At 44.9% G+C, this 141,152-nt stretch overlaps 7 protein-coding genes and 4 long non-coding RNA genes across 27 annotated transcripts in view; 4 read left to right on the top strand and 7 right to left on the bottom strand.

Annotated features, from left to right (window-relative positions):
* zc3h11a (zinc finger CCCH-type containing 11A) overlaps positions 1-12,186 on the bottom strand; it is a 16,098-nt gene extending 3,912 nt beyond the window's left edge. The window contains 20 exon segments of the mRNA XM_030360641.1: positions 1-23; positions 123-226; positions 359-631; positions 728-852; positions 952-1,049; positions 1,162-1,264; positions 1,354-1,423; positions 1,529-1,636; positions 1,639-1,708; positions 2,248-2,252; positions 2,423-2,470; positions 2,473-2,514; positions 2,614-2,724; positions 2,727-2,789; positions 9,788-9,878; positions 9,880-9,912; positions 10,111-10,146; positions 10,148-10,231; positions 10,351-10,471; positions 10,609-12,186. The exon segment at positions 1-23 is cut by the window's left edge and continues 218 nt beyond it. Coding sequence (XP_030216501.1) covers positions 1-23; positions 123-226; positions 359-631; positions 728-852; positions 952-1,049; positions 1,162-1,264; positions 1,354-1,423; positions 1,529-1,636; positions 1,639-1,708; positions 2,248-2,252; positions 2,423-2,470; positions 2,473-2,514; positions 2,614-2,724; positions 2,727-2,789; positions 9,788-9,878; positions 9,880-9,912; positions 10,111-10,146; positions 10,148-10,231; positions 10,351-10,404 — 1,541 coding nt within the window. The 5' untranslated portion in view covers positions 10,405-10,471; positions 10,609-12,186.
* Positions 12,187-26,124: 13,938 nt separating this feature from the next.
* Positions 26,125-27,372, bottom strand: LOC115539740 (uncharacterized). Its single transcript, XR_003976008.1, has 3 exons — positions 27,167-27,372; positions 26,486-26,523; positions 26,125-26,292 (listed from the first exon to the last, which is right to left on the bottom strand). It is a non-coding gene; the product is annotated as an uncharacterized LOC115539740 (long non-coding RNA).
* Positions 27,373-39,643: 12,271 nt separating this feature from the next.
* On the top strand, positions 39,644-53,246 carry sypl2a (synaptophysin-like 2a). The gene is made up of 6 exons (XM_030350438.1): positions 39,644-39,859; positions 40,076-40,150; positions 45,315-45,430; positions 46,251-46,449; positions 47,164-47,337; positions 51,391-53,246. The coding sequence occupies exons 1-6, from the start codon at positions 39,845-39,847 to the stop codon at positions 51,514-51,516; spliced, it is 705 nt and encodes a 234-aa protein (XP_030206298.1). The 5' UTR covers positions 39,644-39,844; the 3' UTR covers positions 51,517-53,246.
* A 1,316-nt stretch (positions 53,247-54,562) lies between these two features.
* On the top strand, positions 54,563-67,490 carry atxn7l2a (ataxin 7-like 2a). Of its 3 annotated transcripts, none has more exons than XM_030349854.1 (11): positions 54,563-54,751; positions 55,776-55,844; positions 56,496-56,862; positions 57,252-57,541; positions 57,832-57,858; positions 58,056-58,138; positions 60,507-60,718; positions 61,989-62,169; positions 64,027-64,148; positions 65,688-66,639; positions 67,128-67,490. In XM_030349854.1, the coding sequence occupies exons 1-11, from the start codon at positions 54,622-54,624 to the stop codon at positions 67,143-67,145; spliced, it is 2,451 nt and encodes an 816-aa protein (XP_030205714.1). In that variant the 5' UTR covers positions 54,563-54,621; the 3' UTR covers positions 67,146-67,490. The 3 variants fall into 3 exon arrangements, with proteins under 3 accessions (XP_030205714.1, XP_030205721.1, XP_030205739.1); XM_030349879.1 differs by having other exon boundaries at positions 54,636-54,751; positions 55,709-55,844; XM_030349861.1 differs by lacking the exon at positions 57,832-57,858 and having other exon boundaries at positions 54,565-54,751.
* A 218-nt stretch (positions 67,491-67,708) lies between these two features.
* On the top strand, positions 67,709-71,060 carry cyb561d1 (cytochrome b561 family, member D1). 2 transcript variants are annotated; one of them, XM_030350437.1, is made up of 4 exons: positions 67,709-68,044; positions 68,213-68,497; positions 68,626-68,663; positions 69,718-71,060. In XM_030350437.1, the coding sequence occupies exons 2-4, from the start codon at positions 68,332-68,334 to the stop codon at positions 70,222-70,224; spliced, it is 711 nt and encodes a 236-aa protein (XP_030206297.1). In that variant the 5' UTR covers positions 67,709-68,044; positions 68,213-68,331; the 3' UTR covers positions 70,225-71,060. The 2 variants fall into 2 exon arrangements, with proteins under 2 accessions (XP_030206297.1, XP_030206296.1); XM_030350436.1 differs by having other exon boundaries at positions 67,709-68,497.
* A 3,161-nt stretch (positions 71,061-74,221) lies between these two features.
* Positions 74,222-88,484, bottom strand: zbtb40 (zinc finger and BTB domain containing 40). Of its 3 annotated transcripts, none has more exons than XM_030349714.1 (12): positions 88,371-88,484; positions 87,551-87,701; positions 86,322-87,295; positions 85,782-85,975; positions 84,844-85,030; positions 82,937-83,344; positions 82,011-82,217; positions 81,540-81,704; positions 80,881-81,095; positions 80,017-80,176; positions 76,125-76,417; positions 74,222-75,376 (listed from the first exon to the last, which is right to left on the bottom strand). In XM_030349714.1, the coding sequence occupies exons 2-12, from the start codon at positions 87,697-87,699 to the stop codon at positions 75,176-75,178; spliced, it is 3,153 nt and encodes a 1,050-aa protein (XP_030205574.1). In that variant the 5' UTR covers positions 87,700-87,701; positions 88,371-88,484; the 3' UTR covers positions 74,222-75,175. The 3 variants fall into 3 exon arrangements, with proteins under 3 accessions (XP_030205574.1, XP_030205665.1, XP_030205625.1); XM_030349805.1 differs by having other exon boundaries at positions 74,222-75,373; XM_030349765.1 differs by having other exon boundaries at positions 76,125-76,414.
* A 354-nt stretch (positions 88,485-88,838) lies between these two features.
* On the bottom strand, positions 88,839-111,798 carry usp48 (ubiquitin specific peptidase 48). 7 transcript variants are annotated; one of them, XM_030349208.1, is made up of 28 exons: positions 111,645-111,798; positions 111,100-111,236; positions 110,764-110,884; positions 110,520-110,661; positions 109,859-109,986; positions 109,067-109,191; positions 107,381-107,489; positions 100,832-100,965; positions 100,075-100,160; positions 98,869-99,048; positions 98,178-98,315; positions 97,669-97,818; positions 96,529-96,729; positions 95,836-95,947; positions 95,465-95,613; positions 94,697-94,771; positions 94,463-94,587; positions 94,056-94,178; positions 93,503-93,564; positions 92,976-93,086; positions 92,591-92,721; positions 92,244-92,350; positions 91,580-91,693; positions 91,294-91,473; positions 90,936-91,061; positions 90,282-90,330; positions 90,160-90,186; positions 88,839-89,674 (listed from the first exon to the last, which is right to left on the bottom strand). In XM_030349208.1, exons 2-28 carry the CDS (start codon positions 111,231-111,233, stop codon positions 89,652-89,654), a joined length of 3,162 nt encoding a protein of 1,053 aa, XP_030205068.1. In that variant the 5' UTR covers positions 111,234-111,236; positions 111,645-111,798; the 3' UTR covers positions 88,839-89,651. The 7 variants fall into 7 exon arrangements, 5 of the variants coding, with proteins under 5 accessions (XP_030205068.1, XP_030205391.1, XP_030205238.1 ...); XM_030349531.1 differs by having other exon boundaries at positions 92,262-92,350; XM_030349378.1 differs by having other exon boundaries at positions 110,764-110,881; positions 111,645-111,791.
* Positions 111,799-115,657: 3,859 nt separating this feature from the next.
* LOC115539770 (uncharacterized) lies at positions 115,658-117,581 on the bottom strand. Its single transcript, XR_003976036.1, has 2 exons — positions 117,164-117,581; positions 115,658-117,062 (listed from the first exon to the last, which is right to left on the bottom strand). It is a non-coding gene; the product is annotated as an uncharacterized LOC115539770 (long non-coding RNA).
* A 2,163-nt stretch (positions 117,582-119,744) lies between these two features.
* Positions 119,745-125,692, bottom strand: LOC115539731 (uncharacterized). 2 transcript variants are annotated; one of them, XR_003975999.1, is made up of 3 exons: positions 125,608-125,692; positions 123,954-124,079; positions 119,745-121,691 (listed from the first exon to the last, which is right to left on the bottom strand). It is a non-coding gene; the product is annotated as an uncharacterized LOC115539731 (long non-coding RNA). The 2 variants fall into 2 exon arrangements; XR_003976000.1 differs by having other exon boundaries at positions 123,995-124,079.
* On the top strand, positions 121,688-133,134 carry LOC115539618 (uncharacterized). 5 transcript variants are annotated; one of them, XR_003975987.1, is made up of 13 exons: positions 121,688-122,829; positions 126,187-126,212; positions 126,862-127,072; positions 127,155-127,254; positions 127,995-128,071; positions 128,203-128,274; positions 128,426-128,470; positions 128,872-128,913; positions 129,083-129,113; positions 129,250-129,485; positions 130,122-130,281; positions 131,460-131,636; positions 132,896-133,134. XR_003975987.1 is itself a non-coding variant. In XM_030350439.1 (9 exons), coding segments are annotated over exons 1-9 (669 nt in total). In that variant the 5' UTR covers positions 124,079-126,122; the 3' UTR covers positions 129,251-129,485. The 5 variants fall into 5 exon arrangements, 1 of the variants encoding a protein (XP_030206299.1); XR_003975989.1 differs by lacking the exon at positions 132,896-133,134 and adding an exon at positions 132,751-132,782; XR_003975988.1 differs by lacking the exon at positions 121,688-122,829 and adding an exon at positions 124,079-124,346.
* Positions 126,835-128,259, bottom strand: LOC115539745 (uncharacterized). The gene is made up of 3 exons (XR_003976010.1): positions 128,192-128,259; positions 127,181-128,092; positions 126,835-127,067 (listed from the first exon to the last, which is right to left on the bottom strand). It is a non-coding gene; the product is annotated as an uncharacterized LOC115539745 (long non-coding RNA).
* Positions 133,135-141,152: the final 8,018 nt, after the last annotated feature.

The following is a 141,152-nucleotide window of genomic DNA, read 5'->3' as shown; positions in this document are numbered from 1 at the left end:
CCGTTTCGTGAAGCTGTGTTGACCTACAAAACAAATCCCCACAGTGAATATTTGATCAAAGCCTGTTCTAGAAGTGTGTTAATTCCCTTTTTGTCCGGTCGATGTCATCGGCGAGGTCATACCTCAGCGCTGGAGGTGGTAGATGCAACCGGCTTTTCTTTGGCCTCAGGGTTTTTCTTAGTCTGTGTGCCGCCTGATGGTGTTGAGGACTCCACTGCACTGGGTACTGTAAACGGGAACGCAAACGGCCGGTCAAATGCCAGGGAATAGGATTGCAACCTCCGTACCTAATAATAATATTACTATACTATAATAACAGCACGTCATTGGAATGGGACGAAGAGACGGCCGTATTTACCCTGAGCCTTATTGAGGCACGGCAGCCCGGGCTTCTTAGTGGGATCTTCTCCGGCGTCTGCAATGGGGCTCTTGGTGTCTTCAGCTCCCCTGGCCTGCTGAGCCTGGAGGCGCGCAGCCCTTTCCTGCCGGATCTCCTCCAGCGTCTTCACCCTCAGGTCGGCCCCAGGAGGAGACGGTGGGCCCCTGGCCTTGGCGGAGGGTCTCTGGGAGGCCGGGCTCGCCCTGCCAGGACTGGGAGCGCGGTCTGGCTCCAGCTGCTCTCCTTTGGCTTCTTATTGGGTGGACGGAAGAGAAGGTCTTGGTCTGAACGGGGGAGCCGTCTTTGACCGTGACAGACCTCCGGGCTACCCTGGGGGACTTGGTAGACGTGGTTTCTGGCGGCGTTGGAGCCCAGAGCCGAAGCAGGAAGACGCTCTCTTGTTCTGAGCTTTGGACGCCTTCTCCTGCCGGATCTCCTCCAGGGTTTTAATGCGGATCTGCTGGGTGGCTTCACTTGGAACCAGTACACTTTCGAGTTCTTTGACTACGACGGGAAGAAATGGAACGTCAGCTTTTATGCCAGATTTGATATGTAGTCTAAATGTAAATAACCTTAACAGGTGCATAATGTACACAATAAACATTACCTGGCCACACCGGAGCTTCTGCGTCGGCTTGAAAACCAAGCCGTTCTCTGATGGGCTTGAGGCCTACCGGAAAAAAATAAACAGGATGAACAAAAAAAAGCAGTGGCCAGACTAGAGAACGCAGCTCGACACCCAGGTGACCGGATGAGGTCTCTGGATGACGCTTCCAACTGACCGTTTCTAGGGTGCTGCCCAGTTTGCTCCTCGTCCCCGACCACCCTCCCCAGGCGGTCAGCCAGGCTACGTTTCCTTGGTGGCTGCTCCAGAACAAGCCGTCTACAGACAAAAACCAAAACAGTTAAAGAACGACCAAATCTCATTGCTTAAAACAATCCTTCGTCTGCAACAGGACCCAACGAGATTCACCTTGTTTAGCATTGTCTTTCCAAGCCGATCACTAATGTCGTTTCTTTCGGTTTCTCCACAGTAAACTGGGTCTGTGAGAAAGACGTCCCCAATCATGGTTAGATTAAGTTTATTCACACGGCTGGCTACGTGCATCTTTACCTACTACATTGTTATGTCCTTGAAAAGCCACCTACCCTCTCTGGCTTGGAAGCCGACTGGGTGATCGTGGAAGCGATGGTTCTCTCTGTTGGCCCGGTGGCTCTTCAGCTGGGCCCCGTCGGGGCCCTGGACAGGATAACCAGCCTCTTCATGCTAGCCTTCAGGGCCTTCCTCAGCCGGATCTCCTCCAGGGTGCTCACACCAAAGTTCAGAAACTATGCAGACAATGACATAACATTAGGACAATCAAAAGTCTCTTCATAACCCAAAGGTCCTCGGCTGTTGCAGCTCTACAAATGTTAAAACCCTTTAAAAACCCACAATTAATCTAAAACCAATAGACGACTAATAGTTCAGCAATTTAAAAAATCTGCAATTTGCAGGATCTTTTTCCTGGTGGCCCTCACTCTATTCTGTTATAACCAGAAGAAAATAAGTAGTAAACAATGGTTTAACCGTATTTAACTGCTATTCAGATGTTAAACGGCCAAAGATTAAACATAAACATTAAAAGAACAGTAAACATGTTTGGAACTTTCTGACCGTCCGTCGTCCAGAATAAACCTGTGTGTTTTAGGATGGGCCATCTATTCTAGTTTCATGTTGTCCAGTCGTGCTCATTCTAGATCCCCAATATACAATCAAATTGAACGGGGAAGAATGAACATTTGATTTAGAATATTTTCACATCAATTAATACTGAAATAGCAATGTTACATCTATAAAAGAACGGCTCTCTTGGACTTTATAACACTGGCACTGTGGCAGGTGTCAAAGTGCTACAGAAGAATTAGGTTGGTGTTTGAATCTCAATCGAACATTATTCTAACTAACAAATATCTGAATATAAGGGGTCTGCCGTACTACTTACTGATAGCTTTCCAAATAATGACAATCGCATTGAATGAGTATATGTCCACTTGTCTTACTTTGATTGGAGGCTCCAGACAGTTTCCTGGGCGAGGTCAGCCTGTTTCATCTGGGCAGTACTTGCCATCCTCTCCCTCTTCTGAGAACTGGTCTGGAACCACACACATCGATGTTCAGGATTAGAACATTGTCATTTAAATCTTAACGGGACCCATGAAGACCTCTGCCGGAGGTCCATCAATGAACGCACCGTCCTCGTCCTCGTCGTCGTCCGCCGGGTTGATGACCACCGGGGGGTGGGTGGGGCTGGGGACCGTCTCCTGAGCCTCCGCCTTCAGCACCCCTCTGAGCTGGGGGTTGGAGGCGCGGGGAGAGGTGTGGGCGGAGGAGCTGGTTCTTCATGCTGTGGTTCCTCCGCCTTGGGACCTGAGAGAGGAAACCCGTTCTACGTTATTTTCGGACGCACCCATAAAAGGAAGCAAATAAAACCACCGTAATACATTTAACGACAAATCCATTTCTACCACATAAATGTATCTTGAGTTCTTAATCGTGCCCTTATTCTCATCAGTGGAATTCTATATATATATATATATATATATATATATATATATCGCAATGAAAAGCTCCCGTAAGGGCTGAGATTGCCGAGGACAGCTGATTGGAAACGGAACAGCTGTTCGCTTTCACAGGGAAAAACTAAGGAACTTCAAACCTACTTAGGCCTACTAATTAACGTTCAAAAGCTATTAAATCTTCAACAAAATATGCAGATACTGTCAAAATCGGTTCCAGGGAGTATATAGGGATTATTAATGTTGTTATTGATGGTGTTTTTTTCTGGAACGAGTATTCAAATATTAGCTCGGAAAAACCAACGAGTATTCGAAGCCTGAAAAATGGTATTCGGGTCCGCCCTAATGGTAATTAAACATTAAAACACCTGCGTCTTAGAGTCCAGTGCGGCTTATATATGTGCACATCATTCAATTTAGCTGCTTCGGCTTATACTCCGGTGGGCCTTATAGTGCAGAAAATACGGTGTGTATATATATATAGATATAATATATATAATATTCTGCATGAAACCAGAGGCTTAAGTAGTTCAAGACCCACATTATGAACCCAATAGTCAAAGCAGCAAATGCAGATTATGGTAATGCATAAAAATTATTATAGGCATGGGCTCTTTATGGTCCAACTGTAGGGATGGAACGGTTTATGAAAACACTCCGAACCGTTCGGTTCGACTGTCTCGGTTCAATTCGCGTGTGTTCCGTTCGGTTCATGCACTGCTTTTTCTCATAGGCGAAGCGTGTACACTCCAGAGCAGAAGGTGGCGGTACTGCGCCTAAAGTCAACCGCCAGTAGTAAACAAGAAGAAGTAGCAAAGCAACCTAGGCGGCAGCAGATGAAAATTAGTTGTGGAGAGTTGTGTGGGGATGGCGAGTCGGAAAGGACAGGAGCTGGAAGACGTGCCAGCAGCACATTATAGGTCTGCTGTATGGGAGCATTTGCTTTCAGAGTGACTACGATGACGGCGGCAAGAAAATTGTCGACAAAAGTGCCACAGTTTGCAAACATTGTGCAACGCGTGTTGTGTATGTTAATAGCAACACAAGCAACATGTCGGCTCACCTGCAGAGACATCATCCCAGTGAGAAAATTGGCAGTGCAAGGGGGAAAGGGGCAGAGGCGAAAGGACAACTTCTACTCCCCGCAGCTTTTAAACAGGCATACGGTGACGAGTCAGACAGGGCGAAATGCATAACTAAACGAGTGGCATATTTCATCGCCAAAGATATGCAGCCTTATTCCGTGGTGGAGGGTGCGGGATTCCGTCACATGATTAAAGCACTGGAGCCACGATATAAAATCCCCTCCCGCAAACACTTCAGCAACACGGTAATACCCGCACTTATGAAGAGACCCGACAAGAAATTGTTAAAGAGTGTCTGACACAGCATCAGTAGCGCTAACTAGTGATGGATGGACCTCCAGGGCTACTGAAAGTTTCCTGACTGTGACTGTCCATTACATTACCTCAGAATGGGAGATGAAAAGCTCAGTTTTACAGACGCGCCCCCTTTATGAGAGCCATACTAGCGAGCATCTCTCTGAAGCACTGACAGAAGCAGTGACAGAATGGAAGTTGCAGAGGGGCAGCAGCACTATCCCCGTTACCACAGACAATGCAAAAAAATATGGTGAATGCAGTCAATGCAACAGCTGGATGGGGCCACAAATTGGCTGCTTTGCACATACTGTTAATCTTGCAGCCAAGAATGCAGTCTCAATAAATCAGGTATCCGGCTCCTGGGGAAGATGAGGAAAGTGGTGGCATTTTTCCATCGGAGCACAACAGCCACCCACGCCTTAAAAACTAAACAGGAGATGCTGCAATTGCCAGTTCACAAACTAATTCATGATGTCCCAACTCGTTGGAACACAACATATGACATGCTGGAGCAGGGATGGGCAACTGGCGGCCCGCGGGTCGAATTTGTGCGGCCCGCGAGTTCATTTGTATATATTATTGGTTTTTCAGTCGTCATTTGAACCAAACTGTAATTAATTATGTCAGCCGCTAGATGGCGCCCCCCAAAAAATGTAAAGGTATGTAGCCAAGTGGATGGTCTTGGAATTACCACGTCGACCTCACCTCCTTTTAGAGGGATTTACAAAAAAAAAGAATTTTACAAACATGAGCGCTCAAAAAAGAAAACTAGAAGCAGAAAATCGCGTTTTCCAGCCAAGATGGGAAACAGATTATCTTTTTACAGATTGCAAAGGAAAACCCATGTGTTTAGTGTGCTTGGAAACAAAATCGGCAATGAAGGATTTTAACTTGAGCCGCCACTACAACGCCACTCACAAAGAAAAGTATGACAAGTACACCGGAGCTGCCAGAGCCGCTATCGTTGCTGATCTCAAGCGAAAAATACACCGTCAGCAAAGCTTTTTTACCAAAGCCACGACCACACAGGAATCGTCACTGAAAGCATCTTATGTTGTTTCCCTTGAGCTTGCTAAAGCAAAGAAGCCCCTGTCAGATGGTGAAATGGTGAAGCGATGTGCAGTTGAGATGGCGAAAGCTTTTGGAGACGACAACATGGCTAAGAACTTTGAAACGGTCTCTCTGTCCCGACGCACAGTGACCAGAAGAATTTTTGATATTCAAAATCATGTCGAGGGAAAGCTCAGGGAAATCATGAACGACTGCAAGTACTTTTCCTTAGCGCTAGATGAGAGTACAGATGTGATGGATGTAAGCCAGCTCCTCATCTACACACGAGCAGTAAACAGTTCATTTGAAGTGCATGAGGAGTTATTGAAACTGGTGTCTTTGCATGACACTACCAAAGGACAGGACATTTTCAACGCTGTTGAAAGTGTTGTGAGTGAGCACGGAGGCTTTGACAAGCTATCAGCTGTTGTTGCTGACGGTGCGCCATCAATGCAAGGAAGACGCACTGGATTCGCCAGGCTTGAGTGGCGTTGACTGTCCAATACTGCACTGCATCATACATCAGGTTGGTAATGTTATTTTCAGCTATTGTTATCGGTGATAAATAGGGCTGCCCCCAACTAAAAACTTTCCTAGTCGTTGCCACTTTATTCCGGTTATCGACGAATGGTTCGCGGTGCTGTCAGAGATCGGCGGCGGAGGCAGGCACGGAGCGGCCGGGCAAACGCTTTTACTAATGATCCGTTATTTTTTGACTGAACAGCCTCCTGGAAATTATATTTTATCATTCATAAAATTATAAACTAACGAAACTCGTTAAAGCAAGTCATTTGGTGCTTTAAAAGTCACGATTTTAATCTGAGACAGATTCCACTTCTCTTCCCGTCCTTTCTGGTCGACTAACGTTTTTTTCGCCTGTGAGGCAGCCCTAATTATCAATGTGTTTGTCTTAGTGAGATTTAAAAATAAATAATGACTACAATGTTGGTGAATCCAATTTATTTTATATTGCAGGAGGCCCTCTGTGCCAAGTCTATGAACTTCAGCCATGTCATGGATTTAGTAACGAAAGTTACCAATCTCATTCGAGGAGGAAACAGGTCTCTTAATCATCGGAAGTTTGTAGCCTTTTTGGATGAAGTGTGCGCGGCGTACGGGGATTTACAGATGCATACGGAGATAAGGTGGATGAGCCGCGGGAAATGCTTGGAGAGGTTTTTTGCGCTGCGCTCTGAAATCCCTGTATTTCTCGAGGAGAGCATACAATGTGACACCAGTGCGTACTGCAGTCAACTCAGGGACACTGATTTTCTCTGTGACATGGCCTTCCTTGCAGACATCACATCTCATCTCAATCGCCTGAATTTGCAGTTGCAGGGAAGAGGCCAAACTGTGTCGGATCTGTATGCACACATGAACGCGTTTAATGCTAAACTAGCCCTGTTTAAAGAAGGCTTCCAATCCGACCGTCCGAATTTGGCACACTTCCCCTCATGTGAAGAGATGCGCAAAGATGCTCCCGAATGCGAGGAAACCATGCAAATCAAGTACAAAGCAGAAATCGAAAAACTGCAGCAGCAGTTTAAGAGCCGCTTCCAAGACTTCTACGCCATGCAGCCACGCATCGCGTTGTTCACTGACCCGCTCTCTGCTGCTGTCAGCGAGCAGCCCCCTGAGCTGCAGCTTGAACTGTGCGAACTACAGGCAGACCCGTTTTTCCAAGCAAACCGCAACGAGAGGGGAATCTCCTTTTGGAGACTGCTACCAGAGTCCCGATTTCCAATCCTCAGGGATTTTGCACTTTCGATGGCCAGTATGTTTGGGAGCACTTACATCTGCGAGAGCAACTTCTCAATGATGAAGCACATCAAGTCCAAAGAACGAAACCGACTGACCGATGAGACACTCTTCCAGCTCATGCAGATTGGATGCACCAATATTGAGATTGACATTCAGTCTATTGTGCGCCAGCAGGAGAGGCCACAAGTGTCTCATTAAGACAGGATTTTACAGAGGTAACAATTTTAGAAATATCATTTGAAAAAAAAAGAATTGCACTATTAGAGATAGATATGTTTTGGTTTTTGTAGCAATATTAGATAATTGTTTGAGACCCCATTGCACTGAAATAATATATGACTCAAAGAATGTGGATTTTTTCTTTATGTGAAATGTTGATTTTTCTTATGAAAATATAAATGTTATTGTTGGAATATGGATTGTTCTTAAAAAATAAATATGTAAATTGAAATGTTCGAAATGTTGGCCCACTAGTGAGCCTTGTTTGGGTCATGTGTTCCTGACTGAAAGAGCCAAATTGTCTGTAATGTTTGAAAATTGGTATAATAAACTTTGATTGCCAGTATATTTGTTCTATTTATTAAATTAGTTAGCTATAGTAGGCCAATTAAGTGACAAGGTTATAATGGTGAAAGTGCATGTTGATATACGTGGCCCTCTGGTAGTGAGGTGAAAATTTGTGTGGCCCTCTGGTAGTGAGGTGAAAATTTGTGTGGCCCTCCCTTTTATCAAAGCTGCCCATCCCTGTGCTGGAGCGTTATTTGGAGCAGCAAGCTTCCATCTATTCTGCTCTGATGGACAAAGATGTTAGGAAAAGTGTCAAAGATATTGCTGTTTTGACTGACAGTGAGGTAAAACTGGCAGAGGACCTAACCAAGATTCTCAAACCTCTGAAGAATGTAACAACACTCATGAGCACAGAAACATCCCCTTCAGTGTCCATGATCATCCCTCTGCAGAAGATGATACTGAAATCCATGACACCCAGTGAAGAGGACAGCGCCACCATCAAAGATGCTAAGGCAGCCATCACTAAAAACCTGAAAGACAGATACGGGGACCCTGATCTTCAGGACTATCTGCACAGAAGCACAGCCCTGGATCCAAGATTTAAGTCCCTGCCCTACTTGGAAGAAGACTCTATTCAGAAAATTGACAGTGTTCTCACCAGAGAGATCATGGAAATTGAAGAGCAGGTATTGTTTTTTATTCTGTAATTAGTACTAAATTTTATGTGTTTTTATCATAATTACAATTTCTCTCTTTTTTTAAAAACTAAACAGAATACTTGAGCCTTTGCATTTATTGTATTTTCTCAGTGTACAGTAGAGCATATAGTTTTAGTGTCTTTACTGCTATGAGAGTTTGTTTTTATCAATATTTTTAAAACTACCATACTATTTGTCATTTTATCATGCAGGTTCAACCCAGAGAAGCCCAGGTGGCCAGTTCATCCTCAGCTGGAGAGCCAGAGGCATCAAAAGAATCTCCTCCTCAGAAAAAATCTGTCATGGCAGAGCTTTTTGGAGAGCTCTTTACATCAGAGAAGGGAACCACCAAGACTTTGTCCCAGATCACTGAGGAGGAGGTCATGGCATACAGGCTCACAGGATGCATTCCTGTGGATGAAAATCCACTTGCATGGTGGAGAAGCAACGAGCACAAGTACCCTCATATTGCTAAATTGGCTCGACGTTACCTTGCAGTCCCAGGTACATCTGTACCAAGTGAGAGAGTTTCTCTACAGCAGGAGACATTGTCACTGCAAGTAGATCTCGTCTTTTGGCAGAGAATGTGGACAAACTGATCTTCTTGCAGAAGAACATGAGAATACAATGAGTAGAGCCTTGTTGTTTAAGCAGTGCAGTATGTGTTAGTTTGGTTTATGCTATATTTTATATTGATGATTATTTACTGGATTATTTATTTTGTTATTTGAGATAACACAGTGGCACTTTAAGTTTGTAAGAAATACAGCCTTATTTTCTTTGATTGTTTTTCAAACACTGCACTTTCAGTTCAAGAGAAAGTTTTGAGTTTTGAGTTCTGTTTACCAAATAAATGAAGTACATGTTGGAACTAGCAATGTCTCCTCTTGCAGTGCCAGAATCTCAACCTAAGACTGTCACAATGATGTATCAAATGTCAGACTGCTTCATTCTTTCAGTTTTAACTTGACTATACAAGACATAATAGATTTTCCTAATAATCAACATATACCGAACCGAACCGAAAACCGTGACCACGAAACCGTGAACCGAACCGAACCGTGGATTTTGTGAACCGTTCCACCCCTATCCAACTGCAACCTTTAGTTTTGAAAATATATCTCAACTTATTTTTAAGGAATTTCTTTTTAGTAAAGATGTGAATATATTTTTGTAAATGTAAATAATGTTTGAAAGATTATACTTGCTATTCGTTCAATCTCTCCATATTTCCCCTGCTCATTACTGTGCACAAATGTACTGTATGTACTTAGGCCTCAAGAGCCCTTCTGGTGCCGGCAGTCACATAGAAACCTCCCGGCAGGGTGCGCTTTGCGAGCACACAAAAAGACTTACAAGCCGAAATTTATAACATTTCACCTCCAGTGCTGAAACTCCATCCTAGGGGAAACACTGCATAATGATTAGAAAAACAAAATAAATCGTACCTCTACTTGGTGGGACTACGACGCCGTCAATGAGCCGCTGTTTTTCATGGTAGAAGACGCAGTGTGTCTTTTGGCAGCCGGCGGGCTGGTTTTTCCCAATAACATGCAATCTCTTTCCGGTTTTTCTGTTTAGGATGGAAAAAAGAATACGCACGTTTATACCATTTGGTAAAGGGTGTAACAATGTCAATGTGGCACGTTTAAATTACTAACAGTTGGTATACCCACATGGATCAGTAGCTTGCGCCTACCTTGATCACAATGGACGTCAAGTTGTGTGGCTTAAGCTGCTATACCCACACATATCAATAGCTTGAGCCTACCTGGATCTCCATGTGACGGAACTTGCAGACCATGCGGGAAGCAGCGGCCCTCCTGCCACAGGTTGCATACGGTCTCGTTCCCCATGGCAGCCTCACAATGTCTGAACGGGCAGCTGTCTCCCTGACCAACATCAGAACATTTCAATATTAGGAGGCGTGAATTGCTTGGTTTTCTATAGACCTTATTATGCATGTATTTTATAATTAAGAAACTACTGCTCAAATGCCCTGATCCCATACTTTGGTGCAGGTCGAGTAATAGTAGAAGTAGCAGTCATCTCCGTGATTGGTCATGTTCGGGCTGGTGGACTTCTTCGCAGGCGGATGGAATTCTTTCCCTGTTCAGCGGTAGGGTCCGTATCTTCAGAAACAGCAAAGGCAAAGATTTCTCATTTCTGGATAGAAGTTCAGAGTCGCTCTTCAGAACAGGCCCTTTACAATACTTTTGTCAATTAAAAGTGAGGATGTTCCAGGCTTTGGACGGTCAGCCACATTTACCTGAAGGGCTGGTCTCCCTTCTGGGTGAACTTCATACAGGAGTCTCCTTGATCAAACGATGTCCTGAAGGAACACTTGATCCATGAGATAAGAGGGAGAGAGAGTAGGTGGCTAGAGAGACTTGTCGTCCTACGACACCCTTCTGAGGACCATCCGAGACACCTTTATCTCCAGCGGACCTGCTAAACATTACCGATGGGGTTGTGCAATGTCCTTGTGTGTGTTGGTTTTTTTTTTTGCTTTTTTTGTAATGGAGGGAACTAAATGAATAAATTGGTGAGGGGGCCAGAAAGTGCCAGAATCTTTTAAAAAGAAAAAATTTCTGGATGGGATCCAAGAATATGGAAACGGGAGTGGCAAAAAAAATATTGGGGAAAACTCAAAGCAGAGAAAAAAATCCTTCAGCCTCCTCTTAGGCTAGGGAATGGCAGGGGTAGAGTAGGTAAACACTTGGTTGCATTGGGTGAGATCAGAATATATCCCTAAATTGGGTTGAATCGGCCTTTGGTGATGGTTTTGAGGACTACAAAAATTTGAAACAAAAATCTTCAGGGAAGCTACTTTCACAGGGGAACTGTATCCAGATCCAGAGATCCCATCAAAGGGAGATGAAGCAGGTTTAAAAAACCTACGAATAAGACAAACCCCTCGCCAGGAACTGAAAAGGGTGGTTATGAGGACACACAATTTGCACATTTTCAACATTGGTAACTTTCAACATTAGGTACACCACAACAGTAGAAACATTTCAAGTTGTAACCCATCCCTAGAATGCGAAAGCCTGATTTATTTATGTTGAACACATAAACGTTTTTTTTAACTTTTTACTTTCAGAAAAGTGGTCTTTATATTTACCCATCATATTTGAAAGACCTACAGCAAATACATTCTTAACATTAAAAAAGTCCCTAAAAGTAGTGACTTCCATTTGAACAGATTTTGTATTCAATGTTAGAGAAAACTGTGGTGGTTCCCCACAACTGATCACGTAACTTACTGAACAAGACCAAGAAATACTGGCAGAGATCCTGGACTAAAAAAACTCAGTTCTCGTCAACAATCAGAACCTTATTCGTATAAAACATTTTTCTGATAAACATTAACGAGCGTAATGTTGTCATCAGACTTGGTAGACCCGTCAGTGAAGAGACCGAATATATAGAAAACAACGCGTTTGTGTCGGTGAATGACCCACTATGCCCCTGATCTCCACAGTACAGCAGGATGGAGAGACAATATTATAAATGATATAACCGATCTCCAACAGGCTGGCCGTTTTAAAGGACATAGGCGACGTTTAAAACAGCATAAGAGATGTTTAAAAACAGGCTAGCTCATGCTAAAGACGCGCAGAGGCCTAACCGTCCACCCCTCACGCGAGTACGTATAAGCTACAACTCGGATGCTGATTTTTGTAACACAGAAACGTGAGAAACAAGCAAACAACATGTGTTTTATAGTTAATTACCAGTTATCAGATTAAAATAGAAACCATATATTCTAATGAAGAAAATAGACTGTCCACGACTCCGTGTCCGCACTGGAACGTAACAAAATGGCGACGTGAAACCCGAGCGACAATGAGCGAAAACCCTCCCACTCTGAGATCATCAGGCCGTCACCCTATGGGCGCCATCGCCCCGCCTCGCCACCAGTGTTGCGTGATCGGGACAGATTTCCCACCCAATCTGGCCAAATCTATGCAAGTATTGTAGCAACAGTCTCTAGCACCTGTAACTGCATATTTTAAATGCGTACACTAAAGTCACAAATGTGTAACAGTAAATTTGAAGTCGTAAATATATTTTTTCGACCATTGTAAACACAAAATACGGTATACGAGTTCACAAGTCACAAGACATTGTGCACACATCCTATCCTGTGCATCACAACTTTAAAGAGTCACGCAATTTACAATTTTTCTACATTCAAGTCGCACATCTGTGAAAAATTTCCTCACAAATAAAATGATATAGTACGCTATGTGATCAGCATTTTAATGAGCGAGCACAAGTCCATCGTTACAACTGCTCGAATCTGCTCCTGCAAGTCTCAGCTTTGGGGTTTTTGCAGGTAGTTTTACAACACGTCCTAGGTGGTACATGTGTAGCAAAAGTAAGAAAGTGTTGAAAAAGGTTCTCTACCTCCTCATTGACCCAAGGCTTAATTACGCTAATCCCCAAACCAAAAAGGATCCGCTGTTTATTGATAATTGGCGACCTATTTCATTACTATACACTGACTACAAAATGTTTGCCTCAATAATTGCAAAACGATTAAAAAATGATTTAGACCCTATTATTGATGAAGTCCAATCAGGATTCATGAAAAGAAAGACATATCTCAACCAATAATCGGCTATATATTTGATATATAGCCGATATATATATATATATTTGATTATTCATTTTTATGTCCTGATGATAGCTTTATCTTTTTCTTGGACTTCTATAAAGCTTTTGACACAGTAGAACATAACTTTATATTTCAAACTATTGAGAAATTTGGTTTTGGTGATTTGTTCTGTAAAGCTGTTAGAACAATGTACTCCAAAGTCAATTAGATCTATCAGATAAAAATAATGGGACTTCGCCGAGATTTGAGCTGCCAAGAGGCATCCGGCAGGGCTGCTCTGCCTCTCCCTACCTATTCATTTTATGTACACAACTTCTTTCCACCCATATTAAAAATAGTGCTTTAAAAGGAATTTAAATTGCAGAAAGAGAAGTGATCCTCACCCAACTAGCAGTTGATACTACATTATTTTTTAAAAAAAATGCCAACCAAGTGCCAATTGCTATCGAAACAAGTGTGAACTTTTATCGCTAAAAGAAAGCGACCCCTCCCAGGTTTGTAACATACCAATCAAAGATAAGATTAGGCCTACTTATCGAGGGATTAATATGAAAAATGAGGAGGAGAGAGCTGATGCTCTGTAAACTTTAATTTGATTAGTGGCAAAGACAAAGACAAAGAAAAAGCTTAATCAATGGCTGCAGAGAGATTTGTCCTCGAAAGGACGAGTATTGTTGACAAAGGCAGAATGTTTATCTCGTCTTGCATATGCAGCTAACCCCTTGTTTGTCAACAAAAAACTCGATAAATTGATAAATTACTTTTCAATTTTATTTGGAAAAACAAGACGCATCCGGTAGCGCCCATGGGACCTATGAGATCGAAAAATATTAATGGGTTTCAGTGGAGAGAAAGTAATTATTTTTATATGCCCCGGGTTACACATATGTTGTTTGTGGATTTAAATGATAATTTTTCAAGCAAAGAAAACTAAACATTTCGTGAAGAAGTTTGATAATGTTAGGTTTTTTCCAAGGGGAGGATCACAGCATCGAAAGAGGTGAAAACCATTATTAGTCGGGGCATGTGGAGAGTTTCAGTTATACCGATTAGGAGATTGTTGGTCTTGTCCACGCCAGTCGCAGGGAGCGTGACGGCACATACGAGACATGTAGTCTTTCTCATTGTGTTTTATCTACAGCCTTTAATAATGGATTTTTCTAGCTTTTATAGACACTCAAAGACGCTTTTACAGGGAAGGGGGAACCTCACTAACCACCACCAGTGTGTAGCACCCACTTGGGTGATGCACGGCAGCCAATCTGCGCAAGAACGCTCACCACACACCAGCTTGAGGTGGAGAGTGAGGGAATTATTGAGTCAGCCAATTATACAGGAGGATGATTAGGGGGCCAGATTGAATGAGCCTGGTTGGGCCAGGACACCGGGGAAACCCCTACTCTTTGCGATAAGTGCCCTGGGATCTTTTATGACCTCAGTGAGTCAGGACCTCGGTTTTACGTCTCCTCCGAAGGGTTAGGTTTAGGGTTAGAAAAAAAGAGATCAGACTGTCCTAATGATCTCTCTCACTATCTTTTCCTTCTCTCTGATTTCGCCTCCACTGTGTCAACAGCCAAATTCAATTCCTCCGCCTCAAACCCCAGGAAACTATTTTCCTTGTTCTCTTCCCTCCTCAACCCTCCCTCCCCTCCACCTCCTTCCTTCCTTGCTGCTGATGACTTCGTTACCTACTTTACCCAGTAGGTAAAGGACATTAGCTCCTCTTTTATCCCTGCCTCCATCCCCCCTCCTCCCATTCCCACCTATGTCTTTACCCAATATATCCCTCTCACATCCGACGAGGTCAACAGAATAATAACATCTAACCATGCCACCACCTGCCCCCTTGACACTATCCCTTCCTCTCTCCTCCAGGCTGCCTCAAGCGACATCCTGCCATTTCTCACCGCACTTTTCAACTCCTCCCTCACTTCAGGCATTGTTCCAGCATCTTTCAAGACTGCCTCTCCTCAAAAAACCGACCCTTGATACCACCGACATCCAGAACTACAGACCGGTATCTCTTCTTTCATTCCTCTCTAAAACACTTGAACGTGCCATCGCTAACCAACTGTCCTCCTATATCTCATCTAACAACCTCCTTGACCCTCACCAGACAGGCTTCAAGAAGGCACACTCCACTGAGATGGCTCTCCTCGCTGTGACTGAGTCCCTCCATGCTGCCAGAGCCTCGTCCCTCTCATCGGTCCTCATTCTCTTCGACCTGTCCGTAGATTTTGACACGGTGTACCACCAGATCCTCCTTGCCACTCTCGCTGAACTTGGCATTGCTGAATCTGCCCTTTCCTGGTTCACATCCTACCTGACGAATCGCACTTATCAGGTAACATGGAATGGCTCCTTGTCCAAACCTTTCATGCTTGAAACTGGTGTCCCTCAAGGCTCGGTACTGGGGCCTCTTTTGTTCTCCCTCTATACCAGATACCTGGGCTCTGTAATTACATCACACAGCTTTTCCTATCACTGCTATGCTGGCGACGCTATTTCTCTCTTTCTCCTCATCTGACCAAGCCCTGATAGCAACACATATAACTGAATGTCTGGCAGACGTCAGCACTTGGACAACTGCCCACCACCTGAGGCTTAACCTCAACAAGACTGAGCTCCTCCTATTGCCAGGGAAAGATTGCCCACACATGGACTTACTGGTCACTGTTGAGAGATCACTGTATCTCCTTCTCCAACTGCCAGAGACCTCGGTGTGGTACTGGACAATCAGTTATGCTGCACCGCAAACATCACTCCGGTGGCCCGATCCTGCAGATTTGCACTTTACAACATCCACAGGATCCGGCCTTTCCTCACAAGGGAAGCAGCTCAGCTTCTAGTCCAATCACTGGTCATCTCCTGCCTCGACTACTGCAACTCGCTCCTGGCTGGACTACCTGCCTCTGCGATTAAACCTTTGCAGCGCATCCAGAATGCGGCAGCGCGCCTCGTGTACAACCTACCGAAGTTCTCCCATGTGACCCCTCTTCCGGGACCTCCACTGGCTCCCTGTAGTAGCTCGCATCAGATTCAAGATGACGGTACTGGCATACAAGGCAGTCGATGGAACTGCCCCTGCCTTCCTCCAAGCATTGGTAAAGTCACACACCCCAGTTCGATCCCTCCGCTCAACTACCTCAGCTGGACGTCTGGTACCGCCATCGCTAAGAGCAAGCAAAGGTCGATCAACATAGTCACAACTTTTCTCTGTTTTGGGATCTCAGTGGTGGAACGAGCTCCCTGCGGATGTCAGGATCGCAGAGTCGCTCACCAGCCTCCGCAAAAGACTCAAAACTCACCTGTTCAGAGTTCACCTCGACTCTGCATAGCTACCCAGCCCCTTCCGGCCACCATTGTATGTTGTACGTCCTGGCACTTAATATACGCACTTATTCTACACACTAAATCTACATAGCACTTATTCATAGTACTTAATTGTGTAACATCTGCAGTAGCTGCTAGCATTGCTGTACACGGGCAATGGGTTAGCCTAGCGATTGTTAGTACTTGCACTTGGCTCTATGAACATCTTTACTGTACTGACAGCGATATATAGTTTCACTTCTTATGACAAATGTACTTATTGTAAGTCGCTTTGTATAAAAGCGTCAGCTAAATGCCCTAGATGTAAATGTCAATGGCATAAAGGCTGGGACGAATTTCAAATTACAAATATGTACACTTTATGTGGAAAGTATAGACCGTTGCGATTCCCATTGAAACGAATGGCGCGGTGACTAGTCTTCACAGTGAGAGCTCAGATCAGACAACGCGGTTATATGCTATATACCCTAGAGCAGGCATCTCCAAACGGCGGACCGCGGTCCGGGTCCGGACCAAGTGGCGTTCCTATCCGGACCCATGACCAATTTATTTATTTTTTCTTATGATTTCACTATACAAAGTATGATTATGTTAGTAAAATCAATTCTCACTGAAATACAAATTGAAAGGCAGAATAGTCTGCAGCATAAAAACAGCAAAAGCAATGATCTTCACAGAGCGAAGATCATGCACTCACCAAACTCCCCCCCCCTCCCTCCGTCTGTCACGGCATGTGCGTAATAGCGTCACTCAAATAATAGCCAATCAATTTTTTTGTTTACCGGAAGAGCGATTTGGAATGTGAAAATGGCTTGCTCAAAAATAAGGAAATGAATGCTCACTTAAGATTGCATGGATTTTGGGGCAAAATAAAAAAACTTTCAGTGACACGACTGTTGTGAAGGAGTGCTTGAACGCCGCTGCCGAGACGTTACTTGAAGGTAAACAAAGGGATGAATTGTGTGAAAAAATAAAGCAAATCCCAATGTGAGTTGCATCGACAACCAGAAAATCCGAAATGTTATCAGATGACGCACCGTCACAGCTTCATGCAGATGTTCAGAGTGCCCCATCCTTAGCCATTGATGAGTCTTCAGATGTAACGGATAATGCCCAGCTTTTGGTTGTGCGATTGTTTTATCAAGACAAGAAAGAGATCTGTGAGGACCTGTTGGGTCTAACACCACTTGAGACACTGTTTTGCTTACTTGAAATGAAGGCCTAATGCTCTTTTTTTGTGTTTATTTGAAATGAAGGCCTGGTGTACCTGTTTTGCTTACTTGAAATGTAGGCCTAATGCACTTTGTGTTTATTTGAAGTGTAGGCCTATTGTTCCTGTTCTGCCTGCTTCACATGTAGGCCTTATGCACTTTTTATGTTTACTTGAATTGCAGGCCTAATGTACCCGTTTTGTTTACTTGAAATGTTAATATGCGTTACTTTGTCTTACTAGTTTTTCATGGTTAAAAGTAAGCTATTTGGAAATTGAAAATAAATACACCTGAAATGATAAGGTAATATGCCGTGTTGATTGTATTTGACAAAAGAAGGCTATTATGACGTGGTAGGTTCGGACCTTTCTTGGAAGGAATTTTTAGAAACTGGACCTTGTTAAATTTTAATTGAAGACCCCTGCCCTAGAGTATCTGTTGTCATGGTCTGTCTGTTTCCTTGCCTTGTTTTGGTGTGTTTCCCTGTGTTTCCTGTTTTACTTTGGTATCTCTGTCTTGTTTCTCCCCGTGTCCTGTCAAGTTTCCCTCCTGTGTGATTACTGCTCCCTCCCCTAATGTGTTTCAGCTGTTCCTCGTTGCGTGCCCTGTGTTCGGTATTTAAGCCCTTTCCTTTGTTCCCCGTCGGATCATTGTGGTTTGTGGTGAGTTGTGTCCTGCGTGTTCCCGGTGTTACAAGTAACACCGGGAACACAAGTGTTCCCGTTGTTCTCTATGTTACCTGTGTTACCTGCGTCACCTGTGTTCTCGGTGTTCCTTGCCTTTCTGCGTTAATAAATTACCCTTTACCTGAACTGTCTGCTATTGGGTCCTACCTGCCTGCCTGCCACCCACTAACCGTGACAGAATGATCCGACCATTGGACCCAGTGGACGCTCTTCCTGCTCTGAGGATGCTGTGTTGGGGCGTACGTGCAGCGCTGTCGCTTCAAGGACCGGGCCCCAGCTACCAGCCTCCTCCTGCCTTACAGACTATCAGAGTTAGAGTGATGAGTTTGGAGTGCCATCCGGTTCCGCATTTCTCTCCAGCCCCTGAGCTGACTCCGGTCCCCGAGCCCTGTCCGGTTCCTGAACCCTACTCCTTCCCGAGGGTGCCCCTCTTCCAGACCTTCCAGAAGGGGCCCGCCCTCTACCTTGCCTTCCAGAGGGGTCCCGCCTTCTAAACCTTCCAGAAGGGGCCCGCCCTCTACCTTGCCTTCCAGATGGGTCCCGCCGTCCAAACCTTCCAGAAGGAGCCCGCCCTCTACCTTGACTTCCAGAGGGGTCCCGCCTTCCAGAAGGGGCCCGTCCTCTACCTTGCCTTCCAGAGGGGTCCCGCCTTCCAGACCTTCCAGAAGGAGCCCGCCCTCTACCTTGGCTTCCAGAGGGGTCCCGCCTTCCAGAAGGGGCCCGTCCTCTACCTTGCCTTCCAGAGGGGTCCCGCCTTCCAGACCTTCCAGAAGGGGTCCGCCCTCTACCTCGTCTTCGTGTTCGCCGCTCCAGGCCTCTGCTTTCCCCCCAGGCCGTCCGCCTGACACTCCCTGTCATGCCCTGGTGCATTTTTCTGGCCGCCCGCCTGACACCCCTCCGTTCTGCCCCAGTCCATTTTCTCCACCCACCCTATTTGGGTTTGACTTTCTTTTTTTGCATGTCGTGGGTCGCCTGGTAGTCGACCCTTAAGGAGGGGGTGCTGGAACACCTACATTCCTCTGCTGAGATGAATCAAGTATATCTTATCTTATGTTATCTTCACCACTCACACAGTGAGTGACGCCTTGTTCACACTACATGCGTCCGTCAACGGATGACCAAGGGCGTGTCTGACGTATAGGGGACTAGTCTTTGTAGACGCATACTGCAGCCAATTAAATCGCTTCCCGCTACAATGGTGATGTGTGAATATAAATACAAAAGATGACACAAACAACAGGTGACTAGAAACAATCCTATCATTCCAGATTTCTTGCAAAGTGGATCCAGGAAACGCGTGGAGTGTATTTGCATATCCGTGATCTGATTGGTCCCAGTCTTTATATGCCCTGGATTACGCATATGTTGTTTGTGGATTTAAATGATAATTTTTCATGTCAAGAGTTTGACCGTTTATTGTGCATTTGTTCAGTTAAAGGTTGTAGAGAAAACACGATGAGAAAGACTACAAGTCTCGTTGGTGCCGTCACGCTCCCTGCGACTGGCGTGGACAAGACCGACAATCTCCCCAGCGGCATAACTGAAATTCTCCACATGCCCCAACTTATAATGGTTTTCACCTCTTTTGATGCTTTTATCCTCCCTTTTAAAACATTATCAAACAACGTATGTGTAATCGGGGGCATATAAAGACTGGGACCCGAAAATAATTACTTTCTCTCCATTGAAACCCATTCATATTTTTCAAACTCATAGGTCCCATGGGCTCTACCGGAAGGGGCGTAACTTCGCCACTCCTACAGTTGGTCCTACAGTTGAAGCCGTCTGCCCATTCTGACCCTTAAATTGCTTAAGACATCGTAACTCGGTCAAATTGCAACCGTTTACCATCGTTCAAACCATTTAACAATTCTACACACTTGTATCTTCAATAATATCCAAACGAAATTACGATATAATTTACTTTTTTATTTTTTATTCAGAATCACAGTTTTAGTTTCATACCGGCTTCCTTTTCAGTTGCTCTCATTGATTAAAGGTTGGGTATGGAATTCGCTTTTTTGGCCATTTTTGCAAAATTACTTGAAATCCTTATCATAACCCGCTTACAGCCACTGAGTTAGAAGTACTGACATGAAAATTAAACAAGTCAATCATCTGTGGAACGGGCAGGGCTCGAAAAACTCCAGCCAATCATTTCCATTGCCACCGAGTTGCATTGGACAGTAAGTACGTCAATCAAACGGTCGTACTGCACTCCCCCTCCCCCGCGCCCCGCGCGCGACCCCTTCGTGCAGTACTCGTGACCCAGAGCTCGTGACCCAGAGCAAGCTCCTGTTTGTTGTTATCCTGCGGTAGCTACTGGAACTAGTTAATCCACATTTGGACCTAGCAGTAGAAGACAATTTCAATGGCAGACAAGACGCCACCATCCCCACCACCACCACCACCACCACCAGCAAAGAGAATGAAAACTCTTTTTCAGAGAGTAATTGATATTAAAAACGCTGAAAGAGAAAAACTGAAATCAAGAATAATCCTAGGAGCTGCTTTCGAACGTTGGCGGCAACTGAAGGACGAGAAGGGTCTAAAAACCGATGCTTGTGTGGCGGTTGACCTAGTTTCAAAGTTTATACCGTTTATACTCGGTAATACCGGTGTTGAGACGAGTGTATTACTCGGTGTGAAAATGTCCACACCGCGGCAACCCTAGTGAAAACCAGGACTTCCAATACAATTATATGAAACAAACATACATTTTCTAAAAATAGTAATGATTTATGTGACCGTTTAATGTTTATAACATCTGGTGCAACCATAGCCGCGAGAACGTATTCTCAGCAGGGGGTGCTGGAAAAAAAAAAACCGGCCTGCACTAGACTCGCAACTCGTCACATTGATAAAAAAGATATATAGCAGCGCAGCTCAATTACACCAGTGCATGCGCGCACAGTTGAAAATCGATCGTTGTGTTCACTTCCTTCACACCATGGTTCACATCCAGCTGCTCACAGAACAAGTTTAGCGCACCACCGCTACCCTCACACTTTTTCATATAACCTTTTTTCAGCACTAGGTCATATGAGCATTAAATAAATGCTGCGTCTCAACATGCCTTGGACAGCAGCGAGGAATGCCGCTTTTCCACTGCATGGTACCAGCTCGACACGACTCGACTCAGCTCGCATTTTTTGCGTTTTCACCGCGAAAACATGGTATCTGGTACCTGAAGTGGCTGCTTTTTCTAGTACCGCCTCGCTCTAGGTTCCAAGCGGCTGAGCCGATGCTAAAAGGTGACGTCGGCAGACGGCCGGCCACTGATTGGCCAGAGAGTGTGACGAAGTCACGAGAGCGACACGGCAACCATGCTGGTAACAGCCATAGCAGCGCCGCAGCCAACATATTCCACTTCTTCAACATGCCAGCTAATAATATGAACACGAATACCATCGCATCGATGTTCTCCATTGTTGTTATGTGGGTTCTGTCCATGTGTGGGTTACGTAGGTGTTGTTTGCGTCGCGTACAAAAATACGTCACAGCCCTTTCACGCAGCCGACCCCGCCCACGTCCCGGAGGTACTATTTGCGGTGGAAAAGGACCCGCGCTGCTACCGTGTCGAGTCGTGTCGAGTCGAGCTACATGTGCGGTGGAAAAGCGGCAGAAGACTCGCTTTGCCACGGGCCGAAACAGTTCGGAGCGACCACAGCCAGAGCGAACACAGCGGGGCAGAGGAGTGTCAGGAAGTCTTTGGTGTACACATCAGTACGGCCTATTTGCACTACTGTTAGTGGCAATGCAGTGTTTTATTCTATGCCTTTTTATTTTCGTATATTATTTCAATTAATACAATTTATTTATTCATGAAATCAAGATCTGGTCTTCAAATCTTTTTTCCAAATATAGGTCGTCTAAAGGTGCGGCCACACCAGACGCGTATCTCGCGTAATTTTTACGCGAGATACGCGCGTAAAATGTTGCTTGACCATTTTGTGTAAAAAATGGTCGTATACGCGCCATACGTCACTCGCCTAGATGAGTCCATGTCCATGCAAGTGAACGGAGCGTTCCCTCTTCGTCATATAACTATCAAACCAAACATCCTTCACATTCACCGAGCGAACATTACGAAAGTAAAATGCACATTTCTCGCTAAAAATGTTTCCATAAACGCATTTAATGGCGTAACTATGTTACTATTTCCACCCAGAATAAAGAAAGTTGTCGGCCGTGGCTGCGCTGGAGTCCGAGGTAGGAAACCCAAACGCCGCCGTGTTTGGGTGATAGAGTTAAGATCGGGTTAGATTAAATAATCTCGGATATAAATAACAATAATCGGGTTAAATAACTTCACATGGTGTGTCTGGTGTGTTTCCAGCATTCGTAGTGTTGATCAGCAGATATATAGTCCGCCAAGACGCTGAGGTTGCTTAACCAGAGACTCTGTCCATGCAAGTGAACGGAGCGTTCCCTCTTCGTCATAACTATCAAACCAAACATCCTTCACATTCACCGAGCGAACATTATGAAAGTAAAATGCACATTTCTCGCTAAAAATGTTTCCATAAAAGCATTTAATGGCTTAGCTATGTTACTATTTCCACCCAGAATAAAGAAAGTTGGCGGCTGTGGCTGCGCTGGAGTCCGAGGTAGGAAACCCAAACGCCGCCGTGTTTGGGTGATAGAGTTTAGATCGGGTTAGATTAAATAATCTCGGATATAAATAACAATAATCGGGTTAAATAACTTCACATGGTGTGTCTGGTGTGTTTCCAGCATTCGTAGTGTTGATCAGCAGATATACAGTATAGTCCGCCAAGACGTTGAGGTTGCTTAGTAACCAGAGACTCTGTCCATGCAAGTGAACGGAGAAGCCCCTGACTGCAGCCCGCAGACGGAGCCCACATGGAGGGGGCGGGCACTCAGTCCACATGGAGGGGGCGGGAACTACGCCCACATGGAGGGGGCGGGAACTTAGTCCACATGGAGGGGGCGGCCACTCAGTCCACATCGAGACGATTGAGCATATTTCCGCTGCTCTTGTTAATGCAAGAGTAAACGGTAATACTATGTTAAGGTAGCGGGAGCCCATGCTGTTAATTAAATTATACAAACAGATGGTAATAATAATAATTAATAATAATAATTAATTGAATTTATTTAGCGCTTTTCTAGACACTCAAAGACGCCTACAGTGAAGGGGGGGGGAGGGGGGACCTCACTAACCACCACCAGTATGTAGCACCCATTTGGGTGATGCACGGCAGCCAATCGGCGCCAGAACGCTCACCACACACCAGCTTGAGGTGGAGAGTGAGGGATGAGGTGGAGAGAGAGGGAAAAGAACATTTAACACTACTATGGACCACATGTAAACCCTATCGACCACATTTAAACCCTATCGACCACATTTAAACACTATCGACCATATTCAAACACTATCGACCACATTTAAACACTATCGACCACATTCAAACACTATCGACCACATTTAAACACTATCGGCCATAATTAAACACTATCGACCACATTCAAACACTATCGACCACATTTAAACACTATCGACCACATTTAAACACTATCGACCACATTCAAACACTATCGACCACATTCAAACACTATCGACCACATTTAAACACTATCGACCACATTCAAACACTATCGACCACATTTAAACATGTAAACCATATCGACCACATTTAAGCATGTAAACCCTATCGACCACATGTGGTACGGGAGATGTGACTGGGTATCTTTCTTGCTGCGTACCATGGAACTATTATAAAGTTAAGCATAGCCTAAACGACTTGCAAATACATTTTCTCTTGTTTATTTATTTTTTGCTGAGATGTTCCACTGGACCTATATAGGTTCCACTTAAGAGTTCACGTTACAACCGTTCGCCGTTGCTCCATGTTTAAATCACAGTGCCTTGTTCGTGACCAGTCTCAAATTCACTAACTGAAATAGTGCCCCCTAGTGATCTTTTTTTTTTTTCTCAGTATTAATACTATTGCTGTTTTCGCTTGAATTTTTGTATTTCTCTGATTGCTTCGACAATGCAACATTAAATGTTACTAAGAGCGACTTCACACAAAGCTCTGGCTTAGGGCCCGCCACCGCCCTTGGGCCCCTGGGCATGTGCCCGGTGTGCCCGTGCGATAATCCACCCTTGCCTGTAAACAATGCAACGTGTGCGAATTCCTGTACCCGTCTGTCTGTGAGAGTTACAGGCCCAGTAAGAGCCAAAATAAGATTTGGGGAACTATGAAGACTGGGACCCAAAGGTATGACCTTAACAGATGTAATGTGAGGAATAACGAAGTGACCACATCTAAGGGCAAAAAATGTACCTCAATAGACATAATGAAAAGCTACATGTGTGAAGCACATTAAGTTACACCAATCACAGGAGCACTAACAACTGTCTTTTTATTCAACAAAACAATTAAAAAATAACAACTACAAAAAATAGATTGTAAACTATTAACATAAAAGATAAATCAATAAAGAGTAGAACAAACAAAGTCTCAACGGGGGGGGGGAACACACTGACGCCTTCCTCAGTGAGGTGGGCGCCACTCTCGCTTCACTCTCTGTCGCCCGACATCGCCGTCACCGCCGCCATAGCTATGGAGGTAGATTTGTGTCTTTATTATGCAATCAAAAATAATAGGTTTGAGAGCAAAACTTTCCACACTGCAATCAAAAAATAGGTTTGAGAGCAAAACTTTCCACACTGCAATCAAAAAATAGATTTGAGAGCAAAACTATCGACACTGCAATCAAAAAATGTTTTATTGCAAGATAAATTAATGTGATAAAAAAAATATTAATGGGAATCCAAAAGTTTTTTTTTTGCAAATCCAAAAGTTTTGTTTGCGAATCCAAAAGTTTTGTTTGCGAATCAAAAAGCTTTGCTAGCGAATCCTAAAGTTTTGCTTGCGAATCCAAAAGCTTTGCTGGCTGTTGAGCTGAATCTCGTGGGCGGGACCTACGCCGAAAGATGTAAGACACGTCTCTATTGGCCAGTCTCGATCGGAGTGACAGCTTGGCAACATCCACAGTTAGTAACGAGAGAGGGAGTTCTATTTCATGTAGGCTACGCCGTCTAGGCTTCGCCTTATGGGCTTGTCCCGTGCGCGCGCTTGCGCGCCCTGAAAATCCCGTAGGCCTCCCTGTCAGCCGACAAGGAGACCATGGCAGAGGAGAGCAGGGCGATGTTGTTGACCGCCGCCGCGGATTGAGAGGCACAAACGAACACCCTGTCCGTCAGGCCGACAATCTGCTTCTGGAGGCGGTCGGGGGGCAGCGGCTTTTCGGATGTTGCCAAGCTGTCACTCCGATCGAGACTGGCCAATAGAGACGTGTCTTAGCCTACATCTTTCGGCGTAGGTCCCGCCCACGAGATTCAGCTCAACAGCAAGCAAAGCTTTTGGATTCGCAAGCAAAACTTTAGGATTCGCAAACAAAGCTTTTTGATTCGCAAACAAAACTTTTGGATTCGCAAACAAAACTTTTGGATTTGCAAACAAAACTTTTGGGTTTGCAAACAAAACTTTTGGATTCCCATTAATATTTTTTTTATCACATTCATTTATCTTGCAATAAAACATTTTTTGATTGCAGTGTCGATAGTTTTGCCCTCAAATCTATTTTTTGATTGCAGTGTGGAAAGTTTTGCTCTCAAACCTATTTTTTGATTGCAGTGTGGAAAGTTTTGCTCTCAAACCTATTATTTTTGATTGCATAATAAAGACACAAATCTACCTCCATACATAGCTGCCAAGCGCCGCCATTATGCTGCATCATCAGACTACATTGGAGTTGTGTGGCTCAGGCGTCACGGGGAGGGGGAGAGGTGTTTGACTCAAAAGAGGCAAACACCTTCAGGTTTCTCCTGTCCATCATCTCCACACAGAACAGTTCATATCAGTATGTAATCTGAATGAGAATTGGAATGGTTTCCACGTTTCTTCCTCATCCCCGCCGTCATGGGATTTGCGCTGTGTTGATGCTGCCATCTGCTCCCAACCTTCCATCCCAATGACCTCTGGGAGAGAAACGCTGTCCTTGAAGGACTGTAACTGGCACCATGCTGCTGCCTGAATTGTGTCTTTCAGGACAACATCATCTTTCTTGAAGAAGAAGGAAAAATAATTTGTGTCTGTACTTGACACCCTACTCTCCCAAAACCACAAAATGGTATGCAAACAAAGGCTACTACTAGGCCTATGAGTTTTCAGTGATAAAAAACACTATTCAACTAGTCATCAGACTATTTTATCTGGCTATACATACAACCTCCAGCATTACACACATATTACATACCAGGTTCCCAGGTTCCAGTTCCTGGTCTTCAGTTTTGTCTGGAAATAAAACAGATTCAATCTGTTTTACAACAATCAGACAACAATCATTGTTGTCTGTAATGTTGAGGCTAATAGGCTAATACAATGGAATAGTAAAAGTAGGCCCTAGTAGTGCAATAGATCAGCCATGGAGTAGGCTATAACTTGTATATTGATGGTGTCTCTAAAAGTCAAAGAAAATCAGTATAAACATAAAAGCAGTTTTCTACAAAAAAACATTGCAGCTTTTCGGTTTTCTATTTTTCGGCTGCTTTGTATAAGATGGCTTGTGCATATACACAATGTAATTAGACTAATATAATATTGATATTCGATTTCTGTAGACTCTTATGAACATTTCAAGACCCAACATGAAGTATCAACTCATTGCTAAGGATATCCACAACGACGATAAAGTAAGGATGCACCAAGGGTGGGGGAGGGTGAGGGGGGCTATTTTGACCTAAGACACTAGGATATATTTGATCTATATTCACTAAACATATTTATTCCACCGAATGGTTGACATTGGTTGACAATCCTGAGATTCTAAGCTTTCAAACTTTCTCGCCGGCGGGATTTGACGATTAAGTAACAAGACATAATACACAATTGCATGAATATTACTAAATATATTAAGCATTTTGACATTCTTACTTACTTGCATGTTTTAGGCATCACTCGCTCGGGCGGGCACACTCTAATTTCAGGTAATTTCAGGTACATTTCAGCTAATTTCAGGTCAGAAACGGGATCAGAAATGCTGTTTGACCAGTCCTCAATGTGAACTGAGTGGCCGCCCCCTCCATGTGGACTAAGTTCCCGCCCCCTCCATGTGGGCGTAGTTCCCGCCCCCTCCATGTGGACTGAGTGCCCGCCCCCTCCATGTGGGCTCCGTCTGCGGGCTGCAGTCAGGGGTACTTGAGTGAACGGAGCGTTCCCTCTTCGTCATAACCAGGCACGACGCTGAAGTTGGCTTCCGATTCGCAGCATCCGATTCGGCTTGAAAACCACTTAGAATCTTCAAATCGGTCCTGATTGAAAACCACTACACCTAGACTCTTCAAATCTGGACTACATTATCACAGTGAGGCTATACATTATGTAAAACATAGTTTCAGATTTGTGAAACCTTTACCCTATTTGTGAAAATGCAATACAGGCTTATTTGAATGCTTTTTAGGGGTCCAGACCACATTGCATTTTCACTGTGATAATTGAGTCCAGATTTGAAGAGTCTAGGTGTAGTGGTTTTTAATCAGGATCAGTTCTAATGCGGTCTGGACCCCTAAAAAGCATTAAAATGTGCCTTTATTGCATTTTCACAAATAGGGTAAAGGTTTCACAAATCTGAAACTATGTTTTACATAATGTATAGCCTCACTGTGTTAATTTAGTCTAGATTTGAAGAGTCTAGGTGTAGCGGTTTTCAATCAGGACCCGTTCTAATGCAGTCTGGACCCCTAAAAAGCATTAAAATGAGCCTGTATTGCATTTTCACAAATAGAAAAAAGGTTTCACAAATCTGTAACTATGTTTATTATAATGTATAGCGTCACTGTGATAATTTAGTCCAGATTTGAAGAGTCTAGGTGTAGTGGTTTTCAATCAGGACCGATTTAAAGTGGACCAGCTGCTGAATCGGATGCTGCGAATCGGATGCCAACTTCAGCGTCGTTAAGTTAACTATCAAACCAAACATCCTTCACATTCACCGAGTGAACATTATGAAAGTAAAATGCACATTTCTCGCTAGAAATTTTTCCATAAAAGCATTTAATGGCGTAACTAATATGTTACTATTTCCACACAGAATAAAGAAAGATGTCGGCCGTATGCTTCTGTCCAAGCTCACTACTCTCTGCCAGTGACGTCGGGTCAAGCTCAACGCTGATTGGGCAACGCGGCCAATCGTCATGCGTATGAGCGTAAAGGTACGGCCACACCAACCGCGTTACTCGCGTTAGGGGCGTTGAAAATCGGCATTTTTGCATAGGGAACCATTGGTCTAGGCGCGTTACACGCGTTGAAGCGTTGAAGCGTTGCGTTGGGGGCGTTAAGGCCGATTTATGCTCAGGTACGTAAGCGTAAGCGCAAGCGCAAGAGGCCCTTGCGCGCCCTTGCGCACCCCTTGCGCGACTTCTCACGTCTTGCGTGCGTCGGGCGATTTTTCTAGACTTGCGTCATTTTTTACGTAAGCTTTTACGCGAGCCGCGCAGCCTGCAAGGCTGTGATTGGTCTGCTGGTCTGGTTACTACTTCCTGTCTGGAGTATCACATTTCCTGTTTTCATGCCGCCATTTTTAAAAGCCAGAAGGCAAGGACGACCCGGCAGGCTCATATACAAAAGCATTAACGTGAAGTGAAGTTAACTTTGCTGCCAACACATTATGTCGTTTTAAAATGTAGAGAGATATGCACATTTATACAACCCCAATGATCAACAACTTCATCACCCCTGTTCCTCTGTCTGTTGCCATCATTCACTGTGTATGGGGAGAACACGATCTGGCACATAAACAAACCAACGACTCCCACAGACAAAGACGTCATTCTCGAGGTCGTCTTCAACGAAAAACTTTACTCCACATATTACTCCACCTACTGTTCTGGCGGTAAATTGCTTGGCAACACGCGCAACACGCGCACCCTAAAACGGAGCATGAATTGCTTTGAGTAAATTTTGCGCAACAACGTAACACCAACGCTGAAGCATGCAGCCGCCTTTAGGCGCGGCAGTTGCACGTAATTACGCACGTAAACGCAGTAACGCGCCCAACGCACCAACGCCCGGAGTTCAGAAAATTGAACTTTCAACGCTCCAACGCGTGACGCTTAGCCGCGGTGGCCAATCAGCGTGGAGCTTGACCCGACGTCACTGGCAGAGAGTAGTGAGCTTGCACAGAAGCATGATACAGCCGACATCTTTCTTTATTCTGGGTGGAAATAGTAATGTAGTTACGCCATTAAATGCGTTTATGGAAACATTTCTAGCGAGAAATGTGCATTTTACTTTCATAATGTTCGCTCGGTGAATGTGAAGGATGTTTGGTTTGATAGTTATGACGAAGAGGGAACGCTCCGTTCACTTGCATGGACAGAGTCTCTGGTTGCTAAGCAACCTCAACGTCTTGGCGGACTATATATCTGCTGATCAACACTACGAATGCTGGAAACACACCAGACACACCATGTGAAGTTATTTAACCCGATTATTGTTATTATATCCGAGATTATTTAATCTAACCCGATCTAAACTCTATCATGCACCCAAACACGGCGGCGTTTAGGTTTCCTACCTCGGACTCCAGCGCAGCCACGGCCGACATCTTTCTTTATTCTGGGTGGAAATAGTTACATAGTTACGCCATTAAATGCGTTTATGGAAACATTTTTAGCGAGAAATGTGCATTTTACTTTCATAATGTTCGCTCAGTGAATGTGAAGGATGTTTGGTTTGATAGTTATGACGAAGAGGGAACGCTCCATTCACTTGCATGGACATGGACTCATCTAGCTGCGTTGGCGCGTTGGAAGCGTTGAACCACCACACACTGGTCAAGCGTCAGGTTAGGCGCGTTACTCGCGTTATCCAACGCGAGTAACGCGGTTGGTGTGGCCGCACCATAAAAAGTTCCATTTTTTGAACTCTTGAAATGTACGCGATATACGCGCGTATTCATACGCGCGTAAAATGTTGCTTTTACGCGTGTAACGTGTGTACGCGTCTCATACGCGCGTAAACCAATGGTTCCCTATGGAAAAAATGGCGATTTTATACGCGAGGTACGCGAGGTACGCGTCTGGTGTGGCCGCACCTTTACAATGGGGTTTGTGTTTATATTCGGACCAATACGGTACAGCGGGCGCTCACATGACGTTAAGCATTTCCTGGTGCATAATGTGACGCTTCAGAACCTAAAATCCCGTTTCTCCCCGTTGACACGACAACACATAACCGGCGTTTTCAGAAATCTCCACTTTGGCCGGAGTTTTTAGAAATGATCGTTTTCTGTGATAAGACAGGGCCTCGGACAGGGGGTGTTGCAGCACCCCCAGCACCCCTACTTCCCGCGGTACTGGGTGCAACTTACAGCTGAATGTAGTGCCATGTTGTTAAACGAAAACCTACGCTAGCCTGGCTCGCTCTCGCGCATCTCTGTTCGCGCTCGTGCATGATTGCGCGTCCAGGTACTTGGAATGGGTGGAGTCAGAGTCAGCGTTGAAGGAGAGGGGGTAGGACCATTTGAGTTGTGTATTTTCAAAATCTGCTGGCGTTTCGCAAATCACGTACCCAACCTTTAACGTTGACGCTGGAGCGTGAGGACGTTCAGCAGTGTTGCCAGATTGTTCGTATTACCCGCTGGATTGGGCTTCTTTTGGAGGACGTTCAGGTAGTGTTGCCAGATTGGGCTGTTTTTCCCACTCTATTGGACTACTTTTAATCGCACACCGGCTCGCTATTCTCTTAAAGACACACACACACGCACGCACGCACGCACACACACCATCAGTGCAGGGCAATACATTTGACCTTTTACATTTCTGCATTTTTAGCAATGCTTTGCGCTTTTCATTCAGCTTTCACTTTACTTGTTTAGGCCTACATGTTTACATTGTTTACTCCATTTAGACTTTAACTTTTGTTCAAATCCCGTCACTTGATTTAAGCCATTTAACGTTTCTTTATGGCTTAATCTATGTGGCTTTTCTAAAAAATATTTTCAACCCCACTCAACACATTTTCTGCAGGAAATGCATTTTCTAGTATGCCATCGAGTAACTTCTGAGGTAAGCTGATTAAATTGCTGCCTCTTTTGAATTCTCAACTGTCTTTATTTTATAAGAGGCCCATTCTGATTCATAACCTGAAATGTATTTGTGTGTGCACAGCGTAATTATGTATATATTTTTAGATTGGTAGACGACCGGTTGCCTGCTAGTTTGTTAGCTCGACGTTGCAAGCTGTGAAGGTATCTCCAGGGATAAATTAAATAAATAGCTACCTCCTTTGAATTGTCAACTCTCTATATATTATATCAGAGGGTCTTAATGATGCATATACTGATCTTAATTTGTGTGACTGTGCACAGCGTAATTATATATAATTTTATCTTCGTAGAATACCGTTTTTCAGTCATTGCCTGCTATTAGTCTTCTCGATTTCGCCAGCTGTGAATGTATCACTGCACCAGAAGTTAATTAGTGAATCTCTGACAACTTTTATTTAGTTAGTCATTGATGTAGGATTACTAGGATTATTAAGGTTGATTAATGACCGTTTTATTCAGGTTTAATCTGCTGAACCTGACGGTGTCAGCTGAGTACTGTGTGTCTGATGCTATAGCTAGTAGAAATAAGGTTGCTTTTGTTTAATTATACCCTTGAAAAGGCTGTATGAATGCAAATTATTCCACACAAACAATACAAGCCATAATGAGCTTTAAAATGATATTACACAGATTAGTGTTTTTTTTTCATAATGTAAGCTTCTGTCCACGTGTGACATACATTCAAACATTCATACTAACAGGCCACTTATGTCCTTGGTGACTAGAGAGGCTTCCTTCTCATGTGAGGAGCCTAGGGAGGCGTCCGGCTAATACAAGGAGCCATTCATTCTCGTATCAATTCTAGAGATACAAGTGGTGACACATCACTGGTTTCTGAGAAAATCAGATGCTCAAGGCCAGAAAAACCAGTGTAATGCCCGCACATAGCCACAAGAGGTTAGCACCAAGCCATAAACCAAGTTCCAATGTCCACGCATAACCACAAGGGACCAGCACATACGGGTACCCAGGAGGCGGGGGCTCAGCACCATGCTTAGCCAATCAGAGCACATTACGGAGGCAACGCCAGCCCAATATTAAAGTCACAACAGATAGAACAGCGGGGAAGAGCGCTCCAGGCAGGGCATCCACGGATGCCCAGCTAAGCTTGCCTCCACGCGTGCCTAGACAATTCCTCTCCTTTTGCTTCATTGATATCATAGCGAACCTTTACCAAATAAAGGAGTTACAAGCGATCCTGACTCTGCAACCTTTTTCCAAAAGAACGTGGCACACCCCTTCCCCAACTTGGCAGCAATTTGGCCATGTGTGGGGAAACTCATTGACCTCATCGCTATTCAAGGTCTTGTCCGATTATTTTCCCTCTGCTGCAGGTGGCTGCGGCGGCGGCTGGTAGGGGCTGTGGCGGCAGCTGCTGCTGATGGTGGATGCTGTTGGCTGTGGCTGCTGCTGGCGGCTGCTGTTCTTGGTGGCTTGAGCTGGCTGGTGCTGGCAAACACTCCTGCTGCTAGAGGTAATGGCTGCTTGAGCTGGCTGGTGGTGGCGAAGGATGGTAGTGTCGACTTCTGCTGCTAGTGGTGGCGGCTTGTGCTGGCGACGGCTGTTGGTGGTGGCGACTGTTGTCCTTCCTTTCAACCTGAAGCACTTTGCTATCCTTAACCTCTGCCTGATGAAGCCTGAAGTATTTTGTTTGTTTTTGAAAAACGTATTGTATTCCCACCTGTTCCTTCACTTTGTTCTTGTTTTTCAAGTTCGATATACACGCACACCTGTTCACACATTTGTTGTTCTTGTTCCAGAAATGAATAACTTTGTTTTATTAATTGATACCCCCTGGCTCTACTTTGCTGTTCTTGTTCACTTACTGTAGGTTTGCTTTGTTGTTCTTATTCATACTTGTTCCCACTTTTTGGTTCCACAAACCTCAGCCTGATATATGTGGAGAGGATTTTTTTCTAAACACTCCAGCTTTACATGCTGCATCCTCCTTTGCAGCGTGCAGATGTTAGGCAGTGGAATCTGCATCTGCTGGAGGATTTTATAACCAGTGGTCAATTTAATTTTTTCTCACCGTATTCCTCTCTTTTTAACACTTGTTCCTTCACTGGTTCTTGTTTTTCCAGTTGGATACACACACATTCTTGTTGTGCTACTCATTTAGTCTTAAAAGTCTTAAAAGTATCATGGTTGTGCAGTCAGTTCCTGCCTCATCCAAGTAGTTGGCTGGACGCTAAATGCTAAATGGACTGTTGCTAATCTGCTTTCTCAAATCGCTCTTTCACCATGGGTAAATGAATCGGAATTAGAAGCAAAATCAATGAAATCCAATAGTCCAGTTGCGCAAAAAATAACATCCTGAATCGTCTTTGATTTCATAACAGATGTAGTAAGGTAAAAGTTAAGGTTAAGCCGCTAAAGCCAGTAGCCTATTGCTACCCATGCTAACACGAACGTGAAGCTTTCCCTCAAACTTAAAATCGTATCTATGTAGCTCTCAGATGTCACCCTACCACTCCAAATGTAAAACACATTAACAAATATGCAATAATGCATTACAGTCAACAAAAGAACTTGGGTAGGCCTATGTGTTTTTTTATTTATATTTATCATTCAATATTACAATCGCTGCTGTCAGTCCCATAGAAGAAAATGGCAGCGCGGCGTGTTTGGAACTATATAGGCTTACATGAACCACGTGACCACCCCAAGGGCGAGACAGAGTGTCGCAACTCTTCTCACGCTTCGGCTTTGGTGTAACCCATTCAGACTTTAGACTACTCCAGGGCTTCTCTTTCCTGATTGGTTCAGGGAAGCAATCCTGCCTGTTAAACACAGCAGCATGGAACACCTGACTTCTCAATGGCACCCTCTTGATGGATGGAGCATAAAAGGAGGGGACTCACTGTTGTTGTTTGGTTAGTTGCAAAATCTGGCTCTCATCACATATTTTCTGCTCTCTCTCTCTCTCTCTCTCTCTCTCTCTCTCTCTCTCTCTCTCTCTCTCTCTCTCTCTCTCTCTCTCTCTCTCTCTCTCTCTCTCTCTCTCTCTCTCTCTCTCTCTCTCTCTCTCTCTCTCTCTCTCTACCTAGAAAGGGGAACCTTCACGCTCGCTTTACAAGGATTTGCGTTCTCCATCTCAAATTTGGAAAAATTACATTAAAGGCCAAATCTAGTTCATGTTGCAGACCCATGTATTTAAACAATAAGAATACTCTCCTAGTAAAAATATCCTCTTTTTGCATCAAATATATAATATATCAGAATCATCTTTGGATGGTCTTTAGAACGCAAGTCTTGGTCTTACAAGATGTCAGTATAAATTGAGTGAACCAAGGAGACCCAAGTAGTGATCACTACTTGGATGATCACTACTTGGTAGTGATCACTACTAGTGATCACTCGTAGTGATCACTACTTGGGTGATCACTACTTGGGTCTTGGCTTTTCAGTTGTAACGAAATTAACCTCCCTGACTTGAGGCCAGCATGAAGCTCATATAACTTCATGCATCTAAGTGGACACTTCCGCGAGTAAAACACAGGAAAAGGCAGATTTAAAATTTTCTTGTAATGGCTAGCCACACTGATATATGGTGGCATGATATCATCCCTTTAAAGGATTCACAAACAGTCCAAAATATGGATTCAGTAGACATGGAAGGCCCAAAGACGTACAGCACCCCAGAACGAGCCTCATCTTTGACACTCTCCGGTGTGGTTGCAGATCTCCATCGTCTGGATGAGGATTCTTTTTTAAGATAGATGGCCATATTAATCTACGATTTTAAAAATGATGCATTAGTATGCAAGGACAAATTAGTGTGGACAAAATAATCAAATAAATGCACAGAAATTGTGTATGTTTAGGCGTCCATCCTCGTACGTAAGTTAAAGGTAGGAATGTCTATCAAATGCATGAACCTTTTTCCAGAGCTGGTTCTCTTTTAATATAGTTAGAAACCCTGTTGCTAGGATACTTCGTTTGTGGTTTATGTTTGGGCCTCGCGAAGTGAGATACGTTAGTCAGTTTTAGTGATGGATTTAATGATTGATTCAGTTTGCGTCGGTCCGTTCGCCATGAAGAGACGTTCAGAATCGTTTGTTCGTTCGTTGAGTCGAGTTTCCGGTAGCGGTGGATCTAATCATGCAATGCACGGTTCTCAGCTGATGGTGCGTTCCTCAATCCTCGGACGCCAGACTTCCGATTCGAAGGTCGAAGATCTCCCAGATTTCTTGCAGCATTTCTTGGAGGCACGCCCCCTTTTTGTCTTCATCTTTCGGAATTCTGAGAGTAGACCGAGAGCAGTGATGACGCTCTCTAGGGATTTCCCGATCCGATATTTGGATCGGATCGGCCGCCGATATTAGCAACAAAATGCATATCAATATCGGATCTGCCTGCACGGGAAAATCCCGATCCGGACTCCCGATCCAGTTTGTTTTCAAAACTCCGGTCCGTGTTTTCGAGCGCACCAATGTAGGTAATCGATTCCAGTTTTTTTTCATCTTTTCCCCCCAAATCCGGTCCGCGTTGTTCAGCACACCTAGCGCACACTGTGTGTGTGGTAATTTGACTATTTTCTACTCAGGTTTTGTGTGTGTTGCTTTTATATATAATGTTATATTGTTTACAATATTGCTTACACTCTTGTTGTTCAAAAACAGAGCACTGATGCCAATTCAGTGTGTGTGTGGTAATTTGACTATTTATTATTTTGTCTATTTTGTGTTTATTTAACCCTGAATAAACCGGTCAGCTTCTCATTACCAACTATTGTGGATTATTCACACTAACCTAATTAAGTTGGCTAGTTGTTCTTAAGAGTAAAACCCTTTTCAACATGAGTAGTACAACAAAATAAGTAAATATCTTTAATCTTTAATACATGCTTGGATCGGCCGGTATCGGTATCGGCCGATGCTAAAAGCTACAATATCGGTATCGGATCGGAAGTGCAAAAAGCTAGATCGGGACATCCCTCTCATCCAAATGCTTGCGCCCGTGAAGAGATTTGTTTTCTTTGTATTTGTACCACGTTTGTCATTTTAATGTCGATTTGAAATGCTCTGACACACTTGATTACATTGCTAGGCTGGCGTCCAAGGATTCAGGATCACACCATGAGTCAGTCAGGCTCAGCTCCTCCCTCGTTCTCATTCTCAAACGATCGTGGAAGTCGGCCATCAATCAACACAACATTACAACTTTAACCAAACGCAGCAGGATGGGGGGCTGTAGTGGATTATTTGATATTTAACATATCAGCAAGATAATTAATTTAGCAATGATGGTGGGGGTCCCGGATGGAGAACAAACCATGAAAGAACGAGACAGATTGACGAGAAATTCAAATATTTGATTAATCTGGCATGACACAGAAAATAGAAAGATAGCATGCATTTACCATTTTACTGATATTGAATCGTATTATCGTACGCTCGCTCACTAAGCCTCTTCAGTCTTCACCACTCACAGTCAGTGAATGATCAGCGAGTCAGCGACTGATGTAAAAAAAAAAAATGCTTTGTGGTATGGTCTTCTCGTGCTAGGTATGACTCAGAGAGTGGTAAATGTTCAACACGTGGTTTATTCTAACAGAGACACAAGGTTAACAGGCTTGCGTTCTAAATATTTTGGGAGTGGGCGGAATGGTAAATAAGCCACGCCTACATGTTCTAGTTTAACCAGGTAAACCTTTGGTCTGTCTTGGCTTAAACGGAAATGGCAAAGTGGCCATGTTTGTAGTCTTTAACTTATCTGCAAAATCATTAAAACCTTATATAGTGTGATTGGAATGTCATTTTTTACTTTGTTCCCACACTGTGTCCCACAATGTACATTACGTTTAACCAGGGGTGGACTGGGAGAAAAATTCAGCCCTGGCATTTTCTCTCCAGACCAGCCCACTACATTATTAGCACTAGGGGTGGGAGGAGACGAACGGGAAGAACCTATATCCAAATAATAGTACAGTTTTTTGTTTTTCAAGTTTGTGTTTCTTGTGCTGCTGACAAGAAAGGTGTGAAACCCGAACAGGAAGTTAACAGACAACCTGTGGTTGCTGCATCTCCACCCGCCATATCTACTACAAAACCCTTGTTAAATATCACACATGATCCAACGCTAAATCCTCTCTTGCAGTTATTAGTCTGTGACTGTGAAAATCGTTTGGTGTAAGCCCAGCATTAGTTAAAACCAGACTCGGACAATAATAACAAAATCTCCTGACAAATAATCTAAATAGAAACATATTACAGACAGTAACATCATTAGAGCTGAAACCAATTTGTTTTAACGGTGACTCAGTCATTATGAAACCATAAATAGAGAATTGAATTTTTTTTCTCATATACTTCTCATACACGTGTATGTGCACATGTATGTATACATGTGCACATACATGTATATGAGAATGCATATCTATTCAGACCTGTAATTCGGCCTACCTGCATAACTGTTAATTTAACTTAAAAGATATGCAAATGTTTGAAATTAAAATCTATGTGAAAATCTTCAACCAGGAAATAATCATAATCAAACCTTTTGTTTCAATCTGAGGCAAAACAAGTTGCATAATAAACTCACAAAGTCAAGAGAAGCTCTCTCTCTCTCTCTCTCTCTCTCTCTCTCTCTCTCTCTCTCTCTCTCTCTCTCTCTCTCATAGAATAACTTCTAGCAGGTGAGGAAAACCTGTTTGACAGGAGATGATGGTAGCAGAGAATATAAAGAGACATTTATGAATAACCAATTGTCATTTTATCACACATATAGTATGTTTCGTCACATAAACCTTTAAACATACACATATTGCATTCCTCTCGAAATAGTCATCACCTCAGTAAACAATAAATGAATTGAAAGATTACAATAAATTCAATGGCAAATATTGCAAATTAAACTAATTATTTCCAATAGGTTTACTTGTATTTTGTGCTAAAATTCAAAGTGTCACATCTGTATTTACAATACAGCTTGATTCTGCATCTCTATTTACAGCTCATTATTAGTCCATGTCAATGTTTACTGTTGCTATGGCAACAAGGGACTGCTGACGTTAGCAGCTGTTAGCTAGCTTAGCCAAATCATCTGAACAATAATAAGCAATAATATCACAATTCGGCCTATTTAAACAAAATCAACCACAACTACCAACCAACAGTCACAGCCCTTCAACTCTGGGCTAATATGTTGTCACAAGTATGCAATTAATTAGGTCACATCACATTCAATGTAAAAACGTTTTCTACTTGGTTTTGGACATGTCTCAAAATGTAGCCTAGGCTAACGTTACTTAGCATATATGCCTCCACTCGCTCGTCTCCTGGAGCAGCAGCACCTGCTGGGGTGTGGACCCTGGCACCAAATAGGTCTGTCAATTTTGAACATTTAACTTCCATCTCCAGAGGCTTAAGTCGCCGTTTTTCAGCACCACCCGGGCGTTTTCAGCTCCGTACCGGCTCCCGGCTCCGGACCATGCCATGAGGTCCCGCCAACCCTGGTTTGTGTTGTGATTGACAGCACTGTCAGGGCTCTCTGAGCCAGTCAGCCCATGATTGATTGACAATGACAAACATAGACCAATAATATGCGTCGATGCTGGCAAACCACTGCTAGCTCTCTATAGCCCATTGGCCGGCCCAATTGGAGGGAATTTAGAGAGAGAGGAACATAGCGGACCGGACCGGCCCACATTGGGTCAACGGCCCACCGGGACGATGCCCGGTATGCCAGATGGCCAGTCCACCCCTGCGTTTAACACACACATTACACCTATCAACATGCTGACAAAGGGACCATAATGGAAATAAGGCCATGGGCTTTTTTGTGTCCTCCTTTTGAAATGATGTACATTTTGTACACTTACCTTTGTACATGTGTGTCAATAAAGAACAATCAATCATATGGTGTTGTCCATTATGTGGTGAAGAAACCATTCATAACTGTGGTTAGCTTGAAACATGTCATCAGAAATAGCATAGACTAAAATAATGTACATCACGACTAATGAGGAGTCGAGTCTGAGAACGAACGAGACGAAAGAAGAATCAGTTCGGTTCGTTGTTGTTAAAGATTCGTCGGTCGAGAATGACCCATCACTAGTCAGTTTCTGTGGAGTTACCAACTTACTATAGGCCTACCTACCGTTCTGAATTGATGAAAGTGAGTTGGTTGAATTAACCGTGGCTTATACACTGACTCCGCCTCTAATCTATAGATAATATAGATTATATTATAATCGTTTTATTCTACCTTCTACAACGTAGGTTTCACCCCACTCTGTCCGTAGGCGGAATCAAACGTTTAGCTCCGCCCACATTTAGCCTAACCCCGATCTGCGTGCTGCAGTCAGGTGCAATTGGCCGGCGGCGCGCGGAGAAGTTTGACAGCGCGGAGCTCGCGCATCGTCGCCACCAAGAGCTGAACACGTGACCATCCCCGCCTGAAGCCCGCGGAACAACCCGTCGTTAACCACAGTTACAGGACGATACCGTCAGGTTTTGGATATTACTTTAAACAAGAACAGCATTGTAGTTGGACCGAGTCTCCATGGAGATCGTTCAGGTGGGTCTTTGGGCTTAACGTTGACTTGTTTTTGACAGAACCTGTTAGCATTTCGTTAGCATTTCGTTAGCGAGATAAGGGCTAACAAGGGCAGGGCCACTCCAAACAAGGTGAACGACAGGTAGCTTGGTGTACCGGATATGTGCTATACATATGTTGCTCTCCTTAATTGATTCAACAATGTTTCCACTTTATCCCCCTCCTCGTCCTGTGTAGAGAGCTGTGTCGGGCTTCGCACTTGACCTGGGACCCATCAAGGAGCCCCTGGGGTTCATCCGTGTCCTGGAATGGGTAAGAACATCAACACGTCACTCGTCTGGTTAACCTCTTTATCCTGATGGGTCTCCACCACGTTAACGTGGTAATGTGATGCACTTCGATCAAGGCCAGCACCAGGGCTATCGTCTTCATATTGTGCATGCGTGTTTAAAGTGAGGTGCAGCAGGCCTGCATAGTACTCCCAAGAGTAAGTAAGTATGTAGATACTTTATCCAGTAGCAATAGACAGTACAGTCGACAAACAACAAAATGGACAAAGAGTAAAAGTCAATAGAAAGTCAGCAATATTGCACATAATTAAAAAATCCATTCCCGAAAATAGCCAGAGGTAGATATAAAAATAGATAAATAAAATGCAATTGCACATTGTCTGGTAGGTTGGGGAGAAGAGAGAGAGAGAGAGAGAGACGTATCTACGGTTCAATGTGTAAGAAGAAGGCGTACTTTAACGCCACTTTATCTGGTCAAGGGGACAGAAAGGTGCCTGTGTCATTTTCTGTTAAATTGCATTGAATACACATGTTCAACATACAGTAAGTGCATCTTAAAATCTAAGGTTAGTAAGATGTTTCTTATTACGTAGCTATACTTCGGAATAACCTTGCATAGACTTTGCAGGAAATAAAGACATTTTTCGAGGACCAAATACCAACTCAAAACGTAGTACATGCAGCAGATGGCTTTATGGCTGTAGTAACGTGAAGTGAGGTCTGTGAGGTTTACTTGGCTGCTGTGCAGACTAGGGCCACATGCCAAAACATAAATAGCATGGAACTGTGAATACTCTGGCACAATTAACATCAACACATTCTTGGTATTGCTACTGCATGAACCGAGTGTTATTCATCTTTGAAAGTACGTTCGCTAGTTCATTGAATGGTGTCAACCTTCAGTCCCCTTCACTGATCTAGAGCTCTATCAACTTTTATGCCGAGCTGTATGGGGAAGTCAGCAGTATACTGTGTGTGTCTAAGGCGTATTCAGTTGGAGTGAACTGAAGGACCTGATCTACTTAGTAAATGATAAAGTGCAGTGTACATGGTCTAGTCTTTTCCTTAGTTTATTATAGACCTAGTGCCCCTCCCCGCTAGGGCTGCTCGATTATGGAGAAAATCATAATCCCGATTATTTTGGTCAATATTGAATTCACGATTTTTTTTAGTTTGAAAACATGATGTATTTATGTCTCTCCCAATAACACTTACGGTAGTAACTGAGAACTTTGAAATTTCGCCTTAAAAAAGTGTACAAAATGGTCAAAATGAAAATGTTCAAATCGAAAAGAATGTACAAATATGTATCCAACTGTTCTGCACTTTCTATAAAACATAAAAAAATTAATAATTGAACTCGATTATAGTAGTTTTGTTATTGTTTGACGCTAAAATCGAATTCGAGTTCGAAATTCGATTAATCGGCCAGCCCTACTCACCGCTTTAACAGCAGAGGTAGTCCTTGGCTCGACGATGGTCACTTTCTATAGCCATAAAGTGTGGCTGGCAGCGGTGTCATGGAGCTGAATGGGGGGGGATGGGAGAGGCCCGACGTTCCTGGGTAAACAATGTAGGTGGTCCTTCTGACTCTTATTTACCTAAGGTGTGAAGCGATCAGTTAAGAGGCGTCATTTTTTTTAAATGTAAATTTGGGTTGAAACCTAAATGAACACGCATAATCAATATCATTACAATAACATATGGTTATCTAGCAGATACTTTTATTCAAAACGACTTTCAGATGAGGCTGAGATCAATCAAAGCATACAAAAACTATTGATTATTCAGATCCAAAGGAGGGCAGCTCTAGTAATAAAACGCCTAGTGTTATCCAAATGTAACCTGAGATTAGCATTTAAGAAGAGTTTGTGTGTTTTTAAATGTTAATTAGATGTTAAATGTTAATTCTGTTATCAACTTCATCGTATTTGACCACACCCACCAGTTGGTTTTCTTCATTGTTTTACTGAATAAAACCTAACGGCTGAATGTCGTGGGCACGATGAGAGACCTCATAACATTTTGAAACAATAGGTAAAATCAAAATCACTTTAGGAACCTGACCAACAACAACTACAAAGGACTGTTGCCATGCTCGGTAGTCATGAACAATTATCCTCAGACTGGGCTTTCTCCTAATCTTCCAGGTGAAATGTGATGGAATCTCTGTGATCTTCCTGCGGTTTCTTATCTCTCATGCCCTTCTTTGATTACACACAGTGGAAAATATCTTGATCATTCAGTGAGAGTCTGGGTGTGATAAATATCGGCCAGAACAAGGGTTGGCTAGGAGAAGATTAGGCATGCTTAATTTTTAGGCAAGGAGACGTTAGGCCAGGGGAAGGAAAGGCCATAAGAAGGGCAGGGTAGGAGAAGAAATAGCTAGGAGAAGGGGTAGCTAGGGAAAGACCTGAGGAAGGCAGGCTAGGAAGAAGGCAGGCTAGGAAGAAGGCAGGCTAGGAAGAAGGCAGGCTAGGAAGAAGGCAGGCTAGGAAGAAGGCAGGCTAGGAGGAAGGCAGGCTAGGAGGAAGGCAGGCTAGGAGGAAGGCAGGCTAGGAGGAAGGCAGGCTAGGAGGAAGGCAGGCTAGGAAGAAGGCAGGCTAGAAGGAAGGCAGGCTAGAAGGAAGGCAGGCTAGGAAGAAGGGTAGGCTAGGAGAAGGGAATTCCCAACTGCTGGCCCCGTTTGTTAGCTAACTGCTCCTTATGACCTGCAGAACGTGCTTGGGCAGATGTTGGTGTGGGATGTGAACAATGGGTATGATTCTGCATAGGAAGTTGGGAAGCAGCAGAAATCACATGACTCTATTTAACGCTGCTTGCTAAGGCAAAGACCTTTTTAGGGAAAGTGTAGTCCTTTGTCTGAATGAATCCTGTTTCAAACTCAGAAGTCTCCATTACTTATTCAATTATTACCCCTGTGTGTGCGCGCACGCACGCACGCGCGCGCACACACGTATATGTATATCAGTGGCGGCTGGTGGTTTTTAAAGTGAGGGAGGAAGGACTGCGCGCTTGGTTGCCATTGGCCTGCTTGCACTGTTGGTGTATGGTGGCATAAGAATGTGAGACTCAAGTTGTTTCAGGGTGTTTTGGTGAACTACAAAATAGCAGGGAGGGAGTTATGTGAACAAAATGTATACAAAGCCACCAGTGGCATCACTGTAATTTGAGAAGGAAAGGATGCAAAGCATATTAGTCAAATCAGGCCTACTATTGATTTGTAAAAGTAAATAAAAGAATCTGGGCCTATTATTGGGCCTATTTTTACCCTCACTGACTGAAGTTATTTAGCTATGTTTATTTTCAGTTACAATTGCTTGTAATGCTACCAGTAAGTCATGCGTACCTAGCAAACCATGTAGCACTCACAACACTGACGTTGCCATTACTTCTGATGACCTTGATTTTGGGAAGTGGTCTACCTCTTTCTGAATGAATGGAATGGTTTTTGTAATAAGACGTTAACAATGTCCTCCGTTTCCAATGCAGACCGGGTTTGTTATCGACAGCGTTGCCAGATTGGGCAGATTTCCCGCCCAATGATAATTTTTCCAGCCTAACATGGTTAAAAGTAGCCCAATTGGGTGGTAAATCTGACCAATCTGGCAACACTGCTCAACATCCAGGGATCCTGCTTATTGGCTCATAGCGCAGACGGATAGATTTTTGCGCGAATCAGACCCCTTAAGGTCCCACCCACTCAGAGGAGGATTTTCCTCCTCTCTCCCATTGAAACCCATGTTATCCACCGGCCGCCAGTACTTTCGGGAAAATGAATGGGAGTGGACGGCGGCGGAGGGAGGACGTTCCTCCCTGAAGTAATTGTCAATAGGCGATAGGGGGTGCTAATGTCCCTTTACCCAGGGAAACGAACATTATATATTCAAAGGCAATAAAGTAGTCATATTTAAGGGCATTAATTCATTACAATAGTCGGGGCAATCTAAATCTTTTATTCTCAACAATGTTAGGGAGGATCTTCCTCCCTCTCCTCAATGGAGAAGCCTCCACTGATGTGTATATATATATATTCTTTAGCATCCTTTGTCACACTAATCCAAAAGTCGGATAACAATAGCTTTTTTGAAGATGGAAGATGGAAGCCACATCTTTTTTGTCCTACATTCATGGGATAATTTTCATAAATCAGCCCATGTCTTGAGCCCCTGCTACGACCCCCTGCACTCAGCTGAAACCGTTCACGTGGTGGGCGTGGGTGGGGTGGGCACGGCAGATGGTTGAGAGAATCTTCACCCACCATCCAGCTGGCCCGGCAGCCTCGACAGAGGAGCTCTAGTTGAAATCCTGCATTGCCAAAGAGCAGATACTCATACCAATGCCTTTCTGTTTCCTGCCTTTCAAAAATAGGAAGGGGAATCAACTGATACCCCATCTGAATAACCTCGACCCACCCCACGATTAATCAAAACTCATGTGTAACCAAGTGCTATAAAAAGTCTGCCTGGACTCACCCCAACATGAAACCCAATCTATGCCAAGGCCATTTCATAGTGGGCCTGGATGTGTCTAACCCTGGTGCTCACTGGTGCCACACGGAGCCAATGACAAACGGAACATGCTTCACCAGAAAATGGTGCTTCCTGCAGTTGGATTTGAGTCCAACACTAATTGAAACGATTGAATATCCTTCTCAAAGTGGCTTTCAGTGTCTGATCTTATTAAAGACTAGAACTGACTGAAGATCACTATAAGTTGGTTTGTTTTTTTTCCAGAATATGTCTGCATGCTTGTGTATTTTGAAGCCCATAGTTTAGCTTGAGCAAGATGTTCTTCTGTTTGTTAGCCCGTATCTGGTCAGCCCAGCCTTGTTTGCTCTCTCAGCAGTCCTGAGGGAGGGCATTTCCTCTCGGGAAACAGGAAGTTGAAGAAGGCATTCACAGCGCAGGGAGACCTGGTTATATTTCAGAGTGGGGGGGGGTTAAACAACAGGGCATTGATGCTGTCTCAGATTTTGTGTGTAACTTGCTTTAAACAAAAAACCAGAGCAGTCTATTTGCATTGTATTGGAATACTCAGTCACTCAATCTACATCTTTTATACACAGATTTAATCAGTTAACATAATTGTAATGTAATTAATCTTCACTGATCTTTTGTTGTTAGAATATTGTCTAAGCTTTGCCTTGATTCTAATGTTCTTCTGTCATGTTTTTATGTGTACAGGTGTTCACCATATTTGCGTTCGCCACGGCAGGGGGCTATTCGGGGAGCACCCACTTTACGGTCAAATGCCACGAAAAGCCAATGGAAGTCAAGCCCGAGTTCTGGTACCCTTTCAGGTAGATTAATGGTTAACGCCTCATGTGTTTTTTTTTTTGTATGGTCTCTGTTATAGGGAGCTCATCGATCACCAGCAATTTCTCCACTTTCTAGTTTCCCAAGGAAACAATGCAGGTTCATGGTGATCGGTTCAATTTAGTGTGTGTCTAGATGCTAACCTAGACACAGATGTTTAGTAGTTACAATGGCTTCAGTATACCATGGAGGACTTGACAATCGTGTAATATGCAAAGAGCATTTCACCGTGGATTGAAAAGGGTACTACTCGGCTGGCCAATAAATATACGACGGATTGTTCTTCATGACGCATGTATTTAAACCATAATCTGCCGTCCTCTATACGACCCAATGACATGCTTTTCACTTTGTTCTTTTGCATCCATTGGAAACAAAAGTAAGTAAATCCTGGTGAGTGTGGCACTCCCACTGTCTCCTGTCGCTCATCATTGTGAGGGAGTCTGAGTGCGACATGAACAAAATAAGAAATAGGACCATAAGGGATGTACTGTGCTGCTGATACGATGACGAGCATCTGTGTCAACCGACCAATCACAATTTATTGTTATTATTAGTCTATTGAGCATGCTTATTAACATATTCCACATTACCCAGTTAATATGCGTAGCATGGATGCCAAATACGTAGAAGTTGCTTTTCTTTCATTAGTCAAATGCATGGCTCTTAGTACTATAGTATCCTAGCTGGGGATAAAGTGTCTGATCCCCAATACGAAGTGTGATCAAGCCAGTTGGTGTCCTTGCTCCCCAAATCTATTACCTCTAAATCAATCCCCCTATCCCACTTTCCTTTTCTCCCCAGGTTGGCCGACAGATCCTACCTCATGCCAACATGCAATAGCACCGAAGTGGAAGTAACGTACCTCCAGGGTGACTTCCGCTCCTCTGCCGAGTTCTTTGTGAGCGTGGGGGTGTTTGCCTTCCTGTACTGCACCCTCACGCTGGTCCTCTACCTGGGCTACCAGCATGTGTACCGGCAGACCAGTCGCGGACCCCTCGCCGTGAGTGTGCTGGGGGGATACTTTAGGACATTGGCATTTGTAATATGATGATGAAATGGAAAATGGTTTTAATAAACTGTAATTTTTATGACATGATTATCAATAATGATCACTATTCAGTGGGTTGTGGAGAACAATGCACCCCAAGTGCACTGGTAGTAGATATGATGGGACTTGTCCGGGATACGAGGACTGGGTTCGGTTGATTTAGTTGCTTAACAAATTGTGATTTGAAATAGTAACGTGTGATTAAATCCTTGTCTTTGTGTTGAAGCAGTTTATTTTGTCAATCATCTTTCTAGATCTTGATTCGCAGCTTAGTTTCTTACGATCTTTAAATGGAGAGTTTGCTTTTAATGTGTGTGAGACTTCCTATCATAAAATGGGACTGAATAAGAGTCATTGGTGCCATTGAATATTGTTGTTTCAGATATTGTGTAATATCTGAAATGGATTTATTCATTAATTGGAGTTGCCCTGCAAATGATCCAAAATGCTCCGGAATTGAATACACCGAAGCTAAGCTGCGAATAGATCTTGATTCGGAGCTTAGTTTCTTAAGATCTTTAAGTAGAGAGTTTGCTTTCTCGCTTGATTGATGAAATGATTTATTTGTGTATTAAGTTGATCATGTTTGGACCGTTTTCTAGTCCTGTAGAGACAGTGGGGTTTTCTTTGGTTGGTGCGGTGTTCATTCGCGTGCTCTCCTCTCAGGACCTGGTGGTCACCGGTGTGTTTGCCTTCCTTTGGCTGGTGTCCTCGTCAGCCTGGGGCAAGGGGCTCACAGACATCAAGTTTGCTACCAACCCAGACCACCTGATGGGCAGCCTCAAGGACGAGTATACCGTGGAGGCATACGCCTCCATGGGCCGTCTCAACGCTTCTGTGGTACGTACACTCAAACATCTACACTCCTGAGGCTCCATTCACACTGTAAACCTTGGTGCTGAATTTCGATATATTGCTCAGATTCGCAAATATAAGATTCCAGTGTGAACTGGTCACAGTCCGAAACGACCAGCATGCAGAGAAGAAGAACACTAACAAAGATCTTACAAACGGAAGTGGCCATGGATGTCACTGAGGTCAGAATTTATGAATTAGTTTATCAGTGGCTGTGCAGTAGTGTTGACATGGTGGGGACATCTTCACACTGATGGATGTTCCTCTGAGGCCCCATCCACACAAAGCCGATTTCATGGCGAAACCGCAAAGGTCTTGTACGGTTCGGCCTTCCGTCCACACGAAGCCGGCGAATCCGCTGAGCGAAACCGTAAACTTCTGAAACCACCCTTGGAGGTGGTTTCAAATCTACCCGGTTTCGTTTTGGATTCGTGTGGACGCCTGAAACCGTAAACCATGACGTCATCGCCCCACCCATCGACCCTCTAGCCAATGACTATTAAGCCCGCGGAGTCTCACCCTTTATGCGGATGCTCGCCTCTTCTTTTTATTTATTTTTCTTCTGGATTTCTGTAGCAGAAGCAGTGCCCCTTATGGGCCTGGAATGTGTACTACAGCGTTTCTACAGATCTACCCGGTTTCGCTTGACTCCATCTTTACGGAGATACTCCGAAAACGGATAGATCGAAACCGTAACGGTTTCGGCTTCGTGTGGACAGGGCCTGAGAACACAGCGGTTACCACCAAAGGGAAATTTCAGTCAGAGTCGGAGTCTGCGAACACCACTGCTCCAGAATTGCTTTTTTATCAACTGATGGTATTCAGTGGGGGTTAAGTTCGTTGTAACATGTTATTTTAGTATCTCAATAAGCAAATGTAGAATATCCCGTAGGATTACAACCCACGCCAACTTTAGGATAGTTTTTAAGTAACCTTGATGTTCATGAGCGTTATAATGAGCGATGTTGTATATGGAAGGCATCACACACTGTTGGGTTGGACTGAGCTTAACTCTTACTCTGACCGCTCCGCACAACCACACATACTCTGTAGCGTTATACTGAGAAGCCCATCCCCCTCTTGGACACGATTATCGAAATCAACGGCCGTTCAGAATGAGCTCTGCAGGTCCGCACACTAAAGACTCTTTTAGTGTTGACTTGTTTGAGATTATCTTTTCTTTTCATCACTTCCCTTGAATGTGGTTTGTATCTCTTGACTCTTGTTCTGCTCTAGGGATGTGGGTTCTGTGTACCGCTCCTTCATTTTTATTTTTGTATTTGTCGAGCAATTGTGTACATAAAGCAGTGTCAGAATGACATTAAACACCGGCGTAAAGTAAATTAGGGATGGGAACAATGGAGGGTAATATCTATTGATAGACTTTTTTTATTTTATTTGTGCCCGCTGCGTTTTGATTCTGTGTTTGTTCACGGACTTGGAGCCTAAGAGGCTTTTACGTACATTCATCGGAAATGGAGAACTTCATTTTGAACCAGAAGGGATGGCTTCGATCCAATCGTTCCAACACCCCCTCCTACACCTACCCACGTGATACCCAGCTGATTTACAACTCGCATAAAAAAATGTCAACATTTAACCTGGGTTCTTGGCAAACTGGAAACATCCTTCAATACAAATTGAGCATTATTTCAATCCCAGAGCGTGTCGGCCCACGTGCATTATGACAGCCACAGTTCTTGATTCCAACCACCAGCAGCATCTCACAGAACAGGGTTTGGTGAACAAGATGGTCACTTGTGATGGAACCATTTTGTTGCTCTTGCCTTATATTGTTCAATGATTTGGTTCTACAGTTTGACAACTGCTGAACCAGCACGTTTAGGTCACTCTTTATGCCTCAGGATGCCCTCTTTCTGAAGTCGACTTGAATGATGAGCACCGTTATGAATAGTATGTTATGTGGTCTGCTAAATTAGCCGTAATGTGTCCACCAGGGACAGAAAGAAACGGGGGCACTGGGCATTTAGCAGATAGAAAGATTTAAATAGTTAAGTTGTTCAACTTTTAAATGGGACTGAATATGAGTCATTGGTGTGATTGAATCTTGTTCTCTGAAATGGATTTATCTCCTGTCATTAAATGGAGTTGCCCTGCAAATTATCCAAAATACTCTGATATTGAATACACCGGGGGTGAAAAAAAACCTTTCCAAAACTACTTACATTTCCTACCCTGGGGCCTCATGTACTAGGACTAAAAAAATCTGGGTGTATCAATCCTTGCGGAAGCATGATTTCACATAGATTCTCTTTGTGCATCCCAATTAACGTAAAATTGAGCGCACATGCACAAGCCCGACTCTCCATCTCCTCCCTCATTTTATATGCTAATTAGGATAGATAGGCCTGCAGTAGTGCCCTCGTTAGGAGAAAATGGGGAAAGGAAGAAAAAAATAAACGTTACTGAATGCGAGTTGGAGGTGTTGACTTCGGAGGTAGATGGCAGAAATAAGATCTTGTTTGCCTCCGGAATCAGCACCAAAACCCCAAAACTAGCGTGACAGTAAAATAATTAGTAAAGGGCTGCGCATTGTTTTGTCCGGGGTCTTGGTCGTCTGGAAGGTTCATCCCCTTGCAGAATGGCACGCCGTGCCTGTGTGCAACATTGTGCAGAACCCCACATGCCCGCACAATGCGGCACACCTTTTCAGGGTGATGGAGCAGTATCCCCCAGCTCAGCGCCACCGGCTTTTCAGCTTCACTATCGCTCTTTCCACGACTGGCCGAGTGCGTGCTGATGATAGGTTGTTCCCATACATCCAAGGTGTCAATAATATGTACATAATTCAAAATTGACAGACTGGTTCATTGATGGATCGATTTTAAGTAACAATGGCTCGTGCTTAGTCCACGCAACATCAAATAATAATATTGCAGTCAAGCATTTCACAACAAATGCATGAAGAGAGATCCATCAGCCCAGATGTCATGCTTGCTCCTGAAAATATGTAACGTTTAATAAACAAGTCATCACTGAAAATAATATTGCTGGGGTTTCAAATTTCCCATTAATTCCAATATTGACAATATAGTTTTATGGGTCTGTTTAAGTTTAGCCTAATATCAACAGTGTCACATGCGTCAACAATAACGCAGGATGGAAGTGCATTTAAGGTCACGCATCCCGACGTTCAAATCCACTTTCAACTAGCCTCATATTGCAATATTACTTCATGACTCTTGATTGAGTAGGCCTAATGTTGTTGCGTTGCAGTGCCTCTATGTGCCGCTAACTGACAAAATCCACCAGAAATGTGAGTAAGCCATTTATGAAGTGGAGGACCGCACTTTCTCACGTCTAGTCAGTCTGTGTACATCCGAACGTCTTACGCAGCTTTTTTGTTGTTGTTCTTTGTTGTTTCTCATGATATTTTGCCTGGAGCCACTCGGTCCCTTATGCCTAAACTGAAGAAGCCCTAAATCTAGTGTAGACCATTCATTTTGGAAGCCTTCTTTGTCATATTTGTGTAGAATCCCTCGCTACCCCGACAGCAATTAGTAAATAAAAAAAGAAATAAATTGGCCATCTTTGGCTTTCCCAGGCCTGAATTGCACACGAATGAGATGATTGAACTGCCGCCCTGTCCATCTACCTGCCATTCCCTCACTGCACACGATCGGAGCGTCCCGGCACAGGGAGGCACACATATTGCTGAACTACTCGGCTAGTCTGGGATCTTTTCTCCACAGCTTTTTTTTTTTAAAGGTAGACTTGCACACTTCAAGTTGAAGTGCACTTTTCTTTGGTGACACATTTTGAGGTTCTGCAACTTCATTGGCTACTTGAGAAATGATAAAGATGATTGGTTGCAGACAGCGAATGACATGATTTTGTATACCCTAGTTGTCCGACAGAGCAGCTCTTTGGGCAAGGGAATGATTCAAGAGACTGCCACCATTTAATGACGGATAAATCATTCATAGATAACATCAGCTTAACTTCTACAAAATACTGCTTCAATTATGATTGATTGTTTATTGATGACAATTTCTGTTTTCTCTTCCTTTCTTTCAGATATTTGGCTTTTTGAACCTGATTCTGTGGGCCGGTAACTGCTGGTTCATTTACAAAGAGACGCACTTCCACAAGGACCCCAACGCTCCGGCCCCCATGCAGGAGGGAGATCTGCCCGGGCCCTAGACCACTCAGGGGTCAAACACATCCTTCATCAATGGCCAAATACGCTTTGAGCCTAACAATCGTTCTTAAATATGCTAAAAAGGAATCCACCGTTATCCATCCCTTTTCTTCGTTAGCCACAATTGAATCAAAGTTAACCAATTAACGTGCCAACCATGTGATTTAGTTTCTTGATTTCACAATATGAAGATTGTTATTAACTCAATCATATGACTAAACCCTGTTAGTGCCTTCCATTGAAACTACCATTAATTATCTCCACTAACCACATGTTTTTACACTACATAGAAAAGACTAATTTAGCAATGTTTTGTTGCAAGCCTTTTATTGAAAGGGCTTTGATTAATGGCACATAAGTGGTACCTTGTAAAGATGAGAATCCTCTTCCTTACGAAATGAGAAATGCATCAGAGCTTGGGTTGCAGCTCTTCTATCAAAGCTGTGACACAGCACCGTGATGCAAAGGCGACGAGAGCTATTACTTGCTAAACTAACCTTATTTGGCAATATCGAGCCACAAATATGTCTACCTAAACTGTTGGAGAATATCCACTCTGATTTGCTTCTAATGGCCCCAAAAATGCATGAAAACATATATAGGATCCACCCCATAATGACCATGCCTTCACCAATGGGAAAATTGTACTAATCACACAACCAGTGAGTTATGTTATTTTTGTCAATATCCATACAGGTGTTGATAGAGTAGGTGCCTTATTCTGCTCATGCTACTTTAACATTTTGGGTTACATTATGTTATTTATTTTTAACATAACAAGTCAGACACTATGTCTGACTTGTGTGTGTTGAAATAACATCTGCCATTCAATCCTAGGAGCAGAGAGGCACAGCTTCCATGTTTACGTATAACTGTTGCTCACAACTTGTCCACCTCCCACTGGGGGACTGAAGCCAAACACTATGACACTAGTCAAATGGAAGTTCAATTGTTTCTTTTTATTGTTTTATATTCTGGAGGGTATAAAAGTAGGTGCTGTGGTCATTATACAGATCTTTTTTTCAGGGTTGGTTATGGGTTTGTTTTCCTCATGAAAGCATTGCGCAGCTTCCTTGTTTTGGACTTGCGGTCCAATCGTGCTTTAGTATTTCGTCACACCACTGTGTAGCTAGAGGGGTTCACCTTGTCGTGAGTAAGAGTCACATTGGTGTCAGAAGGGGGGTGATGTAATTATGTCATCCTGCTGTAACGCTAGACGGCCAGCTGATTTCACTGCCTGTATGAGGGCCTACTTTAACCAGACGGCCTCAATTAGACTCAAAGCAGCTCTGGCTCTGGTTGTACAATTTTGTGGAAATTGTTGATGTTATTTGTTACCTGCTTTGTACTACAAATGTTCTATGATTATATAAATGTAGTACTGTGCTTTTCAGAGATGGCTCAGAATTGGTATTTGGTAAATTATTGTCTATGCAAATAAGTGCCTTGTATGAGCTTTTTTATTTAACAGCCTGTGCCTTTGGATTTGAAGTCAAATTACACCGAAAGTAGTCTCACTTGTGATGCAATAATAAAAATAGAATTACTATAATTTGGCTCAATATTAAAAGATGAATCTTAATGTTTCACTATCTTTACTAATCTGATTATAACATTGATTGTTCCTTTTCTTATTGTTCCTTATTTTGCCTTACTTGGTTTTGCCAAAAAATGAAAATTGAACTTTCTATCCTTGTTTACTAAAAATATATATTCATGTTTGAGCTCCCTCTGTTGTGACTTGGCTCCTTGGCTTTACATCACAAGTGCAGGGTCATTCTATAGGGTTTGGACTCCAAGCTGACATCAGTGCAAGGTCATTCTATAGGTTGTTTGACTCCCAGCTGACATAAGGGCAGGGTTGTTTTATAGGGTGTTTGAATCCTTAACGACGTCCGTACAGGGTTTTATAGGATGTTTGACTCTTTGGCTACATCAGGGCAGGGTTCAATAGGCAATGTCTATACTTGTAGGTATACCAGAGCAAGATGCCTCCCCCCTCACTTTGGATCAGAGTGTTATCTAAAGGATTCCACATCACAAAGAATGTCACCTAACTCCCAAGAAGATTAAACATATACACTTCACTGTTCTTATTCGACTGTGAATTTGTGTAACATCACTTGTAAGGAGAAAAGTTTGGGCCATCTTTATCCAGCTTTGAACCCTATAGTTAAGACTATTAATGCATTCCCCAGCTTGGACACTAGGAGGCATCATTTTACTTGACCCCTTGGTTTAATTCATCACCCTTCATCGCACATTTGACATAGATCCTGCTCTTTCTCTTAGGAACAGGTCATTTTAGTTTACGTCATTTGCGTATTGAACACGTGACGAGAGGCTTTTCTGTTTCATGAATATACCAAAGTGCAACAAAGGAAAAAAATAATGTAATAACTAAATCTCAATGTTTGAAAATCAACCTTATAAGAAATTGTAATTATACAAGTATGAAGTATCCCCCCAGGTGACAGCAGTGTTGTGATGATCACTGTGGTAACGACACCCCCATCGCTCAGGGTTTCAGACTCCCTGCTGGATGATTTTTCACCACAGCCTTGACGTGACCTTTAGGGCTTAAGCACTTGGAGGGATTAAGAAATCGCTGGGCTGCCCTCACTAGTATATATTCTGCTATTCCAAACTTCTGGTACAAACAGGGTTGGCCCTGCAGACAAGTAAAGTGTTTATCTCTGAAAGATTCATTTATTTTTTAAATTGAGGGTCAAAAGTCTAGGCAGCAGCCCCTGAATTTACATTTATCATAGCCAATTCAAATGAGCTGTTGGCCTAGTGTGGTTTTATTCATCAGGACTGACGCGGGGTGTATGAGAAAGGCAGAGGTCAGCCGGGTCACATCAGCCCAGTCTCGGTGTCCCTGAGGCTGCGAATTGAGAAGCATTGCCCACAATTTAAATCTGGGTACTTAGAAAGTGTTCCATTTCTGCTTGTGTTTTTAATAAGAAGCAAGACGCATTAGGCCTCAAATTCTCAATCTGAGGACAGACGGTGCGTGTGTGTGGGAGGCTCATGGACGTGCATGCAGGAACTTCCTATCATAACCGGGAGCGCGCTTTATGACGTAAGTCGCTTGCCGCGCAGTGATGATGGCGGTGCGTGAACGCGCAGTGAAAGCAATGGCTGCTCTGGAACGGCGGGTGCCTAGCCTCGGTGATTTCGAGGGCCAAAGCTGGAGCACCTGGGCCGAGAGGGCCGGTGTGACCGCGTCGGATGGTAAGGAAGCACGTTTTCATCCGTATCGGCTGATAATGGAGACGATTGATGAACCCGTCGGCGTTTATTCTCGGGGAAACGGCGGGCAGCGCTAACCATGTTACCCAAACAAAGACCCTGCCGGGTCCTAGCGCTGGCCCCCTAACATGTTGCTCTCTCCCAGGTCCTCCCAGGTCTTCAGCCAGAGAATAGTGATAATCATTTCAATTTCAGCACCATATTACACATGTATACACTTCATCCTTAACACTGAGCAGGCAGGGGATGGGCAGCGCTCTGTGTGTCAATGAAACACGCTCCACATCAGTGCTTTCAGAGAGCGAAATTAGGCTCTGTATGGATGGTAGGGCGATACAACTTATTGCAATGGAGCGCTAGCTGGTGGCTAGCTCCCGGCTCGGCCAGCCGTCAAGCATCGAGCTAATGCTGCTAACGCCGCTAGCCGCGGGAGGATGCCGACGGAGGTGGAGTCTGAGGCTGGGGCCACCGTGTAAACCCCAGTCGAGCCTTTGATATCAAGGGTCGTGACTTCATGGTCCCCTCACCTGGTACACTGTCCCTCTGATGGTTGACAGCACCACCAACTCCCATTCCAATCTTTGTGAAGCAAAACGTTTGAAGAGGAACCCCTCATTTTGCCTCCTTGACCAAGGAGTGGTTTATCCTACTGACATTTTTAGTGCGCTTTATCTTGGTCTGGCATCCGTCCGAGTGCCACTCCGTTCCTAACTAGCTCACCTTTGGCCCCATACTGAGGATGGTAACCCGGCGATGCAACTACAAGCATTACAGACGTCCATTAGTTTAATATACAAAGTATATCCCTCCCTCAAGCTGTTCCAGTGTGTAGCTGGAAGGCCCCGTTACAGAACTTTTGTGGTGATGCCTTCATTTCTAAAGATGTTGCCAATAGCTTTGACCTATGTCCCTCCCTTTGCTTGATTTATTTGATATTAGGATTTCCATCAACAAGAGGGTGCAGAGGTCTAAAGATGTCCTGTTATATCTGTGATCTGTATTCCAGGGGCTGATGTAGAAGAGAGCGGCAAGAATGGCAAAAAGGCAGCTGAGGCCATGTCGCTCAGCAAGGAGGGTAAGTCCTGCTGAAACACCGGGTCTTTCTGAACCAAGGGCCAGCCAGTGTGGATGTGTGTTGGTATGGCTTTTCACTATGCTGTTTGTTACATGTTTGGTGGGGCGACTGAACCTGCTGTTGGAAGAAGATGTTAAGTCAATGTTGCCTGGCTCTCAATTATAGTAGTAGTCGTAGCAGTGTTGTTAATGGTAGCAGCAGTCAGACGGGCGATTTACCCTGTTTTATTTGGTGGTGGCGTGTACAGGTACTCGCTTGTGCTTGTATTTGGATTTTTGCAGTTTTTTTTACAGTTCAGGGGAGAGGTACTTATCACTTATCACTTATTAGGTACTTATCACTCCTGAGTGATAAAGTTGCGCCGAGAAGCTAACTATAATTGGCCTCTCAGCGCAACTTTATTAGCTGTCGTTGTAGGGTGTTTATGTTTCACCACTCCACTTCGTGAGTGGTGAAGTCTTTAGAGCCAGGGTGTCTGTAAAACACGGCCTATTTTGTAGACGTATGCTGAACCCTATGCTTTATCGCTTTGTCTCTTGATTTGGGCATTTGTCCTGTCTCTATATGTCCCCCCCAGTGTTCATCTGGGCGGTTAGTATGCTATGAATGTGCTGCGTCATGTATTACTCACTGGCTCCCCCCCCCCTCCAGACATGTGTATCTTCGGCCACTACCCGGGCCAGGACGACTTCTACCTGGTGGTGTGCAGCCACTGCGGCCAGGTGGTGAAGCCCCAGGCCTTCGAGAAGCACTGCGAGCGGCGCCACGGACCGCTGGCCAAGGTGTACGCCCGCCTGCGGGCCCCTGCCCCGGCCCCCGCCCCGCAGCCACAGCAGAGGGCCCGCCACGGCCACGGCCACTCCCCGTCGCACGCCCCGAGCGCCCCGCCGGCCCCAGCTTGGGAGGGCCGCGGGGCCCCGGGGCAGGGGCCCCCGCCGCCACTGTCACGGGCGGCCCCGCCCTCCCCCTCCACCCCGCCCCAGTACAGACACGCCAAGAGCTCCAAGGAGGGAGGACGGTACGCCGGGACGGGGTCTGGCTGGGGCCGTGTGCATGAGCAGGGGCAGGCAGTGGTGAGGGGGGGGTGTTGGCCCCCCAAGAGGTGGTTCTGTGTTCCCGCCCAAATGTCCTCTTAGCCCCTGCCTGTCTGTTTGCTCACGTGCCTTTAGATAAAGGGGTCAAAACCTGACGCAAATAGTGTCAAATGTTTTACAGAGATCAGTTTGAGCTATAGTAGTCTGTCTCTTTCCGTTTGACGTTGACCATGTATTGAATAGTGACCGCTGGCTGAAGAGGCCCCAGGCCCCTGAGCCTAACTCTCTGTCCCCCCCAGACCCAGGCCTCTGAGCCTGACTCTCTGTCTCTCCCAGACCCAGGCCCCTGAGCCTAACTCTCTGTCTTCCCCAGACCCCCCCCCCTGGAGAAGCTGTCTCCCAGCAGCGGCGGTGGAAGCGGACGTGTGGAGGCGCCCGCGTTCAAGCCACCTCCGGTCCTGGACCCCCCGCTGAGCTCGCCGCCCCTGTCCCTCCGAGACCCCCCCTGGCCACATGGGGGCGCCACCCCTCCGCCTGGCCGGCAGTCCCCAGGGGAGCGAGGGCCCCCCTCCACCCAGAAGAAGGACCCCGTGATGGGGGCCGGGGTGGGGCTTGGGGGCCCCTCCCACCGGGTCCCCAGACCGTACAACAAGGTGGCCTCCAGTAAGTATGGAGGGGGGGGGGAGGAGGACGCCCCGACAGTAAAACGTACGGGCAGTGGCAGTTATCTCTGTTGTAGTATCACCTGGATGTCTGTATAGGAAGGCCTTGAGGGCTCCAACATCATGCATTATGGCCCCTTCTGTAATCTGGCTCTACTGCCGTTTGACTGTGTGGTCGGGGGCTCTAGGATACTCATGAACTGGAGCATCTATGTTGACCACACTAAAGAGGTTTACACAAGTCATCTATTTATGATATTGATTGGACATTTTGATGTTGTTGTTTGGCAGATCGGTGTCTGCATCGAACCAAAACAGGTACTCACAGCCCCTCTCAATAACACACATATCTCCGCTTCGGACCCTAAATCACTGTGTGTGTGTGTGTGTGTGTGTGTGTGTGTGTGTGTGTGTGTGTGTGTGTGTGTGTGTGTGTGTGTGTGTGTGTGTGTGTGTGTGTGTGTGTGTGTGTGTGTGTGTGTGTGTGTGTGTGTGTGTGTGTCCGTGTCCCCCAGGGAGGGAATGTGACCTGGACAAACACTGTGGAGTCCTGGACCCGGACAGAAAGAAGGTCTGCACGCGCCTCCTCACCTGCAACGTAAGAAGCACGCACACATTACAGACATGCACGCAGAGACACGCAAACACCAACAGACAGACACACACCAATGAGTGAGATTATTGCTTAAGTAAGCATGGCTGGATTAGTATCAAATGGTAATACGATATTCTTCTAACTTGTGACATGTGACTTCTAGTCACATGCTCCAGGTCATGGACAAACCTGTTACGTTTGCTCTGCCGAGAAATGCCTCGCTAAACGCAACACAAAATCTGTACACTAGGCCTCAATGATACAGGAAGTGCTTATATGGTCGCTGTGTGAAGGAGGAAGTACATACAAAGGCCGCTTCCAGTTATGACAGGATGACGCGGCGAACGGGAAATGACAAAAAGGAGTGGGAGAGGTGGGGGTCGTTGCTTGGAATAAAAAAAGTATTTAAATATCCTACTGTAGGTCTACTTCCTACCACACGTCTTCCAATGTCATGTCGGCAACACCAAGCCGTTTCTAGTGCCTGGGGGATTCGTTCCTGGTCCCGCTCGCTTACTGTTTTTCTCCGTCGCGATACAAGGAAGTCACCGATCGTTCATGTGTGAACTAGTTTCTCTTGTATTAGTAATTTGCGGTCCAGTGCCGTCCTTTTCCCATGTGGGAACATTATTGCTTTTCACTTCACTTTATACGTTGTTGGTTGGAGATGGTTGTTTTCACGTTTTAGGTTAGGTTGGAGCAGAGTAGATATAGGTCCCGACTAATTCACATTCCCTTTTACTTTCTGAGTAGGACAAGTTGGGTCCCCCAGAGTTAGGGTTAGTTAGGGTTTTCTTTCTGTTTTATTATCTTTCCTTTCGTTGATTTAATAACCGTCCCGCCATGTACAAGGCAGCGCCTACAAAATAAAACGTCTGTTTTCAACGTGAGTCCTGACTTTCAGTTTGTGTTACTCGGTCCGTGACCCAAAGTGTGGTTCGTAACATAATAGCAGAATTAACAGTGTGAGTCTCATCTGCTGTGCTCAACTGTGATTGGCCGGTTAAAGGGCCAGTGAAGTAACTATTTCAGCTCGAATTCAAACACTGAAATTAAAAAAAAGGTGTTTTAGGAGTTCTAGGAAGGAGGACGACGTGTTATCCCCATGGTTACGGCCCACGCCATATTTGTGATACTTAGTTTAGTATCGACGTTGAGGTTGAGCGTTTATAATGAGCGACGACGTGTATGTAACGCACCGTAACGTTAAACTATAGGTGTCCGACAACTAGGGCTGGGCGATATGGACAAAATCTTATATCACGATATGAGTAATTTTGTATCACGATATGGATATATATCACGATATGGTATTTTTGAAGTAAATTAAAATAATAAATGGCTTAAAATAACCATACTTCACATTTCATCAGTTTTTTCTTTTATTTTGAACTTGAATTTCCATGCTTACAAAGGAGTAAGTAGCGAACAATCTGTCATTAACTGCAGGGTCATATAGTGCAAACATCGAACTGTTTTTTCAATACAAATAACATTTTTTTTTTAAAGGTGTGCTTCACACCTGCCTGACTGTCAGTCAGTGCAGTGTAATATAAAATAAAAATCACAGCATCACACAAATATTTTAAATACTAATTATACACTTATAAAATAAAGTTATGTGCTGTGCAAATAGCTGGTGGTAAAAATAGAACTGTTTCTTCAATACAAATGAGATTTTTTTTCAAGTTAACAGGTGAGTCTCACACCTGCCTTGCTTCAGTCAGTGCATTGCAATATAATTTCTTCTTTTTTTTTTTTCTCTCGGTATAAACGATATGGCCAAATCTCTCCCGGTAGACACTTTCATATTGTCCACGGTATGATATCGTCATATCGCCCAGCCCTACCGACAACCCGTCCACACACCCCCCCCCGGCAGAGCTCCACACGGCCACACACACACCGTCCAGAGAGAGCACCACACACACACGCACCAGACAGGACAGAGCTCCACACGACCACACACACACCGTCCAGAGAGAGGTCCACACGTCCAAGAAAATAATGCCACCTGTATTCAATAGTGGAACGTTCAGGGGGAAAATGGCAAAAATTTAGTATTTAACCTCAGTTTTCTCTAAATCTGGGAATTACTGCAGTAAAGGTGATAAACTGGCATGGATTACTATGGTGACGATCATATAACTGTTTTGGGTTGACTGGCGTTATCTATAAATTTGTTTTGTGTTTTAGCTTAACTGCAATTTCTTTTCCTTTTCTCCGTCATTGTATGATGCTTTTAAGTGTTTAGCTGTGTAGTGAATCCATGAAGTAATTTCTGGGTAGGATGGTCTCCATAGACGCTAACAGAAGGGGGTGATCAAAGTGGAGGTCAGGATGCTCACCGTAATCCCCCCCCCCCCCCCAGATCCACTCCATCCACCAGCGGAGGAAGGTGCCCGGGCGAAGTAAAAACTTTGACCAGCTGGTGGCGGAGCTGAAGACCAAGGTCCGGGAGAAGGGCCCCCAGTCGCTGGACGGCAGCCTGTCTTCGGGGCTCCCCTCCAGCCCTGAGGCCCCCAGAGAACCCACGGGGGCCCCTCACTGCAGGAGACCCCTGGCCACCCTCCCTGCCTTCAGGTACGTGTGGGTGGGACCCCCTGGGGGTGTCCTGGGGGGTCACAGAGTACAGGGTTCTATGTCAGAGAACCACCTTGCCTCGGTCAACTTTCTCCAAACAATGATCTCCACAAGTGGGCTCAGCAGGTCACAGGGTTAGATGGGAGGGTTTTACGTCCAATCCTTCTTATGTAACATTTGTAAATGCTCAGGGAGGTTTGTGCATGCTTTGGGGGTCAGGCCACTTGTAGGGCTCCAGTCTAACAGTCCTACTGGCGACAGTGGTGCATATCACCTTTTAATTTTTGTAGCACCATAAATAAGGTGGTGGAACGTTTCTCTGCCGCGTCTCCTTGTACCATCTATCTTTTTATTCATGAGAAAAGAGGAACTTGCTGTACAGTTAAATGTTTTATTGCATCAGTGGTACTTTTCTTCTTAACTGCCAGTTCCTCTCGAGCCAAGTCCCTCCTCGTCCTTTGTTAAAACCTCCTTTTAATAACCGGCGGGTCATTAGGTCACAAACTCGTGTTAGGATTTATACTTTCCTTCTCTACCGATTCCCTCGTCCAGAAGAGTGTGCGTGTTTCATATGGAGGCTCTCATTCTGAGTATCACTAGTGCTGCGGTGCAGCTCCAGTGAAACTGGACAGCGTACAGACCACCTGTTGGCTCTGTATACCAACTGGAACTTCAGTAGGTTGTTTTCCACACACCAACGCTGCGTACAGCCGGTCACTCCCATCACTGCTCCAAACCTTCCTGAGCACCCATCATATGAAAGCAGAATCTATCTCCCAGAACCCTGACTGACTTCCAAGAAGCTGCCTGCCTTCGACTGAAATAAAACAGGATTTTGAAATGTTAAAATATTGATTCATAAATGTAGGTATTTGTGTGATATACGATTCATTTGTTGAACGTGAATCGACTGATTTGGTTAGGTTCGAGTAATAGTGTAATCCATTTGTATGGTACGCCGGTACATGCTAGTTGAAGTTGTAAATCGCCCAGCTTTCTTGCGGCATTTCACTGAGGAACGGCCCCTTTTGGTCGGTCCATCTGGCTATTCTGAAAGTAGAGTGAGTTCAGTGAGGCTGGATTACACCATAACCCACCCACAGCGGTATTCCAATAAAACGTTCTTACCGACGCAACCGATTTGGAAACATGAATGGGGAACTAACGATGGGGTCAACCTGTTTGTGTGGACAACGTTGTTTTTATTTCAATATGTTTTCTTCCTTATTTGAAATGCCCTTCTGTCTCCCCCACTCCCTCCCCCTCCTAGTCGGTCCCGGGCCTCGTCGGAGAGCGCCCTCGACGAGGAGATGTCGCGGCAGGACGACGGCAGCCTGGGGGCCCCCTCTCCGCTGGTCCAGGGGCCCCTCTCCAGTGACGACAGCGAAGAGGATGGGGCGGAGGAGCCGGCTCCGTACCCCTCCTCCACTTCCCATCCCCGGCCCCTGGCGGTAAGACCTCTGACCTGTCCGCGGGGCCTGGCTTAGGGGTTACTAACATTCAGCATTTTGTGTTTTTTTTTAATCATGGCTTATAAAAGTTAGTTCATTTGAAATTCAATATTTATATGTACTTCGTTTCTATATGTGTATGTATACGTGTATGTATTTACGTTTCATGGGATTGACAGCCAGATTGTTTCCCCGAGATCCCCTGATTGGAGGGAACAGAGGCGGGGGAGGGCCTTAGCTAAATTGTCTCCTACAGCACAATTCCTTAGCAACTGATATTCCTACATTTCACTAATACCTGATGGACGACTTGGCCTTCATAACATGGAACACATTACTGATGGCTCTCAAACATATTGGGAGGCCACAGAGCTTGTTTCCAGCACATTCTAACAGGCCTGCATCTATTGCATTAGGCTTACAAATGCCAAGAGCCAGGGGTGAGAGAAAACCCTAAATATTATGATGTGTTGGTTCTAATGAGACGTACAACTCAACACTTTCATGGGCGAACGCTCCGCAGCGGTAAAAGAAGTCTCTCAAACACTTGAAGGCTTCAGTCCTGATGGGATTACCGCGTGTCACCAGCGACCGGAGCTCTCACATGTTTCTAAAGCCGTTCCTCTGCTACGCTCTGCTCCTCCACTACGCTCTGCTCCTCCACTACGCTCTGCTCCTCCACTACGCTCTGCTCCTCCTAAAGGAGCTGCTCCTCCTAAAGGAGCTGCTCCTCGCTAAAGGAGCAGACCGTAGCGGAGGGTTGAATTGGGTCGTGTGTCCGTCTCGGCAGGGTCTGTTCCAGGGCCTCGTTTCCCGATAACGATGGATCCACGCTCGTACGATCCATCGCAAATTTCTATGGAGCGTTTCCCAAAACTCCTCTTAACATGAACACGCGTTCACTGCACTCACGACGTTCGTAGGATTGTACCTGTCTACTGACACGGTGCTGAAATGGGCTCCGTAGGAGGGGGAGACGAAGGAATGTGGCAGGAAAATGGGGTTAAAAAGCGTTCAAACATCTCCCCATCAAGGCCAACAGCAGAGTAACTGCAATAATATGAATGCTAAAGATATTAAAACACAATTGATAAGGCCTAGGCCGATATCAGTCCTATTCCTGCATGCCCTGTGCGTACATTTTCACAACATTTTCCCCCTGAAATAATTCCATATTACAAAAAGTGTGACGACTACATCTATCTTAATGTTCTGATTTCTGAAACATGCTTTGCGCAGCAAAGAGAGCCGACTTTGTCTGATTCCGGTTTCATTGATTGGAGCGCACTCTCTAGCCTAGAATTTTTGTAGACATTAAAAATGCAACGTTCCATTCATTCATTAACATTCAAACGCAGAGGCTAGGCATTGACACACGGCTATTGCTGACCCGATTAGGAGAGCTTGGTCTAGATCCTGCCCATATCGTTGGGAAGGATGATGTAGGCTATAGCCTAGGTCTTTTTACACTGCCAAGCCGGTTCGGTCGCAGGTTGGCACGACCGGCGATTTCCCTTCTTATCTCAAGTTTCCTGTGTAAAACTGAGGGGGTCAAATCCCCCGTTCGTCAAGGCGCGGGCTTTCTTGGTTCAATGGAGAAGGCGGGGCTGCGCACGGAGTCCAGACCTCTTTAGAATAATTTGTATTATTGTAAACTCCCGAATGTTTTAATTTTTTTCCGAATGAAGACAGCCGCGTACAATAATGAGTTTACGGCTGAGAGTAGACTACAAACTCGATTAACTATGGTCAGGGATGTTCGTTACTGTCTAGACACGGTCCAATAAATAGTGACTGGTGCAGTAGTGTTGTGTTTGGGTGAATACCTGTGTAATGAGGCCCCTCCCCCCCCCCCAGGTGTGCTCGTTTGGCAGCCACGCGCTGGGCCACGGCGTGTACACCTTCGACCGCCGCCTGCACCACCTGAGGTCAGCCCTCAGCTCCATGCTGGAGCAGCACATCAGCGCCCACCTGTGGAAGTAAGTCACTCCCTCTCTGAAATCAGGGTTATATTTATGAGCTAAAATTGTAATATCAATATTAAGCATGTTTGCCTCTCTGACATTATCTGCACAAAGTACAGTTTTTAGGATTCCTAGGAGCATCACTGTCCTCTAGGGGCGGACATAATGCATGCTGGACTTTGCAGTCCTGCCGCATTCCTTCTAATGGAGAAATTGTCATTCCAAGCCGGTTGTCCATATTCTTAACCGTGTGGCCTGCTTTCACAATGTGCGTCATGAGATGAACTCCTCAGGTTCAAAGTTCAAAAGCTTTATTTGTCCAACATGTTGCCATGTTGGAAAATTGTCTTTGATTGAAGGCAGTCTGTTCTATAATTGTGTGAATGTGGTGCTTGTGTAAGGAGTATGTTGTGTGTGTGTGTGTGTTGCCTTGGGTATGAAGGATTTTGTATAGAGAGATTTTTTGGCTAGAGGCACTCTGTATCTTCTGCCTGATGGAAGCAGCTCAAAGCAGCCATGTAGGAGGTGGGAGGGATCCAGGAGAGGGGACGGGAGGGATCCAGGAGAGGGGACGGGGGGATCCAGGAGAGGGGACGGGAGGGATACAGGAGAGGGGAATTGGTCTTCCTCTCCACTGCTTGAGTGCGCAAGTCTGATAGCTGTTTTTGTTGGATGCTGGTTATCTTGCTTGCCTGCTTAATTATCCTAGCCAGTTGTCCCTTGCATCTGCTTGTTAGGAAGCTGTACCAGGGTGTAATGTTGAAGGATATGACTGATGCGATCAGTTTCTGATAAACCGTTAATAAAAGTCCTTTCTGACATCGAAACCTTTCAGCTTCCTCAGGAGACGCATGCGTTATTTGGCTAAAGGTTTAAGTTGACTAGACCTTGTCTAGGGCTTTGCCAGTAGTTTTTTAATGGTGGAGTATAATTGGACTTGGCAGACGCGTATTTAAAACTGAATCGCAGGTTCTGACGGAGCTCAACACATCCACACACGCTGTGGCGTTATGTACAAGTGTCCGAGGAGCTGAGGGGGGTTTATGATAAGTGGGTGCGTGTTCTCTAATGCATCCATGTTTTTGACGCGTTCTATTTGAGGTAGTTAATCTGTTCATACCTAAAAGTAGGTTCTCATTCTTTCCGAGAAGTTGATGCGATTCCACTTCACTCCGTTATTTAATCAAAAACAAACCTATATTTACGTCCTGCAGTGCAATTAAACATTGGCTTGTAGCGCAGACTTCTTTTGATATTAATTATCGATGCATATAACGGATGACGGTAATTCTAGGTGTAAATGTAATTCCCTCCGTCCTACAACATGAACAGTGACAGTACAAAGATACCCGGTTGTGTTTGGTAAATGATTCATTGAGCTTGCAGAGTCGGTAGAGGCTAAACATCCATATCTTAAAATGAAACTATTTGACAGTGAAACTGATTGCAGGCATCATATAGGTGTCCTTGTATTTTGGCTCAGATCTTTTTTCTTTTCTTTTTTTAATGGATCATTAGTTTGGTTTCCTGATCCTGTGTCCTTTTTTAAATCAGGAAAATACCTCAAGCCCAGGAGCCCCCGTCTCCCCAGCCCGCAGCACGAACCACCACCTCCTCTCCCTCCTCCACCTCCTCCTCCTCCTCGTCCTCCTCCTCGTCCTCCTCCTCCTCCTCAGTACATTCCAAGGTCCGCACAGGAAGTCACACCAGCTCCTCGGCCAAAAGCTCTTCGTCCTCGTCCTCTTCCTCGTCGTCCGGCCGCGGGCTGGGGAGGCCCTCAGGCCCATCGGAGAACTCCAGCAGTGGGGGCAGCGGCGGGGGGGGGCCCTGCTCGGCGGCGCGGGGCCCTTTGGGGCCGGGCCGACCCAAGAACCCGGTGGGGCGGCCAAGCAAGCAGATGCTGAGGCAGCGGGACGCGGCGGTGGCGGCGGCCGCTCTACGGAAGCGCAAGGCGCCCTCGCAGGAGGGCGAGCACTCGGGCCCAGACAGGAACTGCGTCACACCTCAGGACCGAGGCCGCCCCCCTCCCTCGCCCTTCTCCCCCTCCCCTTCCTCGTCAAAGGCCAACCCCTCGCCCGTCGTTTCCCACGGACAGACCAACGGCAGTCTCTTGCCCGGGGGCAAGCCCCGCCCCCAGCCCTTCCCCTCAGAAACCCATTCGCCGGCAACAGCCTTGTCATACAAGCGGCTCCACCCCCCCGCCGCGGGCCACCCCTCGCCAGCCGAGGCCACAGCCACGCACGCCGCCACTAACTGTCGCGGCCCCGGGCCTGGGGGGGACCCGGGGCCAGGGGGGCGGCCCGGGGGGCGGGACTTTGAACACCGGGCGCTGGTGAAGAAACGCAAGGCAGGAAACAATAACAATGGCGAACGCTTGCCGTCCACCAAGCCGCCAGCGCCCCGCCCTCCCCCCTCCTCGGCCTCCTCCTCGTCCCCGCGCTCCAACTTCTACCCCTGGAAGGAGAGCAAAGGGGGGCCGCTGGAGAAGAAGCTGGGCCCCCAGAAGGTGAGGCCCGGCCCTGACCTTCTGACAACCAGTGGGGGGAGGAGGAGGAGGAGGAGTCCCCTGCATTAGAGGCTGGCTGCCTGGGAGGAGGAGTCCCCCCTCTAGGGGAGGACCCTTCCCCTCTAGGGGGGAACTCTTCCCCCCCCTCTAGGGGAAGGGTCCTCCCCTCTAGGGGAAGAGTCCTCCCCCCTGGATGGGGGGGTAGAGTCCTCCACTGACCTACTAGCAGCAGGCTGTTGTAGCCCGTGGACATGGTCAGATCAGTATAAAATACTTTTCTCAAGGAATCTTGAATTTATGCTAATTTAAAGGAATTTAGGACCATGATTTTTACTCTCAAAACATGATTTAAGCCTGAATTTGAGTGTTATCCATTTTAATTTATGAATGACTTCTAGATAAACATGTGCCATTATTATTTGACTAACATTTATTGCACAAAGATGTTGCAGGTATAACCTTAATGATCTTCTCTTCTGATCCCACAGCCAAAACTGCACCATTAATGAGTGCCTGCCTTAAAGCCACTATGAGGAGCCAGCTCTGCACAGTCGTGTGTGTGTGTGTGTGTGTGTGTGTGTGTGTGTGTGTGTGTGTGTGTGTGTGTGTGTGTGTGTGTGTGTGTGTGTGTGTGTGTGTGTGTGTGTGTGTGTGTGTGTGTGTGTGTGTGTGTGTGTGTATGTGAATCTTGTGGTTCTTAGTGTCTGAATCAGACGTGTGCGTGTTTTCTGTTGTATGGATGAATATCGTGGGGGGTGAGTTTCTGTGAATTGAATTTTTAGAAATACCTCAAGACCATCTGGTTATGCTGCTAAATTAAAACATGGACTAAAATGTCCTTTACACTCTGACTTGTTTTGTTCTGCACTTGGATGTCTGCATTTTCTGACCACTGGCCCACATTTGTACATTAGTGCACATTCAGTAAACTGTTATCTGGAAACAAGTAGCCAATGTCCCATTTTATTTTTTTAATACGTTAACAGTTGAAGCGATAATATTTGCTTTATATAAATGTGTGCGTCACTCTAAATATAAAACAATGTGAGATTCTAAAACGGAGGAAAAGTCTTTCCACTGGTGCTGGCGAGACTCCCGGAGCGATGACCTTACAGAACCGGTTTAAGATGACCTTGCAGAACCGGTTTAAGAACTAAATCAGGTAATAAGTGGGTTTTAAGAACTTGATCAGGTTATCGGTTGGTTTTAAGAACTGTCGATCAGGTGAGCGGTTGCGTTGTGATGGCGACGCTACATTCCCGGAAGCGCTTTGCCCTCGTTCTGCGCGCGTGGCCTGCGCCTTGGATCCTCCGTCTCCAAAACGACTCCGAGGCAGGAAGTGAATCGGGACTATTATCAAAGCCGACGCCCCACCTAATCTATCCGAGGTCCGACCACCTGATCGGTGAGTTTCCACCCCACCGGTGGAGGAAGCCTCCGCTCTAGCTGTGTTGGATAATCCGTCCCTGGGCTGGCGGAGATGCTCAATGGGGACACTAAAGACTGTCTAACCACTTAATCGGAGGGGAAATATCTTGCATTGTTTGACCGACACTCGCCTGTATTCTTTAAGTTTAGTGTCCTTCCTGATACGTGCTGTGTTTGAGGACCATGTGGGTGGACGTCAGGGAGACTTTTTCTCGTTTCCACCATGCCCCGCGGTGTGAGGAGCGCATCTAGACGGCGGAGGAGATGCCGTCCGACGTAGAGTACAGCCCGCTGCCAGCGGAGGGTTCGGGCTCCGGGGTCCAGGACTTCTGGCTCTACGTGTGGATGCGCCGGTTCTCCGTGATAGCCTCGCATGTCATTGCATTGGGTCTTACCCTGCTGATCTCTCTGTTGTCTCGTCCTGGAACAAGTACGTGGACGCATTTCAACATAGTAGTACTTTTTGTACGCTACAGTTAAGTAGGCGAGGGCGTAAATAGCCTCTTGATCACGATTTGGTGATTTTTCACAATACTTTTATATCGTCTTCTCCTCAAGGTCTGTTTTCCTGGCATCCTGTGTGCATGTCCTTTGCAGTAAGTCAAAACTCTATTCTTTTGGTAACTCATGCATGACCCCGCGACTGTGTTTAGCCTACACTGGCTGATGCTTCAAGACTATGTCTCCCCCGTCCTCTGGCACTAACGGTTCAATTCACTCCAATCGGAGTGCTTTGGATTTTGCTTCTCAGAAAGAAATCTGATAAAGTATTATTTTATCACATTTTATAGTCCTGTAGCAGCTTTCCAGGAATCTCCTCTTACTCTGGTGATACCCTTTGTTAATTCCTCCTCCTCGTGTTCTCTGGCTCCATGGGCGTGCAATTGTAAATAATAGATGGCTGGGACGAGAACAGGATTAAGTGACAGCCCTCAAGATTTTAGTTTCAAGATGGTACAGTTTCACCATTTTAGGTTTAAAGTTGAACATAACACTACAAATAGGAGCAGCAACTGTTGATTGGTTGTGTGCATGTTAAATGCCCCTATCCTCACTAATGGATCTATCAGGGACGTGAGTCTTCCTCAAGTAGATATTAAGCACTTGCTAGAATGTCTACGGGAGATAAAGCTGCCCCTACAAGCAAATATCTTTAAAGCTTTAGCTTTAAAGCTTTTTTAAATTCTATGGTGCATATCCAATTCCTTACCATCATCACACTGAACGCTACACGGTCTGCCACAAGTATCTAGTATCAATATGGTTCTTGGATTCCAGTTTGCCTCAAGGGGATTGTCTCCTTCATACAGCACTTTGTTCCGGCCTGGTTGGAAAGACATCCAAGCCAGTATCTGTGTGTGCCTAGCTCATAAAACAGTATTTTTAAAAACATTTCTGTGATTTGCACAGCCTTTTTGGCATAGAATCAACAGTTGCTTGTACCGCTACCACTACTTCTACTTTTTACATATTTGTAACTATTATTTACTTTATCTTGTACTGTTGCTGCTATGTGGCTGTTGAGGAACCAAGCCTAATCATTTTATTCTTGTGTACTTGCACAATAAGATGTAACAAAAGTGATTCTGAGTCTCCTCGTGCTACTGGGGCAGACCCGAGGCGCTCCGTAACGTCTCCTCTCCTCCACAGTACTGCCTGTGCCTGACGGAGGGCGTGCTGCTGTTCAGCGCCGAGGGCAGCCCCTTCTGCTTCAAGTCGCGGCAGGGCAAAGTGCGCCTGCACTGGTTCCTCCAGACGCTGCTGCTGGTGGCCTCCACCACCGGCGCCACCTTCATCGTAGCCAGCAAGAACGTGTCGGACCTGCCCCACCTGGCGTCCTGGCACAGCCTGCTAGGCGTGGGCACCCTCAGCTCCACCCTCTTCCAGCTGGCCGCCGGGCTGTGCTTGCTCTTCCCCAAGTGCATGCGCCTCCCCGTGTCGCCGCAGCGGCTGAAGCTGTACCACGCCACCTGCGGCCTGCTGGTCTACCTGCTGGCCACGGCCACTGTGGTGTCCGCCATGTTCTCGGACTGGTTCAGCGCCACGGTGCGCGGGGCGGCCTGGTGGGCCTTCCTCCTGCTGCCGCTGTTCCCCGCCGCCGTGGTGATGAACCAGATCACCAACGCCTACCTGCCACGCAAAAAGATCAGCAGCTAGCTGTGTGTGTGTGCGTGTGTGTCCCGCTCTGCAGCCCCTCGCTGGTGAGCTCGGTCTGATCTAGGATTGCTCTGTGACCGACGGTGAAGGACCCAGATAACTAACGTAAACACAGCAGGAGTTGAACTTGCAACCGGAACAGTGGTGCACCGACTACTTTGCATTCTTGCACACTTCTATAACAAAGAAAATACGACTCAAGCACAGGCTGCGCTTGGGAGGGGTTTCCAGGCATGGATGGGTGGGTGGGTGGGGGTGCGTGTATATAAAGAACCGCTCTGTCAATGCTCTGCTTGACTTTGTAATTTATTAAACTTTTCTTGAAGGGGCATTATGATTGATCCTAGCCAGCATAAATTGTATTATTATTTTTGCTCTCTACCTCATAACACTAGTTTGTTTGCCCTGCTGTACATGATTTTGTTCAATGGAGAGGTGGTTAATCTTCCTTTTGGTTTTACTAGCTTTTATAATTAATCTAATAGTTAATCAATCCGTGACATATTAATTCAAACCTTGATTTGCATTTAAAATGGCAAACTTCTAAAGAAGTTGATGTCTGGTGGAAAAGCCTCGTCCAGTGTTATGACATCAAGTGAAGGAGAATTTGAAGTTCCCCAACAATGGAAGACTGAATTGATGGGATCAGATGATTTGGAAGACCAATTTGTGTATAAAACCTTTCTTAATATATGCTTATCAGGACAAACCCTTCAGGTCAGAAGGATTTACAGAAGGATTTATTTATTCAAGACGGGTTAATGAGTGGTCTGCCTTGTGTAGAACTGCTGAGCCCTTTTTATTCTACCTATGAAATAAACGCTTTTTGAATGTTATTCTGCTGTTTTCCCTTATTTTGTTGTTGCACCAAATATCGGGTCACTTCCCATCTTCATAGTTGGCGCAGAGTGTGATCACTAGCAATAAGTGTTTATTAGGTGTTCCAAGTTACTAGGTTGCTGGGTGTTCCCACCTTTGGTAAAGGATTTATAGTAGAGCTGTGAAACATCTCATTAAAGTGGGCAGGGTGACAGAGTGGGCACAGGTGCAACCAGCCAAACGTTCCCTACAGGTCGATCACATATAAGCTGTTCTAGAAAGGGAGACAGGAAAAAAGACTGCAGTACCATGCATGAGCTGCAGGGGCAGAGTGCTATACAGTGTAGAATGCATGCCGTGAATTGATCCAAATGCTATAACTTGAGGATCTGTTTACTTTGGCTATGAATTTACTTTTTGATACTTCTGTGCAAATAACACAATTTACGGGTTATTGTTAAGACATTATTTGCAGATTAACACAATCGATCTGTGCGTTATGACCTCCCTGTTACATCTGTCCCTGTAGTCAGGGTTGGACCAAGTCTCAGACCTTCATGAAGTTATTGCAGCCCTGTGTTGCATAGGAGCTTAATCCTTCTCTTCCAGGTTTTGTTTCACTCTGGGAACAATGAGCTGACTGGCCCCAGTTAAACTTAAAGGTCTAAAGAAGGGTTCACATAGTGAACGCTAATATACAGTGTTATACTTGGACCCTAAACTGTTTAGTGATTTGTAGGTGAGCCATACCTGGGAGCAGCGGTGGTAGAGGGGGGCTAGAGGGGCCTAAGCTCCCCCTGAAAAAGGCTGAGCCCCCTCAAAGCCCCCCCTCCCTGTAGTGACACGGGAGGCTTCTTATTTCACATTGAAGGAGCTTTATTTTGTTCTGGGCGAACAGTGTGAAGCATGACTTAAAAAATTCCAGACAGGGGCACTAGTGACGGGTCGTTTGCGACCAAATCAGTTCGAATGAACAAATCTTTAACGAGCAAACCGACCTGATTCTTCTCTCGTTCGTTCTCAGACTCGACTCCTCCCAGACCCACTAATCGCTGACTCGCTGTTCGTTAACAGACTTTGAGTGGGGAAGAAGGAAGAGACTTAGTGAGCGCGAGTGAGATGATACGATTAAATATCAGTGAAATGGTAATTGCATGCTGTCTTTGTATTTTCTGTGTCATGCCAGATTACTAAGATATTTGATTGTCTCGTCATCAATCTGTCTGACTGATTCAGCTGAGAACCGTGCATTCCATGATTCGATTCACCGCTACCGAAAACGCGACTGAACGAACGAACGAACGATTCTGAACGATTCTTCTTGGCGAACTCACAGACGCGAACTGAATCAAGTTAAATAATCATGAAATCCATCGGCACATCACCAACTGAACTTGTTCTGTGCTTGTCTATAGGTGAACTCAACCGTAACAAGAGGGGTGCTGCCACCAAGTGGACCAACTGTTTAACGTTTTACTTATACTTCACACGTTATCACATCCCTCCCTCCTTAAGCAGATTCAAGAAGATTTTTTATTTTTTTTATTAGGTGTCAATATTTAGACCACCTTATTAATGAGTCTCTTTTTCTTAGTTTAACTGGAAGATAACTGGGCAACTTAGTTTCTCTTTTTGGAAGTCACTTAATGGGAGTTTCGTTTGCCAAAGCTCTTTTATCTTTATCTGAACTTCCTACAGCTTCTGTAGTTGCTGGCTCTTCCAACTGGTCACCACTGAGCATAACCTCAGCCTACAGCAGGCATGTCCAAAGTCCGGCCCGCCGTCCAATCTCGGCACGGGGTTATATTTTATATGGCCCACTTACGAAAATGTATTATTAATGGCCCGCTAGCCCGCCACCGTCGCAATTTCTCGTTTCACCACATGGTGGCAGCACCATTCTGGCGCTAGCAAAGCTGAATCGGACCCCTCCCTCCCACAGGTAGGCTAATATTCCGACATCATGGCTGCTGTAGATATACAGTATGTACTAGCCTACTTAGTGAGCAAGCAATGTTTTTACAGGTTACAAATAAATCAAATCCACTATAAAATGTAATTTGCGCTACAATTGTTAAGTGCAAATAAGTACCATAATCATTTAAATCAACTCATGCCGGTCACTCATTTATGCATTGCACGGTTTTGCTGTGCGTGCAATACAGGGTAAAGTTGTGTTGTTTGTTTTTGAGCTGGTTTGCTAAAAAGGGCTAGCCAACAATAAGACTGATTTGGAATTTACGACTTGCAAATGCACGTACCATCCAATTGGATTACAGCACTATCTTACATTTTTTGAAAAACCTTTAAAGTCGAAATCCTTTAAATCCTAATTGACTGATCAATACCAAACCTGGGTTGAAGCTTCAACCTTCTGGTCTTAAAGGAGGACTTCAGGGTTCTTAAACCTGGACTTTATTTTCCCACCATGTTGTGTCTACGGGACTAATACAAGCCAATCTTTTTTATTGGTCACAAACTAGCGAGAACGCTGCTGCCGTAATTAATGGATATCTTTGGGGCAATGGCCTAACGCCATCGTACTTCCTCCTAAAGTAGCCTACTTGTTTTCGCCCCTGACTGGCTGACCAATGGTTGAAGGAGATTGTCTTAGGGGAATGTCCCGCATCAACGTTTCAGTGCGAGACTTCTCCTTGAGCAAGACTTGTTCAGACCTAATAACATGATGCAAACAGATCATATCCACCGAAATGTATCAAGTAATAATACATTTGATTGGTCTACAAAAAGTTTGTTAAGATGTCCTTTTGTTGTTGCTACTAAGTTTCAATCTCCCTCTAGGAGCGATTGAGTATGATAATGTTATCTGCGATATAAATCCACCCTAACTTCAAACCTTGGCAATTTTAACCAATTTTGTGCACATCTTGGTCTTTCAATGTAAATTGTATATTACCATATATAACCAGGTGCCTTATCCGGTTTAAACTGTAACCTTTTCGGTACTTTTATGTAACCTTACAGTAGCACTCTTCCAGTAATAGCCCCAACCCGGTATGGTCTGTACACTTTATGGTACTTGTATTTAACCTTACAGTAGAGGGTGGATCACCCTCATCCACAAGGTGAATGAGCTGATGTTATGCTGCATGACTTTACAGAAGTAATTTCTAATGTTCCTAATTAACATATTTTAACCAGATTGCTAAAAATAGTATATTATTAAGAACAGTATTTTATTTTGTTGGACTCTTATTATTTTCAGCATGATTCACAGACACTCAAGATATAATCTTCTAGATGTTTCGTGGTGTTGGTCATGCTTGGTCGAGTAATTTTATTTGCTTGTATTTCGCTATGGAGGTTTTAATAAATGTCGAGAAATAAAGGAGACAGCAGCTTTCTTCCTGGCTCATTGGTAAATACGAGTTTGGCAGTTCTATGTTCAAAGGTACGCACTTTCAACGTTGTGAGAAAAGGACTATTGTATTTAATCATGCATTCCGCAATAAACAAGGTCTTTATATTTTGGGCCTGAGCTGTTGTCAGATCCATTCTTCTGTAGAGGCCCATTCCACCCTTTTGGTCAGAACCTGAGGTGGTGACCTTGGCCTGCAGGTGGTTATGTTGCCCCACGCCCTCTAGGGGGGGACGCTGGGCTCCTCCGACACCCAGACACAGGGTGGTTGATCACTGCAGTTCATTGTCTGGTACAGACGGATGATGTTACCAGCAGAGCAGGTGTTCAATATCCACATCACACAATTGTGTCATTTGCATAATGTGATCTGACCCACTTTATACTCTTTTTACATGCATTCTCTCCAGGACAAAAATGACCTATCTTCATTCTTTGCTGAACATGGTATCCCCAGAGTTTTTCTTTTAACTTGAATTCCTTTTAATTTGGTAGAAACAATCTAAACGTATCAACCTCAATGGCCACCAATTAAATGAACAGCACAGTTTCTGGTAAGAAAGAGAAATACAGATTCTGGTCTAGGCCCAGAATGCGGTTTCCATTTCTGGGACCTGTTTGCTGACATCCCTGAGCTTCGACTTGGGTGTTAGGTCACACCAGCCCACCTTTGACCTGTCATCCCTGCACCCCTCAGGGTCCTGAGAGGTGGAGGCGCAGTAATCCTAAAGGGTGGGTCCTGAGTGGCCGACCTCACGGTTTGTCTTCACAGATGAAGGTGACAGTGCCGTTGAGCAGGTCGTCCATGTTGACGGCCACCATGTCTGCTGACAGCTCTGCCACGGCCCCGCCTCCCAGGGCCACGAACACCTGCTGAGAGCCGGCCAGCTGCGATGGGTCCAGGGAGAGAACCGACCCCGCTCCGTCCAGAAGAGGCTCTGTCGGGATCTCCTGCTGGAGGGAGAGGAAGACAACGTTTTGGAACGAGTGATGACACGTGGCAAAACTCCAGCCCTCGTCGCAGTTTGCCCTTCAGTCTAACGGTCGGGTACATCCGTATCTGAATGTCCAGATCAACTCTGTCCAGATGACCAAACGGCTACTACAAGGGGCTTCAAAGGGGTCTTAAAGAAATTGAGGCATCATTTGTCCACAGTTGTATCTGATAACAGAACATTACATGATAATGCGTAACACTGACACAATGACACAATCATGTTTGGCACCAAACAAGAGCCAAGAACTCCCTCCTTCCTATTACACCATTCAAACTATCCTTGCATGCAGACAATCTTCTCTAGCGCAAGGAAAGCATGCAGAAAATGTTCCAAAAATACAGAAAGACACAATATTTTAGGATGTTTAGTGTAGTGTTACAAGACAAACAGATCTATATTCAAAATATAAGTATTATCTTTCCATAGAGCCCACAATGGTTAATCTGGCTAGTGTTGATGTGGAGCCATTATGATTGTTGGTCTTGTCGTTTACAGAGAGAACAGCGATGATCAGAGGGCACATAATGAGGGATCAGGGTGAAAGTGGCCCTGGAGAACGTTAGTGGCAGGAGGCCATCCTAACCGGATCACAGGCTGGACATCAAACTAGTGGCAACATGTGTGCAAACAACCAAAAACAGAATACACAGAACAGCCTCTGTGGGAGCCAGGAGCCGATCCAACCCCGTAAAGAGATTTCTCACCGCGCTGTCCGAGATAAAGGCCTCCTCCTCTTCCTCTGCTACCTCCTCCTCTCCTCCTCCTCCAACGGTGGCCCCTCGGCCTGCCTGCTCCACCAGCGCCTCCACGTGGCAGGCCAGGTAGTGGTCCTGCAGCTGTTGCTGGCTGGGGCAGAGCAGCGGGCACAGGGAGCAGCTGAAGGCCGTGCCCCCGGGGCTGAAGTGCTGGCTGGTGCAGTGCTCCTGGAGCCCCTCCTCGCCACCAAGCAGGGCGGGGCAGTAGGGACAGCGCACCGCCGCCGCCCCCTCAGAGTCTGCTGACAGGGAGGTGGGGAGGGATGAGCATTGGTACACGGGGATGGGAAGGCCCGCAGCGCACACAGATCCCCTCAGGTTACAACCCCATTCTTGATCGCCGGCTCGGCCACGGCCTGTTTCTCAGCGACTGAGGGCGACTGTGGAAACGTGAGCTGGAGAGAGCACAGTGGGTTGTGTTGGACTACAGAAAGCGTAGCTTGTGTTATCTAAAACGGCGGTCTCTAACCTTTTATACTTTCAAATAAAAAAGAGACTTTCAAGACTTTTCCTAGAATGAGACACAATGAGAAACAGACAGGATCAGGTGAAGTAAAGTAACACATTTTTCCTCTGTAGGGATCCTTTCCATAATGTTGTCAGGGCCAATTTTAAGTCAAAGGGAAGAAATTTGGTTTCATTCTCGTAACACAGTCATTTGTTCTTGGCTAGGTAACGATCTCAGAGGCTAGCTCTTGTAGGGTTAGGACCATAGACCAAACCTTGATCAAAACACTCACATTAAACCACTGTTTGTCTCTTCACCAAACTATTTTTCCTTAAAGGAGAAACATATCCCAGAGAGATAACGAGCTGGGATTTTCGTTTGGGAGCAAAAAAGCACGTGTAGACGCATTCTTAAGTTGGCTGTTTTTAGCCGATCCTACCAAAACGCTATAAACTTGGAACGATGGGGGCATGTGTTAAGGTAAAAAAATCGCTATTTTAAACCATTTAAAAGGCTAGAAGTAGCCCGACACATTCTTAGGTAGATTGGCGAACACAGATCTTGTGACATCCGTGAATTTTATAATCTTATCTTCTATGCTTGTCATTTCTATTTGTACGGAGCAGCTGGAACGAAAAAATGTCCCCCCCGGGGATCAATAACGTTTTCTGATTCTGATTCAACACGCAAGCTCTGTGTTCGCCAATCGACTTATCGAGTCTAAAAGACAAGATGGCGTCGACAGGTAAGCTACTGATGGTATTGCGTGTATAAAATGTCATTTTTAATAAACAATCTGTACACTTACAAAGTTATCAATGCCTCGTTTTATATTTTAAGACCCTTATACTACCAAAATAGTGTCGGGCTACATCTAGCCTTTAAAGTGGTTTAAAATAGTGATTAAGTTATTACCATAACACATGCCCCCATCGTTCCAAGTTTATAGCGTTTTGGTAAAATCGGCTAAAAACAGCCAACTTAAAGGACAATTCCGGTATTTTGAACATTGAGCCCCCTTTCTGGTTTGTCTAGGATGAAATAGAGTGGTCAACACCAAAATTTAGAATATTGGTCCTCTCTCCAGCATTATTCTAATTTCGAATCGCCCCGGCCTGCTTCACAATGGCTGGCTATCGGCATTCACAAACACAGTGGTGTTCGTTGATGTTCCTCATCAAGATTCGTAGCGAAATACAGTTCCTGTCGGGTTTTATTTGGCATTTTGTAAATCGGCATTATGTAAATGAAACGGAAACCGGACCGGAAACGGAAATGGAAAGGGGGAGCGGTTGTAGTCTTTTCACTCGGTTCCAGCCCTACTGTTGATACAGAGAACCGAGTGAAAACACTACAACCACTCCCCCCTTTCCGTTTCCGGTCTCCGTTTCATTTACAAAATGCCGATTTACAAAATGCCAAATAAAACATGACAGAAACTGTACTTCGCTGCGATACTTGATGAGGAACATCAACGTACACCACTAACCAAACCAAACCAAAGAGATGGTCATTGACTTCCGGAAGTCTTCCCAGCATAATCACCATCTCCCACTCTACATCAACGGTGAAGAAGTTGAGCGTGTCACCTCTCTAAAGTTTCTGGGTCTGACACTGACGGAGGGGTTGTCCTGGGTCAAAAACACAGCTTCCGTTTTGGGGAAGGCCCAGCAACGCCTCTTTTACCTCCGGAAGTTGAGGAAAGAACACCTTCCTCAGGGGCTGCTGTTTAACTTCTACCGCTGCGCTATAGAGAGTGTGCTTACATACTGCCTGAATGTATGGTCCTACAGCTGTACAAAGGCGGAGCAGGCAGCCATCCAGAGGCTGATTAAAACAGTGGGAAGGATCATTGGAGTAGAGCTGCCCGACATCTTGTCCATCTCCTCCTCCCGTTGCCTGCAGCGCTCTAAACGCATCCTCATAGACCCTTCTCATCCTGCCCATCATCTGTTCCTGTTACTCCCGTCAGGGAAAAGGTTCAGATCAAAAAAGGCACGCACCTCCAGGATGGCAAAGAGCTTCTATCCCTGTGCAATAAGGCTCCTCAACAGCTTGCCCACCCCACCCCCCACCCCCCTTCATCTCCCCCCGCCCCCGGCCCAGCCCTCCCTGCCCCCCATGGACTGGGCTTAAGACTTGATGCACCTTAATATGGAGATATATTGCTTTTATTATTTTTATTATTATTTTATGTATGATATTTATGAATTTATTTATGAATCTATTTATTAATTGTTATTTATTATTATTTAGCTGTGTAAGTCTGGTTGCCTCTACTGTCTCGTTGTCTTTATGGCAATGACAAATAAAGTACTTTGAACTTTGAACCACTCGATGAGCTTCACATTTCTTAAAACAAACGTTTAGGGGTGCTCATGAATGCCCATAGCCAGCCATTGTGAAGCAGGCAGGGGCGATTCGAAATTAGCCAAATGCTCGAGACAGGACCAATATTAAAAATGTCGGTGTTAACAACTCTATTTCATCCTAGACAAACCAGAAGGGGGCTCAATGTTCAAAATACCGGAATTGTCCTTTAAGAATGCGTCCACATGCGCTTTTTTGCTCCTTAACGAACATCCCAACTCGTTATCAAATTAAACATATCCCAGATCCATTCTACACCGGATTTCTCCTTTAAGACTAATGCAAGGATGCAAGTCCTGCAATGGGTTGTTTCTCTTGCTGCTTAAAGGATGACGAGCTCAGTTGAAGGCAAATCTACCACATCTAAACTTTTGTGTTAGAACCAGTGTAATTTAAATTAATAAATGTAGATGGTTTGAATTTGACCAACTGGTCTGGTGCGGGGGCGTGTCTGATGAGAGGGCGTGTCTGTACTACGGGCTGTGTGTGATGAGGGGGCGTGTCTGATGCGGGGGGCGTGTCTGATGAGGGGGCGTGTCTGATGCAGGGGGCGTGTCTGATTAGGGGCGTGTCTTTCCGGGGTGTGTCTGTACGGTGCGTCTGATGAGGGGGCGTTTCTGATGAGGGGGTGTGTCAGATGAGGGGTCGTGTCTGATGGGGGGCGTGTCTGTACGGGGTGTGTCTGATGGGGGGCGTGTCTGTACGGGGTGTATCTGATGGGGGGGCGTGTCTGATGAGGGGGGGGTGTCTGGTGGGGGCCGTGTCTGATGAGGGGGGGTGTCTGACGAGGGGGCGTGTCTGATGAGGGGGCGTGTCTGATGCGGGGGCGTGTCTGATGCGGTGGCGTGTCTGATGCGGGGGTGTATCTGTACGGGGTGCATCTGAGGAGGGGGCGTGTCTCATGGGGGCCGTGTCTGATGGGGGTCGTGTCTGATGCGGGGGGTGTGTCTGATGGGGAGCTTGTCCGATGGAGGGCTTGTCTGATGGGGGCCGTGTCTGATGCAGGGGCGCAGCAGGGCTTACCGGCGTGCTCCAGCGCCTGGTGGCTGCTCAGGCTGCTGGCGTTGGGGAAGAACTTGAAGCAGATGTCGCACTGAACCAGGCACTTGAGGGACTTGCTGGTCTGGCTGGCGTACACCTCCGGGTGGTTGGTCCTGTTGTGGTACCACAGGCCCGACAGTTGCTGGAGAACCAAGAAGACGAACAGGAAGGTGTTGCCAAGTAACCGATCAGACCCAGGTTTTTTTCCCGTGCTAGCCGCCATGTGATAAACTAAGTTAGTCCTTAAAGTGGCCATCTGGAGGATGGCGGAGGTAGGGAACAGGAGCCAATGGCCCACTGATAAAAGCCTTTTCTAGTGTTATGAACATCAGAATGTTGGGATCTATGGTATTGCTGTCATGTTATCACCATAGGTGCCACCAAATGGACCCTATGAGAGCCAATTCAATGATGGTTACAGATGTATGATGGGTTATTTGATAAACCAATCTTAACTTCCACTGAACTACCTTGTGACATGACATCACATAATGTTAACTTATATATTTTTGGAAATATATATAGAGAAAGAAAGATTTTCTTTTGCATTATCAATATTTTCCAAGAACATACTTTTTTACATTTAGGGGGATTCTGCTTTTATCCAAAGCGACTTACAACCCTTCATTCACACGTTCACACCGCCGGTGGTGTCAGCCATGCAATGCGACAGCGACCTCATCAGAGCAGTGAGGGTGAGGCGTCTCGCACATTCTAGGAGGAGCCCGGGATCGAATTCACAACCTTCTGGTTACCAGCCACTCCCGCCCCAAACATTTGATCTGCATCAGTGCCGCTGTGGAGGTACGGTTGTTCCCTGCTGCCCTGACTGCCTGGGAACCCTACCTGGTAGGATTTTTGGCAGAGGTCGCAGCTGTAGGGCTTCATCCCGGAGTGCATGGCCTTGTGTTTCTCCAGCATGGCGGCGCTGTGGAACACCTTGTGGCAGACGGGGCACTTGTGGAAATCACGCGGGTGGCTGTCCTGGAGGTGCTTCCTGTGCTCCTCCACTGACGAGAAGCTCAGACGGCACTTCTGGCAGTCGTGGGGCTCCAGGATGTCTGGTGAGGCCATGACACGCAGCTCTGAACTTTGTCCAAAACACTCACATTAAACCACTGTCTCTTCACTAAACAGTTTCTCCCTTAAGAAAAGCCTTCCAGTTGATGACATATCTAAATGTTTTGAGTGCTCTGTTGATTGCTACACTTTCCTCTGGGGCTGCCGCAGTGAGTGAATCGTTCAAGGGTGCATGCCTGCCAAATGTGTGTGTGTGTGCGATCTGCAGTGTGTGTACGTGCTGCGATGCGTGAGCAAGGTGTGTGTCTGTGTGTGGACTCACTGTGGTAGGTCTGGAGGTGGACCCAGTGGTGTGTGTGTGGGGGTGTGTGTGTGTGTGTGTGTGTGTGTGTGTGTGTGTGTGTGTGTGTGTGTGTGTACTCACTGTGGCGGGTCTAAAGGTGGAACCAGAGGTGTGTCTGTGAAGTGTGTGTGTTTGTACTCACTGTGGTAGGTCTGGAGGTGGACGGTAAGCCCGCTCGCCTGGCTGTAACCTTTGCCACACTCGCGACACACATAGGGCCGGTCACCCGTGTGTGTGCGCACATGACGGGTCAGCTCGATGGACTGGGCGAACAGGGCCTCGCAGTACTGGCAAGCATACATCTTGCCTGGAAAACACACACACACACGCACACACACATACAAATGAATACGGACATCCTTCAACATACTATGTGTGACAATAGGATACTTTTAGTGAGGATTTTGTGAAAATAAAAGTATGCATAAGTGTGTGTGTGTGGGGGGGGGGGGGGAAGGCCAGGTATGAGGCCCTGCTTAAGCTCTTGGAGTTGTGCGTGTGCATGGTCGTGTGTGTGTGCATGTTCGTATGTGTGCGTGCGTGTGCGTGTTTATGCAAGTGTGTGTATGCATCTGTGCATATGCGCTTGTGCATGCGTGCGTGTGTGTGGTACCCTCGGAGTGCTTCTTCTTGGTGTGGTAGGCCAGGGCGGCGGCCACGCTGAAGCTCATGTCGCAGTGCCTACAGTGATAGGGCTTCTCGCCCGTGTGCAGCCGCATGTGGTTCTTCAGGGACGAGTTGGCAGCAAACTTGGTCCCACACTCGTCACACGCAAAAGGCTTCTCTTCAAAGTGCTCCGTGCGCTTGTGGTAGATCATGCCTGGAGGGGGGGTGAAACTGTGAACAGTGGAACAGCGCAAGAAGGTATTGGGTGCTGAGAAGTCACAACACAAGAGTTATTCATCCCAGACAGGACATCTAAATATATATATATATATATATATATATATATATATATATATATATATATATATATATATATATATATATATATATATCTTTAACAGAATTAAACAGTGTTAAACAGAGTCAAACAGAGTTAAAAAGTGTTAAACAGTTTTAACCAGAGGTAAACAGTGTTAAACGGAGGTAAACAGACTCAAACAGAGTTAAACAGTCAAACAGAGTCAAACAGAGTTAAACAGTGTTAAACGGAGGTAAACCGACTCAAACAGAGGTAAACAAAGGTAAACAGAGGGGAACTGAATCAAACAGAGGTAAACAGAGGTAAACAGAGGTGAACTGAATCAAACAGAGTTAAACAGAGGTAAACAGAGGTGAACTGAATCAAACAGAGTCAAACAGAGTTAAACAGAGGTAAACTGAATCAAACAGAGTTAAACAGAGTTAAACAGAGGTGAACTGAATCAAACAGAGTTAAACAGAGGTAAACTGAATCAAACAGTTAAACAGAGTTAAACAGAGGTGAACTGAATCAAACAGTTAAACAGAGCTAAACAGAGGTGGACTGAAACAAATAGAGTTAAACAGAGTTAAACAGAGGTGAACTGAATCAAACAGAGTTAAACAGTGTCCTACCAGAGGGGTGGGCGAAGGTGCGGCCGCACAGGTCACAGGCCACCTTCTTCTTGGCCTGCGGGGCGTTGGGGTGGGCTTCTCCGCGGTGGCGCTGCAGGGCCCGCACGGTGGGCAGCCGCTGGGGGCACTGGGGGCACTGGTGCTTGGGCTCCTGCGACAGGGCGCAGCACTTGAGGTGAGCCCGGAGCCGGCACTTGAAGGCAAACCCCTTCTTGCACCAGCGGCAGGAGTAGGGCTGTGGCGGGGCGGGGCCATCAGGGTCCGGCCCTGAGGCGGCGGCCTCACACTTCACCTCCTCCTTAACGCTCCCGTCCTTGTCTTCCTCTTCTTCATAGTCTGCCTCTTTGTCTACCTCTTCGTTGGTGCCATCGCTTCCTGCCTCCTGGTCCTGGTCTTCAGTGGTGGACCCTGGAGGACGGAGACAAACCAGAGGCCCCTGGACTGTGATGACGAGGTGGACCAGGGGACTTTGAGGCTGAGGGGAACGCGTCCGAGGAGCGGCGCACGGCTCCACTTGCTAACGTAATTCAGAAGGAATAATTGTTTATGTTGTACACAGATTTCGACGAGATGTTCGCCGATAATGTGAACTGCTTTGCGATGTGATGGCAACTAAAGTGATGTTCAGTGGATTTACATTAACACAAACATTTTTGAATTATATCGGCGACTGTGCAGTACCGCAGCCAAACTGAATATAGGGTTTCTGATTTTGGACCAGAGTAAGGCTCCAATAAGGTGCTGAGCTATGTGAGGACGCCACATCTCTGCGGACACACACACACAGGTCCTCGTCGTCAAAAAGGATCCCTGCGCTACTCAGAGACGCTTTTTGTCTAAAACAGACAAAACGCGGTCTCCGAGTAGCACGTGGGTGACGTCCGATTGGTGCTCCAGGGGGAGCTGTGTAGCATGGGCCGATGAAGCCCTTTGAGAGGCTCACTTGGATTAAGGTCTGTTCATGTTTCTTGACTTTACTTGGATTGACACGGTGCATTCAGCTCAATGCCTCTAACTCCATGCTACATATTTAGTTGGATGGTACAATCTGGTCCTCAAAGACGAAGTTCCTTCTCACACCATAGGGCTTGGGTTAAACACAGCACACAATGTGGGTAGTGCATAGTACACTGAACACCTTAAAAAGAGGCTTCTGGGCTGAGCTAGGGGGGGATTTTGTAAGGACGGCAGTAAACTTGAGACGGACCTTGAGACGGTTCTACAGGGTCTGCTGTCGCAGGGAGATGGGGGTGCAGGTGGGTCGGCGCTCTGGGTCATGCGGGGTTGGTGTGTCTAAGGATGCGCTGCAGCTCTGGAAAATACATGCTGCACTGTCGTTATTTACTGTCTGCCACGCAGCCTAAAGTGGGCAGGCCGAAGAAGTCTTTGCCGACTCCTGTTTTATAATCGCTTCGGTTATGTTTTGATCACTGAACATAGGTTCATTAGGTTCAAATTCCATTACGGAAATAAAATAAAATACATCGCACCATCTTTAAATCGCGGAACAATCTCCCACAATGCTCCGGCAGCCATGCCCATTTCAATGCAGAGATTTGGGCCTACTCCTCGCTCTACGACATGTTATTTGATTCTGACCACCTCGCTGAGTGCAGGTTCCTGAGGAAGCCCCCCGCGCACCGAGCTCTCTGAGGACGTACCTGAGGTAGCCCCCCGTGCACCGAGCTCTCTGAGGACGTACCTGAGGAAGCCCCCCGCGCACCGAGCTCTCTGAGAACGTACCTGAGGAAGCCCCCCGCGCACCGAGCTCTCTGAGGACGTACCTGAGGAAGCCCCCCGCGCACCGAGCTCTCTGAGAACGTACCTGAGGAAGCCCCCCGTGCACCGAGCTCTCCGAGAACGTACCTGAGGAAGCCCCCCGCCTACCAAGCTCTCTGAGGACGTACCTGCGGCGGGCTCCACCTCCTCCAGAAGGGCCAGCAGGCCGGCCCCCCATGGGGCCGGAGACTCCTCTTGAAGGGCGGCGAGCAGCGCCAGCGTCCCGGCCTCGCTCATCAGCCCCTCCCTCAGCCGGGCCACCAGCAGGGCGGCGGCGGTGGGCGTGGCCCCCCCCGAGCAGCACCCCAGCACCACCTGCAGAACAGAGGCGCCAGGCACCCTGTCAGCCTCCAGAACAGAGGCGCCAGGCACCCTGTCAGCCTCCAGAACAGAGGCGCCAGGCACCCTGTCAGCCTCCAGAACAGAGGCGCCAGGCACCCTGTCAGCCTCCAGGACAGAGGCGCCAGTCACCCTGTCAGCCTCCAGCAGGGCCTGAGGCTGCACGGACCGGTCCCAACGCGGTGGATGGGGTAGCGGACAGACAGGGTCAGTTTGATTGGATACTTCAGGAGGTCGGCGTCAACAGGGGATAGAGTTGAGCTTTGTAAAGTTCAAGCGAAGCGGGACATCAGAGCCGTCTGGAACCTTTCATGGAGGTGATGGATGCTTGTATGAAAATACATTATTCACTAGGTTGAGGGAATTATTAAAGCAATACAATGGACTGAAAGCATTGTGGTCAAACTCAACCGCAATGCAATCAAATAATTATAATAGAAAATGAATGCCTCAAAAGGTAGGTAAGGGAACTTATTTTAGAATAATATTTTTTTTTCTTTGTATCCCGACAGTAAACACTAAGGAAATGCTCTGCCAAACATAATAATAATCTGGTAGTTACGTCTGCCGCAGGCTTGGAATTAACCGTCCAACACTTTCATTCAGTTGAAAGAAATGGTTGGACGTCTTACCTGCGCGTCAGGTTATCCCGAGCGTCACCCCTGCCAACATGTGAATGACCTAGTTAGACCGGCTGACTGCGTACAGCGTGGACATGCCCCTTCACCTCTCTCTCCTGATCCTCCAGGCAGCTGGCCGCCGCCCGGGGGAGGAGCTCTGCGAGGGAGGCCACACCCCCCAGCAGCTCCAGCAGCTCCCCGGAGCGCTCCAGCAGAGCGCCGGCCGTCCAGGGAGGAGGCACCACCTCTGACGACTCCTTCAGCTGACGGAGGAGTCGCCGGGGCACGCAGACGTCCCGGTCTGGTTCAATGGAGTAAGAGGGTTCATTGATTATCATTGAAAACCAAAAGAAATAATAACACAGCATCAGTCGTTCTATATTAAAGCCATATATATTCATTAATAAATAAACCTATGAATTAGATTTCACCATGATCATTGTGATAATAATGCATCTGAATAATCATTGGGAATTTCAAACGAAATAGCTTGATATCACCCTTTCATGTCATATTAGCCAAACTGGTGAGTTGAAACCGTGAGCACAAATGATTTAGAACAAGGAAAAAGCAGTTGATGAGTACTGCCTAGCCCGTCATCCAGTGGGGCCATCATTTGAGCCTTCACGGGAGCTTGAGGAACCCACCGTTGGACCCCAGGACTTCCATACGAGGGATCTTAGGGCTTGGCGCTTCCACACTTCCCGGCCTCTTTGACCCAGCAAGCCTCCTATGGCCAGGAGACTCCTCTACTTCCTCTCTGCCCTCCAGCCTGGCTTTCACAGCCTCCTCCTGCACCTGGTCTCCAGCTGGAGATGCTCTGTGTGCTGCGGGTGGCATTCCCCTCTCGGCCTGGACCTGGACCTGGACCTCAGCCTGGGCCTGGGTCTGAGGCTCAGCCTGGATCTGGACCTGAGGTTCAGTCTGGACCTGAGGTTCAGCCTGGGCCTGGGTCTGAGGCTCAGCCTGGATCTGGACCTGAGGTTCAGTCTGGGTCTGAGGTTCAGCCTGGACCTCTTGCTGAGGCTCAGTCTGGGTCTGAGGTTCAGCCTGGTTCTGGGTCTGAGGCTCAGTCTGGGTCTGAGGTTCAGCCTGGTTCCGGGTCTGAGGTTCAGCCTGGTTCCGGTTCTGAGGTTCAGCCTGGTTCCGGTTCTGAGGTTCAGCCAGGTTCTGGTTCTGAGGTTCAGCCAGGTTCTGGTTCTGAGGTTCAGCCAGGTTCTGGTTCTGACGTTCAGCCTGGTTCTGGTTCTGAGGTTCAGTCTGGGTCTGAGGTTCAGCCTGGTTCTGGTTCTGAGGTTCAGCCAGGTTCTGGTTCTGAGGTTCAGTCTGGGTCTGAGGTTCAGCCTGGTTCTGGGTCTGAGCCTCTGTCTGGGTGGTGGTGACAGCAGCAGCAGCTGCAGCAGGCCTGGGCTGGGCCCCGACCAGCCTACTGAGGATGTTCTTGCAGCGCACGGCCACATCGTACATCTGCAAGCTGTCTGCCGAGGCGATGACGCGGCTGACGTTGTGCTTTCCAGTGGGCAGCTTGCCCGTGTAAGCCAGGTCAAGCAGGCAGGCGAATTCCTGCGACGACACCACCGCCGTGTCGATAGAGATGGTGTCAGAGCCTTCCAGCAGAGATCTGATCGGGCGCAAAGCATAGAGCACTCAACGCAATTCAAGTGGTCTAATAAAACACATCTTAAATCGGGTCGTAGTAAGCACATGCAATCAGGGGATCATTTGCTTTCAACAATATTACAACCGGGTCATGATCTGTGTGAACGTGTTTCATATCACCATTCACAATACCAAGGGGGTTTAATACACCTCAATGAATGCAGAGCATTGATCGCATTACAAACAATCAACAGAGACGTGTGCTGGGGGGATGTACCTGAAGAGCATACTGGTGGCTCCCAGGACCAGCTTGTGCGCGGTGTGAGGCGTGTCGCCCACTAATATGGTACAGTCACAGAACTTGCCCTCCGTCCTCAGGGCCCACAGCTGCTGCATGAGCTGCCTGCTGTAATTCGTCAGGTCCATGCCTGTTGAAGAGACAACAATGTTTTATTCTACGGTTTTATGAACATAGATCCATGTCAGCATTCATTGGGACTGGCTAGGCGCTTCATCATCATTTCAATCATATCCTATTAACAGAACCTGCAACCCATGTCCCTCCAAGGTTTGAAAAGTAGTGCCGTAAATAATATAGAAAAAATGATGTCGAAATTTGATAGTCAAATTTCCCATGCATTGCTAAGATAGCAGTTTAGTGTTATGGTTCTCATCAGTAGCAAAGTTGAATTCATAGTGATGAGGCCTTATCCATTTGAGCACGGCTAGGAGGGCTGCTCATTTCATCCCAACCTCAACTGGTGTTGTTGGTGAGGTACAAAGGGAGCTTTATCATGGTCGGCTGGTTGATGACTAGTTTATTACTCTTGGGAGAAATGCGACGAGTAGATGGCAACCAGTACAGCTATTGCTCGTCGTATGCTGCAGTGAAACCCCTTTGGTTGAATGGTCTAGTGCAAACCAGTTTGTTTTAACTTGTCTAACCCCACTGTGGGGAAGGTTGCATTTTGAGTTAGCTTCTGTAGCTACGGGGGAAGAGGTCGGATACCGCTTGAATAATATTAACTACTTAAGGAGAATAAACGAACGTTTAACACATGACCGCGTCCATAAAATGTGTCCCCACTCCATTTTACCTTGTAATTCAAACGCTCCGATTCTTTATTTAAACTTCATCGATGAACAGTCGTAGGATCCCAATAAAGCTTCGGTCTTTTGAAAATGGCGTCATCACAAAAAAAATGCACGGGCGAGATGAGACGCGCATGCGTAAACGACGATGACCTACGGGTAGACGCTTTTTTAAATTGAGATTTTATGGACGTTCACACAAACCTTGTTTGGTTTTGTGTGAATAATACAGTGCTTTTAATGCGTCTATAAGATTTGTATATTTTTTATCCATATATTTTTTAGATTTTATATTTCCATTACTGATGAATGACCTCATCTGCAGGGTATAGCTGTTCACACTATTTGAATGTAGTATGGCAAAATGATCTTGTAAATAATTATTTCCGTTAAGAACTCATCCCCAGCCTGTTATCTGCTTCCACACTGTCCTACGTGAATTGAACACGGCAACTGGAATTACACAATTGTGACATGTTTTGGAAACAATATCTTTATTGTGGATATGAAATTGAGAGCAGTGTAGCACTGCCTGAACCATGTCTTCAGTTAGACAAAGACCAAGTGAATCATGAACCGTCCCGCTGGAGTCAACATCAACACACTGTGCAGCTAGATTTAAATGCCACATGAGTATATTTCTAATTTACTTGTTGAGGTAATAAATGTTCAAACATGGAAAGCGGTTTATATCTAATACTTAACAGTTACTCGTGCATTTTATTAAACATGGTTGGAAGAATCAGCAGTAACAGGAGTGAAACTGCCACTTGGAGCACTTGCTTATTCAATAGCACAAATCTAAAATAATATTGTAATTACATTTGTCATATTACAATAAAAATAAAATAAAAAACGGGTGTCTAAGACCAACCTATTCTCAAAAGAGACAGAACTACGGCGCCAAGCTCCTGACTAGAAGATAAATGTTATCTTCTTCAACCCGTTTCTATTAATAAGGTCAAAAACCACTATCACAAAGTCCTTGAAAACCTAACACGGTCTTTAAATAAAAATGTTATAGGTTCTTTAAATATCAAAAGCCAGCAATCTTTTTGAATATACAGAAAAACAGTGGGTTTGCAACACAGTCACAGTTTATATATAAATATATACATGCATACATATATATATGTATGCATGTATATATTTATATACAAGAACCTACCTAAACTTAAAAAAAATAATCGTTAGAACAAATTAAAGCACTTGTGTATGGACACTTGACAAGTTCAAGCTTTTTGATTTTCGTTCAACTTCTGCTTGGAGCAAAGCGTCGGTTCCCCTCAGTGGCCCAGCAGCCCAGTGCCTGTACAGACCAACACAAACACCACACGGGCACAGGTTAGAGGCGCTGCAACGACCCGTCTCTCACATCCTCTTCACAGAACCTGCAACCCCTGCCCCTCCAAGCTTTGAAAATTAGAAAAAATTATGTAGAAATTTGATAGTCAAATTTCACATGCATTGCTAAGATAGTAGTGCATAGTAATATGGTTGCATGTATGTATGGTAGTATGGTTCCTAAAAATAAAAAAGTTATATTCATAGTGATAAGGCCTTTTCCATTTGAGCATGGATAGGAGGGCTGCTTATTCATCCCATCCTTAATGCTATCAGGTGCTTGAGCTAGCTGTATCATCGGTCTGCCCACTGAGCAGATGGAAAACGGGATGAAGGGGTTATTCATTAGAAAACCAATACCCAAGGAGGCTTTAACATGCAACATTCATACATACTGTAAAGTAAGAAATACTCTATTTTTTTTCAGGTTTGTAACCAAGAATGGTTTACCTTTAAATCCTTCTTCAGGCATCCCCACTGAAAAAGAGTGAATAAAAGTATTAGAGAATAGCATTATTTTTTAATTCATTCTCAAATTGATACTTCTGAGCTGCAGCCAAAGCATCCCTCACCCTGATAAACATCATCCATGGCTGCATAATCTGCTATGGGCTCATCAGCCTGCACAGAGGAAGAAGCCCAGACAGTGAGGGATTTAACATCAATTCAACCTCATACCCTTCAACATTAGGGCTTTGACTCTGAACTTCGTTATTCGAATATAATTCGAATATCAAAAAATAAATTAAAATTCGAACGAATATTAGGCAGCCCTTAATATTCGAACCTGTTATGGGCAGGCCAAGAGGGAGAGACGTCGGAGAACCCGACACAGTCTATTCATAATATTGTAATGACCATGGAAGAGGCGAATGAAGTATTGATTAAAAAGCGATTTATTAGAAACCTAATAAACCGTTGGAACACGCAAGACCGGTAACCATAGCAATGCCGGTAAACAAACCTCGCAAAGCCCAATCCAGGTCTTACTGAAGGTATTTAATGGTCAAAATATTATTAATAAATATTAGAATATATTCGAATATTAATATTAATAAACAAACAAACTTTGAATATGATTTTTGGGTAAAAGTCAAAGCCCTATTCAACATTAAAGGGGATTTTCAACAATAATAAAAGCAAAAAACAGTAAGTATAAAGGCCTGGTGAGCAGTTCTTATCAAAGCCAGTGAGTTGATCCTGCAGGCCCCTCCACGAGGAGCTACCTTGAGACAGACGATGCTCTCAGGGATGACTCCCAGGCTGCCCAGAGAGGCTGAATCGTCAGTGAGACCCTTTCCCTCAATGGAGAGATTCTGGTCAAACGGTGCCACAGAGAACGCGTGCATGATCTGCAAAACCCAGAGCATGTTGTGAGCTTAAGCTGGTGATGATGTCAAACACAGTTCTGTTTTACATTGAGACCCGAGTGGGACATCCAGTCCGGAGCCGTCATTGTACAAACTCCAAAACAGGGGGATTCAGGCAAGAGGTCGACAAAATGTACAGGATTATACATCAAGTACACCTTTTCAGGCGGGCACATATTGTGAACCAACTTCCTGGTGCCCTAGCGGGCAGCACCTGTATTTTGAGCTCCTTGAGGGTCTGGCTGGCTGAGACGATGAGGGCCTTCTCTCCCCGGAGCTTCCTGTGCCGCGTGCTCCTCCGGATACTCCCCGAGCGCCCCATGATCATGGCCCCCGTGCTGAGCGTGGCGGCGCTGCCGTCACTCATCTTGGCTCGCTTCGCTCCGTCCTCGCTCTGTTGGAAGGGAGCGGCTACAGGTCAGGGGTCAGGTGGAGTCGCGGGCAGGTGGTATGGGTTTGACGAGCCACGGGTGAGACGATGCAGGTTAGGGCGTGGTTACCTGGCTGAAGTCACTCTCTCCCTCTCCGTCGGCCTTGGGAAGCTCCTCCTTCTCCTCCTCTGGCTCCGCCTCTGAACTGCTGGCGTTGAGCTCGGGAGCGGCCTCCTTTACGACCTGCAGGGTGAACACACACACACACACACACACACACACACACACACACACACACACACACACACACACACACACACACACACACACACACACACACACACACACACACGACTGTTTCAGTAGGTGCTAATCTATCATTTATATTAAATAATCATAATAATGCCCAGTTTACAGTTTTAAGAGTTTTCTCCTTAGGACAGAACCCTGAAGATACTAGAAGGTTAATTGTGGTTTATAATTTACAATTATTTATAATCAGAATGAATAGGTGAAAAACTGTTAACAGATCTAACGTGGCTTTACGTTGAACACTGAATAAATAAAATAAAATATGTAAACTATTTCTGGGATTCCCAGGTATCAAAATATCTGGTTCTAGTTGACTGCATGTGCTATAAGAGACAATTTAGCTTTTTTTTGCTGACCAATCAGGGCTTCTCTTCTGATTGGTACGGGGAATCCATCTTTTTGCCCATCTATCACAAACAGCTCACTGTGATTCATTGTGAATGCTGGGCCACGCATTGAGAGTTGTAGGAAACCCATTTACCGCCTTGTCCTCGATCACCTTGCGGACGTAGATGGTGGCCTGTGTGTACTCCCTCAGGTCCCTCTGCTGCTGGAAGATGAAGCCCTCTCGACACTCCCAGCAGAGCTCTGGGAACACAACACAAACCCACTTAACTTGTCTGGGAAGCCTGTCCACTCTAGCCAAAAGGTTGTGTTTTGCATGTCCCCCGTTTAATAAACCAGTCAACTACCTCACATAGAAGTGATTTAAAAAGGTCAACACGCATTGTACTTCAGATGGGTCTGCCAACACCAACCAAACTGGGAGAATGACCTCTTTTGACATATTGATTTGGATTGGTCCGATATATCCAACACTGTATTTACCCGGCTGTGTGGTGTACTGTGGTGTGGTGCCCGTCGCCGTCTCCGGGCCAGAACAGTGGAGGGAGATCGCCTGGTCCACTATGAACAGTTTGCTGATGACCTCCCATTCGCTAGGCCAGAGCAAAGCTACACTGTGCAGGAAGAACATCACCACTTGAGACGATGCCGTAGTCCACATGGTGATCACAGACACACGCATTCATACTTAAATACATCCACAAAATATTTCAGGTCGGCTCGACTCATTCAACAATGATTGACACTCGACACATCTTCATGGAGCAATTCTGGCCTCAGCTAGAGCGGCTCCAACGTGTGGCATGTGAACATCCAATACGGTTGGGCTTGGAGACCATATTGGTAGATCAGGGTCAGGGGTACTCACTGTTGAAAGTCCCCGTTGATCAGGGACTCGTAGGTGAACATGAAGCCGCCGTGGGGACAGAGGAGTAGGCTGTTGCCCACACTGGACACTGGGGATGACTTGGTGGGCCTCCTGTAGGGATGTGGGGCGGGGCAGATGAGAGCCAGCGTATGAGGCCACAGTAGTCCAATTCATAAGCCAGACCTGTACCTCACATCTTAAAAAGGCCTCTCTCTATCCAAACAGTTCTACTTCCTGATTTTGATGTTTTCTCCAAACAAACAACCGGCTGGTGTCAAATATACAGAATGACATGCAGCACCATGGGGGCGAGAGACATTAAGGTGATGATAGTTTCTCTGGTTCCTCTTTGATTTGATGGATGGGTTTCTGTGTGGTTCCTACTGAACAGCACAGAGCTGTCGCTTGCAGGTTTTCACACAATGCTCTAACACCATGTTCAATATCGTCCACATGCTGCGCGTCCACACCACATACCGCTGTCAAAAACACCCTTTTCCAGCTTTCAAAATCAGACAAACGCGTACCTGATGAATTTCTTCCACTCGTCCACAAAAAACATTGGCACTATGAAGAGAGTATCTGTGCCCTGGAATGACAAGAACACAGTGTTTTAATCAAAGGGTCTAAACAGCAGCTCATCCCAAGAGACAACTGGAGATTGGCACAACACATTTAACCTGACTCCATTATGTGGGATGCTAGGGACGACTTCCCCATTGAAAAGGTGTTTGACCCTTTGACAAGGTCTGACCTTTACATGGTACCGAGGATCCTGAAACAGTCTGTCAGTGTTAATGAAACAACAGGATCCTCAAACAGTCGGTCAGTGTTTATGAAACAACAGTCTGACCACCATGTGACCCAACATGTGGTTTTTCGGCTCCCCTTCAGATGTGCTCGAGGAAGGAAACACGGTTGTTTACCACTGTAGACAAGGGTTCTTATGTGCTGTCGTAGGAGGGAAAAGGCGCGGGCATAAGGACCCAATGAAGTGTAAATCAGGTTTGGCATGAGGTCAACACGTCACATGTAGCCGCTGCTGTTGGCTGGGAAAGGGAGCAGCGAGGCCCTCCATACCTGAGGCCACTTGGTGAGCAGAGGCCGGTTCTTCTCCTGGAAGAGGTTCAGCAGCTGGTTCTTCTGGTCTTGGGCCATCATCTTGCTGACAGCCTCGTTATCCTTCTCCTCCTGCTCCAGGGTCTGGGCCAGACAAGGCGGTTGGCCGGGTGTTACAGTGCAGCCAGTGTCGGGAACGTTTCCCGTTTCCAAGCTTTTAATTATTTTTACCATAGTCGGCTGCTTGGAAGTGAGAATCAGCAGACCTTTGCTAAAAAGTGCTTTTTGACAAATTGTGATTAGCTAAAAATCATGATTAACCAAATACCGTTACTCCCTTTTTTGGGCATAGAGCACACACATGCTTGTAAAGTGATTAACTCTCAATAGACTCCAGCTCTCTGGGGAACTGGGTCTGGTCCTCTCACCAGGCACTGGCCACAGGGCAGTTGGCGTTGGGTGAACTCTGGGGCTTTGGGGAAATAGGCCCGGACCTTGATCCACACCGCCGAGGGCACAAGTCTCCTCTCCGTCTCCAGAATACTCAGACCCCCTGCGGGACAACAGCACCACAGGCTCACTCACCCCCTGCTGCTCATACTAAAACATTACAGCAGCTTCTGTAGGTCATCTCTCAATTATGTGAGTGAGTGTGCGTGTACCGTGTGTGCAGAGGATGTCTTCATTAAAGGTCTTCATGGCTTCCTCTGAGTCTTCAGGAAGATGGGGGCCGTACTCTAAAATGAAACCAAAACCCCAAACATCTAAACGAGGGATTTTGATCATGGCCACAATGGCCTTCTTTAGGCCAGACAGATCTAGAATATACTAATCTGTTTTTAATCTGGATTGTATCTAGACTTCAAAACTGTTCACAGAAAGGGCACAATGTACTGACAACCCTCTCAGCCTGTTTATACATAAGGGAAGTTTGTGATAAACCCTCACTTGAAAATGCACAAGCATACAGAGCTTCAGCTCTGCACTGAAGCAATGGTTTGCTCCTTGTCTCGAGAATATTCTTTCTAGACGAGAACCAATGGCTCGTCAAACTAGATTCAATGCAGCGTGCAATGCAACGCTTGTGTACATCTCATACAACCCCTCCACCCTTTTCTGGTGGAGAAAACAATTAACTTTGCATCAGGATCTCACAACCGTTTGTAAAGATTTTTAAGGCTACGTGTGAACCAGGAATCTGATGCTGCTGTGAAAATTACACCTGGTGAATGAATGAACTACCAGTCCATCACATGGTTCCTCATAGGACTCTGATTGGTCAGTTGTTCTCCCACAAGCGCTTCACTTGAAAGCCTTGCAAGATTGATTTTCTCGCCATCTTGGAAAACCAAGGCCGCTGATCCAAGCTGATTCTATTGCATTTAATTTTCTAAAGCACATTTACCTAACCTTGAACTCCGAAGACCTACCTTTATTAATCCGGCTGTGTGCTGCCTGTCCGTTGGTCTGTCCACTGCCATGCATGGTTTCCTGCTCATCTTCCTCCAGCTGCTCCATGGCCAGCTGTCTCCAGCTGCGCAGAGATGACTTGCCAACCCAGTAGCCCTCCTCACCGCTGCTGCTCACACCCCAACCCCAAACACACACACACACACACTGAAGTTACAAACATCAGCCAAAATGCTACACAAAGCACATCAGGTCACTAGCTGTAAAATAATATTGAGTGTTGCATGTTCAACAAATTTGGGAAAATAAGAAGAATCTGTTCTGAATTTCTAAATATTAAACACCACAAAAATCTGACATATGCAAAAGGAAACCAGATGAGCCTCTTCACCCAAGTGTGCGTTTCACCAGGTTGGTGACCTCTCTGTAGTCCTCATTGAGCTGGTTCTTCAGTCGTAGAACCCTGCAGCGCTGGCTCACACACTCCCTGCACAGGGACGACCCTGCACACAGTCAATGGATGCTTGGTTCAATGTGAAAATGCATCTCTTTGATGTAGTAAACTATTGTTGCCATGGTTGGTGTAGCTCAGCTTGCTACATTTCTCTGGAGAGTAGCATCAGTGTAGTGAAGCTTGAAACTATATGCAGGGTTAAATAGTAAATGAGAAATGGACTGCATTTATTTAGCGCTTTTCTAACCAATATTTACAATATTGCCAAACATTCACCTCTTCATGCACTCATTCAGACACCGACAGCGTAGTCAGCCATGCAAGGCGACAGCCAGCTTGTAGGAATCAGTTAGGGTGATGCATCTTGCTCAAGGAGGAGCCGTGGATTGAACTAGCAACCTTCCGGTTGCAAACCCACTCTACCTCCTGAGCCACATGCCACTCCATTGGGTGGCATGGAGGGCAACATCCCCCATGCCACCCAAATAATTGAGCATGTCGTTCTACAGGTCATGACTCCATAACTTCCTTAAGGGTGTAAACATTAAGGACCATGTCCTGCCAGGTCTCCATGTGATCTCCTGGGTGCAGTTAACCACTCATGGGGGGACATGAGAAGGGACCGCTTACCGTCCAGCCGGGGCCCGCCCCCGTAGCGCTGGTACAGGATGTGGGCAGCAGCCATGGACACACGCTTGGCCTCCCCCACCTTGTCCGGGTGAAGCTTGCCGTGCGAGCACAAAAAGAGGGAGTTGTCCATCTCTTTGGTGGCAGTGGAGTCGTCCAGCCACTTCTTCAGCCACTCCAGGGGGACAAACTCGTACGGCTGGCCTACGAGGTGGGAGGGGAAGGGTCATTCCTCTCTACTGCCACTCAAAGCGATTCCCCCAGCAGGGGACTTAATCAGAACACTAGCACCACCACGACAACAGTGAACACTGGGATGAAGGTGGATCAGCCGATACGGCTGCGTGTGATCACTCTTCATTGTATGTGTGGCATGAGAAATATCAATGAGCTAAAGTGACCATTACCATAGTTTGATTTTACGGTGCAGTAACACTTTAATTATAGATATTTGGTCACATTCTTGCTATATAAACCATTGTTTACTAGTTGGCATATTGACCCTGAACTATAGTTATATGACCAAAACAGAATTTAATCAAATGGGATTACATACATGAATACTAACAGTGGGATCCGACCATGTCAACTGATTGGACGAGAGGCATTCCATAGTGCTGAAAGAGTATAACAGCCCTGGGCCTTCCATCTGGGGTCACACAGAAAACCAAGGACAGGGGGCCCTGAGGACTGGGGCCCCCATCACAGGAGGCCCTGAGGACCCTATCACAGGGGGCCCCGAGGACAGGAGGCCCTGAGGACAGAGGGCCCCGAGGACTGGGAGGCCCCAGGGACAGGGGGCCCCTAGGACAGGAGGCCCTGAGGAGAGGAGGCCCCGAGGACATGGGGCCTGTGAGGACAGAGTCCGTAAGGACAGGGCCCCCGAGTACAGGGGGCCTGCGAGGACAGGGCCCCCGAGTACAGGGGGCCTGCGAGGACAGGGGGCCCCGAGGACTGGGGGCCCCGAGGATAGGGGGCCCCGAGGATAGGGGGCCTGCGAGCACAGGCCCCATGTCCTCGCAGCCCCCCCCCCAGCCAGGCTACCCCTTCAGGCTGGGTGCCCCCCCCACCCAGGCTACCCCGTCGGGCTGGGTGCCCCCCCCACCCAGGCTACCCCGTCGGGCTGGGTGGGGGGTAGCTCACCATCTTGCACAGGCAGAAGCTCATAGAGCTCCTTGACCTCCTCGTGCTTGGCTTTGCCCTTGTCCACGCTCTGCCTCCGCATTTCCGCCATCTCCGTGCACCACTCCTCAAACTTGTGGTTGTCCTGGTCCACCAGCCGCTGTAGAAAGCCTGGGGAGACGCCAAACCAGGTCCATGAAGTTTAAGATAAGACCAAACTAGGTAGGACAAATGGAAAATAAGAACTATGCCAGTGCATACATATTTTAACAACGGCGTTGTTATAAAAGCAACAACCTGCTTTTATAATTTTGTGTTGAGGGAAAGCCATTTCTTATATGCAGTGCATATCGGGTGCCTGTTTTGGCACTCCATTTCATTTCATTTATTCATGGCAATGTTTTTCTATTGTTAGCTTTCATTGTACTTTTTTTTTTACCAAATAGATTTGCCTTTCAAATATATTTGGTAGTATTTGACGTAGCTGCTCCGGTAATTCAACCCGAGGTACTAGAAGTGGTACTACCCACCAGGCACTTGAACGTCGTTTGCGGTGGGGTCCGTGCTCTCCTCCTCTTGGACCTTGTACACCAGCATGTAGGCGTTCCTGGAGCAGTGGTAGCCTTTGCTGCATTTGGGCTTCCTTGTTTGGGATTTCACCGTCTCCGCTAGCAAGGAACAATGACAACCATAAAGTTCACGTTAAGGACCTGGATCTTCAAATGAATACCAACTCCTATTCACAACGCCCCTTGGACCTGTTCTTTACATGAGTACCACCTCATGTCTCAACGCCCCTTGGACCTGTTCTTTACATGAGTACCACCTCATGTCTCAACGCCCCTTGGACCTGTTCTTTACATGAGTACCACCTCATGTCTCAACGCCCCTTGGACCTGTTCTTTACATGAGTACCACCTCATGTCTCAACGCCCCTTGGACCTGATTCTCTGGACCCAAGAGCCAACAAGACACTTGCTGTTTGTGAAAATAATTCCCGGTAATTCATTACACAGCCAGGGAATCCAATGGGACACGTATCATTTATTCTCTCAACACACCAACTCTTTGTGACATCCTTGCCTACGAGGGAAGCGCCGTCTAGGGGTTCTCTGATGAGTTTAGAGCGGGGGTCCATCGAGTAGGGCAAAACAAACAACAGCAACTACAATCACTAGTGTGGCGCCTGTTTGTGTTCAGTTGAGTTTAGCAGCTATTTACCGATGTCCTCCTCAATGCCCAGCTGCAGCTTCTTGCCCTCCATCTTCTCGATCTCCTCGTCGTTGAACTTGTACCAGTCGCTGGTGCGGGCGTCCTTCACATGGGCGATGTAGTGGCCCGAGTAGGCGCTCACGCCCCGGTGGATCAGCACAGCACTCAGCTCGTACACACACTGCTGGTCTGGGGCGAGGGAGGGCAGGACACACGTGTTACATGGTGACAGACGACTGGAAACACAGGTGAGATGACTAGCCCCAGTGTCAGACTGCTTTGCGAGAGGTTTCTCGTTGAGATAAAGACGTGTAATCGATTAGAGTTTTAGGATGTTCCTTGCATCCCTCAGACCGAAAATTTAAATTGATGGGAAACGCTACAATAACAGAACAATAATAATCGACCTGCCCAAGTAAAGCCTATGTTTGGGGAAAGGAATAAATAGCTTGGTGGCTAGTTGTTTGTAGTTATTTAGATCTGGAAAGTTTAGATATTGGACCTTGATGATGAACTAATGCTTAATCAAACTCTGATTTAAATAGCTTTCAGTTAACGAGGAACTAATAAATTCCAAACCTTATTATAAACTGGTAGAGGACTAATAGTTGACATTTTAAACGGGCCTGTTTATCCAATCAGATGTATGATGGACAGATCAGCCTCCCAGTTGGTACAGTCCACAGGACAGGCTGGTAGGCTGCCCAGTGGCTCAATAATCCTATCTAAATTTATACTATAGTTTGGTTAAAGAATGGTTCATCGTTAACTAAAGGCTTATAAATGATGACTACATGCATTATAAAGAGTTGCCAATGCATTTAGGGCTGAGAGATCTAGGAAGGAGGGGGAGGTACCTATGGTTACGACCCACGGCAACATTGTGATGCTTTTATTCTTAAGCTAATATTGTTGTTTTGTCTGAATGGTATAATGGGCGATGCTGCACATGAAACTGAACACACTGTGGCATCATTATATAGATTTCCTAGGAGCTTAAAGCTCTCCGGGCCATCGATGCCCACCACTGCCCGGACGCAGTGTCATTCACCCATCACCATACTGTACCCTCTTGCCTTCAGTGTCTGTGTTATGACGTCTAGATTCCTTATTAAGAAGCAATTAGACGTACAAAGAGTACGTGACATGACACCTATTTTCTCGAAATGACGGTCTTATTTAAGTAAGCAACAACATGGCCTGCTGTGCTGCTACCTTGTGGGGTCTCCAGGAACGGCCCCATGTCCAGCTGCTCAGGGAAACTGATGAAGGTGTTGAGCTTCTTCTTGTGGCCCGTTGTCCTTGAAGAGAAAAAATAAATGCCACAAGTAAGAGCTTCCGACACAGTTGAACCCTTCCCTTTCCCCCGTGAAATGCCCCGTGTTTGTAGCAGCTTTCTAAACGTGCCTCAGTAGGTCTTCTAGGGCAGGGGTTCCCAAACCTTTTGGTTCCAAGGACCAGCATATTCATAAAAGCATTTGACGGACCGGTAGTCAATTTTAATGCATCATTTTAAGATGCATAATTTTAAACTAAGGATGTGGCTGTTTTTCAAGATGGTTTTTGGATCTTATTCACAACAAATAAAGCAAAAGCAAATAACGTCTAGATTCCTTATTAAGAGGCAATCTAGACAAATAAAGCAAAAGCAATGAAATTCTCGAATCTCGGGCTCTTTTTTTAATTCAATAATATATAATAATTTATATGAGAAACACAAGAAAAATCAACAGAGACTTAAATCAACATAAAAGTAGTGCAAACACAGTTTAATTACAGTGCTTAATTTACAGTGGTTTAGTTGCATATTACGAACAAGGTGGCAACAAAGGCAAATTGTACGAATGGAATACACCAATATTAAACTTTCAGAACAACTCACAAAATGTTTCCCTTTTCTCCACTACAAATAGGGTGTATGGGTTAATGTGTTGGAGGGAATAACAGTGAACCGCTGTTCTAGGGGACTGACCTGTCGAAGACGAAGCGCATCAGCTGCAGGTTGAGGGTGCGCGGCAGGCTGTGCAGCTTGATGCGCCTCGTGGCACACTGCTTGTTCTGGCAGCTCTCGCAGAAGTAGCGGTTATCTCCGTCCAGCTTCTCTTCCTGCAAGGCAGGCACACAGCTTCCTGATTTTAATGCTTCTTCCCGATGTCACATGTCTGTCCAAGTAGCTCGGCAGGGCGACAATAGATCAGGGCCGGACAGTGTGGTTGGTGTAGTAAGTACACCGGTTTGACTTTGCCCTACGACATGAATTTCGGCGAAACCGTTCAACGGGTAGGGTTAAGGTCATTTGATTGAAGTAAAATAATGAAAAAGATGCACGGACCCCTGATTTATGATGCGTACAACCTACACGCCCCACTCCAGAACTCTCCTAAAGTAATGCTATAGTGGAGCTACGCCACCATTTAACATAAGAAAAGAATGGTACTATTGCGAAGTGGACATTTAGTTGACGTCAAGATTTTAATTTCTGAAACGGTTCACTTGATTAAATAACATGTTTTATTTGAATGTCGCTTCAAAAAGAAAAATAATATATATCACAAGTCAAATTTTGTGTGGAGGAAATAAGCAAGGGAAACCAGGTAGAATGAAGCCCAGTGATATGCAGGCTGGTAATTGCATCCTATAACCGAGACCAACAAAAAGCCATTTCTATGGTAAGGGCCTACGACTACTACTACTACTCTTCATCCCCTATGGGACATAAGGCTTCAATGAGCACTCTCCATTCCACTCGATCCCTGGCAGCATGTTGGGCCTCTTCCCATGACAGGTTCATCTGTTTCAGCTCTTGTGTCACAGTTCTGCGCCAGGTGGTTTTTGGCCTCCCAGGTTTTCTTTTGCCTGGTGGTGTCCATCTTAAGGCGACCTTTGTGATGCGGCCCTGCTCCATCCTCAACACATGTCCTAGCCATCTCAGGTGTCTGTGCGAAATCTCCTTGGTGATGCTCCAGCTTCCCGTTTTTTTGTACAGGTCATTGTTGGAGATCTTATTAGGCCAAAAGATTTGGCATATTATGGAACACTTCCATTCTCCTCATGTCTGTTTTGACAAACCGCCAGCTCTCTGAACCATACAGCAGAACAGACTTAACATTGCTGTTGAATAGGAGCATCTTTGTTTTAAGGCTGTATATTTTTGATCTCCAGATGGGACAGAGGTGGGAGAAGGCACCCTGAGCCTTTCCTATGGTAAGTGACAGTGTTGGGGGTAACACGTTACAAAGTAACGTGCTACAGAAACGATATTACATTTTTGGGTAACGAAGTAAAGTAACGCATTACATTTTAAATATCAGTAACTAACTACACTACTTTACTAGACTATAGTAACGCGCTTTCCTGCGTTACCAAAGCCGTGTTTGCCTGCGTGTAAAGTTCTGATCCGTTGTGGTGCGTGCATGCGTGCCGCCTCTGTGTCTGCAGTGCCAGCTTGCCTCGGCACGTTGCCGTAGCGATCGATTTGAGTGACGTAGCTGCTTGTGCGAAGGAGTGTTCAAGTGTTGGAAAGCTGAAGCAGGTGACCCAGAAAGACTGGCCGGTTGCAGGGTTCATTGTAGAAGACATGCTTCCCCTGTCGACTATTGAATCGCCCAGATTTAGAAGAATACTAGATAAAATACCCGCGACTCGCAAGCCAACATCCGACAGGAAGACATTTTCCCATTAACTGCTGAACAAGTGTTATACCGACATGGAATCAAAGCTCAAAATAATTTTCGAGTCTTCCCTGGATCATGTGTCCACCACCGCGGACATTTGGTCCGCCAATAACAAAAGTTAGTTAGGAATGACGGTGCACTGGATAGACAGCATTACTTTAAAACTTGATAAGGCTGCTCTTGCCTGCAAGAGGGTGAGAGGCACAGAGACACACTTACGATGTCATAGCTTGCGAAATAGATCAGGTTCATTCAGCCTTTGGACCACATAAAGTAACAGCATGTGTCACCGCCGCTTAAGTGCATTTCTGTTTTAATTGTATGGGATAAAGTGACCTTTTTCATATTTTTCATTGACTACTTAATTTTTATTCTCGTTAGCCAAAGCCTGTGTTTTGAAACTTGTGTGTTGCTGCTGATTGACCTCAACATAGCCTACTTTATCCTGTTGTTTGTGGATTTTACAGTGAGGCATTTCTTTGTGCAGACAGGGATATCATTCTTTCATCTTTGATTTTTTCTATTAATTAATTTTGATTAATTTTATTGTATGACAATGTTTATATGTGAAGCACTTTGAGTCTGCCTTGTGTACGAAAAGTTCTATATAAATAAAGTTGCCTTGCATATAGTTTTATAGGCTAATTTGTATAGATTCATACAATATGAATGATGTTTATCCATGTATCTACAGTAAATTGAGAAATGGGAAAGTAAAGTAATAAGTAGTGAAGTTACTTTTCAAATGCAGTAACTAGTAAAATAATCTCATCACAATTTACAGAAGTAACTAGTAATAAGTAACTTTTTTTGAGTAACTGGCCCAACACTGGTAAGTGAAGCATACCTTTATTGTGAGCCCAGATGAATTATGTTAAAGCAGGATAACTTTACCGTCTCAGTGACTGGCCCTAATGACGGCAGGTCTTTTGCACAATAGTTTGAGTCACATGATTGGCTCCTGCAATCGGCAAATTTCAAGTTGATCAGCCGATCATCAATCACGTGTTTACGGTGTATATCAACCGATAAAGATCGAGTAATCTGTGGCTCGTATTGGGTTCTACCAAAAGTTTTTGGTTTGGGGAAACCTTCTTGCCTGTTGATCTCCTGTGCAAACACAGTGTTGTCATAGCTCCACCACAGGGGTGTACACTAGGGGTGTAACGAAAGATTCAGTTTTTGTACCGAACGTATTTGTACGTAACCGTCACGGTACAGGCACTTTTGGGTGGTTACAGAGGTGGACTGCGGTTCGTAAATGTTGCATACATAGCGTTAATATGGCGAATGTAAAGGCTTGTATTGCAATGCAGACTTTAAAACTTGGAAGTCAGAATCCCCCCCCAGACCGGGTAGCCCAAGTATACTACTCCGATTCCGTAACTAACGGAGACCCCTCGAGCATTCGCAGTTCTCCGTCGGGGTGTCGGATACGCAATGCAATTCGCCGCACGACCGATTTTATATGTTGGCAACAAACCATGTAAGAAGTGTTGTAAATAAACTTTGAAAGCTTTTCAAATCTTATTTGTGTCTTTTATTGGTCCTTAATCTTCAAAGTAAACAGATAGCGATTAGTATAGGTCTATGATTTTATTTTACGGAATTAAAATGGACAGCTCTAATATACATATAAATATGTCAAATAACTGCCGATATACCTGAGTTTTTGAATATTGGGCGATATTAGGGCTGGGTGATATACCGGTTTTAAAATTATACCGGTATATTTTTGAAAAGCGATATGTAGTCGAGACAATATCGCCATACCAGTATATTATATATTATTTTGATGTTGCCTTGCGAGCGCTATTTTATAAAGCTGACTTCTGCTCTCTGAGCCTACAAACCATGTTCAGCTGCTCAATCCCGCCCCCCCCCGTACGCAGCGTTCTCCCACCCACGGACGTTTCGCATCACAACAAAACGTTTCTCGTGCGCACGAGAAAGTATCTGGTGCGCATATCACACACACACTCTGTGTGTGTGTGTGTGTGTGTGTGTGTGTGTGTGTGTGTGTGTGTGTGTGTGTGTGTGTGTGTGTGTGTGTGTGTGTGTGTGTGTGTGTGTGTGTGTGTGTGTGTGGTAGCGTGCATGTAAGTTTAGTGAAGTAATGATCGAGTCCGGATGTGTGTAAAAGAATAAAGCACCCGGCAAGAATCGGTGGCCGCTTCATTCCGACCATATTCCGACCTATAAGCAGACCCACTGCCGTTCAAAGTGAAGGGTGTGTTGCCCCTGAGAGATCATCGGCCCTGGAGGGAACGTGTCTGGGAGCCGACAGCAGAAAGTTGTAACACTAACCATCTCGTAGTCAGAGGCGGAGCGCAAGAAAGTAGTACGTGCTCCAATAGTGCAAAATAAAAGTAAAGCACATTAATTTGAATGATTTTAGCTTGTGTGTGATTTACAGGGTTTCCCCAGGTTTGATCAACCAAAATTTAAGACTTTTTTTAGACTTTTTTAAAACCACTTCAATGAAAATTAAGACCTACATCGCACCCATTAAGCGGTCGTAAAACGCGGTTGTGCATATGTTATTCATGTTTTTTTGGAACATATGAAACATTCATGTCAATACATTAATGAATGTGCCAAAGGATAAGTGTGCACTCACCAATCAAAGAGCCAAACTGAGGGCCTAACTCAAAGCCTAGAGGCCTGATGTCTCTTAAGACCATGTACCCAGAAATGATAATAAAATATTAAAAAAACAATACACAAAGTGATGGTGTGAAAGTGTAGCTGTATTTTTGGTTTAAATATCAAACTTTCAACACACAATATAAAATATAAACAAACAAACTCTTTTCAAATTGCTGTAGTTTCTCAGCATTCAAATTTCCTCAACCATTTCAATGAATCCACCACTTGCCTCGTTGACCTCTTTTACTAACTCCTTCGTAATGTATGGAGCCAGCCCTAACCCTAACCCGTCCACAGACATGGTGACTAATGTATGATAGTAAGCATTATTGGCCCTTAACACTAATATTCGGAAACAACACTGCCTCAAAAGGATATTGGCCCAAGCAACACCAGTAGAGGCTATACTTTTCCCTGAACTTTTAAACGTTGCAAACGTGCAAAAACATAATTATATATTTATGTGGCATTCAGTCCAATGCTTAAAATATATCTGTGGCATTCAGTAGGCCAATGCTGTGGTAAAGTGTGTAAAGTATGACCAAGTGTTTCTTTCTGTTCAATAGATAGAACTTTATCAATCCCCTGTAGGAGAAATTTGTTAATGTTTGTCCCTATAAAACAATAATGGCAAAAAAAAACATGACGGTAACTCTTAAGTCAAACCGTCCAATCTGAAGGCTCTACTTAACCACTCCCCCTACTCACTTCCAGCAATGCAAAGCGAACAGAACTGAGGTGGGGAGGGCGTAGCTTAAGTAGTTTGTGACAGAGGAACGCAACGCAAATTCAATGTGAACATGTATGAGGCTTTAACAAAATCCCGGACGATTTTGAAATTTACACTTTTTTTTTTTAAAGTGTCTCAAAAAGAGGGCATGTCCGGGCAAAAGAGGACGTCTGGTCACCCTTCGTAAGGGGAACCCATTTGATTCCTACCTGTTCCACTGTTAAATAGTGGCGCAAGTTGGTGGGCGCTATCCTGGTAAGTTCTCTGCGTGAGAAATACGAAGTGTGGCGTGTGAGAGTGTGCATGGGTCGAATTGCGTGTGTCTCACGCCGAATGCGTGAGACTTTAGAGCCCTGCTTCCCCATGATGTGGCGTCTCCTCTCGACTGATTATGTTTGTTGAGATTGCCGGCGCGAAAACCCAAAGTATTGTTCGCGCATGCTCCAATAAATGAGACGTTCTCTGACGTTACGCAAAACCCCGATACGCAAAACGCCCCCCATTTTCCCCTTGTGTTACAGTCCGGTTGACTACGAAAACATATCCTGGTAGGAAATTTAAGACCATCTTTAAAAAATTAAGACTTGGGTAACGCAATTTAAGACTTTTTTAAGGCCTTAATTTAGGAACATGAAATTTAAGACATTTTTTAGACTTTTAAGACCACGCGGCTACCCTGATTTATCGCGGGCACGGGCACACACAAGCTAAAATCATTCATATTATAGAAGAGGCTGTCAAGGAAAACAGGATTTTTTGTCTCCGATGACGTCTGTGGTATCACTCCGCAAATAGTCCGGTAGCTTGTCAACTCCAGCATCTTCGGTTGCTATGCGACGTCAACATCTTTGGCGGACTATTTCTCTGCTGATCAACACTACGAATGCTGGTTACAAATAAATTGTAAAAAGACACAGCATGAAGTAATTTTTTTGTTTAGGCAAGTAGCCGTGTAATAAGCGGGATAATGTATAGAACGTCGTCTGTCATTATTGAAAATAAGCCCCTTCAGGTCAGTGTCCTGTTGGCCCTGTCGGGGCTTATTTTCCCGATAATGACCGGCGTTCTTTACATTATCCCTTACATAGGCTATCTGTTGTTAAAGCACAGCTGTGCTTCATTGAGCTAAATAAATGGTTGATAGTGGCGCGGAGTTAAAACTACACACTTTACCTGCTTTGTTCAAAATAACGTTATAATATCGTATATCGCCATTCGAACAGAAAATATTGAGATATGAGTTTTGGTCCATATCGCCCAGCCCTAGGCGATATATATCGATATGTCATTTTTCACTCCCCCCCCCCCAATATCGGTATCGGCCCCTAAAATTGGTCGGTCGAAATATGCCTTAGCAACAGTCGCCAGCGACGGGAGCTGAATGATCACCACCACCACCTTTTCTCAACAGAGGCATACAGTAGAACGTGAATGATTTGTAGGTTCAGATCAACTGCGCAAGGGGTACCTTGAGGAACTCTGTGATACACTCATTGAGGTTCTTGTGGCCTTGGATGTTGAGCTCCAGCTCGTAGAATCTGGACGGAAGGGGTGATGCTCGGCCACACTGGTTACAACTGTGCAGAGAAACATATTTTTGGACATAAAATGTAATTGAATATAGACTTTGTGTGATTTAAAATAATAAGAGTAATAGAAGTTTGTCTACTTGCGCCCCAACGTGATATTTTTTAAAGGTTTGCATTCTTTGAAGAAGCCAAAAGCCACATACTTAATAATAATAATAATAATAATAATACATTTAATTTAGAGGCGCCTTTCAAGACACCCAAGGTCACCTTACAGAGCATATAGTCATCATTCAAAACTATGTAAAACAGACTAGGAATAAAAGGAAAACAGAGGTTAAACATGAAGAATAATAATAATTAATAACACTCAAAGACGCCTAAAGTGAAGGGGGGACCTCACTAACCACCACCAATATGTAGCACCCACTTGGGTGATGCACGGCAGCCAATCGGTGCCAGAACGCTCACTACACACCAGCTTGAGGTGGAGAGTTAGGGGATGAGGTGGAGAGTGAGGGAAAAGAACATTTAAACACTATCGACCATATTTAAACACTATCGATCACATTTAAACAATATCGACCACATATAAACACTATCGACCACATTTAAACACTATGGACCACATGTAAACCCTATCGACCACATGTAAACACTATCGCCCACATTTAAACACTATCACCCACATTTAAACACTATGGACCACACGTAAACCCTATCGACCACATTTAAACACTATCGCCCACATTTAAACACTATGGACCACATTTAAACCCTATCGACCACATGTAAACCCTATCGACCATATATAAACACTATCGACCACATTTAAACATGTAAACCCTATCGACCACATTTAAACCCTATCGACCACATTTAAACACTATCGACCACAATTAAACACTATCGACCACAATTAAACACTATCGACCACATTTAAACCCTATCGACCACATTTAAACACTATCGACCACATTTAAACCCTATCGACCACATTTAAACACTATCGACCACATTTAAACACTATCGACCACATTTAAACATGTAAACCCTATCAACCACATTGAAACATGTAAACCCCTCTCGACCATATTCAAACACTATCGACCACATTTAAACTAACGACCACATTTAAACTATCGACCATATTTAAACAATATCGACCACATTTAAACATTATCGACCATATTTAAACACTATCGACCACATTCAAACCCTATCGACCACATTTAAACCCTATCGACCACATTTAAACCCTATCAACCATATTTAAACACTATCGACCACATTCAAACACTATCGACCACATTTAAACACTATCACCCACAATTAAACACTATAGACCATATTTAAACACTATCAACCATATTTAAACACTATCGACCACATTTAAACACTATCGACCACATTCAAACACTATCGACCATATTTAAACACTATCAACCACATTTACACGCTATCGACCACATTAATCACCACTAGAATATCTTCATGAGGTCTTAATGTCTTCAGACAGTCCCGGTGAACTTCACCGGCGACAAACACATAATAACCACGTAAGCTAACATGCAAACAATGAGTCAGGAGTCTTGGAGTCAGGGTCTTAGGAGTAAATATCTTACACAGTAACATAGGAGAACTGGCCGCAGAACTGGCGCTGAATGATGTTCTGGAGAGTGGTGCTCTTCTGTTTGGATAAGGTGTCTTCCAACAGGGACAGGAACAGTTTGGAGAACTCCTGGGCGTCCTAGGATGCAGAACAAGGGTAGGAACACAAAATTGGGTAAAGTGAAAATTAGATTTTTTGCTAACTCTGGCACATTTACATTTTGAGTGTAAACTAAAAATTTCAATATATTTGCATTGTTCCTTTTAAATAAATAAATAAAGGTAGATGCGTTTCAAGATGCGTAAATGTTTTGCTTTCTACCATCAGGATTGTTGTTAATTAATCTTGAAGGTTTTGACATGGTTATGTTTGATGATCAGTGAAACATCGATACACTTTAATGTTTAGGAAAAGCTGTAAGAAAAAGTGTTTGCACAACTCAATTGTAGGCCAATTCCATTCAATATTATATGTATAAAATGTTGTGTCCAATACAGCGCAATTTACATATTGTCTACATGAAGAGTGTAACACAAATCCCATTTTAAATGCCTTTGTACCAGTATATTATCTGGTCAGTGTGTTTTAGTGTGAATGCTTGTTAAAAACTGAATTGAATGGATAAGACTTGACTTCTGACAGGTATTTTGACATTATGAATCATTTTTTATTTAATTGAACATGATTCTGCTAACAAAAATGTCAGTGAAATTAGGTTTTATGAATACTGCCTTGGAATTTTATTTGTTTTTATCTTCTATCTAGGGTATATATATTGTCAGCAGATGTTTGGGTTGAGTCATACCTGTTGTTGCCCCGTATCCAGCCCCAGTGCTTTCACCAGCCCCGATGGGTCAATGTATCTTCGGTTGCTGTTTTGCAGTAGTGCAAATAGATATTGGAGATGTTCGCAAATGGACTCAGGTTCGTAATCTGAAATGTGGATAGAGGAAAAGACAATGCACCAATTTGCATTAATATTTTATAAATACAAAAACAAGTTTTCGATCTTGATATTTTACAGATTGATCATTTAAAAAGATTCACTTTTAGTTTGACAAAAGTTTCAGTTTCAATCCTCAATTGAATTGAGAAAAAGGAATCACGACGATTCACGACGATAAACAGCAGGTCACTGTGAAGGCATATGCTTTGTTGGTTTTTGACAGGAGGTGTTCAATATTTCTAAAACAAATTAACCTACAGTAAATTCTGATCGGTCAATAAGAAACTAGTATGGGACGGCATATTGCTCAAGAATGACTAAAGGTTGGGCAATGGACATTGGAGATAGAAAGACGCTTCTTTCCTTACACAGAACAACCTCAGATTTAATTAGTCATAACTCTCATAGTCTCTGGTAGTCTTTAAAAGTACGAGGCATAAGTATATCCTTCTAAAAAGAAACATGTTGGCGTGTACTGCCCTCCTACCATAGACGGCCAATGATCAGCAGATGACATTACCTAGTTGGATGTTGTGGTCCTGGGCGCGAGGGTTTTGGCACAGGTAGAGGCTCCTGCGCAGCTCTAGGTTGTGGAACCATACTTGCAGGAATGTGTTAACATAACAAGTTGCTCCAAGGTTTGTCAGGCCCACAAATGTGTTCTGTGGAATCAATTGTTCACATATGAGTTTTGCAATAGGCCTCTGTGATGAGGAACCTGAGAAAGAGAACAGGAGTGAAGCACGATACAATTTGAAAAATACCTTGTCTCGACGCTCTGAATTAGGGTCATCGATGTTGTGGAAAGCATTTTCATCGATCTCTCCCAACCAGGCCTGTTCTCCGATACCCACAAGGCAATTAGGGTTACCTTTACAATTCCTCCTGCCCCAATGAAAACCGGTTATTCACTTTTCCACTGCTATCAAAATGCATACATTGAAAACGTGTGAAGCTTGTCACAGAAGTAGCTCATAATAAACTGCTCTACGAGAAAACGACAAGCTCTTTTTTTAAGCAAATATTGCACATTTGTATTCCACCACAGCAGAGAGTGATGCGGGGTAGGAGGGATGCGAGTTCCCGGGTCCACCACATACCTGCACGTCCCTCTTCTGCAGGCGGGCACATTCACACGATAAGATAACTCTACGTGTTCCCGGCCGATGTCCTCCGGCTTCACGGTCTCCACCCACCGCCAGGCAGCCTTCTCCAGCTGCAAACGGGGCGCCATAACCTAACAAACCCACAGCCGAGAACCGGGCAGAAAGAGGTCAGCGAACCGCGGCCTAGCAGACCTGTTGTGATCGGTGCTAATGTTGTTAGCTGGGCGGTGCGTCGGTCATCCTGCAACTAGCTTAGCCTAATCAGGCAAACCCCAAATTTCCCCGTTTCGTCTGGTTTCAAAAGTAATCCTTCCAAATGAATTAGCATTGATATGCCCCGACAATGGAGAATTCACAATGAAAAGAAGGGCACGTTACCGTAACCGAGCGGTATCGAATGGAACTCTTTAAATCAAACTAATATCCATCACTAGCGCTAGCTTGGAGGTTAGCACAACACAAGAACTATACTAACGAGTCAAAATCAAGCGTATACAACCCGATACGCATTTCATTTCAAAGAATAAATATATTTTAACCTTGTCCTTGGTGAGCTATTGATTAAATTTCCATTTTCACATTTTAGTCAAAAAAATATTTTAGATTTAGCGCCCTTGCGTCAGTTTATAAATAAATTATTCCTCTGCTCCACAGCAATACGACGTCAACACTTGACGTCGCCTACGTCATCCCAAGCTCTCGCCCCCAAGGCTCTCTGAACCTCTTACCATTAAACCCCTATGTTGTACAAAATGGATTACAATGTCCAGTTTAAAAATATATATATCTGATGATTTGGGGATTTGGAAATCCAATGTTTTGCTGCCATTTTCTGCCAGTTTTTAACCCTCATAGGGTGTTCGTTTTTTTGTTACACAGGAGGTGCTGCTGGGTCTGGTGGACCCATTGCCTTTAATTCAACATAATCAAACTTTTTTTTTTAAATACTCACCAGATGGTTACTTCATCCCAATTGCAAGTAATATAAACAACACATATGTTAAATTAGTTCCTTTTACCTTTGTTAAATCACATTTATGAATAGAGGTGCCACTCGTTTTTGTTTATTTTTATATTAAAACGTAACAAAATAAGGAAATGCATCATAAAACAGGCATAACAGGGAAATAATCAACATCATTAGAAATTGAAACATACTCAATAACATCTGTCTGAACAACACATTAAAGCCTTTGAACAAGGCCATTATAGGTATATCAGACTATACCACACATGAGGGGCAGAGTCTCACTGTGTGTGTATCGCATGTGTATTTTTTGCACTGGTTGCATGTATATTGTGTTTTTCTGTCCATCATGGGTCCACACACTTCACAATGTTTCTTTTTGGCTGACGGGCTGGTCCTACATCGGGCTGCTCGCGGGCTGGTCCTGGGGCTGGCTGCTTGCGGGCTGGTCCTTGGGCTGGCTGCTTGCGGGTTGTTCCTGGGGCTGGCTGCTTGCGGGCTGGTCCTGGGGCTGGCTGATCGCGGGCTGGTCCTGGCTGCTCGCGGGCTGGTCCTGGCTGCTCATGGGATGGTCCTGGGGCTGGCTGCTCGCGGGCTGGTCCTGGGCTGGCTGCTTGCGGGTTGTTCCAGGGGCTGGCTGCTTGCGGGCTGGTCCTGGGGCTGGCTGCTCGCGGGCTGGTCCTGGCTGCTCATGGGATGGTCCTGGGGCTGGCTGCTCGCGGGCTGGTCCTGGCTGCTCACGGGATGGTCCTGGGGCTGGCTGCTCGCCGGCTTGGCCTGGCTGCTGAAGGGCTAGTCCTGAGGCTCTTTTACGTTTCGGAGCTGGCTGATGCTCATCCTCCTCTTCAAACTCAGTGTCAGACTCTGAATTTTCAGAAATGTTATCCTCACTTTCAGACAGAGGTGTCAAGTAACAAAGTACAAATACTTCATTACCTTACTTAAGTAGAAATTTTGGGTATCTACACTTAACTTTTTACTTCTACTTCTTACATTTTCACGCACTTATCTGTACTTTCTACTCGTTACTTTTTAAAAATGGCCTCGTTACTCCTATTTAATTTCGGCTTGTTTTTATTCTGCTGGCGTTCAAAAAAATACAAACAAAAAAACCTATCCAGATTATTCGCGCCATCGGATAGAGTGAATTTGATTGGTTGGATGAGAATAAAAACATATACCATTCTGACACCCTATTGGTTTATACGCGATCCATGGCACCTGCGCATGACCAGAGCCCGTACATTCTCTGACATGACATAAATCGCGGCACATTCCAGCTACGAAATAGCAGACGTAGATGAGCGAAATGTCCCAACCAAGCACCAGTGAGGAGGTTGGTAGCCAAGAAGACCAGCCAACCCTTCTACGTCACTGGCCGTACCTGGAAGAATTTTTTGAAATGGTTGTATAGTCATTAGATGGCCTTTAGAAAAATGTTTTTTTGGGGGAAGTGGGGCAGTGTGCTATAGAGGTGTGTTGTGTGTGTGTGTCACTAATTCATGGATGGGATAAATGCAGAGACCAAATTCCTTGTATGTGTGGGCATACTTGGCCAAAAAGCTGATTGTAATCTATAGGCCCCTGTGGCACGGCCTAAGCTTTTGTCCTTAATGGCATTTTTTCCCCCTTGCATTACTTTTACTTTAATACTTTAAGTAGTTTTGAAACCAGTACTTTTATACTTTTACTTGAATAAAAAGCTTGAGTTGATACTTCAACTTCTACAGAAGTATCTTTAAATGCTAGTATCTATACTTCTACTTGAGTAATGAATGTGAATACTTTTGACACCTCTGCTTTCTGAAACTATTTCCTCTGCATCACCATCAAAACCCTCTCTTCGAATATCAACTGTAAGGCAGTCTGAACAGAGAATCGCTTTGCCATCTTGATCAGTTGTGGTATGGAACCACGCTGACAGAGCTTTTTTATAGTGTAAGGTCCCCAAGCTTGGTTCCCACAAGACAGAGGGTGAAATGTGTGGGAATATGGGTGTAGATAGTGTTGGGTGCTCCAATTTCAACCTTGTGCGGGAACAGTGGGTGCACACTGTGGGTGCTCACACCAAAGGCCCATTCACCTGCTTTACTCTCTCCTTCTCTCTCTCTCTCTCACACACACACACACACACACAGAGGAGGAAGGGAAAATGAGGGTGCACAGAACCTAAGTTTTCCACACTTAAACTAGCTCCGGGTCCACTGGACCCGAACACCCTGTGTGTAATATAAATGTGAAGGGGGGGTAGACAGGGGGGGGGGTCATTGATTTTTTTTTCTGATTTATGTTCCTCACAGAAAATGAGCCAAAGCCAATGATTCTTAGTTCACAAAAATAATTATTTGTATCACTTTTATTAAGCTAAAAACTGAAAACCGGTCCCACAGACCCGAACACCTTATAAGGGAACATTCGATTGGATCACTGTGATCCATCTGCCAAATTTTCCAACTGAATGCACCCTTCCAATGGGATCAGGATAATCCTGTGGTTTTTTTGATCAAATCCCAAACGAGTTCAAAGTTTTGAAAAACTCAAAGGGCAGGTTTGATCAGATCAAATGTAAAATCGGATTACATGATCAGATTTTAGTTTGGAATCCCTCTTTTGCTTTGAAAACCCATTTCCAAGAATTGATCCAATCCGTGATCCGAAATACCACTGGATTACTTTTGAAAAACTGGGCCCAAGGGACAGAAAAGGGAAAAGAGAGGACAATTTATAAAGAGAGGAAAAAGTAAGGGAAATAGAGAAATATTTTCTCTATTTTCTATAATAATTTCATAATAAATAAAATAAACTATAGAACACATTTCCTTAGCCAGTGTATCGGCAGGTCACTGTTGATATTCTTGCGGAAAACAAACTTAAAACATTTAGCAAGCACTGTAGTTTTCAAAAGTATTTTTAAAGTTGTATTTACATTTGTGGCAGGGATGGGCTGATAGTCGATTCTAGCGAGTATCGCCGATAGATGGATTCCATCGTCGATTGTCTCAAGTTGCCGATAAAAAGGCGATCATTTTTTTAATAAAAAAATAAAAAATAAAAAAATTGAAAAACGGCGCTGTGGTGGCTTTTTTTTTACAACTTAAAAAGCCCCGCAAATTGTAATTGAAGTTAACTGGCACAGGTGGAAACACACCTGCCGTATTCACTCACTGCTACGAGGAGAGGGGAGGGGCTCGAAACCTACCGCTCTGCTCGCACGGCGAAATGACATCACACCCCGCTGCACATGTCACTTTGAAAAACTTTGAAAAGAAGAATTAAATAGAAAAAAATCTGCTTGAGCAGGGGAAAAAGTTTCACAATTCATTCTCATTTGTAAGGGAAACACTGATATGTGTAACTATACTCAAAGCCTGTGTTTTCTTTCACCATATTAGCCTACCCTGCAGCGCAATGGCAAAGGCTGCGCGCAAAGCTTACGGGGCGATGTATATATTTTTGAAATGATTTAGGAGTTTATGATATCAGGCTATACGATCAAATTAATGAAATATTCGAAGAGACAATTTCATATAATTATGTCGGTGTGCATAAGACAGTCCCATTGACGTTCACATAAAAACATCCAAGTCAAAAGGTTGCCGGGTTTATTTGGAACAGAATAATAAGACATTCGCTTCAAGGGAGGCTATATATGTAGGCCCACTTACAAAACGCTTTTAAAGAACAATTATAACTGAGTATTGAACATAACACAAGTATAACAGATGGCGAAGTCTTCACAAAACTCTTTTAAAACGAAAAAAAAATGCTGGCAGAGCAAATAAAATAGAAATGGGCACAAAATTGGCTAGGCCCATTGCAGACTGCAGAACGCAGTCGAAAGAAAACGAAATTTGGATTCAAAGGAACGAATAATCCAATGTTTACAAGCTTTAGCTGACAAACAATAATGGTCCAATTGTATTGTTCATGCAAGTAGGCCTAAAAGCATAATAATAAATACAATTTAAAATTAAGTCTAAGTGTCAATTTCGCAAATTAAGAAAATGAAAATAAATTATTTCAGAGCAAATAAAATAAAAATGGGCATTTTGCAAACATTTGCTAGGAATATTGCAGACTGTAGAACCAATCGAAAGAAAACCTAATTTGGATTCAGAGGAACGAAATAGTCCAAATGTATGCCTAAAAGCCTAATAATAAATACACATTTTAAAGTGTGTGCATAGCCTACAGGTTTCTGGACAAGAACACCAGCATATTCACCTTTTCTGGCTTCAACAAGCTCATCAGTGGCGTGACAACGTTGCCTGCAGTGCTAAATACACGCTCAGAAAGTGAACTAGTAGCGCATATACAAAGATATTTACTCGCAATCTTGGCCATTAACGGAAAGCGGTTCTCGTTTGCCTTCCACCATGCGAGTGGGTCACTGTCCCCATCCAGTGCATCTTCTTGCAGGTAGGCTGTTACTTCTGCGTTTGCCCGTTGCTCCTCAGTGAGTGTCAAAGGTTGCTTCGCCTTTCTCAAAAGGCTACCCAGGGAAGGTTTTATTTTCTTAGGTGGTGGTGGTGGTGGAATAGGTGCCACTGGCTGCTCCGTCTCAACATCCTCCACTCTGACCCTTACCTGTCCGGTGGTCTGCCTCCTGCAGAATGACACCATCTCTGCCTCCAATCAAACTCTCGTGCTGTCGAGGGAAACGGCATCGATATGGAGAGCAGATAAGCGCATTAATTTTAATGACGCTTCATTGTCGTATTTGTTATCTAGTTCCAGCAGCACCCCGCTTTTAATGACGGACGTCATCCGGACGTCATCGTCGTCTTCCTTCAAGACGTTGTCTTTCAATAATTGTAGCGTGGGCAGCAAGGAAGAGACTCACTGCCTCCAGCACAGCTTCATCTTGCCACGTCAGGTTTGGCAGGGGACGGGGGCTTCTGTCGTTTGCGAAAACCCTCTTGATTGCTGTGGCCTGTTCCAGTATCCTCTCTGCCATCTTCTGCTTCGAACCCCAACGTGTTGCACAGTCCTGTTTTTAAAATAAGACTGATTAGCCAAATAGCCTGCATAATAATATTTGCCTATTCATAATAACACCACTCGCCTACTAATAAAATCTAATAATCCTACCGTAATCAAAGCATGGTTGGGGAGTGGTAGCTCATCCTGGGCTTTGCTCAGCTCCCGTTTCCGTTGCCAACTATGAGAAAAGGCGCCGTTGATTGCCCGGCAGACCCCAAACGCACGACTAGTGCGATCCTTTTCTCCGTCAAGTGCGTTGTTTATGGCCATATTCAAATTATGTCCAAAGCAGTTCAACCAGGGCCATTTGAGCTCCCGGACGGCTGCAATAATGTTTGCACCATTGTCGGTTGTGATGCAGGATATCTTCTCTTCCTCTATGCCCCACTCTTGAGCGCCGACTTTGAGGGCGTCTGCCAGCACATCTTTCGTTTGATTTTCTGGGACGAAGGATGTGGCCAAACACTTCGCCTCCAGTTGCCAGTCTTTGCTTATATAATGGGCTGTGAGAGACATGGCGTCATGTTCACGGATGACCACATGTCTGAGGTCAGGGCAATGAAGGAGGCCGATTTTAATTCGGTTACAACCGAAGCTCTGGTTTCATTGTATACTAGGGCTTTGACTTTTGGCCAAAAATCATATTCGAAGTTCGTTTGTTTATTAATATTAGTATTCGAATATATTCGAATATTTATTAAAAATATTTTGACCATTAAATGCCTTCAGTAATACCTGGGCTGAATCTGAATACTTAGTACACACTATTTATGTTCAGTGTCTACTACTTGACCGTACAACGCCTAGAACGGTCTACAGCTATGCGTAGAACGCCTCTGAACTCTTCCGAACACCGCCGTAACTCCACCGGATGTTTGGAGATGACGTGTCTCCCCTCAGATGCCGGCAAAATTACCTTGATAAATTACCTGTTTTCCGTCTTGTCATCGTTGCTATTAAATTAAAAATGTCTCTTTTTACTTAATTACATACTTTACTTTTTTACTCTTTTTAAAGTCTCTTTTTTTCGCCGCTTTCTATGACGTCTTTCTAAGCCGCTGTTGGTAGTGTCGGGTCGGGTCAGCCATCTCTTCCGAACGAAGAAGAGATGGCTGACTCGTAGTCTGGTAACGTAGTGACCTGCCGTTGTATACTGTGGCGGTAGTACGCATTCGGAAACGTTTTCCGTACTACACAATACACACTGAGCATTCGGACGCGCTATATTTGTGGCGTACTACAAAATGCATACTATAAGTATGAGTATTCGGATTCAGCCCTGGATTGGGCTTTGCGAGGTTTGTTTACCGGCGTTGCTATGGTTACCGGTCTTGCGTGTTCCAACGGTTTATTATGTTTCCAATAAATCGCTGTCTAATCAATACTTCATTCACTGCCTCTTCCGTGGTCATTACAATATTATGAATAGACTGCATGGGTTCTCCGACGTCTCTCCCTCTTGGCCTGCCCATAACAGGTTCGAATATTAAGGGCTGCCTAATATTCGTTCGAATTTTGATTTTTTTTTTTGATATTCGAATTATATTCGAATCACGAAGTTCGAAGTCAAAGCCCTATTGTATACATTGGGGATGGCAGTTTGGGAAAAGTATTTGCGCGTAGGTAGGCAACTCATACTGCTTCTCCACCGTCTTGAAGGCCACCATTTCTTTACACAAATACCGGGTCACAGCTGTGGTACACTGCTTCCATCGAAGGCTGTCTCGCTTGTATTTGGTTCCCCTTGAGAAGGCGCCCAGGATGGAGGGCTGCTGCGAGGTTGTAGCAACAGCGGAGGCCACGGCACGTGGGGCTAAAGAAGCATGATCTGCCGGGTGATGCACTCTCAAATTACCGTGTAACTTTGTTGTCTGGGAATCCTTCACCGGAATCATCCTTCTACAAAGCCGACATATCGTCTGGTTGACGTCTTTAGGTTCACCTTTCTCATTTGGCTTGAATCCAAAAAACTTCCATATGGGCGAAATTGCTGTCGTCTTACTAACTAAGATAGCCTCCATTTTGTGTAACATGTCATGTGCTGTGCCGCCCCAGACGGCAATGGGGCGTCGAAAACGGGTTGATTGTTGGTTAAAATAGTCGGTTTCCGTCAGACGACTAAAATTCACCGTTGAATCAACGTGGTGGATAGTCGTTATCTCGACGGTCGGAGAATGTCGAAAATACTACGTTGTTTCAACGATGATTTGCGTGCTAATTTTCAACGTCATTTACCACGCGTCGAAATGGCGTTGAATTGAGGTTGTAACGCATATTAGCAATTTTCCTGATATTTCAATTGTCATTTTGTAATGAGATAAATTAATGCTTTTCCTTGTAGATAATCTGCAGGTATGGCCATTGAATGTTGCAGCTACAACTATTTCTGGCAGGAAAACTGGTCTATATACTTTTAGCAAGCTCACACAAACAGCTTTCACAAATGCAATAAAGATCACTGGTTAAGAAAACCCCATTACAACAGTAGCATTTGAGAGGGGTTAAAACACAGAAGCTGCAATTTAGAAATCCTAGTAAAGCGATGTAAACACCATGAGAACTACTCACAATTCACATTAGTTCAGATCCAAAGTTAGTCATAAGATAAGCCCCAAAGCCCACTTACCTCATTGATTTCCACGCCCCTATTCTTTGAAATAATTACTCAAGAGTTTGGCTTGACAAAAGATTAAGGTTTTAATACCCATTTTATTGTGTTTTTGGAAAACTGTTAAGGAATAAACAAACTACATTAATGGAAATGTGTTGCAAGGTTGTAATAACACAGAAAAACAAGTTAACTTGAAATAAACTAACATACATGTAATGGAGCGGGAGAGGGAATACAGTAACCAGGGGTCAGCAACCTTTTCAACATTCAGTGCCAGTTTGACATTTTCTCGTTAATGTGCCATAAGAAACAATATATTAAATATTGAGCTGAATTATGACACAGCGACCAAAAATATTTCCAACATATTAAATGTTTGTTATCTCAAACATCTCAAAGCACTACTTTCAGAAACTTATTCAAAAACCCATTTGCACTGAGAAATGTAAATGTGGAAACATCCGCATCAACATCTTTAAAGACATGTACAGCTTTACAAAAAATATGTGAAGGCCATGCATACATATACAGGCTACAACTATTTTTGATATTTCAGAACACTGCTTTCAGTGACTAATTTAAACATCTTTGCACTGGTAGGAAATGCCCAAAACAGAATAAAGTGGGGGAAAAAAATCTGTAGTAATGATTTTGCTGCCACATTGTAGAAGGGAAGACATTGAATAAAATATATATTTTTTCCCAAGTGTGCAGTATAATAAACAATGAGGCATAGCAAACACTTGAGGAATGGCTTCAAATTACAATCCCCAAACATAGATGTGGACAAAGGAGATGCATGAAAGAGGCAAGTAGTTGTCCTCATCTCCGTAACAAGAAATAGTGATGGCAAAATTTACACCCAAACAGCAGAGGTGCATTTAATCAATGGGATATGTGAAATGGGCTTTTTTTGTACCTAAATCAACTGTAGATGATAAAGACTGAACCAGAGGATAGCACACTGTTTTGAAGAAAATCACATGCTGGAGCATCGCTTATAAAGGAGCACACCTTTAGAGGTTTACCTCCGAAGGTTCTCTCAGCAGCTGGGTGAGGTCATAGACAAATGCTTTCAGGTAGTCATACATCATACACATTGTTGGTAGACCTGTGTTAAAACAAAAACTTGAAACTGACAAAAGTAATGATACATCAATATTTCTTAGTAATCAGACTTTTTATGGAATTTTGGAACAGAATAATTAAGCAATATCACACAAGAGGGAGTGCTGTTGTACTACGGCTGTGATTCTCTTCGGCACTCGGCCAACGGCCTCATACCTACGACCGAATCCCAGCCGTAGTACAACAGCACTCACTCCTGAGTGATATTGCTTTTATACAACAGTTCTACAAGCACCAATAATAATTAACATATTATGATCAGATTTCTTTGGTTCATTAATGATTTATTTGGCTCCGCCAACACAAATAGATCCGCAACTGGACTGAACTGTTGCCAAGCAACACATAAACACATTAGCATTACATTAGGTTCCCTTGGTCCTCTTCTGGCGACCATTCTTAATTCAACTCCAATGTTATTCCTGGAAACATGTTCATATTTGCTGTGCAAAGTTAGCTGCAATCTAAGCTACAAAAAGATTGTTAATAACATTAACGGTTATGAGAACACCCGTAAAGCGGAGCGATACGTGTATAGTTAAAAGACCCAGTGCTGTTATACTCTATATCAGCACTGGAATGCCTCTTGTCCAATCAAATTACTTGGTCAGAACTGACTTGGATAATTTGTAATAATCTTCATCTTCTGCCTCAACGTCTTGTAGTAGAGCTTCTTGGCCTCTTGTGGCACAAAGAACTGCAGCATTTCCTGGAGTGCATTCAGATTCCATATATAAATAGTTTTCAAAAAAAAAAAATCTGGTATCCAGGACCATGTACCCGCTGAGCTACAGCCTTGACAACCTGATAGTGCTTAATTTCATAATGCATTTGGTGGTGTTGCCTTTGATTCACGAATTCTCCATTCAGCCCACTGCACGCATTCTCCTTCATCTTCTGCAAGACACAAATGCAAACATAAGAAATGAATGTGCGAAATCATAACACTTAGATTTATCTGCCAGTTTACGTCTACCCGCCTGTCCAAACAGTGGCGGTTGTCATATTAAATCTAGGCACTAAGGCCACATACAGCTGATGCTCATGAAGTAAGGCAGATAAGAAACTGATAACTACTGATTTCTCCTTTCCTGGCACAGTCCTTAACATATGTAATGAGGCTAAAAACTTATAACATTACATAACTGACGACCAGTCTAATGACCGTGAAATTTGCAGGCAGTATCGTATGATGTATGCACAAGCTAATATGCTTATCGGAAAATTTGGTATGTGTTCATCTTCTGTGAAAATAACACTTGCTGCTTCTTGCTACAAAAGAAGCGGCATTCAATTATGGTATGAGGCTACAACTCAAAGTGCCTAGATGGAGTAGCACAAGCCTTCCGTTTGTGAATGTTGATGTGCCAACTTGTCCTGCTGTTCTCAGAAACCTTATGCATAGATGTATGTGTAGACTACTGTGTCTTGCAACAAGTAAGGGATAATGGACCACGTTAGACTATCAAAAGTTAATACACGCTCTAGATGATAATGCGGCCCCAAAGCGGAGGGCCGATCCAATGTGTTCAATGCGCCCTCTGGAGGCGCCCTTAATTAATTAAAATATACGAAACAAGCGAAATTAAACCAAACGTGTTCCAAAATGGAACAGAGAAGGGAGGGGGCGGGGGATTAAAGTTAGGGCGCACTGAAACCCTCACCGTAGTACGCAGGACAATGCGACAAAGCCATCTATCCCACTCTATAGAAAATATCGAGATATATCGCCATTCAGCCAAAAAATATCGGGATATCATATTTTGCCCATATCGTGCAGCCCTAATCTGAATACAGACGTCGCAAAACCTCTACATCCAGCTCTCCAACAAGAAGTTGACAACGAAGACCTTGCGGATGGCACAAGCAGGCGATTTGTTCACTGATGCATTTTCAATGCAAAAACCCTGACAACCAATTGGAATACAGACGCTGCAAACCCTCTCCATCCAGCTCTCCGAGAAGCAGTTGACAACAACGGAGACCCTACAGATAACACAAGCCCGTGATTGTTTCACTTGCTCCAAATTAAACGGTAAGGGAACTAATTTGAGACAAAGCATCTTTGCACTTTTGTTTTTTTCCAAAGGTATCTGATGGGTTTGCACAAATAGGAAGTAGGCTAATTATATTTGAGGTTATCTGGCACAACATTGTATTGGTTATTGTTGGTGGCATCATTAGGGGTCCAAGCCAACAGGTTGGATCCCTATTGTTTTTGTAAGGATTTTTATACTTCCTACCAAGAAAGTGGTACTACAGCCCAAACCGAAAATGGTGCACACACACCAATTACATGACTAGATCCAGGTACGTGAAGACTATGCAGACGACAAAATCCAGACATGCCGGCCACTAGTTGGCGCTATACCAAGGAATACGCGTTTGGGGCTATAACTCCCACACCGAACCTCCCACAGTCCAAAACGTTATACCCACAGATTCACTGGAGTCTGCTGCATCTTTTGGCCTAGGCCAAGCCCATTTGCGTCCATAATTTTTTTTCGCAAAGTCGCGAAAACCGCTAAACTGTTTTTTCCCCACTCCTCCCACATTTCTTGACCAATCGACACCAAACTTTGCCATGGCATCTTCAGACGCACACGCATAGAAATGATAGACACTTTTTTGATCGGACCTTCGACGACGAAACGGTAGCGTTTTGAATATTGGTTTATGAGCTAAATTAGACGTGGAAAATCAAAAATCTAAAGAAATCCAAAATTAGACATCGGAACGAACACACATGTTGGTGCTAACCTTAATGTCGTTCGACAAAAATTTCGGAAAATTTCGCCATTAGGGGGCGCCATAAACGAGGAAATTGTTTATCTTCTACAAAATTTCGCCGCGAAAACGCTACATTGACTTCTCGCTACTCCTATCACAGTCAAATCCTTTGTATCCACAGGTTCAGGGTAGCGTTTTGAACACATGCTTCGCGTCGTGCCGGCGAAACGCACATTTCTTGTCGCGTTGTGCCGGCGAAATGCACACTTCTTGTTGCATTTTTTTTTTTACAAGCAGTCGCAATTGCAAGAACTAAAATATTACTGACTGGCTATGCAAACTGCAGCTTACTGATGTTTCATGAATGGTCTTAGTGAGTTAATATTTCTTTTTATGGAGTTTCTACAGAATTTGCCTGTTAAGAGTTACCTTTGCCCTTAAGAATTCAATACACGTCAACACAAAATAACCTTGTTGTCCTGGAGATGTTTTGAACAGGCATGCCAGTTTCAAGGCCCTCGGTCAGGACTCGAGTGTGAGACACTGCTTCAGAGACTAAAAGGGAAAGTTGCAAGAGTAAAAGAAAAACATCAGTTACACCAAATATGCAAACCACTTGGGTGTCTTGACCACAGTACACATAATCATGTCTTTTCTTTTCTCTCTTACTACAGGCTTTTTACAATGTATAATGTACTGCACAACTAAATTGCCCAAACAAGTTCTAGCTTTTGTGAGGGAAAATAACCTTGAAATGACGGGTACATGAATTGATCCTGGCCAAAACATAAAAATGGCACCCAAGCAAAATACACAAATAAGGTAAAACGAACATTAACCTTGACGTTCCAGTTTCTGGGGAGCCTCGAGCGCCAGGTTCAAGAGCAGTTGACTGCTCGAGCTATACACTGCTCCTGAACCAGGCGCACGAGCCTCCCCAGGGAAGATGCTCATCTTCCGTTGATGTAGTTGGCAACTACGGTCGTACTGACATTTACAGCAATAACCTATTAATTATTTAATATTATATACAACTCTTGGTAAGTAGAATAACACGAATAGCGATCATGTTTGACTGTCGGTCTGTTAGCAACTTTAGTTCGACCATATTCGTTCATAGATGACTAACTAGATATACTAACTAACGTTAGCTTTATCATCAATGACATTCAGCTAAACTCTGTGCCAAATTGCTTATGGCTACTGCTATGCCAGGATAAGTTATTGCGGTTATAACAGCTGTGTATATTTACTTCACATTAACGTAGTCTATGTTTATATTAGACTACGTTCATATGTGAGTAACATTAAGAAACAACATTGCTCATATGGCCAACTTAAAATGTCAAATTGCCAAAGAATAGCAGCGAAATGTCCGTTATATCAGAGACATCTATTGCGCTCGAGACATCGTTTGATTTGATAATCAAAGTTCATGACAGATTCTAGAAGGACATTGATAAATTGGAATTTTTATACCAATAATACTATGAATGTCATCCATTATATTCGTTTTAGTCCCATTTCCCAATAAATAACGTCACGGTCACGCGCTGCGTCCCTGACTAGCAGCTGAATCCCGCGAAACCGTCGCGGGGAAATCCAAATCATTAAAAATGATCAATATACTACGGGAAATCGACCCGTGGACATGTCGGCCCAGCTACATATTGTACCATAATACTAAATAAAACCAAATATTAATGACCCCTTCACCCAAGCCTCCACAAGGGCAAGAAAAAAAATCGAATATATGCAGTAACGCGCTCACACTAACTAGACTTCGTTATATAACTTAACTGCGTGCTGAATCCAACGTATCGTAATATTATTTCCTGAAAGAAAGGACAGCACTGTTGCATTCAAAACTTTTAATCGCCAACAACGGACGTTTCCCTTTTTCAGCGTGTAATGGCCGTGAAGAAGCCATAACACGCTGAAGGGCGCGCGGCCCGAAACGTCCGTTGTTGGCGATTCAAAGTTTCGAAAGCAACCGAGTGCTGTCCTTGCTTTCATGAAACCATAATACTCAACAACTCCATTTCTAAATTACGCTTAATTTGGAAACAATTCTGCTGCTTACCTTGCTATGCCACATGTAAATCCCTTGGCTGTCGGGTGCAGCCTGCTGGCAACGACGACTTGCGCACACTGCACAGAAGTGCGCCCCCTCATTACAAATGCATTGAACCGGAACTGAAATCACACGCAGCCTCTATTTTTTTAACCAATCTGATCAGTTGATTTACTAGTACGCCAGGTGTGGCCATAATAAGAATGCATGTGCTTTTTCAACTTGAAGGGACTTTCAAATGATTACATAACTAAAAACGACATGTTATTAAATGTTAACATTCAAATACACATTCACACAGAATGCACGGTTTTAATCCTGTCAGATAAGCACACTGCAAGCCATCTCATAAATAGTATATCTTAGTTTATTACAGCTGCCTGTAGAACCTTCTACACGTTCAAAGTGAATGTATTTGTATATTTATCCTGAAATAGGTCCTTAATAGGCTATACATTATTAGAAGGGGGATTCTTCACTTGCATGTGAAAGGGTTAAATGCAACTATTCATTGTTGTCACACTATGCCATCAAAACTAACTTTGTGTTTTTTTTCTTCTTCATTTGCATATTTATGGGACACTGAAGACCATTCAAAGCTCACGGCAGAAAAGGTATCAAACTTGCATTTCATAATTGTATCCGATACACACAGAGATGGCCTCTTATTGGAGTAAAAGGAGGCGAGTCTTGTCCAACGCAAGGGAGACAGAAAACGAGATTTTGCAGCAATTACATTTAAGTACAGTTAATCAGGCTGAAAATGCCCCCCCTAGCTTACCAGATCTAGCACTGTGTGGGACAACTTCAGAATTCGAGAACAGTCCTGACCAAAACACTACAGACAGTGATGCCAGTGAAAGAGAGGATTTTAGTGGGTTATCCAGCTGTGATGAAAGTGAGCCTGAGGAAATGAGTTTACAAGCTAAACTAAAGCAATGGGCATCAACTTTTGGCATTACTCTTGTTGCAGTTACCGCTCTTCTATCAATATTGAGAGTACACCACTCTGAGCTGCCTAAAGATGCCAGGACACTTCTTGGCACACTAAAGAAAATAGCTGTGCATGCATTAGGTGGTGGTGAATATCACCATTTTGGATTTGGCTAAGGGAATTTTATCAAAATTGAATTCAATCCATTTGCCTAGCTGCCTTCAGACAATTCGGTTACAATTCAACATCGACGGTTTACCCATTTTTAAGAGTTCAAAAGTTCAGTTTTGGCCAATTCTTCAATTTTCTTTCATTCACCTCATTGACAGATGGCACAGGTGTGGAAGGTCGTCGAATTCAAAGATAGGAGCACTACCATAGTGCCAAGCAGCTGGTTGGAGGAGGCAGGGGAGTCATGGAATTGTTTCTGGCCTCCTAGTTCTTATGATCATATCCGCCTCCAGAAGGCAGTCGCGCACCACCTTCCTCCAGGTGCAGCGTGGGACGTGCACGGTGACGTGAGGGTCTTGGTTAGCTGTGGTAAGGAAAAATGCGGCATATGAAAACGTTTCTATAAGATTCAACTTGCTAAATTTCACTAATGCATGCCATTCACTTTCAGCAACATATGTAAAGGCAAAGGACTACCTGAAAAAGTCCTTACTGTGTTTAACATCAGACATACAGTCAGAGGCTGAAGACCCTATCAGAAGGAAAAAAAGGTAAAAAACAAAAAATGTTCTCCTCTCCAGAGGTGAATTGGGCCACACATTCCCGCTATCCATCAGACCCTCCCAACCCTCTAAGCCCCTTCCTTGGATAAACGACTCCCTTCAATTGATGCGCTCTAACCTCATGGGCTGCTGAGAGAGAATGGCATAAAACTAATAACCTATCAGATTTAACACAATACCAGTAACTATTATCATCTTTTGCTTACAATGTCACAGCAGCGAAAAATTCACAATACAACTGAGATTCACAATACAACTGACACCCGGAAACTGTTCTCTACTTTCAAATATCTACTAAACCATTCCCCTCTTGCTACAAACCTCACAGCAGAACCTTATGCTTCATTCTTTACTGACAAAGTGGCTGCTAATAGCAGGTAGTTCTCTGAACCATCCACAGGCAACTTATCATCCCTCACTACCTTCGAAAAGCTCCTGAAAACTCAGCTCTTCCTAGAATGACTCTTGTCCCAACACTTTTTAACTTTCAATGCACTCTCTTCCATCTTTCTATTGCACTTAAACTTCAGACAGTGTTCGGGTGACTAGTGGCACTTTTTGGCACTCTTAGCAAGGTTTTAAATAGTGTTGTAGCTTAAATGTTAGTCCTCTTGTTGTAAATCGCTTCAGCTCAAAGCATCTGCTAAATGCATAAATGTATAAGTTCTCTGTTAATATTTCTGGTGTTACCCACTGACTGCCATGACTGTCCTTGATTTGTTCCAAAGGCCAAACTCACGCTACCTGCAGGAGCCAGCTGGAAGAGTCCAGACCACTACGGGCCCGCCGCAACACTTTTTTGAAGGTGCAGACCTTTAGAGTTAAACTGAACAGCAATAAAACATTTTAGAAATTAAAATATAAATATTTCAGAAACGGCTGTTTGACTGCCCATTTTGTCCATTTTGTCTAAACTGGCACTTACTATGCTTCAAGGTGTGGACACTGATGACGAGGCACCACCCCCCCCAAGAAAAACAGCACGACAATCTGTAGATGTAGGGCCAGGTAGGTAAAAATATGTTGCATGTGTTTACTGGTTAATGCCAGTACAAATGGTACTTTGAAGCACCATTTGAAACAACACCATGTTTAACACATATGTTAGAAATACCATTTGGCTCTCTTATTCAGTTTTGAAGTGTTTCATTTTTTTCAGACATCAGTAGTGAGTGGCTATTTGGGCCATCGACCACCCAAAGAGGTAATTTTACTTTAAATAATTGTTCCTCATACATAGTTTTCCCCATCTTCCCCGTTGATCGTTGCTTCAAACCAACACGTTTTTTTTGACACATTTCATTGTTGGTCTGACTGGATAAAGGACTACCCAACTGCATACAAAGCCATTCCTCTTGTGCAGTAAAGAAACACACACACACACACACACACACACACACACACACACACACACACACACACACACACACACACACACACACACACACACACACACACACACACACACACACACACACACACACACACACACACGGCATCCCAGGACCAAGCCAAACTTCCTCGATATCAGGCTAACTGATGGTTGAACAAGTAAAACTTAAAATATTGTAACTTACACACAATAACATGACTTTTTTATTCCAGCTCAATCAAATGGCAGCCAGAGACTTGAGCTACTACATATAGGTAGGTTTTGGCGTCAGTAGAACAACTAATTTCAACATGTATTGATTGAACATGTATTTATATAAATTTCTTACAAGGTAAATCTTACAAACTCTTCCTTAAATACACTACTTTGAAAAAAATATATAATCATTGGCACTTGACACTAATCAATGACTTTTGAATATAGATAGTCCAACCAAGCCACCAGCTATTGCATGGTAAGTCGAGGAGACAAACATTCTAACCATTGTTTTCATCATTATCATACACATTATAATTAAGATGAAATGGGAAAGTACACCAAAGTACACCAAACCCCAGAAAACATTTCTAATAAGTAACTTCTATGAACAGATATGGGAATATCTAAAGTCGTGGAGCTGCTTTCCAAAGTGCTGGAAGAAAATAAATTGATGAAAGCAGAAATTACCAACCTGGGGAGTGAAGTGAGGGCGCTTAGGAGAGAGATGGTGAGGCCGGTAGCACCAGAAGCTGCCGCTTCGTCCATCAAGCTGCCTCTGAGGACAATGGAGGAGTTTCAATTAGCAGAGGCTGTTATGAGAGAAACCCCCTGCGAAAAACAAAAGATGGTAGGTACAAATCTGCACTACCCAAAAGCTAGTCAAAGTATATGTGTAAATTAATAAAACCATACCTCTTCTTTCCAGCCATCCACTACATCACTCAGTATTTGTAGGAATTATCTTTCAAAACAAAATTAACACATTACTCATTATGTGAAACAGTGAGAAGTTCACCTAACCTAAATTGGTACATATACAGTATCTCACAAAACCCTAGCCATTTTTTCAAATGTTTTAATGTATCTTCTCATGGGATAACTCTATAGACATGAAACTTTGATGTAACTTAAAGAAGTCCGTGTAGAGTTTGTAGATTACGATAAGATTTATTGTCACTATGGGCGCAATGGTCATGTTCATAATTAAGTGTACTCAGTTATGTGGCCAGCTGTTTAGTTGTTAATGGATGCGTTTTTAGTCATATTCTGAGGACAATAAATCTATAGTTCTCTACAATACGTATAATGACTAGTTTAAGTTATAATAAAGTTTCATGCCAAGGGTTATCCTATGAAAAGATACAATAAAATATTTGCAAAAATGGGAGGGGTGTAGGCCTATTCACTTTTGGGAGATATTGTAATTATACATGTTATAATTATCAATGTTTCACTTGTTTGTTGGTTTATTATGTCTTGTCAGATCTTAACATTCAGTCTAATTGGAGGGCACACTGCAGAAGAGGCCGTAAGAAGGATGTTGCAGAGTGGCCTAACAAATAACCTGGCGTGTCGCTTCAACTGGGCAGGGAAAGGCTTCAAGGAAGCCTTTAAAAGCACTGTCCTTAGTGATGTACTGTTCGGTATGTTTGTCAAAACTCAGTCACACCACACAAGCATTAGACACAGATACCACTGATTAAAATAAATGCTTTTAAACCAGCAAGTCGATTTTTTAATATGCACTATGGGTAGTCTTCTGAGCTATGCTTATTTCATGTAAAATCAGAAAAAGTCCATTCATAGGCTACTATGCGATCTCAGTTTTGTGTCCAGATGCAGCAATGCTTTTAACACTGACAATATTCTGCACTGCACTCTTGGACTATCAGTCAGCACTATAGAACACTTTAGTTTGACGTTATTTTACTTTTACTATCTAGCTATCTTGCACCGAAAGCCTACATTCACATAAGAATGTAACAACGCGCTACTCCGCTAGCATTGGCTACGAGTGGTATGTCGGGCTACGGGCATGCCCGTAGCCACGACGCTGAAGTTGGAATCCGATTCGCAGCATCCGATTCGGCTTGAAAACCACTTAGAATCTTCAAATCGGTCCTGATTGAAAACCACTACACCTATACTCTTCAAATCTGGACTACATTATCACAGTAAGGCTATACATTATGTAAAACATAGTTTCAGATTTTTGAAACCTTTACCCTATTTGTGAAAATGCAATGCGGTCTGGACCCCTAAATGAGCCTGTATTGCATTTTCACAAATAGGGTAAAGGTTTCACAAATCTGAAAATATGTTTTACATAATGTATAGCCTCACTGTGATAATTTAGTCCAGATTTGAAGAGTCTAGGTGTAGTGGTTTTTAATCAGGATCAGTTCTAATGCGGTCTGGACCCCTAAAAAGCATTAAAATGTGCCTTTATTGCATTTTCACAAATAGGGTAAAGGCTCACAAATCTGAAACTATGTTTTACATAATGTATAGCCTCACTGTGATCATTTAGTCCAGATTTGAAGAGTCTAGGTGTAGTGGTTTTCAATAAGGACCGATTTAAAGTGGACCAGCTGCCGAATCGGATGCTGCGAATCGGATGCCAACTTCAGCGTCGTCCCGTAGCCTACCAATTTAACCCTGCATGCATGCATTCTGTAATCAAAGAAGTAACTGGGATGGAGTCGATGTGGTAACCCATAGTGCAGTAAAATGAGACTGAGAGGACAGTGAAACCAATGCACTGCGCACCAGCGTTAAGGGTCTGTGGTTAGGAAACAAATTGCTGACTTTTTGCCTGCAGGTGCACTATGCAAAAAATGGCCATGGCCATGTTACAGCTTACCGTCGCCATGTTGGTAATTCTTGACCGCTGCCAGGGACCACCCATATTGTTTTTTCAGGGACACTGAAGAAGTGGCTTAAATATGCACCGGAGAGAGAGGGAGGTGGAGGGAGGCGAACAAATGAACGCGATCAGGTAGGCCTATGTACGCTTGTTCCACACACCATGCGTCCTTCGACGGATGAGCGTCGCGAGTGCGACTCTGAACCATGGACAGGTCTGAACGGACGGACCCAAAATGCATTTCGAGAGCGCAATGCTATGGAGCCAGTTTCCTGCCATAATTCCAACCTGAAAAAAAAAGTTTCAAAGGGAAATTCAAACATCTGTAAACATGATTTGTGTTCTATTTTATCTTCATCATTTTCACCAACACATTTTCAAAGTTCAAACAATATCACCAGCGCATTTGCAGAGTTTCAAATCTGGCACTGTTCTAACAGTGTATTTCATTGTTTCCCGGTTTTGAAACCTTGTAAATGGGATTCTGCAAACAGGTGTTAAAAACATGTAAAGGTGTACGTTTACGCCATTGCAATGTCTTTTTTCAGAACTGACTTTTCAGAGAATTGACCATGCAGGCGCAAGCTTTGAGTCACGTGAATATTGGCAGCGTTCTGTCGCGCATTCGTTTTGAAACTCCTGACAGTCTGAAGAAAAAGAAAACGTTCCTGGGGACCATTTATCTCTAAACCTATTAGTTGCTAACCCTTTTCTTCAGAGACTGTCAGGAGTTTCAAAACAAATGCGCGACAGAACACTGCCAATATTCACGTGACTCAAAGCTTGCGCCTGTGTGGTCGAATCTCTGAAAAGTCAGTGCTGATAAGTCACTTCTGAAAAAATACATTGCAATGGCGTAAACATACACCTTTACAAGTTTTTAAAAATAAATATTCAACCTTTCAAAACTTATTTCTCAATGTATGAACACCTGTTTGCATTTACAAGGTTTCAAAACCGGGAAACAATGAAATACACTGTTAGAACAGTGCCAGATTTGAAACTCTGCAAATGCGCTGGTGATATTGTTTGAACTTTGAAAACATGTTTGTGGGAAAAAAAAAAATACTTTGAAAATGTGTTGGTGAAAATGATGAAGAAGATAAAATAGAACACAAAATCATTTTTACAGTTGTTTGAATTTTTTTCAGGTTATAATGTCTTTTTTCAGTGTTGCAAAACCTTTTTTACAAGGTGTTGAGTTTTCAAACCCAGACTTACAAGCCTTTGAAACTTTTCTTTTCAGGTTTGAATTATGGCAGGAAACTGGCTCCATACAATGCAAGTCACGGGCGCATGGCGTAGTTTGAAACAAACCTCATTCAGTCGTATTGCTGGACTCATTTTGTAGCCTATACTGCTTATGTTAATATTCCTCTATTTATTTTCAGGCGCCGCAGGATCCTCGACCATGAATGAATGTGTGTGTGTAAATAATAATTATATTCGTTAGAATAATAGGGTTATTTGGGGTTGGGTTGTTCGTGTTCGGTTATCACGTTGTATTGTTCATTATTGTCGCCATCGTTGTTGTGTCATGTTTGTTTGTTGGGTGCTCTATGTGAGAGGATTTTAATAAAAGTAGTCTGCGTCGAGGGGTGTACGGGGCGCAGAACTACAGTTAAATAAAGTCTGACTGTGCGTTTCTTGGCCGCCGCTACAATATGTTTGACAACAATAGCCTATGTTCTGTGTATTCATATATTCATTAGAGCCTTGAAGGAGATTCAGTAGCCTTAAAATCCTAATTTAATTGTAGAGTCATATCATGATGTCCTTTAAATAAATCAGTGAGTGAAGAACCAACATCGACCACAATTCGACCATAATCACTAGTTGAATAAAGGTTGAAAAGGGATCGACGCGCCGTCGTCGGTCGCCTTCCATTCAACGTTGAATCGACCTGGAACAGTATGAGCAAACTGCCGTTGAATCGACCAAAATTCGACCATAATCACTAGTTGAATAAAGGTTGAAAAGGGGTCGACGCGCCGTCGTCGGCCGCCTTCCATTCAACGTTGAATCGACCTGGAACAGTATAGAGCAAACTGCCGTTGAATCGACCAAAATTCGACCATAATCGTTGAATAAAGGTTGAAAAGGGATCGACACACCGTCGTCGTTCGCCTCCCATTCAACGTTGAATCGACGGTGGACAGTATGAGCAAACTGACGTTGAATCGACGCCCGGTCTCAACGCTGATTCAACGTGTTTTGGTTGAAAATACGGAGGTTGATTCACCGTTGATTCAACGCTCTTTTGCTGTCTGGGGCTGGAACCGCCGTATCGAAACTTAAATCAGCGGAGGCTCACACTGGTCCAAGGGGAAGACCATCCGTATCGTTTTTAAGAAAAAAATTGAAAAATATAACCGCAATTTTATAATGTGATAAATTATTAAAAATATTTATTATTATTAAAAAAAAGTTGCGTGCGCACGCAAATCCTGACCTACCACCGATCTTGCCTGTTCTCTGATCCCTGCCTGTCTGACTCTTCTGCCGGTTCCTAATCCCCGCCTGTCTGACTATTCTCCCGGTTCCTGATCCCTGCCTGTCTAACTCTTCTGCCGGTTCCTGATCTCCGCCTGTCTGACTATTCTGCCGGTTCCTGATCCCCGCCTGTCCGACTATTCTGCCGGTTCCTGATCCCTGCCTGTCTGACTATCCTGCCTGCCGACAGAGAGACACAGAGCTTTTGGCCGTGATATTATATGTACAAATATTATATTATATACTATTATATTATATATAGAGCTCCGGGAGTCGCAAACGGCAACATTCACTTTCTCCTCCATGTTGCAGTTCACCCCGGACTGCACTTCACTGAGTTTGACGGTTGAACGCTGATTGGCTGTTACGTTACAGATGTGACTCAGTGGCCACGTTGTTGAACGCTGTTTGTCATCACGCGAAATTCGCGTCAAAGTTGAAATATTTCAACTCGAGCGAATTTGTCGCCCCACAAATCCTCGTGAACGCGCTCGCCTGTGCACGGCGAAAGTGTGGCACGACAAATCAAAACTGGTCGCCGGTTTTCTCTCGCGAAAAATTCACCCGATACGCGTCTATACGTTCACTTTGTATGGGATCCTGTCGCCCCGTCGCGTTTTGTGTGAACGCACAGTAATTGTGTGCATGTGGTGCTTGTGTAAGAAGAATGTTGTGTGTGTGTGTGTATTGCCTTGGGTATGAAGGATTTTGTATAGAGATGTTTTGGCAAGAGGCACTCTGTATCTACAGCCGTGGAGGAGGTGGGAGGGGACGGGAGGGATCCAGGAGAGGGGACGGGAGGGATCCAGGAGAGGGGACGGGAGGGATCCAGGAGAGGGGACGGGAGGGATCCAGGAGAGGGGACAGGAGGGATCCAGGAGAGGGGACGGGAGGGATCCAGGAGAGGGGACGGGAGGGATCCAGGAGAGGGGACGGGACGGATCCAGGAGTGGGGACGGGAGGGAATGGGAGGGATTGGTCTTCCTCTCCACTGCCTTAGTGTGCAGGTCTGAAAGCTGTTTTTTTGGATGATGGTTATCTTGCTTGCCTGCTTAATTATCCTAGCCAGTTTTCCCTTGCATCTGCTTGTTAGGAAGCTGTACCTAGATGTAATGTTGAAGGAGATGACAGATTAGATCAGATAAACTGTGAATAAAATGTCCTTTCTGACATCTGCATGCTGGGTGAAGGACAGGCGGTGGTCAATCTGGGTGCCAAGGTACTTGAAATGTTTAACCTGTTCAACCACTTGCCCCTCCAGTCTTAAAGGTGTGGAGAGTGGATGTGGGGTTTCGGGTGCCCAGCACCTATCAACACAGTTCTTTGGTCTTGCTGATGTTTAGTTGCAGTAAGCTCTCCTTGAACAACAAGGCCATGGCGCTGACATACTGCCTGTAAGTGGACAGGGTGTGCTCGTCTGTCAGGTGGGCCACCAACGCCATGTCATCAGCATATTTAAATAGTTTTAGTTTATTGATCATGCAGGTGATCTCATTTGTGTTGAGATCACTTGTGTTGGCACGCCACATCAGCTCCGCTCCCCCACCATCACCAATATCACCTTCTCTGGCCAAAACATCCCCCTTTCCACATCCGTCACCAACCTCGGTGTTAAAATGGACCCACAACTTAATTTTGCCACCCACATCAAACACCTCTGTAAGACAGCATTATACCACCTCAGGAACATCGCCAAACTCCGCCAATCACTCACCCTGGCTGATGCAGAGAAGCTCGTCCATGCCTTTGTCTCCTCCAGGTTGGACTACTGCAATGCACTCCTCATTGGGATCCCTGGCAAGAGCATCCAGAGGCTCCAATACATTCAAAACAGTGCTGCCAGGTTCCTGATGAGGGTGCGCAAGCATGACCACATCACCCCCATCCTGAAATCACTGCACTGGCTCCCTGTCCCACTCAGAATTGAGTACAAGGTCTCCCTCCTCACCCACCACTGCCTTCACGGGCTTGCCCCCCTCTACCTTCAGGAACTCCTCACCCCCCCGACAACCTCACGTACACTCTGTTCAGGATCCACTCACACCCTCCAAACCCGACATACGAAACTGTGCACCATGGGTGATCGGGCCTTTTCTGCTGCAGCCCCTAGACTATGGAACGCCCTCCCTGACCACCTGAGGGCTCCACAAACTACAGCTCTTTTTAAACGGAACCTCAAAACCCATCTCTTTAAAAGAGCATTTAGCTAAACTTTCTTTGAGGTTCCCCTTTTTAATAGTTTTTTTTTCTCTGAAGCACTTTGAGATTCTTGAATATAAAGTGCATTATAAATAAAATGTATTATTATTATTATTAGTATTTTAGGCCTAAATGTAGCACCGAAGTCTAGGAGAGCTAAAAAGTCCTTGAGAGGACTCCTAACTCAGAAGGACCTATTCACAGATAATCGGAAAATGGCTTCAGTACGACCAAATGCTTTGGAGACAATGGAGGACTGTGAATTCATTAAGAGATATAATAATAATAATTCATTTTATTTGTTGAGCACTCTTCATTCTAGCAGAATCTCAGAGTGCTAGTATACAATTTTTAAAAAGTAGGAAATGCCTTTATGAATAAAAAGGTTTTTAGGCCAGTCTTAAAACAGGCTAGTGTTTGTGTTGCCCTTAAGTGGTCCGGGAGGCTGTTCCACAGTCGAGGGGCTGCAGCGGCGAAGGCCCGGTCGCCCATGGTGCGTAGCCTGGTGTTTGGGATCTGCAGGGACAGACTGTTATTGGATCTGAGGGGGCGGGTTGATGTTTGGGGAGTGATGAGTTCTTGCAGGTAAGGGGGGGCATGACCGTTTATGCATTGGTAGGTGAGTAGGAGGACTTTGTAGTTGACGCGGGATGAGACAGGGAGCCAGTGCAGTGAGTGTAAAATGGGGGTTATATGGTTGTATTTCCTGACTCTCATCAGGATCCTGGCAGCGCTGTTCTGGATGTACTGCAGCTTTTGGATGTTCCTGCCAGTGATCCCAGTGAACAGTGAATTGCAGTAGTCCAGTCTTGAGGAGATGAAGGCGTGGACGAGCTTCTCAGCATCTGGCAGGGTTAAAGTGGGGCGGAGCTTGGCGATGTTTTTGAGATGGTAGAAGGAGATTTTGCACAGATGCTTTATATGATCGTTGAAGGTGAGGTGAGGGTCAAACCTAACTCCTAGATTTTTTACTGTGGTGGAGAGGGGTATGACCTGACTGTCGAAATGGAGATGAGTTATGGAGGATGACTGAACTTGGTGTGGAGTGCCAACAAGAAGGGCCTCGGTTTTGCTGCTGTTTAGCTGGAGAAAGTTGTTTCTCATCCATGCCTTTATCTCCCCAAGACAGGCAGTGAGACATGACATGGCAGCAGAGGGGTTTGGGGCAGTTTTGATGTACAGCTGTGTGTCATCGGCATAGCAGTGAAAGGACATCCCATGTCTGCTGACAACACAGCCGAGGGGGAGCATGTAGATAATGAAGAGGATGGGGCCGAGGACAGACCCTTGTGGAACACCACAGGAGACAGGGAGCTGTCTGGAATTGCATCTTCCCAGTGAGACATACTCAGTTCTGCCAGATAGATATGACTGGAACCACTTGAGTGCAGAGCCTGACAGTCCAATGGTGGTGTGGAGGCGCTCTAGGAGGATTGTGTGATCCACTGTGTCGAATGCAGCAGTCAGATCCAGGAGGATGAGGAGTGAGGGTGATCCTGCATCGGCTGTCATCAGCAGGTCATTCGTCACCCTGAGCAAGGCGGTTTCAGTGCTGTGGGCTAAACGGAATCCTGACTGGAATTTTTCAAACAGGTTGTTGTGTTTGAGGTGGTCCTGAAGTTGAGAAGCAACTACCTTCTCTAGCACTTTGGACAGGAAGGCAAGGTTGGAGATAGGCCGGTAGTTGGCTAGGACCTCCGGGTCCAGGGTGGGCTTCTTGAGAAGGGGACGGATGACAGCGACCTTGAGAGCCGGCGAGACACAGCCTGACTGAAGGGAAAGGTTGACGATTTTGGTGATGAGAGGACTGAGAATGGGGATGTGTGACTTGAGCAGAGCAGTGGGAATGGGGTCCAGGGTACAGGTACAGGGTTTCATTTTCCTGATGATTTCCTCAACATGGCTCTCCTGAACCTCAGTAAGATGCAGGGGAGACAACACACTTGCAGATAGGGTGTTGGCGTCAGAGGGAAGCAGAGATGGAGAGCTGGACATCTCAGAGCGAATGCTGTCGACCTTTGATCTAAAAAAGTCGATGAAGCTGTTACATTGCTCTTCTGTAGCTTCAGTTGAGGAGGATGGTTGTGGTTTCAGGAGATGCTTTATGGTGGAAAAAAGCTGTTTAGAGTTTCCAGGGTTTTCATTTATTAGGCTGGAGTAGAACTGTGAGCGAGCATCTTTAAGGGAATTTGAGTATGCCTTTTGATGCTCACAGAAGGCCAGCTTATGGACTGTGAGCCCAGAGTGCCTGCATCGCCGTTCCAAGACACGCCCAGCTGTTTTGATTTTCCTCAGTTCATGAGTGAACCATGGAGCAGACCGTGAGAAATTAACAATACGTGATTTGACCGGGGCATGGAGATCAAAAACACTGCTCAGTGAGGTATTATAGATCTCCACTAATTCATCCGCTGAGGCAGATGCTGGGCAGGTGATGAGCTGGAGATCCATGCTCATAGTGGCTGCGTCAATTTTTTTCCAGTTGCGAAAAGACATTTGACGCCTAAGTGTAGTGGTTGGCAGCATAAAAGTAAAGGCCATTGAGACCACCTTGTGGTCAGATACACCAAGATCGTAGACCTGTATGTTATTTATTAGGGCAGTGTCAGTAATGACCAGATCCAGAGTGTGCCCCTTGGTGTGAGTAGGGACCTCAACATGCTGCTGCAGGCCAAGACACTTAAGCACATTCAGGAAATCTGCTGCAAACAGACAGGAGGGGTTGTCGACATGGATATTAAGATCACCAACAATGACAATGTTTGTTGAGATACTGCAGAGTGAGGTCAGCAGATCACTTATCTCTGGTATAAACGATGAGTTTGGCTTTGGAGGACGGTAAATGAGAAGCACTGTCATGGGGTATGGATGTTTGCATTTGAAGGCCAGACATTCCATAGAGGAAAGGTCAGGCATTTGCAGAGGAGATAGTTTTAGTTCCGCCCGGTGTATGATGGCCAGTCCACCACCACGACCAGAGCTGCGGGCTTTCTCCATGTAGTTGTATCCAGGTGGGCATGCTTCATTGAGCACGTAGTAGTCCGCTGGTTTATGCCAGGTTTCAGTTAGGCACATGAAGTCAAGCCTTTTCTCTATAATATGGTCATTTATGAGGAGGGATTTATTTGTGAGGGATTGTGCATTAAACAGCTCCATGGTGATAGGAGACAGAGCTGAGGGTAGAAGTCTCTGCAAGCTCCTTAATACGCGGCGATGACCTCCATATTTTCCACTTTGCCTAGTCTTGGGTATTTTTCTATTTGTTGTCAATGCCGGAATGGGCCAGCAGAGGGCGCTAGATGCTGTAAGCTGCAGGGGGATCGTAGTTTCCACAGGAGAGGAGCGGAAGTCAGAGGCAGGAAGTCATTTCTGTGCATGGTGACTGCATCTGGATGTGTCTATGCATGTCATGGTATAGTGGATATTTGCAGCCAGTAGGCGTGAGCCTTTCGTGTTTGGGTGTAATCCATCCCTCAAGTAGAGTGATTGTCTGTTCCAGAAAACATCGAAATTTTCAATAAAGCCCACGTTGGTTTCCCCGCAAGTGTCCCGAAGCCAAGTGTTAAGGCTCAAAAGTCTACTGAAACGCTCGTTCCCGCGTCCAATGGTAGGAATTGGAGCCGAGACAAATACAGATTTATCACACTGCTTAAGGTAGCTAATGAGAACACTGAAGTCAGTTTTTGTGAGCTCTGACTGACAACGGGCAGAGTCATCTGACCCGACATGGACGATAATCCTCCGAATTGTGGATGGGAGAGTTGGTAGCATATCCCGGAGCTCAGCCAGGACATCAGTAACCAAGGCGCCTGGCATACAACGCGTGATAACGTTGAAGAAGCGCAAATGTCTAGTGATGGAGTCGCCGATAATCAGAGTGGATGGTGGGAACAGTGGCTGAATGACTGGGATCTTGGGGACGGGGATACAGTGTGTGGTGGCAGTGGTTCCAGAGGCTCCCTGCAGCGGCTGTTCCACCGAGGGCTGGAGAGGAGAGGCACCGTCGGGCTCCGCCTCAGGAAGCTCCGCCTCAGGTGCCGATCGCCTGGAGACTGCCTCCTGCAGCAGTCTTCGCCGGGATGAGGAATATCGATTTTGCTGTTGGCCTGGTTGATCGGACTGGATGGTAGATGCGGCGACGGACGGATGCTTCACCGGAGGAACCCCTGGACAGCCGTTGGATATAACCTCAGCCCCCAGGGAGGAAACGACCGGAGGAGCAGCCCCAATCGCCGGGACACTGGCAAGCGTCCAGCGGGAAGTTGCCGGAGGTGATGACTGTGCCGGCGAGGCACGCGGCAGGTCCTGCTGTTCGTCCGACCCGGCCGGTGGAGCGATTGAAGCTTCGACTGCGGCGAGGGCCTCATACCGATTTCCGAGGGGCAGAGCAGGTATGACCGCCCTAGTGTGCCTTCTTCTTCGGTCGCGAACGATGACCTCCGTCCAGGGTTGAGGGCCAGGAGTGGAGGAGACAGGTGCTCGGATGCCTGATGGGTCCCAGAGGACCGTGTCCTGGAGGGCTGCACTAAGGGTGGAGATCTGCTTTGATTGATCTGTTGCGATATCAGTGAAGCTGGAGAGTAAAAGTTCCTTCTCCCGGAGTGTTTCACTGAAACTGGAGAGGATCGCTTCTTTCTTTCGCAGCTCAGCAGAAAGTCTACGGATGTCATCAGTCAGGTAAGCTATCTTGTTTTGGGCGTTTTGCAGGAGGATTGAGTCCTCAGGTGATGTTGTCATTTTGTTGGTTGTGTAGTCTGTAGCCACAAACAATCTATGCTGTACTCACAAACAATTGATGCGACGATAGGTAGACAGATGTTTCTGAGGCGCTTCAGGTTGGTTTGAAGGCAGAGGCCTCTTCTGGTTGACGGCGGTGTGGTGCTCTCCCGTGGCGCGTGGTGCTCTGTTCGCTATAGGCTAAATCGTGAAGGTATCAAATGTGGTGTTCCCAACACA

Source organism: Gadus morhua, chromosome 1 (assembly GCF_902167405.1).
Source record: "Gadus morhua chromosome 1, gadMor3.0, whole genome shotgun sequence".
Taxonomy (NCBI): Eukaryota; Metazoa; Chordata; class Actinopteri; order Gadiformes; family Gadidae; genus Gadus; species Gadus morhua.
Note: the sequence above shows the minus strand (reverse complement) of the source record. Positions and strands in the feature narration are given on the sequence as shown.

What these genes read in the sequence shown, in the direction of transcription:
- sypl2a (XM_030350438.1), top strand. An exon ending in TCATCCGTGTCCTGGAATGG is followed by an intron (nt 40,151 to 45,314) that starts GTAAGAACATCA and finishes TTATGTGTACAG; the next exon opens with GTGTTCACCATATTTGCGTT. An exon ending in GAGTTCTGGTACCCTTTCAG is followed by an intron (nt 45,431 to 46,250) that starts GTAGATTAATGG and finishes TTTTCTCCCCAG; the next exon opens with GTTGGCCGACAGATCCTACC.
- atxn7l2a (XM_030349854.1), top strand. Translation starts at nt 54,622, where the DNA reads ATGATGGCGGTGCGTGAACGCGCAGTGAAAGCAATGGCTGCTCTGGAA. An exon ending in CATGTCGCTCAGCAAGGAGG is followed by an intron (nt 55,845 to 56,495) that starts GTAAGTCCTGCT and finishes CCCCCCCTCCAG; the next exon opens with ACATGTGTATCTTCGGCCAC. An exon ending in ATCAGCGCCCACCTGTGGAA is followed by an intron (nt 64,149 to 65,687) that starts GTAAGTCACTCC and finishes TTTTTAAATCAG; the next exon opens with GAAAATACCTCAAGCCCAGG.
- cyb561d1 (XM_030350437.1), top strand. Translation starts at nt 68,332, where the DNA reads ATGCCGTCCGACGTAGAGTACAGCCCGCTGCCAGCGGAGGGTTCGGGC. An exon ending in GTTGTCTCGTCCTGGAACAA is followed by an intron (nt 68,498 to 68,625) that starts GTACGTGGACGC and finishes CTTCTCCTCAAG; the next exon opens with GTCTGTTTTCCTGGCATCCT. An exon ending in CTGTGTGCATGTCCTTTGCA is followed by an intron (nt 68,664 to 69,717) that starts GTAAGTCAAAAC and finishes TCTCCTCCACAG; the next exon opens with TACTGCCTGTGCCTGACGGA.
- zbtb40 (XM_030349714.1), bottom strand. Translation starts at nt 87,699, where the DNA reads ATGGACCTGACGAATTACAGCAGGCAGCTCATGCAGCAGCTGTGGGCC. An exon ending in GCCACCAGTATGCTCTTCAG is followed by an intron (nt 87,296 to 87,550) that starts GTACATCCCCCC and finishes GCGCCCGATCAG; the next exon opens with ATCTCTGCTGGAAGGCTCTG. An exon ending in TCTGCCAAAAATCCTACCAG is followed by an intron (nt 80,177 to 80,880) that starts GTAGGGTTCCCA and finishes TTGGTTCTCCAG; the next exon opens with CAACTGTCGGGCCTGTGGTA.
- usp48 (XM_030349208.1), bottom strand. Translation starts at nt 111,233, where the DNA reads ATGGCGCCCCGTTTGCAGCTGGAGAAGGCTGCCTGGCGGTGGGTGGAG. An exon ending in TGCCCTGTGGCCAGTGCCTG is followed by an intron (nt 94,179 to 94,462) that starts GTGAGAGGACCA and finishes TGTCTGGCCCAG; the next exon opens with ACCCTGGAGCAGGAGGAGAA. An exon ending in GCCTGAAGAAGGATTTAAAG is followed by an intron (nt 89,675 to 90,159) that starts GTAAACCATTCT and finishes TGGTCTGTACAG; the next exon opens with GCACTGGGCTGCTGGGCCAC.
- LOC115539618 (XM_030350439.1), top strand. Translation starts at nt 126,123, where the DNA reads ATGCCATCAAAACTAACTTTGTGTTTTTTTTCTTCTTCATTTGCATAT. An exon ending in CCTATCAGAAGGAAAAAAAG is followed by an intron (nt 127,255 to 127,994) that starts GTAAAAAACAAA and finishes TTTGTTCCAAAG; the next exon opens with GCCAAACTCACGCTACCTGC. An exon ending in ATCTGTAGATGTAGGGCCAG is followed by an intron (nt 128,275 to 128,425) that starts GTAGGTAAAAAT and finishes CATTTTTTTCAG; the next exon opens with ACATCAGTAGTGAGTGGCTA.